Source organism: Panthera pardus, unplaced genomic scaffold, assembly GCF_024362965.1.
Source record: "Panthera pardus isolate Hobbes unplaced genomic scaffold, ASM2436296v1 HiC_scaffold_25, whole genome shotgun sequence".
Lineage (NCBI taxonomy): Eukaryota > Metazoa > Chordata > Mammalia > Carnivora > Felidae > Panthera > Panthera pardus.
Window position 1 is genome coordinate 89,574,566 of NW_026526821.1, and position 124,297 is coordinate 89,698,862.

Here is a 124,297-nt window from a genome sequence, read left to right on the forward strand (position 1 = left end):
TGCCATCATGATGAGGATCCATGCATTCTCCTTGCGAGTTATTTAGTCTATTTGATTCCACCTAAATTCAAAATGAAGTCACAGAAATAAAACGTGAAAGCATTTGCTGAGCTACTCAAAAACCTAGTCTAGATATCCTACACATGTCACACTGACCCATGCATGTCCAAAGCAATCCAGTAATGCATCTCCCTTTCCCCAAGAGCAAAATGCCAGCGTCTGCCCCATATCAGCCCTGGCACTGGTAGGCTAATTTCAGAGGCCCTCGATCGTAGGCCCAGTTCTGCCACTTAGTAGTGAATGACCTTGGACAAATTACCTCTCTGAGTCCCAGTTCCCTTATCTGTAAAATGGTGATAATAATAATAAAAGCTGTGTCACAGAAAGAAAAGGAAAGTAACATTTGCATTTGGCGTGTTAGCCACTCTGCCGACAGAACCATAATGTACGTGAAAGTGCTTTGAAAAGGGAAAGCTCTATGCAAACATTAGCTGATAATATTTTTAACCAATACATGACCAAAGAAGAAACACATCCCAAAGCAAATAAACTTCCTTTAATCTTCAAAACCAAGCCCAGGCGTGGATGGACGTGGCTGTGTATTTACAGTTCTGCAAAAGGTTCCGCAGTACGAAGCTGCTTCTTCAAGTAGGGCAAATTGCTTATTAGCTAAAGAGAAGGAGCAGGATCAAACATCTCAGAGGAGGTTAGTCACATGCAATCATTTACAGGTTCGGCAAACGACCAACAAGCAGCGTTGATTCCACCAAGTGACTTCCAGAAGAACTACGCCGGCACTTCCAACTCAACTTCCTGTGCTCGTTGCCCGCCCGCTCGTGCTGAATCGACCGCAGTTCCTCAGTGGAGCTGGAAGTCCTTATTTCCCAGCCCCACCTCCATCCCCAAAGGGAAACGCCCCCTGCCAACCTCGCAGTGCTGGCCGTCCACTGGGCTTGTTTCCTTCGCGACGGGATTTCCCTTTCTAACCCTTGGGGCAGCTGCAGCAGCCAGGTCCTGACCTCACCGGAGCAGTGGCCTAAAAAGGCTCAGTCGTCGGTCGCTGCGGGTGGGGCCCGCCACGCTGCTTAATAAAAAGAAGCCTCTCTCGCTCTACCTCCTCTAAGCGCCTCGGGCCTGATCCTGGCCGCCGCCTGGGCGCTGAACTTGCTTCTCAACCGCTTCTACTAGTCCAGTGCTTCCCAAACTTGAGCGTGCATCACCCCAAGGGCTTGTTACAACAGAGCGCCGGCCCCACCTCCAGAGTTTCTGCTAGAGTAGGTTTGGGGTGGGGCCCCAGAGCTTGCATTTCTAACAAGTTCCCAGGTGTTGGTGATACTGCATCTGGGGACCACAGTTAGCCAACCACTGCCTCTAGCTCAATGCTTCTGCCAGAGAGAGAGGCGCCCGCTGGGCACCTCCGCCACCGTCCCAGCTGCTCTCCCGCCCTGCGTGCTGTGTGAGGAAGGAACAACCCCGGCAGCACAGGGGGCTGAAGACCCGACACGGCAGGCTGGAAAAAACCAAACCAAACAAAAACCCTGGAAGCCTGTGGGTCTTCGGTGTCACCGGGATGTCATTGATCAGGTTCTACTGACCTCATTTCTTCATTCAGCACATATTGATTGAATGCTAAGTCTAGGGTTACGAAGGTGAAAAGACAAGGTCCCAGCCCTCCAGGAGCTCATAGTAACAGGGAGGGAAATGTGCAAACAATTACAATGCTGATAAGATAACTGTTGTAAGGAGGGGGGGGCATCAAACTTCTGTGGGGAGTAGGTGGAGCTCTGGAATCTGAGGAGCTGGGAAAAGTTTCATGGAAGAAATGGCATTTATGCCCAGACCTGCAGGATGGGTGGGAATTTGGCAGGTAGAAGGAGTAGCTGGAACCCTGGGGGTGGGGGTGGGGGGAGTGGGAAGGGGTTTCCCCAGGCACAGGGAATGAGCAAACAGAGACTGTCCAAGTGCAGGGTTCCAGAGGGAGAAGCAGTCCGGAAAATGACTGGCAGGTGTTGGGCTGGGCCTGGTTTCCCTCCCACCTCTCTGGCTGCTCCTTCTCAGTCTCTTTTGCTGATCCCCTGTCAACTGCTCTTCCTCATGAGCTGGTGTTCCCTGGGGCTCTGTCCTGGCTGCCTTTTCCTCCCACTTTCCCTGTCCACTACCGATGAGCTCCTCCACACCTGAGGCCTCACTTACACTCTACTCAGCAATGGGGTTCACGTGTGTGTGTGTTTCCAGCCCAGGCCTCACCCCCTCAGCTCCAAGTGGATGGCTCCAGGTATCTTTCCTCCCATACTCTGTATTGGTGAATGGCGCCAGCATTCATCCAGTTAACTAAGCCAGAGGACTTTGTGAAACAACCCTCTCAGGTAGCTGGTGAAGAGTTATTTGGCACAGTAAATTGCTCAGAATACAGAAAGATGCCAGGCTCAAATTCTGAGTCTGCCATTTTTTAAAGTTTATTTATTTTAAGAGAAAGAGAGAGAGGGAGAGAGGGAGAGAGGGAGGGGCAGAGAGAGAGGGGAGAGAGAATCCCAAGCAGGCTCCGTGCTGTCAGTGCAGGTCCCAACTCGGGGCTCGATCTGGGGAGCCGTGAGACAAAATCAAGAGTCGGATGCCCAACAAACTGAGCCACCCAGACACCCCCGGAATCTACCATTTACTAGCTGAGTGACCTTGGGCAAGTTACTTAATCTCTGTTTCTTTATCTGTAAAATGAGTTTAATGATAATACCTAGTTCACAAGGTTGTTCTATGGATGAAACAATAACAGTTGTCATTTATTATTCCCTATGAAGAAACAAAAAAACTAACTGATCACAAGTAGTGCTGTCCAGAAAGCCCTAGGCCAAGTACTTTACTTGGATTGTCTCAGAAATGGTGAGTACCTTGTCCAAGGTCACTCTGCTAGCAAATGGCACAGCCAGGTCTGGAACCCAGAATTCTCTGTCCCTAAGCCACCTCTTCAACCCAATTGTCACACGGTCTGTCTGGAGATTGTATAACAAATGGGGAAATGCTCATGTTATAACGTTAGTGAAAAGAGGGCAGAAAATTGTGTAATCAGTGTGCATACAACTGTTATAAAATTTAAAAAAGGAAACCGATCTACAAATAGAAAAGGCTAGAAAGAATTATAGAGAATGGTTAAACGTGGTTGTATTTTGGTGATGTCTGTCTTCTAATTCTCTGTATTTTCTACATTTTCTTTAATATATATAGTTTTATTAAAACAAAATTACTTAAAACATTAAACATTCATTACAGTGACAATTGCAAGTCCACAACCTGTTCTCATGTTTGATTGAAAATTACACTAAGTATCTCTTCTCAGTTTTAGACTTACTTCCCTGAACAGAAACTCTTTAGTCCTCTGTAACACGGGAGTAGGAAGTAGGTATTGCAGCCATATTCCCCACCCACCCACAACTGACAACCTGGCCACTGGAGCAGACTGTCAAAATAGGGCCTGGGAGGAGGAGGGAAGTTCCAGGCAGAACCCCGGCTTCTCCTACCGCCTAGGGCTTTCTGGACAGCGCTACTTGAGATCAGTTACTTTTTTTGTTTCTTCTAAATAGCCGGCCGAATGCTCTTTTTCCAGTTCTGGCTGAGTTGTTAGCTTCAGCCGGGCAGGGATGCCTGCCAGGTACCTGGCTCTGTGAGCACCGCCCAAACTGGTCAGGCCAGTCCGCCCCATGGCTGTTTCTGCCAGAACTTGCCCGCGCGCGCGAGTGTGTGTGTGTGTGTATGTGTGTGTGTGTGTGTGTATGTTAGAGACCCACCCTTCTCTCCAGCAACCCAGGTAGGTGGAAGGCAGCTGCGGGCACCAGCCTGGCAGTCAGGCCAGATGGGTGGAGCTGAATTAATCTAACCTGGAATTTCAACTTGGCCTGCACAACAGGTGAGGGGAAAAAAAAAAAAAAAGCAGCAGAGTGAACGGGCAGTTTGGCAACTTGGAAATATTCTTGTGCCTTGTCCCTTGTCCCCTGCCTGGAAAATAGCCCGGGGTGACTTCTCAAAGTGTCTGCACCGGGTAATGGGGCTTGGTTGCACCACGGCCCCCTTCATAGGCTCTCCGAGCCCCTCCTGAACGTTGTCCTCCTCCGTTACCCTCCGCGACGCGCCCGTTCCCCCTCCTCTGGGAGGCAGGGCGGGGGTATCGGATTAGTCTTTGTTTTCGACGCGAAAGAGCCGAGCGCGGCGCGGGGGAGGCTCGCGATGGCAGGGCCCTGGGGTCCGCCTGAGTACGGCGCTCGGCCGTGACCCCTGCGAGGGTGTCCCGTAGCCGGCCCGCAGCCTCTGCCCCCGGGTACCCTTTCCTTGCCGGCCAGGCTGACTCGGTACGCAAACGCGCGACGTCCCCCATTGTCCTGCCTCGGAATGAGCGAGCGGCAGCAGGGAGAGGGGGGTCAGTCAGGCCCGGAGCTCAGGGCCCCCGGGGGCTCCGGGGCCGTCCCAGACCTCTCGGGCCCGCAGGGAGCGGCAGGAAGTGGGGACACCGGGGCCGGCTCGGCCGAGGGCCTAGGCTAGGAGGTCCGCGTGCCCCACCCCGCGCGGCCCGCCTGGGCTGCAGAAGCGCGGGAGGGCGGGGGCCACTAGCCTGAAGGGGGCGGCAGGGTCCTGGGAGGGCCGACGCGGGGGTGGGGAGGTACTGCAGGTGCAAAGGCGCGGCGGCCGAGCCGGGCCCGGCCGCCACCCGCTCGCAGGCTGCTCGCTCCGTCCCCTCCCCCTCCGCGGGAACTCCCCCCTCGCGCAGCCCCCGGCCCGGTGGAGGGGGCGGCGGGGCCGGCGGGGCTCGGCGGGGCCGCACGTGCGCGCCCTCCCGGGCGGGGGAGTCCCCGGGCGAGCACGTGCCGCGGCGCGCGGGGGGCGGGGAGTCCCGCGGACGCCTTCATTGCTGCTGCTGCCGCCGCGGCCGCCGCTGCCTCTTCCTTCCTCCTGCGCCGTCCCCTCCTCGGCCCGGGCGGGGGGCTCCGCGCGCCCAGCTCGGCCCGGCCAGGCGCTCCGTGAGGCGGGCGCCCCAGGCGGCGGCGGCGGCCGCGACGGTGGTGGCGGCGGCAGCGCGGGCCGGGAAACTTTGCCCCTTTGTGCGCTCCGCCCCGGAGGCGGCGGGCAGGTCGGTGCAGTCGGTGCCTTTCCGGCTCCGGGGTGGGGGAGGGGAGGCGTGGGGGGCCCGGCCCGGGGGGGGTGTGTGGGGGAATGGGGGAGGGGACGGCCCGGGGGCCGGCCGGGGGGGGCGCTACTTTGTTGCGGGGGACGGGGCGGGGGTGCTACGGGTCACAGTGTAGCGGAGCCGGGCGGGGGCGGCGGGGCGGGGCGGGGGCTGCGGAGCCGCCAGAGCCGAGCGGCCGAGGCCCCAGAACAAAGGAGCCCGAGCGGCGGCGCGCGCGCGGCCCGGCCCGAGCTGGAGCGCGCCCCCCTCCCCGCGCCCCCTCGTCGGAGCGGGCCGCACTCCCCAGTCTGGCCGGCGGGCGGGGGGCGCGGCGGGGCGGCCGGCGCGGGCTACCCCGGGCGCGCCCCTGTCCAGGCCGCTTCCGTGCCGGGGGCGCTCGGGCAGCCCCGCTGAGTGAAGCTCTCAGCAAACTTTATTTTGAAAGCTCTGCTCCCTTGGGGAGGCCCTAGCGACCTCCAGTGAGGGGTGTGTGTGGGAATTTTGGTGAAACTCTCCCAAGCCCGTGGGGGTGGGGCGGGGGACAACTTTATTAGACATCTCACCTTGACCACCCCTTTAAATTCGTTGAGCAGGTTCCCTCAGCACCCCATCAGGCGCTAGGCCTCCTCCCCCAGGCAGGGAGCGGGTGCTGGTGCGCCCTGCCAGAGGTTCTGGCAGGACTTCATTTGAGCAAGCCCTTTCTCTTCCCCCATTTTCTCTCCTTCCAGAAGCAGGAAGAGGTAACATGTGAAAGTTGTCCCTGAGCCTCAAGTGATGCGCTTCCTCTTTCTGTCTCTCTTTTAGGCAGCGCTGCCTTCTCCATCATCCTGACCCCAGAGGACAATTACCAGGAGGAGAAACTCCTCACCCTGCCCAGCCCCCACCACACACTCACCTGCTCACCTCATGCCTGGGTCCAGGGTGGGTGAGGGTGAAGAACCCACCCAGTCAAGATGATCCCTTCTCTGGGGACCGCTGCTGGTGTCCTGCCCCAGATCCTGGGCCCCAGCAGTTGGGAGAGTGGCCCCCAGCTGAGCCCTATCAGACTGCTGCAGAGGAGGTGAAGAGGGGTTGAGAAGAGGCACCCATCCTGGAGTCTGGAGCTACTTGCCTTCACCCGCGTACACTCTTGACTGTTTTAGGAAAGAAGGACCTGGTGGTGGCCTTTGCAGGCAGGCAGGAAGCTGGACCGTGGCTTTACTCTGGCACCTATGCCCCTACCTCTGGCAGCGTCATGAGCCAGTTTCAGGTGCCCCTGGCAGTCCAACCGGACCTGCCAGGTCTTTATGACTTCCCTCAGGGCCAGGTGATGGTAGGGGGTTTCCAGGGACCTGGGCTCCCCATGGCCGGCAGTGAACCCCAACTCCGAGGGGGTGGAGATGGGCGAAAGAAACGAAAACGGTGTGGTACTTGTGAGCCGTGCCGGCGGCTGGAAAACTGCGGGGCTTGCACCAGCTGCACCAACCGCCGCACGCACCAGATCTGCAAACTGCGCAAGTGTGAGGTGCTGAAGAAAAAAGTGGGGCTTCTCAAGGAGGTAAGCTGGCCCTTGTTTGGCTACCCTGCCCTTGCCGTGAGGGTGCTGTCCTCACAGGGTCTTGCTGAAGACGGTTAAGCCCAGTCTACCATTCTGATTCTTTTGGCCTAACTTTCACTGGGGCCGTGTGTGGGAGCTGTCTTGCTGACAGTTTGTAAGAGAGTAACCACGGAGCGGGGGTCTCCAGCTAGCACGCTCCTCTCTGATGTTTGCATTTGATGGAGGACATACCCAGTCTTATTTCTAGAAGTTGTTTTGTGTGTGTGTGTGTGTGTGTGTGTGTGTGTCCTACTTGAAGCCTCAGATGTATTTCAAGGTCACACCAATGCTTGGGTGGCATGGGAGTGATGGTGTCAGGTAAGGGGTGGATTTGGAAAGAAAGATTTGGAGTGACAGGGTGCTTTTGTGCTGCCCTGATGAATGGGATGTTTTGTTTTTCCTAAACCTTTTCTCGAGTACCACCGTTTTTTTCAGAAAGCAGGAGAGCCTATTAGAACTTGAAATTTAATGACAACCCATGATTTGGGTTTCCCTACTGGACTGAGGACTTCTTGGGGTCTAAGACTTTTCTTTATCTCTGTGTTCTCAGGACCTGGCTCAGTTCCTTGATGTGTAGTCGGCACTCAGATACTAATTGAATGAATGAATGATGTGCTTTTGAGACACTGTCCAGCCCGGGGAAGAGTACTGCCTTCATTTGGAATAGGGGGATGGAGGGAAGAAAGGAGGAGTGGGGACGAAATGAAAGGGGGAAGCAGAGAGGTAGTGACCCTGCACTGGCCATCGTTCCCTTCTATTCTGGTGGCTGGCTGCCAGCACGAGGTTGGTGGCAGCCTCCATAGCGCAGAGTTGGCAGAAGTAGGGCCGAGCGAAGTTGAGCAGCTCGGGAGAGCGGTGTAGCGGCTTGAGGTCGCTCCAGGCAGCGGAACTGGCGCTGGACAGAGCCGGAGGCCTGCGCTGTCTGTAGGGCTCCTGTGCTCCGCCACTGATTTGTCCAAGGGCTCAGACAACTCAGGCCCCCTCTCCGGGGTTGTCTTCTCCCCGGGGAAATGGAGGGGTTGTGCTTGATGGCCTTTGAAGCCCTTTCCAGCTGGGCTGGGAGCCGCCGCGCTTCTGAGGGCTAGGGCACCTGTGGCTTCGATGGGCTGGCGGCTGGCGCTCGGGATTTCCCTGTCCGCTGAGCGCCCAGCTGTGCCGTGAGCTTGGTGGGGCTGTGGTCCTGTGGCTGGGAAGAGAGCTCCAAGTGTTGGGGGCAGGGAAGTGGGTGTTGCTGGGATGTCTTCTGCCCCTTTTCACTTTCTCTTGTCCACTCCCTGTGGAAGCTGCATATAGCGGCCCAGGACCACAGACTCTGTGCTCTGTTTCCCTGGTCTCTGATGAAAGCAGACATCTGGATCACATGTGCAGCTCCCCCTCACCCACCCCCCCCAGCTGGGAAACAGTGTCTGGTCCCTGTATGTTGCTGGTGTTGTGGGGAGTTGGCATCCTGCTGGCCCAGGGCCCTGTGGGTCACTTCTGAAAGGGAGCAGGGGAAGAGCAGGGGTAGACTTCACTCCTGGGCATGAGATCTGGTGTTTTGGAGTAAGGAAGAGTTGTTCGGTCTACTTTTAAAGCTTGGTTCCTCTGCTTGCTTCCTTGAGGCGTCCATCCCATCTTGCCACCCTCTTTGTTTCACTCCACTCTTCCCGTGATCAAACCCGAGGAGTAGGGGGGCTGAGCTTTCTGAACTGGGTGTTCCTGGAACTAGAGGACATGGTGAACTGTGTTTAAGATTTTCTTATGGCACTGATGCGCACATCTGAGTGAAAGGGGCAGGGAGTGAGGCCAGTGTCCTGTCATCCTCCTGCATAAGCTGCTGACCTGGGCTGCTTGGTGATCATGGTTAAGATACAGGGATCTGGGTTGGCTGAGGCTTAGACACAGCCCTGCTGAGAGATCCATATCCATGTAGAGCTCGTCGGTGATGGCTGCCCATCTCAGCCACCAGGGTCTGTGGCTGGTGGCCCGTGGTGTCCCAAGACAGAAGGACTACACACTGGTGTATAGACCAGCGCTGGCCCGCAACAAAGTTCTTTGGTTTCTAGAGAAACCGTGGAAAGGGGACAATGAAGTGAACTTTTTTCTTAAAACTATTTTTGACTTGTTTTAAGGATAGGGCCTTTCTAACTGATGCTCAAAATGCAGTATCTTTTACAATTCGAAGGTGTTGGTAGAAAGTAAATCTATTTTTTTTTTAAATCTTTACTTGGTAAAATATAAAATGGTAACTAGTGTCTACATCCACAACTTTTTTTATTGGTCCGTGAAAGCCGAAAGCAGGGGAACCACTGTCCAGGCTACACTGCATTTAATGAATGTATCTCTGGCGTAGTCGCGGAGCCAAGAAATGCCCCGAGAGGCTCTGCCTGAGTGAGTCCGAGAGAACCAGCCCCAGGGGGACTGCTGGGACCTTAACCATTAGATCAGAGCAGCCATGTCACCATGTCACAGGAGAGTCCCAGGACTGGGGAGGTTGGGAAAAGGGGAGACATGTTACTGGCATCAGAGTGGGTTTTTTTTTTCCCCCGGCTCAGGTATAGGACTTTAGAATTTGGCCCCGATTCTTCAGGTGGGACAAGACACAGCATCCAGGAGTCTCCTCAGAACCAGTCCATCTCCTTGCATCCCTGCTCCCTGGCATTTCCTCTTCTAGGCACCTTTTCCCTCCAGCCTGTCTCCACCTCCCCCTGCTTTTTTGAGCTGACAACTGCTTTGTGTCATTCTGTAAGGGGGAACGTTATCTTGGGTTTCTCTGCTCCTCACTCTTTTTTGCAGCGTGTGTGTGAAGGGGGAGGTGCTGTGGAGCCCCTTCACTCAGAAAAGAAGTTCAGCATTTTAAGACTAGAAACAGTTCCCAGGGAAGGGCCCTCCCACCAGAACCAGGTGACTGCTTCTCTGGGACCAAAAGTGAGGTAAACACCTTCAAGTGGTTTATTCCTGTACCGTGGTCTTCCTTTCTAGTGGCAGGAAGAATTTAGATCCTAGGCTGATGTCTGAGACTGTTAGACTTCACATTCTTTTCACCTGAGTGGTGGCTTGTAGCACAAAGAAGATGTCTAATTAGAAGATAGGACGTGGTGGGTATGGAGACAAAGTAGGCCTCAGACCCCAAAGTAAGCCTTGTGCTGCTTACTGTCTTGAGCGTTGGTTTCTCATTCGTCAGATGGGGTAACTTTTCTCTGCAGGGTTGTTGTGAGGATTAATGGAGATTAAAATATGCATAGTGTCTGGCACATAGTAGGTAATCAAAAGGCAGTGACAACACATTCCTAGAACATCTAGGGAAGATGGCTGGGAATTAGCCTCAACTCTGCGGGGGTGGAGACGGGTGAAGAAACAGAAACAGTGTGGTACCTTCACACATAAATGATTTTGCATTCATCTCTAAGTCGTAATTGTAAAGATATAATACAAATTAGGTGTTTATCTCAAGACATCTACTAGCTTGCTTATAAAAGAACCATGGAGCCAGGCAGAAGGAGGGAAGAATTTGCCAGCCTCTCTGCTGAGGAAGGAGGTTAGACACCCAGGAGCAAGGAGCTGCTGTGGTCTTGGGCCTTCTTGGGCCTTCTTGGGCCTGACTGAGAAATTGCTCATGGGTGAGCACCTGATAGGAAGGGTAGGAGAATAACTATGGAAAAAGCAAACAAACCCTGTTTGGAAAAACGTGTGTGGAAGGTTGGAAGCATGACTGAGAACATTGTGGGTGAAAAATGAAGAGAAATGGGAATATATATAGTGTGAAAACACCATCTAGCTCTCAGCCAAGTGGATTTAGTGGCTGAAACAGCTCTCTATTGCCGTTTTGAGACAAGATACCTCAAAATTGGGGATCTCTCAACAATACCAGAGTATCTACCGATTCTTGCCTTTCCTGTCGGTAGTCCAGTGTTCCTGAAGACAGAGGCTGTGGGGAGGGATGCTTTCAGGCTGGCACCAGTTCCCACCAGCAAAAGGGAGAAGTAATTGGTAAGATAGAAGTGATGAAATTCTTTAGAGAAAGGAACCCCATCTTCCCCCTTTGTGAAGCCAGAGTGAAGACTGGGCAAGGAGCGGCATTTACCACAGACTTCAGAAATCATCTTTCAAATGCAAAGAGTTTTTAACCCCAGGCCCATAGACTAAAAGGGAAGTTAGCTGGAAGGATGGGATTGCTCTTTAAAAAGGAAATGCTGACAGAACAGTCCTGAATGGTGCCCCAAGGAGGAAGGTGATGGGACTGTGGGAGAACTGAGCCATCTGTGTGGCTACATGGGCTGCTGTTGTGTGAGCGCAGATGGTGGAAGACCATGCTCCTTATGTGGAAAGGGGGTGTGTGTCACGGAAGGCAGATTGAGGAGTGGCCTGACCCCTTAAGAGGAGTGTCAGGAAGTACAGTGGCCAGAATGTGCTGAGGCTGGTGGAAAATACTCAAGACAATAAACGTCTTTTATATATTCCCGGCGAGCATGAGAAGGAAGTGTAGGCTTACAACTTCGGGTACATAGCTGGTGACAGAGAGCAGCCACTGGGCCCCTGTCGTGTTGGGAGGAGTGAGCTGGGGAAAGACCGCAGCGTATGTGGTTAGGAAAGGAGGGCCAGCCAGCTGCCTTAACCTGAGTCTGAGCCATTCACTCCCTGCCGAACACCTTCACATATGCTCACAGAATGCCAATTTTTATGCAGTTATGATGGTTGAAAGAGGACTAAAAGATCAGAGACAGGCAAAAAGTCCAATTTTTCAAAGAGATTTTGGAAACGATAAACGCATAAGCTTGACGTTAATTTTGGACAGCTCTAGAGCAGATTATTAGAAAGATGGTTTGGGAGACTAGAAAGGCAAGTGATGAGCCTTGGGAGGTGGGGGTGTCCCTTTGGCTTTCTATAAAGCAGTTCAGCCAAATTAATAAATCTGGATTTCTGCAAATAAATGATGGTATCTCCTGCAGCTTCTTGGACAGATCAGAGGGTCGGTTTTTGATTTAAAGTCATCCTGAAGAGAGGGCACTGGGGTAACTGCGCGTTCAATCTTTTTATCAACCACGTGGATCAGGGATTCCACATTGTGATCCCCTGGGTCCCACTCCCAGGGATTGATTTAACTGGTCTGTGGTGAACCCAGTTGGGCTGGGGCACCCCAGGTGTATCTGGTGTTTAGTTAGAGTGGAAATTCTCTGATGCAGTTGAGAGACTGAGGTTATGGGCACCGACCTGGGCTCTTCTGCAGAGTGCTTGCCTGAGTCTTAGAGTATGTGAACGACCATACATCCTCCTTTGCTGATCAGTGGACCAGCAGCATGGACATTGCCTGGGAGCTTGTTAGAAATGCAGAGTCTTGGGCCCTATCTAGGACCTCCTGAATCAGAATCTGTACTTTTACCAGATTCCCAGGTGATTTGTATGTCCATGAGAGTTTGAGGAGCTGATCTGCAGCGCCTCTGTGACTGGGAGAAGGGGATGGAGTTGGAGAAGGGGCAGAAGTCAGTCTTGATGAACAGGTAGAGAACTCCAGTTGCCAACAAGAATAAGGAAGATGACTAATCCATTTCTTTACCTGCAGGCCAGGGAGACAAGATCCTCTTGAGATTTACTTCAGGTTTATTCTTGTTCTTCTGGTGCCCATTATTTTGTAGTCTAGTGAGTTATCAATAAAACCCTTTAAGTGTGTGTGTGTGTGTGTGTGTGTGTGTGTGTGTGTGTGTGTGTTAGAATAGTCAGGAAAGGGCTCTCAGAAGATGTCTGCTGCTAAGCAGCCTGACTCAGAATCTTGGAGCCCATGAGAGAGTAGTAGTTGGTGGTGGTTGTGAAGAGGAGACGTGTGTTTATAGAACCTTGGGTCTTATGGGAGGGTCTGGAGACTTATGGAGGAGAAGGCATGTGTACCGTCTTCAGAAGATGTAGGTAGGGAGTAGTAGGTGTGTCAGATAGATAGGTGGGTGGGGTGGCGTGCTTATGGTGGCAGTGCAGGTATTAAGTTGAATGGTAGAACAAGGGGTTAAGGAGATTGGGGCAGTTTAGAGCAATGGGCTCCAACCAAACTTGATGGAATGTAATCAGGGTACATCTAGGGTATTGTGCTTGTTTAAAAAGAGAAAATGCACAAGCAAGGAACCCTGGTTTCCTAGCAAGTAAGAAGAGCTGAAACTCTAAAAGAGTTGTTGACAGCCTATCTCGATCTGTCAGAGTGGCCACATGCAGGATGACTGAAGGAAATGGCTCTGCCGCTTGGAAATGAGGAATGCTAAGGTAAGTCTTATGTGAAAGAGGGAGTGAATTTCTATGTGTAGAGGGGTGTGCAGAACTTTTGGAAGTGCGTGGAAGTTATAAGCAGGGATATTGAACCTATGTTAGAAAAAAAAGAATCGTCTAGGGGCACCTTGCTGGCTCAGTCGTTGGAACATATGACTCTTGATCACGGGGTCATGAGTTCAAGCCCTACTTTGGGCATAGAACTTAATTGGAAAAAAAAAAGAGATAAAAGACAAAAGAATCATGTAACATTTACAGCTATTCCAGAAGTGGAGAGCCAGGCCTGAGAGAGGAGTGCATTTCCTGTACCTGTACCTGTACACGTCTGGGTAGAGGCTGGGTATTGACTGGCAGGGGTTTTATGAGGACTTTCTGTATCAGGTGGGACTTCTATGTTTGGTGTCTCTTGCTAAGACCGTAGAGTATAACATCAGGTCTGTTTTTGTATTCCTTAGACAACTACATTGCAGAAGAAACACCTCTCTTAGGCCGTAAAAGTTTTTGGTCAAGATCTAGACAATCGCAGACCTAATCGCAGACCTAGGTTGGAATAGAGTGTGAACTTTCTGAAACTTTCTGCCAATTGGTATGTGACTGTAGAGGGGTGTGTTTCTTCAGGGGAGAGGGTCAGTGATTTTGTGCAGATTCTCAGTAGTATTCATGGCCTCCCCAAATTTAAGAAATATGCCCTACCTGAGCTGTCCAGTATAGTATTCATTAGCCATGTGTGGCTGTTTAAATTTTAATTAAAATGAAATAACATTAAATTCAGTAACTCAGTTGCACTAGCTACTTTTCAGTGGCTAGTGTCTTGGGTATGGGACAGCACAAGATATATTTCCATTACTATGAGAAGTTCTATCGAACATGGAGTTTCCCTGTGATCTCTGAGCCCTCACTGAAATCTGTATCTGGGTTGAGGAAAGCGTGGTTTCTGTTGTCTGCTCTCAGAAGGATATTTTGGATTGGGATCCCTGTCCCCACCCTAAGGTAAGTGGTCAAGGGTGTGGAAATGAATAGTGCTTTTCCTGGCTTCTAACATACGCTGAAGCTCATTGCTTCTCCTTGAGGGCATGGGCCATGTTTTATTTACCTGCCATGGGGAAAGAATAACAATAGAAATGTGGTGGGGCTCCCCCATCAAAGGCTGTCTCTGAAGCTCCCTAGGGAGAAGTGGTCTCTAACGCCCACAGTCTTGACCAGCGGCCTTGGTGGACCTTGTCCATGTTTACATCTAGCCCTGAGCCTGTTGTCTCCTCTCAGCGTTGAGCCTCTCATTCTGGAGAAGGCAGTGTGGGGACCAGGCGAGTTGGAAGACCACATCAGGGGTCTCAGGAGTTGTCACTACTTCCACGCCCTCCTTCCCATCACTTCTTTGCAGCTCCCTTGTGGGTTGAGGGCAGATGCTCAGGAAGAGAGGTGTTAGAAAGGAAAGGCACCTCTTCATCTTCCTTGAGCTGTGCTGCAGCTCAGCTGGCTGTTCCAGGGAGAGGCGTTCAGGGCTGCTGCGTGGGCCTCTACCTGAGTGTGGCCGTGCAGGGTGGAGGCTGCTGGCACACCTGGAGTGGACACACCCCTCTGTGGCCTTGTCTCCTGGCATTTGCATAAGAAATCTGATAACCTAAGTTTGTATTGGTCTTTGAGGGAGGGAGAAAAGAAAGCGGGCAGGCAGCTCATTGTAGGGTGACTGGCTGGCCTTCCGGTGACCCCAGGTCTGGGGGTTGCCTGCTTGCTTCAGGTTGCACAAGATCTTCCTGCACTGCTGGCTCTGACCTGTACAAGAGCCAAGTGCAGTATGCCCTACCTCCCCATACCCGTCAGGGAGTCCGTGGACAGAGTAGTGTACCTATCACTGCTGGTCGGGCAGCAATTCTGGATTTTCCACATGGAAGGGAAATTATAGTGGGCAGAGTCATTTGGGGGTATGTGCCAGACTGCACTGTGCCCCATAGGCCCCCACCCCTCCTCATTACTGCCAGAGGAAGCCTCAGGAAGGGTGTGGAGGTGCCGGGTCAAAAACGAATACTGAGGCACTGGACTAGATTCTGTTCCACTTCTGAGCCATTCGTGCAGGAAGGACCCTGAGCAGCTTGCTCTTGACTTTTCTCTTTTTATTGATTGCTCTGCTCTTCAAGGGTAAGGATTCATGCCCCAGTAAGGAGTGGGGTGTTGGGAAGAGCTAAGTGCTAGGACAAGGAGGAGAGGCACCTTCCCAGAATGTTTCCTTGGTCCCGGGCCTCACAGCGTCCCCAGTGCGAGGGGGAGGGCAATTCCTCTCTCTGGCATCGGCCACAGTTTTCAGTGGTGGGGGGATGGGCAGGATGTCCTCTGCTTTGAGTTGTAGACCTGCGAGCTGCCTTCCCAGCCTGATTCAGAGAATTGCCTGGGACTGGCTGTGCGCAAGGCACGCGCGCGCTTGGAGCCTCAGCTGCGGGTAAAGAGGAGGTAGCGCTTACTCCGTCCTTAATGAGCTCACAGTCTGGGGAGGGAGACAAGCATGGAAACAAATAATTACAGTACGGTGTGTCAGGGCTATAAGAGAGGGACGCCTCCAAGGCAGAGATGAGCCTTACTTACCTTTGGGCTCAGTGGGGAGGGGAAGGGACAGATTCTGAGAGTTTCAGTGTAGCGATATGTGAAGGACAAGGGGGCTTCCAGGAGGAAGGGAGAAAGGGAGCATTGTCCCTGAGCTTGAGGTGTGTAGAGATGCTTCTTGAATGCTCATGGCTGGTGGCAGGGTGTGGAAGGCTGCGGACAGACAGCAAGGGGCCACCTGAGGGTGTTCCCAGGTCCTCCGGGTGAAAGGTAAGACGCGCTTTGTGTTAATTCCTCTTGGAAGTCTTCCACGGGCGCTATCCACAGGTTTCTAAACCACTCGGCATTCCTGTCCCACCTCTCAACCACCTCTTAAGGTCCGTGTTGTTTGCCTGGATCCTGGAACATTTGGTGGCCCAAGGCTGTTGTATTTGGGGTGGGGGAACCCAGATGCGGCTCGTAGACTGCAAGACTTTCTCACAAGCATCTAGGAGGGCGGGCAGGGTGTGGGCAGAGCTACAGCTGCTACCTGTTAGCTGGGGTGGGGGAGGGGGCAGGTGCATTCTGTTTGTTAGTATGGAAACTTGTGGTGGGGTTGTTGGCTGTTCTGATAGTATTCCCTCGGACATTGCTGGGTGCATGGGTTCAGTTTGTTTCGCTGCATCTCCAGAAGCACCTTTTCTCCTCCTCTCCTTCTCCTCCGCACACTGCACACTCCATCTCCTCCTCCTCCTCTTCCTTGTGATTGCTGTTGACACAGACTTCCGCTGCCAAAGCTAATTGTGAGGCCTGATCAGTGAATGAAGGCAAAGGCAGTTCCCATGACAACCGCAAAGAGTTTCAAATATAGGGGATGATGTGTGTGATGGGCTGCAATTACTTGGGTGGAAATTGATGCGTGGACACCGGGGACTTCAAACATAGGCTCTGAAGGTGGAGGGGGTATTGGGTTTCTTTGGCAGGATCCTTTGTGTGATGGAGAGGGAAGGAAACGAGGGTGTGACTCCCCCACAGTTGACTCCAGGTGCCTTCAGTGTGCGCAAAACCCCTCAGGGGCTTGGGGAAGTCACGACTCCAACCATTCTGGTTGAGGAGGCAGGACACCCAGAGGGAGAAATATCGGTAGCAAGTGTCAAATGAGAAACATTAGAAGTGCTGTCAGCTGGCAGAGGACTGGGGTAACCCTAGAAGGCTTCCTGGAGGAAGTGGGTCTTGAACTGAGCTTTAAAGGAAAGCTTTGTGGGGAATGACCTCATTCAGGACACGGCTATGCCAGAGAAGTCTGTCTACCTCCTGCCAACTCTAGAAGAGGTAAGTTGATACGAAAATCATAGAACTACACAGAGCAGCCCCAACTGTATCACTGCAAGTGAAGGGGTGGCAAGAGCCCTGCTCAGTCATTCTCTCACTGTGTGACCTTAGGCAAGGTGCTTGGCCATCCTGTAAACTGATTTTTCTTATCTTTAGAATGGGCATGAATAACTCCTGTTTCCCTGGTTTGTTTTGAGGATTAAGTAAGAGATGATACATCATGTTCCAAGTATGGGGCCCTCCAATAAGGTTGATGTTTGTTTGATGTTCCTGTACAGGCTCCTGAATCTATGTCTGGATGTGTCCCCATTCCCTAGTCTTTGTGTATCAGTGTGGTTTCCGGCCTGTGGGTATCCGTGTTCCTGAGATTCTCAGTATTGGGTAATTTGTGTGTTCTGAGAGTGAGTGAATCCATCTGCCTCTCCCCAGTGGGGAGGGCTGTAGCCCCATTCCTCTTGCTGGGAGTATAGTGGGACTGGGGTCATGATAGAAAGTGGGGAGGAACCCTCAGTCCCCAGGGGTCCCAAGTACCTCTGGGTTAGTCCCTGAGAAGACCAAAATGTAGAAAGGCCAATAGAGATGGGAGATAGTTGATTGTATTGTGGGGGTATGGCGCGTGTCTCTGCTGGGAGCATGCACCTTTGTGACTCCTTAGAGCCCTGGCATTCCAGTGTGGGACAGAGATGGGATGGGAGCAGGTGGACTGCCTCTGGGACTCTGGGCTATTCTAGAGTATCTGCAGGCTGCTGGGGGGTGGGCCAGGACCTGTGGGTGGGGTAGGACTGAGTTAGCAGTGGGGTGGGAGTGGGGGTCAAGCAGTCCAAATGGCTCTTGCAGGCTGGTGAGGAAGATATGTGCTGGCTGAGACTCAGCTGTAGTTTAGTTCTAGCAGGTCCTGCCCTCCCATGAGAGCAGGTGTCCCTCTGATCCTTGGGGACCTCAAAGGGAAGGTCAACCAGGAGAGTGGCATCTCCATTTCAGTGCCCAACCCCCTGTCTCTCCTCCCTCCTTGCCTAGAAAGTCAGCTCAGCACATTCCAGCTCTGTGCAGAGCCTAGTAAAGTGGGGAAGACAGGGCCCCCGCCCACGTGGGGAAGACCGCCGTGTAAATAAATAACTGCACTTGGTTGTGACTGGTGCTGGAGGAAAGCTGTGCACTGTGCTGTGAGGCCCCTGGAGGAATGGGGCATACTCACAGAAGCTAGATGAACTGGGAAAGCCTCAGAGGGAGGTGACAGTTGGATGAAGCCTTGCACCAGGCCGGGGGGTGGGGGGAGGGTGGAGAAGGGGAGGGGAACTGAGTCAAGGAGCAGCTTCAAGAAGTCTCTGAGGCATGAAAAACATTACAATTCTCAGACCCATAGTTTGAAGGGAAGTGGTTAGGTTCAAATGACCCTATCCCTTTTTGCATTTCCCCAGGATTGGCAGAGAGAGGGATTAAAGAACTGGACTGAGAAAAGCATAGATTGGAATTCTAGCTCACTGCCCACCAGCTGTGTGTTGATGGGCAAGTAACTTCTCTAAGTCTGCTTCTCCGTTAAAGATGAGGTTGTGTGTGGAATAAGTCCAATGAGATGCTCCTACAGCGTAATTGGCACAGGGCCTGGGACGTAGCAGGGGCTTGATAAACTGTGGCAGCCGCAGCAGCAACAGTATTAATTGTTACTGTCCAAGCAGTGTTAGTCACTCTTATTCAGCAGCAGACTGTGTATGGTGTGGGTGGGCGGGCCAGGGGTTCTGGGGACCAGAATAAAGGAAGGACTTCACTTGACTTGGCCAAGGTAAGAGCTACGGGGCGCAGAAGCCGTTTTCCATCTTGAGCCATGGCTCAGGACACTGCTCCTTGCCTTTACCTTGTTACCTGCCTTGGGGAGGAGCCCATGAGGGCTGCCCTTTATCCCCAGGGGTGAGGCCCCAGTGCAGTGCCTCTTTGGAGTCTCCTCACCAGAGGCCAGCTTTGCTCTCTCTCATCCCATTCTGAGTATCTCCTTGGGGCCCCGTGGAGGGCGCAGCAGTTGGGCATCTCTGGTGGAGCGGATAGCAGAACACATCACTGAAACAGGGGCTTTCACAGATCCTAACTAGTCCTACCAGTCACTTCTCCTCTGTGACCTCAGCTTCTTCATCTGTAAGATTCTCAAGAAGTAGCAGCTGCATTTCTTCATAGAATCCTGGCCGCGCATGAGTTAGCTACTGTTTGTAGTTCCATTTTACAGAAGAGCAAAGTGAGGCTAAGACAGGTAAAGTAACAGCACCAAGGTGCTGCAGCTAGGTCGTGATGGAGCTGTGAACCGAACCAGATGTGTGAGCACCAGAGTCTGTGGCAGTCCCCTTCCCAGGAGGTGGAAACTTTGGGGTGTTCAGCTACAGGGAGGAGATAGGGTGAAGCAGGGTGTGCTCAGGGATACCCAGGAAATTAAATCCAGGAGTGGTTTGTAAGACTTTGCTCTCCCCATTCTGTTCTCCTGCTGCCCTTTTAGTCTCCAGGGTGTTGTAGGCTTCAAAGGCTCAGAGTCCAGGAACTGGAGGCCAGAGTTTTCTGGGTCTGGGTCACCTCCCCTCCTCAGCCTTTTCTGGGGATAGAAAGTCCTGAGGTCTGGGGAGGCTCTGGGGCCTGGAGGGCCACCTTCATCCATGACCTTTCTGAGAGAGGAGGAAACATCCTAGTGGTGGTAGTGGTGGAGGAGGCTGTCTGGATGGGGTGGGGTATGTTCAGGCATGAGGGATGAGTGATCTAGGGTGAGCTGTGGGTGTTGGTGTGTATGGGGAGGGCAAGGCTGACTCCATGAGTCTGAGCCACAGGCAGTGTGGGTGGGCTTCAAGAAGTCTATTTTCTGAGGTGGGCGCTAGAGGGAGGGAGGAGGAGGACTGTTTAAGGGTTAAGAGTCTGGTCTTTAGAGCCAGATGAACCTGGCTTGGAGTCCCAACCCTGCTGTGTTCTAGCTATTGTCACCTTGGGTAAGTTCCTTTACTTGCCTTGCCTTGTTTCCTCATCTGCAAAAATGGGGTAAAGGTTCATAGTGCCAAGGCTTTCTTCTTCTTCTTGGAAGATTGCAGAGGCTGTCACTCCTCCGGCTCTCTTCTCCTAGCACCTGGCACCGGCCTGGCTGCCGCCGGGATGAGGCAGTGTGCTAGTGTTCCTGGGCTTAGAGAGTGGCTGGAGGGGGAATCCCACCAGTGCGCCCCAGCTCGACCTCAGGCGCAGTCTGTTATCTCTGACCCCGGAGATGCAGGAGACGCCCTGGGTATTACCTTCAGGGTCCCCTACTCGGGAGGAAGTGGGGTGCCCCGGGATCCCCGGCAGGCCTGGGAGCGGCGGCGGCAGGCCTGGGCAGCAGCCAGCGCAGCTCCGCGGCACCCTTGGCGGCGCCCCCGCCTCCCGGCTGGGCAGGTCCAGCCCCCGGCGGCCCTGCCCCCGCCCGTCGGGCCACGGGGATTGGCTGGCGAGCGCGCCGCCCCCTCCACACAAGCCTCGCCGGCGGCGGGGAGGGGAGCCAAGCCGGCAGCTGGCCGCCGCCTCCTCTGCAGTGCCTCCCTCCGTGTGCTCCGGCGGGGATAATGGGAGGCCCGCCGGCCGATGCACCAGAGGAGGCCGGCCGAGGTAGAGCGGGCAGGGCGGGGAGGGACGAGGCCAGACAGGACGCAGGAGGAGGGGCAGTGCCCTCCTGGATCTCTGGAGGGTGGAAAGAGGAGAAATGAAAACAAAAACACAGGAAGGCGAATGAGCAGATCCACCGAGAGTCTGGGCGGCAGCTGGAGGCAGGAAGATGGTCCCTGCTATCCTTTCTTTCCGAGGCCCCCTCCCTCCCATTCTCCTCCTTCCCCTGCAGTGGTGCTGGGGGTGTGCAGCAGAAGGACTTTGCTTCTTTGCTGGTGTCAGCCGGGCTCATCAGTCTCTCTGGCTTCTTTTGCAGGTGGAAATAAAGGCTGGTGAAGGAGCCGGGCCGTGGGGACAAGGGGCTGCTGTCAAGGTACCTTGTGTGTGTGCGTGCGCGCGCGCGCGCGCACACGCGTGCGTGCGTGTGTGTGTGTGTGTGTGTGTGTGTGTGTGTGTGGTGGGGGTGAAGTGTTTGACTGGATTGGATAAAAATAAAGGGTCTCCTCTGGTGATCCCTTAATCTCCCACTGTGTGTGTAGCAGCAGCTGAGGGGGAGGGGTGGCGGGGGTGTGGGCGACCAATGAATTCTCAGGCCTGTGTGGGTTTTGTTTGGATTCTTTTTGCTTTCTCAGCTGGATGGTTTGGGTGCAGTTGGGATTGGGTTTGTTGAACTGTTTTTTTTTTTTTTTTTTTTTAAGACATGCAACCCACTCCCCACCCTGGCCTCTGGAAATCTCTCGAGAATGTCCCTGGCGCTGCTGGGTTGGTTAGCATCCAACCTGCAGAAATCCCGGGGGGGGGGGGGGGGGTTCAGGGGGAGGGGGGATTGTGCTTCTGTGTCTGAAGCTGATAGGGTGTCATTAGTCATGCTGCTGTCACCATGGAGATGGCTGGAGATGAGAGGAGGTGGTGGGGGTGAGGATATTTTGGGTAGGGTGGGGGCTGATGCAATATCATGACTGGGAATCCGGCGGGCGGCTGTTACTCTGTGCAGATTGGTGTCTGGGGGACTGGGAAGGGAATGTTACCAGGTGCGTGGGAAGCAGAGAAGGGGGCATTGAGCTTCTCCATGTGATCGCCTGAGGGCCAGGACTCGGGTATTTGGGGCAGGGCAGAATCTGGTGGGGGTATCAGCCATTACTAGGGAATACAGATGTTCCTCTCAGATTGGCAAGGACCAGGATCAGTAGGTTTCCCTGGGCTTTGCCCCTCTTTTCAGGGCCAGGGACCCGCTGAGTGTTTGGGATTACTCAGCAGTATCCTCTGCTGGCCCAGGGTGGAGAAAACTGAGCAGGAGGCAGTTTCATGTGGCTGCCTCTCAAGTCCAAGCAGAGAGGCTGGGGAAGGAGTGCTGGGCAGGAGCAGTATGGAGGGGACTTCTCCTGGGAGGGAGGGATCCTGTCCCTGCCCCTGGCTCAGCTCTTCTTTCCCCTTTGGCCCATGGAGCCTATGGGGAGCTGGGGGAATCAGGTTGCTTGGGTAGCAGGTAGGCGAGCTGCTGTAGTCCCTGGACGCTTTTAGACTTTGGTCCCTGGAAATCCTCCTCCCACTTCCTGGGAAAGCTGTGGGAAGCTCTGTGGAGGTGCTGGAAGTGGCACCCTGCCGCCTCACTGCCTGGGTGGGGACGCTGGCAGGGAGGGGCTCTGCTTCCCCACGTGGGATGGGGGCTCCTGGGTGAGGCTGCCGGGTGGATCAGGAGCCAGGGTGGTTCCCTGGACTCCTCCCAAGGAACTTGAGGCAAGGAAGTGCTTAGGGGAGGGCATAAATTTTGCTTCTGAAACCTGTTCTGGGGGAAGAAGAAGAGCCAGGTGGCATTAGCTCCCCTGGGGAGCTGGGCATGTCTTGGTGAGGCTGGGAGTAGTGGGTGGCCCCTGAAGCAAGCAGAGGGTGGTTGATACTGGCGGTGCTGTGGGTGGGGAGGAGAGAGCTGTGAGCTCACTCGCTCTCTTCTCCGGAGCAGAACCCCCGGTTCCACCTCCGCTTCCTTCCCTGGCCTCCCACTGCTGACTGGGGGAGCTGTAATCACCGTGTGTCCTATTGAGGGCTGTGGGCACAGAGATCATGGAGTGCACCTGTTCTTCCCCCCACCCTGGGGAAAACAGGACAAGGGGATGAGGACAGATGGGCTCAGGGCAGGGGGCAGCTCCCTCCTTCCTCTGTGTCTCCGGCCTTGTCAGCCAGAGCTTCCCTCTCTGCTGGGAGGAAGGACTGCTGGCAGGTTTGTTTACTCCCCGAAGCACCCCCCTCCTGCCTAGTGATGGCTTCTCTTCAGCTCTTTCCAAGTGTGTTCTCCGTTTCTCCCTGCCTGCATTCTGCTGGCCCTGCAGTGCTGCTGGAAGCTCCCAGCCTAATACCTCAACCTTTGGTGTTGTGGGCATGCGGCAGAGGCTACTTGCAAAAGCAGAGGAAGCCTTTCAAACACGTCTTCCTCCTTCCCTCTTCTCAGAGCAGGGCCTGAGCTGGCTCGGTTTTTAAAGTTCTGAGATTGTGTCTGTGCTTGTTTTTATTGTTGAGTCGTCTGTCTGAGAATCCTAGCCTCCTCTTGGCTCGGCTTGGGCATTGCCAGAAAGCACTCAGATCTGACCACCCGCCTGCCAGCCCCTTTCCTGGTGCTGCCTTTCCCCCACATGGAGTTTTCTTAGGTGGCCAGTTGGGTGCGGTCCCACATACCCAGATGAGGCAGTCTTATCAGATCCTCTTCCCTCAGCAGGTTGTGGTGTAGGAAGATGTGTCTGGTGTGTGAGCTCATTCTGAGTTCAGGCCAAGACTCTGGGACATGGGACGAGGGGGTGTCACATGTCAGAGTCTGTGCTCCCATAGTATGGGTGTGAGATGGGTAAACTTCATGGGTGAATGGTATGCAGCAGGAGGTGGGAATGTGCTCATCTGCTGTGCGTTCAGTCCCGCCAGAGTTTCAGGAATATCCATGATGTAGGGTGTGTGTAAGTGATGCCTCTCACAGGCATAGAGTTGAGCTTGATAAACGCAGTTTGTCATTTAACTGGCTAGTACGTTATGTGTGTGTGCCCATGATATCCCGAGGAACATGCCATAGCACACACTGTTGCCACCACCTCCTTCTTGGCAGCCTGGACAGGAGTGAGTGCCCAGTGCCGAGAGCTCCAGGCCACCCTGCTTTCGGGCTCCCACGCTGCTCCCACGCTCTGCCCCATGGGAATCCTCAACTGGCTGAGGATGTCTGGAAACTATTTTGGGACTATGCCCGGGATCTCTGCCTTCTGTCTCTCCTTTGGACCACTGCAGAAATCCCCCTTTGTTGAGGATTTGTGATCCACACACCGTGGGTGATTCGTACTAGATCTTTCTTGCCTGCTCTTCCTATTCTCCAGCCACTTGTGAGCGTCTAGTGGAAACTCCCCCCCCCCCGCCCCCCCCAGGTAAGTTTACAAGCAGCAGTGAACTTGGGGAGATACAGAAGTAGGCGAGTGCAGGAAGCGAATGGAGCACAGGGGACTTCAGAGTGGAGTTTGAGAATGGAGAGAGTGAGGGCTTCCCCCACCCCACGTGATAAGGACTGCAGTTAGAGTCTCAGAGCCCCACCTCCTTAGTGACCCCAACCACTTTTGAATGTCCTGGGAAGGGAGAGGACATTGCAGGATAGATGTGTGAGTGAGCCGGAGGGAGAGCCTTCCTGCCTGCCAGGGCACGGGGATCACAGTGAGGGCTCTGGTGGCCCTCTTGCTGGGCTTGCTGAGGAGGAGCCTGGGCTCTGGGTTCCCTCCAGCTGCTAGAAATGGTCTTTATGGTCCTGCCAAGTCCCCTCCCTCCCCTCCAAATCCCCTCCCTAGCAAGGGGTTTGGCTGGCTGGAGGTGGGGGCGGGGAGCATGGGGAGGGGCTTTGGTTTGGCTGAGCTTCCGGGTCTCCCAGTTCTCTTTTTCCCACCCTGACCTCTTGGGCTTTTGGCCTCATTTCCTCTCACACTCTCGCATCTGGCAGTCAGCTGAGGACTCCCCCTTGTTCCCAGCATGTGTGCAGCTTCTGAGAAGGAGGTGACTTCCTTGGGGGTTAGTTTAAGAAGCCTTTGGGGAAATAGGGGACAGGAATGGCTCAGAGGGTGAGAATCTATTGATTATCATGCTATCCAAGAAGGACTGTGACCCCACTCACTGTATCTCCATTTTTTCTTCCCTTTGTCTTTCAGTGTTTATGAGCATTTACCATGTTCTAGGTGCAATACTAGATCCTGAAAAAAAAAAAAAAAAAGAGAAATCATTATTTGATCTTCACCATATCATTGGAAGCAAGAGACATTGACTAAATCACCAACACTCATAACTCTGAGGGGGAAAACCAGCATTGGCAAGTTTTGTTTTTTATGTAGTAAAGGCTTTTGATTTTTGTGTTTGGGGCTGTGAACTTGCACATGGCTGACCAACCCCTTCACCCCGAGCTGTGCCTAGCTCCTAGCTCTGTATGTTTGCTTTCATACTGGCTCGGTGGACCTCAAGGGACTGTGCAGGAAGAATCCACACACCAGCCTTGTTTTCAGTAAGTTAGTGTTTCCGGGATCTGGTGCTTACAGATTATTAGGGTAGTGGGGTCAGGAATTGAACAGCTGGGAAGAAAGCTTAGTTTTGAAAGCAAAGTGTTGGGTATGGATGTGTTGGGTTTGAGATTCAGGTAAAGCAGAATTGAAATACTGTGTCTGCACATCCTGCCTTGAACCCTGAATTGCCCCCTACTCAGTGGGAGTGTGTGGGTCTTGCAGCCCTTCCTGCATTGGGGTTCCCATGGAGACCACTGGCTGCGAAGAGGAAGCTGAGAAGTACAGTTGTCTGGTTTCTTCTCCTCTCTCTTCCCAACGCTGCTCCGGTGTCTGGGTGCTGTCATTTAGCTTGGGGGCACTTAGTATCCTTGGACTTCCATTTCCTTTATGAAATGAAGGGGTTACCCAAGTTAGTTTTTCTCAAACTCAATGTGGCACAAAGTGCCAGTTTTCTTTTTCTCTTAACACCCAAAATGTTGCAAATGGAAACATGGTCCTACTTTGTACAAGGAGTTTGCAGCTTGTGCCAGGCATGGCTCACCTTGGGAGTTCACCATTCAGATTGGTCTGTGAGCCACTGGATGGGGTGTGTCCAGTGGACATGCTCTTGCATGTTGCAGCAGGTTCATATCGCTATGATGGCTTTAGGAGTTGTGGACTAGTGATAAACAGTTTATGGGCCATACCCTGAACTGCATTACTTCTCAACTTTGCTTCTGAGAGAGCAGAGGGTCTCTGTTTTGACCCTCTCCCCCCACTCCTTTCTGGACATGACTTCCCCTCTTTTCAGTACTGTTCATCTGGAGGATTCTTGGAAGAATAAAGATCTTGCTATCCCAGAGATTCTTCCTGAGTACCTCGAAAGATTTACTTGCCTCTCCAGCTTCTGTAGATAAGGATGCTTCCTGTTTGCCCTTTCTTCTCTGCACGTCTCAGATTCTGATGGAGAAGTGTCAGAACCTATGGAGCCCCCTGAAGGGGCAAGAGTGTGTGCGTGCATGTGTGCCTGTACTCCATGCCTTGAAGGAAGAGAATGGTTAAGGGGAGGCCAGGTTTCCTGTAGATGCCAGAGCTGACTTGTGCCCTGCGAGACACTAAAGGTCCATCGCTTCAGGCAAGGCACCTTGCCTTTTGAGCTTTTTCCATGTGGTGGCTCCCAGTCATCCAGAAGTGGAGCCCTTTTCATCTGAGGGCTGATCACAAATTCTGCCCTGATTTCCTATAAGGACAGACATCCCAGCATTTTTGATTGCATGAGTTTGGGTCTCTCCCTCCTAGTTTATCCCATCTCCCCCCTGCATGCTCTGCAAAGTTTGTTTTATTTCTCTGCTGAGGATGTTTGGCCTCTTCATTTAGGATGCTGAAGGCTAGACAAAAAAAATTTTTTAATTGATTTCCTACTACCCTGGCTGCCTCATCCTAGAGGAAAGCGCGGGCAGGGGCTAAGTATAGGGAACACTGTCTTGCCACAGAAATATTCCTTAAGAGGCAAACATCCTAAGGACACTAAGATTAGGGTCTGAGCAAATCCTGGTTACCTCTGTGGCCTGGAACTCTTATGCCCTTGGTGCTTCAGTAATTGGATTTCTCAACCCCGCCTCCAAGCATTTTTCACATGTAATCCTAACCTCATGGGCTTTGCCAGGGGAACAAAGACATTGAAAGGGTTTGCAACTTGTCCCTGACAGTGAGCTCCTAAACTCTCTGCCCTGTTGACTGAGTTTTCCTGCTTTGCATCTTCTTCAGCATGCATCCATGTCCCCTTCCCAACGTTCTTCTCTGCTCTTTTAGCCTGTGGGCCTTGGTTCCCAGACCTGCTAGACAGAAGGAGCTGTTTCTGCCCATCCACTGTCCTATACCTTAGGAAGTTTCCATCCCTGATTCCTGCTGGCTTCTCTGCATAAGGTGGAAGAACTGGGGGGGGGGGGGGGGGGGTGGTTAGTAACTCTGCCAGAGGCAGAGACCCTGGAATGGTGCTGGGCTGAGAGTCTTCTCTGCATCCCCAGACTCTCTGCTCTACCTTCGTCCTTGAGTGTGGGACAAGGCCCAGGTCTCCTGGGCCAAATCATTTCTCTGCTCACTTGAACAAGTTCAGGCTGGGTACATGGAGCTCCCTCTGACCACCAGGCTCTGCTGGACTCAGAGAGGAGAGACTCCCTTCCCAAGTGGAATCTTTGTCGCCCTACACCCTGAGGTCTCGTGGGCACACAGAGATGGATTTTCAGTGGAATGGGGGAGGCTGTGCCCTGGAGATGCCCATTCTGTTCTTCTTGGTGCAACACATCCCTTTCTCTTCCCCTGCTGTGTTCTCCATCCTAGAACACTGTTCATGGCTTCAGCCCACCCCCAGTCTCGCTCTTTGTGGTTTGAGCTCATCCCTAAGTTCTAGACTGAGAAGAGAGGTCCTTTGAGGGGCTGCTTAGTGTGGTATGGGCCAGGGACTCCTTACATCATGGTTTTATCTAGGAGCTTATAAAATGCTGTGGGTCTGCTGGGCCAAGATAGCTGTCTGCTAGGGTCAGACATGTGTGTTCCTCTCACACATTTAGGTAGGGTGCTTGCAACATGAGGGTGATATGGGGGCCCCAGAGGTTAGTGTTGGAAACTCTGGGCAGGTTGGCCCTGGGGCATCCCCTCCTCATTGGCCCTGCCACTTGTCCCAGAGCCAGGTCCTATGTGATGGTTGAGCTATATGCTGACCTCTGCCCTGTGGCCTTTCTTCTAATTGTTATTTTTCCTCGGTTTCCTGTTTTCCAGCTGTGGGTTCCCAGTGGTGTCATTTGGACCCTGGGTAGTAGTTAGGGCTTAGCTCTGGGGTTGTGTGGTTGCAGTGGTACATGTCTTGGGGCTGTACTGGCAAGTGGTCCAGAGCCCTCTGAACACTCGGCTGGGGGCCAGAACCCAGGGTTCTGTGTCCAACCCTTGGGAAGCTCCTCCCCCACTCTTCAGAGGCTGCCTCCTTCACATGGGGGCATTGTTCCCCACTGGTCTCTATCTGAGGTCTGGGGGAACTGGGACATGGAGGAGGACCTGGGAGGGCGCCAGGGCACTTCAGCCCCTAAACACTTGCTCCCACTCCCCTCATAGCCTCCACCAGGACAGACAGGGACCACGCTTAAACTTGCTGAGAGAGTGTCCAGTCCCTCTGGTTCAGCTAGTTTAGTGTTTCTCAGCACTACTGCATATTAGAATCATCAGGGGAACTTTAAAAAAAGGAAGTATCAATGCCTGGACCCCAACCCCTGAGAGTCTGATGTGATTAGTGTGGAGGAGAGCCCAGGCACCAGCATTTTTCAGGACTTCTCAGGTGATTCAAATGTGTGTCCAGGGTGAAAGCCACTGCCCTCATCCTGTTTGGCTTTTCTTGTGTCTCCCATACTGCCCCAGAATTTTTTTCTTGTTCATTGCTAATTTTAGTAGTAATCAATAGAGTCTGGAAAGATTAAGACGAGACATGTCAGACAAAATACTGGATTAAATGTTCTGTTCCATGAAACTGATCCATGAGTTCATATTTATTAAGACCAGAATTTAAGAGGGAGTCTCTGTGGCAGATGATAGAAACAGAGTATTCTCCTCTCAGTTTTTAATGAAAAAAAAAATTTATTGAAGTATAGCATACACATGAAAGGGTACACACTGTATGCAGTTTGGTGAATTTTCACAAGGTAAACACACCTGTAAAACCAGCATCTGGCTTAAGAAATGAGTACTTTCACTCCATTCCCACCACCCAGAACTTCTGTGTCGTTGCGCAAAGTCAGGTCAGGATATGCATGGTACAGAGCGGTGTGCTGGCCTTGGGCCTGGAGGGCTTCAGCTCGTCCTCTGCCAGGAGCATCGTTCCATGCCTGTGTGGGTGCTCCTGAAACCGAGCGGGTTTCCTGATGATAGGACCCAGGGCAGAGGAAGCCTGCCAGCCCCTCCCCTGTGTTACTCCCCTATCACCTTTAGTTCCTTTTCCACCTTAGCCTTTAGGCTTGCCAGTCCTTAATCTTGGCTAAATCCAAAAATCTGTTATCGTTGTTTGGCTTTTTGTTCTCTCTTTTTTGTTTTACAGATAATACATGTTCTTTGGAGAAATTAGAAAATAGAAATAGGCATGGGGCACCTGGGTGGTTCAATTGGTTAAGCGATCCTTGATTTTGGCCCAGGTCATAATCTAATGGGACATGGGATCAAGCCCTGCCTCAGGCTCTGCACTGAACGTGGAGCCTGCTTGGAATTCTCTCCCTCTCTTTCTCTGCTTCTCCCCAACTCATGGGCATGTGTGCACACGTGTGCTCTCTTTCAAAATAAATAAGTAAACATCAAAAATTAAAAAAAAAAAAAAAGAAAATAGGAGGGGAATTTGCCCATAATTTCACAACCCAGTTAACCGCTGTTAACTAGTGTTCCTCCAGACTTTGTGCACATAGTTGACCCTTGAACAAGATGGGTTTGAACTGTGTGGGTCCACTTATATGTGGACTTATATGTTTTTTTCCCCAGTAAGTACAGCATGGTACTGTAAATGTGTTTTCCTTATGATTTTCTTTTTTTTAATGTTTATTTTTGAGAGGGAGCACATGAGCAGGGGGAGGGGCAGCGAGAGGGGGACAGAGGATCCTCTGTGCTGTCAGCACAGAGCCCAATGTGAGGCTCAGACTCATGAACCATGAGATCATGACCTGAGCTGAATTCGGGTGCTTAACCGACTGAGCCACCCGGGGCCCCTCCTTATGATTTTCGTAATAATGTTTTCTCCAGCTTTATTACAAGTGCATGGTATATCATATATATAACATATAAACTACGTGGTAATCAAGTGTTTATGTTATCAGTAAGGCTTCCTGTCCACAGTAGGCTATTAGTAGTTCACTTTTTGGGGAGTCAGAAGCCATATGCAGATTTTCAACTGCATGGGGGTCAGTGCCCCTAACCTCAAATTGTTCAAGAGTGAACTACTGTTTTGTGTTGTTTATAAAAATGGAGTCCTACTGCATTATTGCCCACTTTATGTTAATAACTAGCTGTAATGCTGTCTGTTGAGTGCTTATCATGTGTGTGGTGCATGGGGCAAAGTTTTCAGTCTTGGGGACAACTCTGAGGCAGGTGGTAGTAGCTCCAACTTTCAGATAGAAAACTGAGATTCAGGCCAGTAGTGTGACCGAGGACTGAGGTTTCCCGAGGGGGTAGAGCTGAAATTGAGGCCAGGGATGTCTGACTTCAGAGCTGATCCCAATGTCAGTAGACTACTGCCTCGCTCCTAAGACTGTCCTTCCATGTTAAATTCATTTGGCAAATATTTAGTGAGCAGAGGCCATTGTGATCCTTAGTGATTTTTTTTTTCCCTTTTCACTCTAATGTGAATGTCTGTAGTGTGTTACCCATAAAGTGTGGTATTGCTGATTGTTTGAGGTCTTTGTGTCGACTCCTCTCTCATTCCATTTTAAGAAGTTTTCCCCTATTAGTAGTGGATGTTTCATTTCATCAAATATATTGAACATGGTTTGAAGGTGAAATATTTCTCCTTTGCCTGTTAATAGGATGAATTGTGTTAACGCATTTCTTAATATTGCACAATTTTTACATTCCTTGAATAATCCATACTTGGTAATGGGGTATTTATTTTAGCATGCTGCTTGATTTGATTTATCAGTGTGGGAGTTTTGCGTTTGTTTTTGTGAATGAGATTGACCTATAATTTACCTTTCGTGTTTTCATTGTCAGATGGTGGTATTAGAGTAATAGCAACTTCATATAATGGATTGTGAAACTTTCTCTTTGTGCTCTAGAACCATTTAAATAATACAGTTTAAATAGTAATTTCATTCCTTAAGGATTTGATGAAACCATCTGAGCCTGGTACCTTTTTTGAAGGGTGGGTCTTTGCATCTTTGTGACCCCCCCACCCCTTGCCATGGCTATTGGTATAAAACGTTCACTTTGTGTTTTCCATGAAAGTGAAATATTTTCAAATTTAATAGCATAATGTGTGTGCAATGTTGCTTTTCAGTTCCCTCAGTGTGATTTTTTTTTTTTGCTTTCTTAATTTCTAACATTGTATATTTTCTCTTTTCTTTCTTAGCTTTGTAAGTGTTGTATGTAATTTAAAAGCACATAGATCTGTCACTTATACTTTCTGGTTTTCTAAAGGATGACTTTCTGCTTTGGTCTTTGTTGTCTTCTTTTCCTTAGGTTTATTTGGTATGTGCTTTTTTTAGGTTCTCCACTGGATCTGTAAGAGGCTCTATTTTTTCTACTTTTTTTTTTTTTAAATCACAGACACATTTAAAAATATGACTTTTTCCTCTAAGTTCTACTGGCCTTTTCTGCAGGTTTTTATATTTCATGTGTGCTAGTGCTCTTGGGGAGATGCTGATGGCACACCCAGTGTGAGAACACCAAGTCCTGATGCAGCCTGGCTCCCTTTCCTTCCAACAAGGGAGCATCACTGTACATGGAACAATGGCAGGGCCAGACAATGCACTTGATTACTTGCAGGGGCTTTGTCTCCATTACTGGGCACCTAGTAATAATAGTTTACCAGCTTAGCAGCCAGACCTGTAGGAAAAAATTTTTTTTTAACCTAAGCAAAGCCAATTTGAACTTACTGCCTGGGACCAGAGCATATCCTAGGCCCGTATAGAAGTTTTAGTAGTATTTAGAAAAGCCTCTTGCATTAGCATCAGAGAAGATGAAGCTAGAAGCTAAGGACAGTGAGGTGTTCGGGAAGGAAGATAGAACTTTGACCCAAACTCCTGGCCTAGCTGAGCTGGCCTAGGCTGCAGGTTCAAGTCTTGCTCTGTCCCTCTTTCATGCACTTCTGGAAGATATGGCCCAGTTGATGTCCTGAGGCTGTGAAAACTGCACTAGGATGGAGAGGACAGTAGGGTAAAAGAGGGATTCATAGTGCTAGGAAAAACAGCGTGGGCATCTCTTGAGGACACTCTCCAGTGCTCCACTGAAACTCCATTTCTGTATTCCCCCCAAGAGCTCAGGGTGTAGGGCAACAGTGATCCCAAGGCATACCTCCCCTCTCCACGTCCACCTGGGTCTGGTGTGGTGGGGAGCCCTCTGTACCTCAGCCTGAACTTGTTGAAGCCAGCAGAGAAATGATTTGGCCCAGGGGTTACACTCAAGGGAGACTGTGCAACACCTTGGGGGATAGATTTTCTTACCCTTTATCTTGACTCCATGGAGAACAGTAAAGGCCTGGGAATAGAGAAGGAATGGAGTTCGACCTAGAAACCAGTAGTAATATTACTCCTTTTTTTTTCCCAAATGGAAAATAAACTTTTGGACTTTAGGTAAAAGTAATATATGCCCATTTAATGAACTCAAATAATATAAAAGTATATAAATTAGAAACTGAAGATTGCTATTTCTCCTCCATCCTATTGTAATCTCTATTAATAATTCATACATATCTTTCTAGACTTTAGAATGAGTATCTGAGCTTACTACTTTACCATGGAAGGATGTCCTTCCATGGCAGTATGTCTCTTTTAGCCTTTTAAGAGGCTGTGGAATCTTTCATTTTACAGGTTGGTTGTAATTAATTGACTCCTATTGGTGGACATGTACAGTTCCATTTTTTTGCAATTATAAATGATGTGGTAATTTACCTATTTGTACATATGTTTTTTTGGTCACTTGTTCAAGATTAATTTTTGTATATGATTTAAGATAGGGATTGAATTTTTCTCAGAAAGCCTATTATCTCTAACTTATTCATTGAATATTTACAGTTTCCCAAATGGTTTATAATTCTACCTTACACACTCATGGGCCTCTCTTCAGTTCCATTGAAGTATTTGTCTGATTCTATGTCAGTATTTTATTGTCTTAATTACTGCAGTTTTTATATAACAGTTGGGTTAAAAAAAACCCAAAACTCATTTTTTCCACTTTTTTTTGGCTTTTCTTTTGTATTTCCTTTTCCAAGTAAGTTTATAAACAACTTGTCAAGTTCTGTGAAAAATGTGATTTTTCTGTTGGAATTACATGGAATTTATAGGTTATTTGGGGGAGAGTGGAGAGCTTTACAATGAGTCTTTGTATCCAGGAAATGGGAATTATATCTTTCCATCTATTCTAGTCTTTTTTGTGTGTCCACCCGAGTTTTAAAGTTTTGGCTCTTACACACTTCTCATTAGGTTCATTTCTAGGATGTTGTAGGTCTTGTTATTGCTGTACTGAATGAGACTTTTTCTATTACACTCTTAAAATTTTTTTATTTAGTTAAGTAATCTCTACTCCCAGCATGGGGCTTGAACTCACATTCCTGAGATCAAGAGTCGCATGCTCCTCCAACTGAGCCAGCCAGGTGCCCCTGTGTTACACATTACATAGTGGAAATGTTCTGGTTTTTGTCCCCTGCTCTGTGATACGGTCCCTAACACTCCCACTCCCTGGGCGCCAGCAGCCCCTCATTCCCTCATTACCCCATTCCCCATGCACGAAGTTGGTACCTCTGCAACAGTACTTTAGGGCCTCATATGAGTTTCTGTGGTGAGGTGCTCTTCTTACTCGATTTCGTTTCCCAGTACCTGGCACAAAGCCTAGCATGCAGTAAATCCTTTTAATGAAGGCTGTAGAACCAAATTGATGAGAGAGGCAATGAGCTTCACCTCCTCAAAGTGTGACAACCTGGGCCAGTCTGAGGAGCAGAATCTAAAGCAGCCCTGGCTGCAAGCCTGGAGGCTATGAGCTGGATAACAGAGATGGGGCACCTGCCTGATCCCCACGGCAAAAAGAAGGTCCTGGGCTGTTTTCCCACAGGCAGACATTAGGGAGGAGTCCTGTGAACCCACACCTTATAATTACCCTGAGACCAACAGCCCACTTGTCATTAACTCTCATTAGTACTAACTAGTAGGGAGACTTGCCTCCTCGGTTCCCAGACACCTGAAGGTAGCATAAAACACAGACTTACCTGCGGCTGCTCTTTGGGGATGGAGATTCATGGAGGCTGAGAGTGGAGCTTATAAAGACCACTTGTGAAATTGGCTCCACTTCTGTGTGCCTGGTCTCCTTTCTTGAGGAAGCTGGCATCTTTCTTCTTTGCCCTACTGTTCTCCAGAGTCTAAGACTTCCATCAAATGTCTTCTAGGTAAAGCCTATCAATGTGCTAATCCTTCCCATCACGTTTGCATTTTAAGCTTCTACTTGTAATTGGGGAATGAGTGGCGCTAGGTTTTTTTTAATGTTTATTTATTTTTGAGAGAGAGAGAGAGCACACACGTGTGCATGCGAGTACACTCGAGTGGAGGAGGTGCAGAGAGAGAGGGAGCGACAGAATCTCAAGCAGGCTCTGCGCTGTCAGTGCAGATCCCCTGTGGGGCTCGATCGCACAAAGTGTGAGATCATGACCTGAGCCAAAATCAAGAGTCGGACACTTAGCTGACTGAGCCACTCAGGTGCCCCTAGAGAGGCACTAGCTCTTGATGGAGCTGGCCAGCGCAAGCCCCTCTGTCCTGACCCCATGGCACTTGTGCCATAGGAGCTGGTCCCTGGTCTCTGCTGCCCCAAGAACGAGGATGGAGTTGGAGCTGCCTGCCTGCCTAGGAAGGGCTGTGTCCACCGGGACCTGTGAACCTCCTTCCCCGGGGCACCAGGCTACAGACTGGGAGGCGTGGGAATCCCTGCTGCTGTCAGATTCCTGCCTCTGGCCCTGCCTAAAAAGAAGGTGGGGGAGGGCTCAACTCGGCTTGTGTATGTAAAAGAAACGCCAGTTAGAGGTGGGTTGTGAGCTTCCCAATCTCAGTAACAGCCGTGGTGCATCTGGTTCAGTGTGTCACCAGGTTGTGTTTGCAGCAGCGGTGAACGGTTCGCATTTAGCCAGTGGTCTGTGCTCATTCTCCTCTCTCATGTTCAGGCGGCATAGCTGAGAGCAGCCCTTTCTCTGGCTCTTCTGCCAGAGTCCCCTGGGAAACAGTGGAACCAAGGGATGCCCAAGAGGTCCAGGAGGGAGGGGATGTACTTCCCTGGGCCCCCACCCCACCCGTGCCTTACTCCCTCTCCTACTGCCCACCTAGGGCAGGGGAGCAGCCCCAGGGCTGCAGGAGGTCATCACGGGCCCCGCCAGTGCCATGCCAGGTCTCAGGGTCCCTCGTGGCAGCCAGGCTGCATCTTTGCCAGCTCTGGAGGAGCCGCCTTCTTAGGGTGCCGAGCAGAAACTCTGACAGATGGACCTTCGTGAACCCGTGGAGCCGTTCCAAATGCCTTCTCCCGGAGCAGAGCGCATTCTGGCAGGGAGGCTGCGACGCAGGGCTCCTCAGGGCTTCAGCTCACCTGTTGGAGAAGGCTTTTCCTACCCCTGCCCACTTGTTGCCCTCTTTAAAGAGCAGAAGCACTGACCGTTGACTGGTCAAGCCTGTGTGCGCACACGGCAGGGAGAGGGGTGGAAAGAGAACCCTGTCGCCTGACAACCTGTAAGACCCTCGGTTCACCCAATTTCTAAACCAGTTGAGACTTTCCCCTTTTTTGCACTTACCCTCCCATAGGGTTGTTGGCAGGCTGGGGGGCTTCTCAAAAGGTAGTTGGGGGACCACCTGTGTCCATATCCCCTCTGTGGACACACAGGGTTGATCTCTAAGGGTAGGACCTGGGGGTCTGCATCTGTAGCCGCCTTCCTACAGGCGATTCCCGTGCCCACTGGGGTTGGAGTATTGCCAGGGTGCAGAGTAATGTAAAAAGGCTCTGTTTATTTGGGGTTCCAGCACTTGATGATTGAGAGGACATGCCTGTAAGACTGATTTGTGAAGAGGCCAAATATTGTTCAAAGGCTCGTGAAAAGCCAAGAGAGACTAAGTGTAAAAGCTGTTAAATTTCAGAATAAAGTCAGGCTCTAGGAAATAGGTAAAACATTTTTGTTGTTGTCACAAAGAATACAGATTCATTGCAGAAAAACTAGGAAGTTCAGATAAACAAATGGAGAAAATGAAACATCTATAATTTTACCACTTAGAATTCCTGTTAATATTTTGGTGTTTCTAGAACAATCATATATATGGTTGTTTTTTTTTTAATTTTTAACGTCTTTATTAATTTTCCCCCTGATTATCAACAAAATAATACATATTTGTTTTAAAACCTTTATTTTTTAATTGGTATAAAAATTGGCATAACATTTGAAATCTCTTATTGCTGTGTTTAGTTGGATTGGCACTTCTATGTGAATATATTTTGATTTCTTTTGCCCATTTTTTGGTGTTTTGTTATGGGTTAGTAAGAGTTTCATATATTAGTGGCATTAAGTCTTTATCAGACCTTGATAAATGTTACACATTTCTTTTAATTTTTTAATGTTTTATTTTGTCGCACTTTTTTTGTACATGGTTATACGACCAAATCTAGTTCCGGTTGTTTGTCAGTTGATTTATTGACTGATATTTTTGGTTGTGCTACACAGAATAGGCACTGTTTTTGCAGATTTTAAAAGGAATTGAAGGAGATTGCGCAGGTGGATATAGGACAGACCAGTGCTTCTCACATTTTAATGTTCATCCAGATCACCTGGGAATCTCTTTACAATGCATTTTCCGATGCAGCAGGTCTGGGGTGGGGCCTGAGATTCTGCATTTCTTTTTCTTTTCTTTTCTTTTCTTTTCTTTTTCTTCCTTCCTTCCTTTTTCTTTCTTTCTCTTTCTTTCTGAGTGGGGGAGGGAGGGGCCAGAGAGAGTGGAGATTCTGCATTTCTAACAAGCTTTCAGGTGGGGTTGATGCTCCTATTTGTTGGACCACACTCGAAGTAGCAAGGGCCCAGAAGTTTCTAACCCTGGCTGATCACAGAGGTGCTTGAGCATTTTGGAACACAGAATTTTCTGGGCTTTACCCCAGAAATGTCAGGCTGTGGGATTGAGTCCCAGGTTAGCCACGTGTGGCTCAGTGACTTAGAGACAATGCTTTAGCCTCTCTGAGCCCTTGGATTCCTTTTCTGTGAAACAGAGAGATAGTGCTTACCTCATAGGGATCTGGGAGAATTAAATGAAAGAATAAAAGAGATCACCATTTTTATGAGCTAGAAAAATAATGTAATAACTACTGGGCCTGGTGCCCTTTTGGGGGGAGGTAGTTCTCTGATACATTTCTACTTGTCTGGTGATTGATACTTTCAATACTTCTACCTCTTCTTAGAAAATTGTCCTTTCATTAATATTTTCAAAGCTTTTAGTAATGCATTTCATGTCTTATTTACTGATAATAGTTATATTCCTTTTCACATTTCCAACATTGTTTATATATATTTTTTAAAAAATGTTTTTTAATGTTTGTTTATTTTGGAGAGAGAGAGAGAGGGAGAGCGTGCTCATGAGCTAGGGGAGGGGCAGAGAGAGAAGGAGGCACAGAATCTGAAGCAGGCTCCAGGCTTTGAGCTGTCAGCATGGAGCCTGACGTGGGGCTTGTGAGATGATAACCTGAGCCAAAGTCCAACGCTTAACCGACTGAGTCAACCAGGCACCCCTATATATATTTAAAAAAAATTTTTTTTTATGTTATTTATTTTTGAGAGAGAAAGAGAGCACAAGCAGCAGAGGGTCAGACACACACACACACACACACACACACACACACACACACACACACACACAGAATCCCAAGCAGGCTTCAGGCTCTGAGATATCAGCACAGAGCCCAATGCGGGGCTTGAACCCACGGACCGTGAGATCATGAACTGAGCCAAAGTCAGACGCTTAACCAGCTGAGCCACCCAGGCAACTCAGCCCTGTTTATTTATATTTTTATTTTTCAAATGATCGCTTTGCCAGAAGTTTGTTTATTTTAATGGCCTTTTGGAGAGCCATCTCTTAGATTCCATTTATAAATACTACTACATTTTGTTTTCTAATCAACTATTTCTGTCTACTGATTCCTTTTTCCTACATTTTTATTTATTTTTATTTTTTTAAAGTTTTATTTAAGTAATCTCTACATCCCACATGGGGCTCAAACTCACGACCCTGAGATCAAAAGCAGCATGTTCCTCCGACTGAGCCAGCCAGGTGCTCCTTTCCTACATTTTTAAAGTTTTTATTTTCTAACTTCTTGGATTGAGCCTTAACTTATTTCCTTCATATTTACCAAGAGTTATTTATAGAAGCAGTTTTAGAAGGATATAGAATTTTTCCCTGTTAATAGTTGTTTTCATTGACATTAATCTTCACATCTGCAGTTGTGACTTTTTTCCACAGAAATCACTCTATTTTTATACCCATATCAGTTTATATACTAATGATAGTTAATGTACATACTTACCATGACCCATACAGGTAGCATAAATAGTAAATCAGTGTAATTGTGATTTTTATTTCTTTTTCCCCCCTTGACCCTAGATTTATTTAGGAGATGGACAGGATTTCCAGATGTTGTGTTATTTTCGTCAGAGGGGCTGAGGGCTGCCCTGCTTGTCTGTCCAGGCTGTGTTCTGGTGGAGTTTGTGCACTCGTGTTGCTGAAGCCTCTGGTTAGCCGTGGGGTGTGCATGAGAGGAACTGTCTGTGCCCTGTGCATGTGGAGGGAAGGGATCTTGGGAGGAGAGCAGGGTGGTCTGTTTTCCGAAGCTTTCTGCTTCTCTTGACAGCCTCCCGGACATTGTCCAGGTGGCCCCTTTCTTAATTGCCTTATGCTCTGAGGTTCTTGTCCAGTATCTGGGGTGGTGTCCGGGGCTCATTGTCCCTTGCTGGTAGGAAGATCTGGGGGTTGGATGGAGGGAGGACTTGAGTCAGAGACTCTAGTTGTAGAGCCCTCCTGCTGCTGAGGAGCTGACCTCTTCCTGTTTCCTGTTCCTTGTCTGTAAAATGTGGGGAATGTTACCTTTTTACAGAAACTAGGAGAGTCTTAGCAATCATCTAGTAACATAATTCTTTTAAAAACTATTTTAATTTTGGCATACTTTCAGAGTTTCAGAAGAGTTGCAAGGATCATACAAAGAATTCTCTTCACTCAGATTTCCAAATGTTAACATTTTACTACATTTGCTTTGTTTTCTTTTTCTCTGTAATTTTTATTTGAACCATTTGAAAGTAAGTAGCAGACATGATGCCTTTCACTTCTAACTACTTGAGTGTGGATTTTCTTTTTTAATGTTTATTTATTTATTTTTGAGAGCTAGAGCATGCATGCAGGCGGGGGAGGGGCAGAGACAGAGGGAGACCGAGAATCCCAAGAATCCCAAGCAGGCTCCTTGCCCTCAGTGCAGAGCCCAGTGTGGGGCTCGAACTCACAAACCATTAGATAATGACCTGAGCTGAAATCAAGAATCTGATTCTTAACCAACTAAGCCACCCAGGTGCCCCTTCTTCTTGTTTTTTTTAGATTTTATTTTTTAAGTAATCTCCACACCCAACATGGGGTTTGAATTTACAACCCCAGGATCAACAGTCACATGTTCTACCGAATGATCCAGCCAGGTGTCCCGAATGTGAATTTTCTAAAATCACATAAATAACTGCAGTGCCATGATCAAACTCAGGAAATTAACATAGATACACTACTGCTACAGACCTGATCTACAGACTTTACAAACACTAACATTAACATTAATAAACTAATCTATAGGCTTTGTTCAAATTTTCCCCATTGTCACAACCTTTTGTAGGAAAAAAAACAAACCCAGGTCACACATATTCTTTGTGCTCAGGTTTCTTTGTCTCCTTCAATCTAGGGCAGATCCTCAGATTTTCCTGACATTTATAAAGAATTTTTTAAAAGTGGATGAGGAATTTGAGGCCTAGAGATAAAATGACTTATCCAGGGCTTATATAAGACAATCTTAGAAAAGCGGGGCTGGCCAGCTGGTATCTCTGCTGAAGTGCTGTCCTGCTCACATGCCCCCCAGCTCCAGGTGAATACCTTGCTGCTAGGACTTTATCATCAGCCACCTGCCGCCTTCTGCCTTTGGCTTTGCCCCTCTGTCTTTGTAGTGCTAGGCCACAGCGCCCCACCCCCACCCCTTTCCTAGCTGATTCGGTGTTGGCCAGAGATCAAGGCCATAGCTGGGGAGACAGAGGGACTTTAAAACTGGTCCAGCCTTTCCCTTGAGAACAAGCTGAGGAGCAAGGATTGTGGCCTTGGGTGGGGCACGGCAGCTGCTTTCTGAGGAGTGACACCCTCGGGTTGGGGATGTGATTTTTAATCTCCCTCCCCTGGCAGTTTTGGGGTTGGTGGCTAGGACTTGTTCATCTCCAGCCGAAGTGGGAGCTCGGGATATGTCTTGAAGCTGGGCCTGAGGATGTAAGTCACCTGCTCACCTGCCCCAGCTCCTCCCGGGGAGGTTCTAGAGCAGTCATTCACATGACAGGGGGAACACTTAGCAGGTAGTTGACTGCAAGGTTATCTGGCAGTAGCAGTACCCTCTTATATTGTGGATATTAAAAACATGATTCGTGTTTTCAACAAAATGTTTTGCATTACACTTTTTAAGGGCATGCTGATTGCTTAATATATATTCTCTGTCTTATTTGCTTTAATTTTACTCAACCCCTTGCAGATACCCTTTCCCAATTTTTCTTCTTCTTCTCATTCTTGTTTTCCTCCTTCTTCAGTAAGGACCTTTTGAACCAACCTATATGTCATGACTGTTGCCTAAGACTGCTCAGCTGATCAGTGGAGTTTATGTCAGTGATTCTTGGTTTTGGGGGCCCTTCCTATGCATCTTCAGTGGCCATCTCTTTCTTTCTCAGCACACAGCTCGTGGCCACACCAGCCTGCTTTCTGCGCCTCATAGGAGGTACCATGCCCCTGCTGTGCTGAAGAGCTTTTCCTTTCTAAGTGTGGTGGTGGAGTGGAAGGTGGTCTCCCCCTCCTGACCACCAGCACTCACCCCGAGTTAAGACCTCCCTTGTTTTCACTTTCACTGTGACCCAATGGGGAAATAAAGGAAGTGTCAGATCCTTGTGAAAGAGTTACAAAGAAGAGTTTCTATTAAGGTTCCTGACATTCTTCTGTCCCTTACCCTTCACCTTTGCAGTGGGCTTACCAGCTCAGCCATCCTCTCTTGAGCACATGTTGTTTCTGCTTTTGTCCTGAAGCTTCTTACAGAAATGGAGATGTAGGTTTTCTTGAAAAGATTTTTTTTTTAATTACAGTTTTATTGCGATTTAATTCACATACCATGTAAGGTGTATAATTCAGTGGTTTTGAGTATATTGAGAGTTGTGCAACCATCACTTCTCTTTCAGAACATTTTCATCACCTCATAAAGAAACTACTCAGTAGCATTTACCTCATCCTTGTTCTCCGGCAACCACTAGTCTTTTTGTCTCTATGGATTTGCCTAATCTGGACGTTTCATGTAAATGCAGTCATACAGTATGTGGCCTTTCGTGTCTGACTTCTTTCACTTAATGTGATATTTTCAAGGTTCATCTATGTTGTACCATGTACCAAGACATCATTCCTTTTTATGGCTGTGTAATATTCCTCCCCAAAGGCAGATCAGAGACATAACTAGTGAACTGTCACTGAAATGAGATGAAACGCTTGTACTAACGTGAGTTAAATCCTACTTGTTGTCAGGGTTGTTACCTACAGCCTTTGGGGCTGGTAGCGTCTACCCGTTCAGCTGACCAGAGCCCTGACTTGTGCCAACTGTCCATTCCTGTCCTCAGAGGAATCACAACCCCAAACAGAGGCAGGAGGATAAGGAAAGAAACTACCCCCGTAGTCAGTCTGTGCCATGGGAATGCAACAAAAACACAAGGGAACCTCGGCATTCACTTGAGGGGCTCTATGTATGCCCTGCGTGTGTGCCATATACGTACACCGTGTGTGTGTGTACCCCACAAACGTGCCAGGGAAGGCAGTGCAGCTGTCCGCAGTGAAACTCTTGAAGAAGAGTTGACACTATGAAAATACCTATGATACAGTAAGGGAAGAAACCCCGAATTTATTTAAAACCGAAATTAAAAAACAATTTAAAAACCCCGAATATATTCAGTGATCCCAATTTTATTTTATTTTTTTTTAATTTTAATTTTTTAATTTTTTTTACGTTTATTTATTTTTGAGACAGAGAGAGACAGACCATTAACGGGGGAGGGTCAGAGAGAGGGAGGCACAGAATCTGAAACAGGCTCCAGGCTCTGAGCAGTCAGCACAGAGCCCGACGCGGGGCTCGAACTCACGGACCATGAGATCATGACCTGAGCCGAAGTCGGCCGCTTAACCGACTGAGCCACCCAGGCGCCCCCAGTGATCCCAATTTTATAAACGAAGTACATGTTACATAGGAAAAAAAGGCACCACATGTAAACTGTAGTTGTCTCTGGGAAATGGGAGCTCCTAGTTTTTACTTACTTTCCACTTTTCAGGGACAGAAACTCCTGTTCTTCCACCACCCTCAGCGTCTTCTGTTGAACCTCTTCTTTACCTTTCTTATCATTCTATTTTTAGGACCTCTCTTTATTCTTTTGGGTCATCCACCAGAGTTTTCCTTGGCTCTGTAATGAGTTTTAGAGTGGCTGTGATATTCTAACAGTAACTGCACAAAGGGCAGCTTCATTCAGAGATAAACTCGTAATTAGTATCAGTTTTCAATGCTTTCATCACCTATTCAAAGCCACAGAGTGCATACCATAGATTAATGCTGCCATACACATTTTAGAGATAGTGGTACGGGTCTGTCCTAAAGGAACTTTCCTTTGAATGAGATCTAAGACAAATCCAAACATCTAAAAAGTCTCTGTTCATGAGGCAGAGACTGCTCATTCACTGCTGCGTCCCTGGTGCCTAAAAGTAGCATTCATGTTGTAAGTACTCAACATGCGTTTGTTGGAAGGATACGTGAATTAATACATATGTATGCATGTATGACAGCTGTGATTGTTATGATGTGCTGATGGCATCAGTAGGTGAAATTTTATTATTCTATGGGGCCACTCTAGCTGTTTCTGCTTTTTAAAAAGACTGTCTTCCCTCTTTTGTCATTTTTCTGCACGGTTTTACATAGTTGTAGTAATAACCTTCATATAGTGTGGTATTCTATTTTTACTGTCCATTTTAGCATTTCCTTGGTGTTCATACTTTATGGTTTTTGATGACTGTATAATATTCCATTGAGTTGTGTTATAATGTACCAAACTGTTCCCCTCATCCAGAGTTTTCAATTTTCACTAATGTGTAGAGAACATTTTTTGAAGTGCAAATTTATAAACCTGAATTCCTAGGAGCGAGATGGCAGGATCTTTATTGCCTTTGATACATGTATCTGCCTACTTACCTATCTACCTATTTGCTTATTTTTACCATTGAAACCAAAAAGAAGTAGTATAAATGAGACTTTATACTGAGATGTGTTGAGTGATTTTTTTTTCCCCCAGGGGTTTAGGATAAATAGAATTTAGCTGCATTCCCTAATTTCCCATCACCAGGCTTTTCTAAGTGGCAGTGCCACCCCCACCCCTTTCCATTTCCTAGCCAACCATGGGAAGTCAGTCTTAATGACTGATGGCTGGAGGCCCCTCTGCCAAAATTTACTTTTCCTCCAGATTTTTGGGTGGTGGCTTAAAGTTTTTGTTGTTGTTGTTGTTGTTGAATGAAAAAATGTAAGGCCTCTTGAGTCCTTGAGAAAGGAATGACTGGGGGCAAACTCACTTGACAGGGGTCCGAGGGAGGCTGAAATCCATGGATTGTGAGACTCTCCTGCACATAAGGGAGCTCGTTCTCTAATAGATGAGAAACTTGGCCAGGGGCATGCACACTTCCCTGCGCTGTTAAATTGGGCTTTGCCTCTCACCAGCGTTGAGCCTTGGAGTATGTTCCTTAACTGTGCCTCATTTATTTGCTTATCCACTAAAATGGATGTTGGGTTGTTGGAAGACTTGAAAAGGTTACATTTGGACATGAAAGTACTTGCTTAATCCACGGTTTCACACGAGACCTTCAAAACTGTTAGCTGCTCTCATCATCAGCCTTGTCCTTTGGTACACCTGAAGGGCCAGTAGGTTTTGTACGCTTTGGGGTACCTTTAGGGAAAGTGCATGGGGCTGTTGGTCAGGGTTGGTGCTCAGCAGACTGTGGTGGTGGCGGGTTTGCTTTCTCATTTCCTCCACGTTTAGTCTTGGGGGTGGGAGGTGGGTGGTGAGAACCGGGTATGGGCAGTCGGGTGGGTGGAGCTGTGGGAGTGCCCAGCCTCGCTGGGGGTTGATGGGGGCTTGTCTGGACGTGCACTGCGTGGCTTGGCCGATGGCCCCAGCGGCTGCTGGAGGGGCGCGTGCGTGCGTGTGCGTGTATGCCTGTGCGTGTGCGTGTGCGTGTGTGTGTGTGTGTGTTTGTGTGTGTGTGTGTTTTGCTGTCTGGCCAAGGAGCCGCCTCTTCGTCCTGCCCTGGTTCTCGTGCGCTGGCGGCTTCGGAGGCAGCTGCTGCGCCTTTCGCCAGGCCTCAGATGTGGTCGGCTCGATTTCCTCCCCGCTGGCCCCTGGCCGGGCCGCCACCGGCTGCTCGAGGCAGGGGCTTCCGTCGGGAGAGCTGGCCGCGTTGGCCACAGATCAGGGGGCGGTGCCTGCACTGGGCTCCCCGCCCCCACCCAGCACGCACCCCGCCAGCTGCCGGGTCGCTCCGGTGGAGGATGGCGCTGCTGGGGGAGGAGGCTTCCGTGCGGGCGCTGCGTGGTGGGGCTTTACCTTGGACCTTGGTGGGAGCACAGCGAGCTACAGAGAACTTTTGATGGGCGGGGAACTTCAGGCTCCTCACCCCACCTCACCCACACCCAGTTTTCCCCTTCAGAGTGCGCTCATCTTGTAGGATTTTTCCTACTTTCTCCCTCCCTCCCCCCCTCCCTCCCTCCCTCCCTGTGTGTGTGTGTGTGTGTGTGTGTGTGTGTGTGTGTGTGTGTGTTGGGGAGATGGGTAATACAACTCCGTAGCAACAGAAATAGCAAGAGGAAACTTCATCCACAAATTCCTCTCCCTGAAGCCCCCTTCCAGTCTTTGTTCAAGCGTAGTGTGTGTGAGGTTTCAGGTGTGTTGTACCTACTCTATTCTAACACTTTCCCCTTAAATAAAAATCTGATACTTCAAATGAATTATGGAGACTATGAACAAGAAAATATTCCCATTCTATACTACCATGCGATGAGCATTGTTAACATTTCTGCGTATTTTCCCTTGGTGTTTTGTGTGTGTGCACAAGCGTGCATTGTGGACAGAACTGAATTCTTAAATTGGGCAATATTTTGAATCTTGTTTCGTTTTTCCACTTCAAATAGTGTATAAACACTTCCCCGTCATAAAAACCCTCAGGAAGCATCTATTTATGAGTACAAGTACATTCTTGAGTTTCTTTTTTCATTTAAGACATTTCCCTGTGTTTTTATAAAAATGTTCTTTTTTTTTTTAACGTTTGCTTATTTATTTTGAGAGAAAGAGCATGCAAGCGTGAGCTGGGCAGGAGCAGAGAGAGAGGGAGAAAGAGAATCCCAAGCAGGCTCTGCACTTGTAGCATAGCCCCGAGCAAACGCTAGGCTGTTGGACATCCTGGCCCTGGAGCTCAGGAACTCTGAGATCATGACCTGAGCTGAAAGCAAGAATCGGTCCCTTAACCGACTGAGCCACCCAGGCACCCCAAAACGTTCTTATTTTTTTTATTGTTTTGAGCAGTTATACATGTACTGATGAAGTAGTATGTATTATAATTGTTCTTATGTATTATTTGGGTGTCATCCTTGGGTAGGGAGCATGTTCATCTTCTCTGTATCCAGTTTTAGTATGTGCTACCAAAGCGAGCACTCTCACATATTGTTTGAAACATACTTGACCTAGTGTTTTACGTACGTTAAACAGATAAAGCATGATAATGCACACATGTGAAGTGCCTACCCAAGATAAAAACTAGAACATTGCCAACATCACTGAAACCACCTGGGTGTTTCCCCTAGCCCTGTACCCCTTCTTTACCTCCAGAGGTTACCAATCCCTTGAATTTTGTGTTTATCATTCCCTTGCTTTAAAAACAAGTTTTAATTACATACATTTTATTAAATCTTATACAATACATTTAATTTTATTTTTTTGTTTGAGCTTTGTAGAATTGGTAGTCTATATATAGTCTTCCGAGGCTTACTTTTTTTTTTTTTTTTTTTAAACTCGGTGTAGTTTCTGAGATTTGTTTGTGTTCCTGTGGTTCATTTGTTTGCACTGCTGTATGATATTCTATTGTCCCTCTGGTTGGTGGGCACTTAAAAGTATTTCCACAATTTGGTTTTTATTTGTAATGCTGCGATGAACCCTTGAGTACACATCTCCTGATGCATGTGTGCAGAGTTTCTCTGGGAGTGGAATTGCAAGATGATGGGGTATGGGTATGTTTACCATTAAAAGAAACACCACAAACCTTTCCAAAATGGTTCTTCTGTTTTGCCCTCTACTAGTGGTGTGTGAGAAAAAAAATTCCTGCTAAACCCCACCAGCACTTCATGTGAAACAAAAGTACCCTTTCATGGGGCTTATTAGGTACCTGGTACTATTGTAAGTGTTCTTCACGTGTTAATTTGTTTAATCATGACAACCTTGTGAGGTTAGGTACTGTTATTAACCCCTGATATACAGATGAGGAAACAAAGGCACAGAGAGGTTAAATTTTAACCCCAGATTTACAGATAGAGAAATGAGACACAGGTTAACTAACTTGTGGAAGTTCACACAGCTAGTAACTGGTGAGGGCAAAATATGAATTAGACAGTCTTTTTTTTCTTCATTTTGAGATCTTGTTCATTTTATTAAAATAAAGTTATTAAAATAAGAGTAAGCTAGATTCCAATTAACCAAGATTGTACTTCAAGTGATATCTTAGCATCCTGTCCTACCCTAAGTAAACTAAAGAGGCATGCTAATACATGTACAGAATAACAATTAGGATGAAAGAATGAATATTTATGTACTTTATTTTCCAAAGAAAGGTTGCCATGTGGAAGAAAAGGCCTAAGACAAGTATTCATAAAAGAAATAACAACATATTCTATGGACATCGTATCAGTACTTATTTCAGAAATAGCCAGTGAAGGGCACCTGGGTGGCTCTGTCGGTTAAGCATCTGTCCCGCTTAGGCTCAGGTCATGATCTTGCGATTCATGAGTTCGAGCCCTGCGTCAGGCTCTGTGCTGACAGCTCAAAGCCTGGAGCCTGCTTTCAGATTCTGTGTCTCCCTCTCTCTCTGCCCTACCCCACTCGCTCACTCTCTCGCTCGCTGTCTCAAAAATAAACACTAAAAAAACACTACTTAAAAGACAAAATATTAAAAAAAAAAATAGCCGGTGAGACTAGGGATGATTGGACATTGATGAATTTTCTCTAGTGTATACCAGCAGAATTAAGCTAAAACTAAATGCTATATAGAGAATATAAAATGGAGTCTCACAGTGGTCTTATTTTGTATTTCTCTGATTACTAATGGAGTCGAGTATTTTTTTTTCATATGTTTATTCCCCATTTTCTTTTTGTGAAGAAGAAATAACAAAGCACTTTAAAACCATTCCCCTATTGTTGGGACACTTAAGGTATTTGTAATTTTTTACCGTTAATGCTTCAGGGGAAATCTTTGGCACATGTAACTTTTTTGTTTCTTTAATTGTCTTATTTTGTTTACATTTCCTGAAGTGAGATTAGGAATACTTAATGGTTAAAAATCGCTGTGCTCTTCTGGATTGCTTTGTGATCTTGGGAAAGTTACTTAGCCTCTCTGTGTTCAGGGTCCTCATCTGTGGAGGTACATCTCTATCTTGTAGAAGTTTATGATGATTGGAGGAAGTAAGTGAGGGGGCAGTAATTAGAGTGATGCTCAGCCCGTCTAAAAGTGTTCCATCAGGATCCTTAGACTTTTCCTAGTTTCTCTTCCTTTCTTCCCTGAAACCACATTGATTACTGTTGGGGCAGAGGGCATGAACAGTGACAGCCTGTGCTTCTGCCAGATATGGTGAGTTCAGGGAATTAGGTCTGAGGTCATCAAGTCTAATTCGGCTTTTTCCCAAGCATCATCCCAGCCATTGAGAGATCTGCTGCATCTGTATCCAATTTGTAGTAGGAAAAACAAAATTAGATTTTAAAGTGTTTTATTGATATGTACATACTAACCACAAGAGCCACTGCCTCCCCCCACCTCATACAGGAACACCCTTTGCCAATACGTGACAGTCTCCAGAAGTTAGACATAACCCCTGAGATTTGCTGTTTGCAGAGAGCTTGGTGTGGAGAGTGCAGACATGGGACTGGGCTAGCCAGTGTACACACACACACACACACACACACACACACATCCCCTGAAAGGGCTCCCCTAAAAGTCTCCTTCCCCACTCACAGATTTGTTTCATCAGTAAATCCCAGGAGGGGAGAATCCTCTTAAGAGATGAATAATTGATCACCTCTAGATGGAGCGTGCCATAAACACAGCCCCTGTGCAATGAGACATTGGGGGAGGGGAGGAAGGGCTTGGCCGCCGACCTCTAGGACTGGGGGAAAGGGCGGAGCTGGGAAGTCCAACCCCCTGAACAGCTGCTGGAGGGCAGAGGAGCTGAGCTGCTGGCAGAGGCGGGGAAAGTGGTGGGTGGGGTCTACTGGCCAGCTGGGTGGGGAGCGGCCACCACTGTCTTGGAATCCCACGAGAATTCATTCTTGGAGATTCCACTGTAGAGGATGCATCCTAGACCGGCCCTACCTCCCAGCCACTGGCCTTTATTGACTGCAGACTTTTTCATCCTGGCTGGATACACCTTCCCAGACAGGTTTCTTCTAACATGGTGTGTAAGTGCTGACGGCCAGCAGAAAACCCTCTGGACTCTGTGCCTCTTATGACGCCTCCTTTCCTAGAGGCCCTGAGATGGTATGGTCAACGAGGACTTTGATCTCTCAAGATGGTAGTCTTTATCTTCCTTCCTTCCTTCTGTTTCCTTTTGATAGGGGATTGCTGATTTGGTTTCAGTGTATTGATAGTCTGAGAGTCAGAAAAGACTTGGAAAAATGTCGTATTTTTCTGCCGCTCTCCCTGTGTTCTAGACAAAATGAGATGTTTGGGGGTGTGGTTCCATACTTCTCTGGAGCCCCTCAGGTGGGGAGGGTAGGCTATTGTTGAATACCTGCAGATGTCGGGGGGAACCAGCTATGGGGAATTGGGAGCAGAAGGAGTTGGCTGTAAAGGGGGAGGTGGGAGGAACCTTGGGAATCCCGACCAGGCAGGGTACAGGGACCAATCCCAATAGAGGTTCCTAGACCACTGGAGGGACGTGGGTCCCTCAGGGTTAGAATCGTGAGGATGGGCTGGCAGAGCTGGATGCACTTGGCAAGTCTTCATGAAGTGGGGTGAGGGATTAAGACTCTTCTTGGATCTGAGAAGGGCATTTAGTCTGTCTTGTAGTAACAAGCCCCTGTTGTCCCCCCATTGAGGGGCACCCCCAGCTTGGACAAGGCTGAGCTTGGGATGGGTCAGAGCCTTGCTAGTCACACTGTGAGGCAGGGAACGGACTGGGTAAGGTAGGGTATGTGGATCCCTACCTCCACATAAGGTAGGTATGTGGAGGCCAAGGCGAGGTTTTATACCTGGAAAGAGGCCATAAGAAGGGGCCCACTTTTGGTGGGCCTTTCTATGGAGGGCAGAGTTGGGGCAGGCTGTTCCAAGATGAGTTGTCAGGTTCCTAAGTCACTTATGACAAAGGTATTCCTGATGGCACTGGCAGCTTCACGGGCGTGTATAGTGTGAACGTTGTTGCCAGGTGCCTAGTAGAGGAGCCGCTGCCGGCTCTGCCCAGAGCTACACAGACCCTCTTTTCAAGGCTGCTAGCTGCCAGCTCCTGGGAGGAAGAAGCAGCAGATCTTTCTGAACATCTACTGAGTACTCTGCCAGGTTCTGAAGGTGTGATGGGAGCTTTAGTGCAGGAGCTTGCAGTGTACTTGGTCATACTCCCAGGAAGAGATCCCCCAACAGAAGGTGGCTGTGCATGGTGACTGTGGGGTCTGGTTCATACCCTGTGGTGGGCAGGACTGGTGAAGAAGGACTTCATCAGGGGCGCTTGGTTCCGTTTCTTGCCCCTACATTTAATCATTTCTTCCCATCACTGTCGTTCATCTTCATCTCCCTGCTGTTGCCTTACTCAGTTCAGGCCCTTACCCTGGTGTCGTCTCCTAACTGGTCTTTAGGCCGCCGGCCTTGTAGCCTACAGTCTGAGTTCCACGGGGACATTTGGTTGCCCCTCCTAAAAGGTAGATCAGTTCTGCAGTGAGCCACAGGCCTGTCCTCACCACACTTCGTGCTCAAGCAGTGCTCCCCAGCTTAACCTTTCCCTGGGCCTGCAGGCCTTCTCAGGAATCTGTGCTTTTGCATATGCTTCTCCCTCCTCCAGGAATTCCTTCTCCTCCCCCTCCTCCAAAATACCTGCCTATCCCCAAGGTTACTTTGAGTTGAGATCTTTTTTTTTTTTTTTTTTTTTTTAAGTAATCTCTATGCCCAATGTGGGGCTCAAAATTCATGACCTCGAGATCAAGGACCACAGGGCTGGGAGAGATGGTGATGAGCATACAATTAATTCTCCCAACAGGTGTCTGAATCCTCCACAGCCTGTCTGCCATGGCTTCCCACTTGAACACCTCCAAGGAGGAAGCGTGGAGACAGGTGGACCTGATTCTAAATTCTGGCTTTATTTCCTACTACCTGTGCATCATGGACAAGTTCCTTAAACTCTCTGAGCCTCAGTTTCTTCATCTGTAAATTTGGGACAGGAATAGCTTTGCAGAGTAGTTTTGCCAGCCAGGTGCCCTCAAAATGAGACTTTTCCTGACTCCCCTGTCCACCCGCCCGGATAGAAGTGACCCCCCACCCTGTGTTCCACACTGTTTTCACAGCGCTCATGTGCTTTGGGGCATTTGTTTATAGTCTGTCTTTTTTCACTTATAAACTTCTTAATGTTCCCGAAATACAGTCTGGTTTTTAATGCCACCCCAAAATTTAGTGGCATAAAGCAATCATTTTATTACGCTCATGGAGCCCTTGGATTCAGAAGTCAGGGAGGATATGGCATGGGAAGCTTGGCTCTGGCCCTTGATGTTTTTAGGGCCTCAGCTGGGGAGGCTCAAAACTTGGAGGTAACTTGACCCCTGGGCTCAAATCCTTGAAGGATTCCTTTACTCACACATTTGGCAGGTGATGCAGCTATTGGCTGGGACCTCTCAGAATGTCAGCTCAGACACCTGCAGGTAGCCTTTGCATGTGGCCTGGGCTACCTCACAGCATAGTTGCTGGGCCTGAGAGTGTGCTGGGAGTCTTGAGGGAGGGTGAGGCATCATCAGCAACAGAGATGGTGGCTGAGGTGGGGGCTGGGGGCACATAGAGTTGCTTAAAGGGGACACTGGCAGGTTGACAATTAGAAAGTGTGCACACACACCAAGGCTCAAATTAGGGGGACAGGAATGGGGAGGGAGGAGATAGAACAGAGAGGTGTTCTCACTTAGAATTGTTTGGGTCTCGTGACCAGGCACACTGGAAGAACACGGGTGACGTTGGGGTTAGGAACATTGGCGAGCGTAAGCATGCCGGCAAGAATAGGAAATTGGAAAAGGGGCTGTTGTAGGTGGGGAGAGGAGTTCAGTTCTGTTTGAGACAAGCTGGCTCTCACTCGGCTTGTAACACGTCTCAGAGGTTGGAGCCAGCTGGGGGTTGGTTGAGAGGTCCAGACAAAAAGCAGACACTGGGGAACATCCTTGGAGTGGCACTTGCTGGAGCCCAGAGGGGAGCAAGGATTGAGAGAGAGAGCTTGGAAGGGTTTAGAGCTGGGGTATTTCTGAACTGAGATTTTGAAAGCGCCTCAACTAGCATCCACCCTCCAGCATTGTCCTGCCTCTTTGCCAGTAATCGCCTGATAACTGTCTTGTTCCTTTTTCAAGTCTCCATTGATAAGGACTTGCTGCCTCCTGGTTGTTAGGGGGGACAAGATTCAGTGCATTTGCATCTCTAAGTTTTAAAAGTCTTCCCTAGGGGCACCTGGGTGGCTCAGTTGTTTAAGCCTCAGACTTCAGCTCAGGTCATGATCTCCCAGCTGGTGGATTTGATCCCAGCGTTGGGCTCTGTGCTGACAGTTCAGAGCCTAGAGCCTGCTTCAGATTCTGTGTCTCTGCTCCTTTCCCTGCTTGCGTTCTCTCTCTCTCTCTCTCTCTCTCTCTCTCTCTCTCTCGCAAAAATATATAAATGTTAAAAAAAATTTTTAAGTCTTGCCTAAGTTGAGCCTAAGTTCACTTCTCTAAAGCTTAAAGTCACTCGAAACAGTCTACTGACAGACTTCAGATGTTTAAAGACTTTCATGAATTTATCTTCGTTAGAACCCAAAGGGTTCCTCTATGGTTTTGAACTGCCTTGCTTGCTCTGCTCTGTGCCCCCTCAGGGGTAGCCCCAAGGGAAATCCTGGGTCAGGTAGGGACTGGGTGGGCAGAGTGGGGCTGTCAGTACCTGTGCTGTGGGTCCTGCTCCAGTCAGGTCATGGCTGTGTATGTGTCCAGCTATGGCTTGCAACCCACTAGTGGACTATAAAATCAATTTACAAGGTTGCAACCTGCCAGAAAGAGAGAGGGAGGGAGGCATTTGTGTGTTAGTAAGGGGAAATATTTGTCCAACTTGTCATATATGTAAGTGCATAACGGGTCGTGTTGTAAGATGCATTTCTTACTGTGGATTGTAGTAAAGAAGTTGGAAAAAATCCTGATTATAAGACCTTTTGAAACTGCCAAATCATGGGGCGCCTGGGTGGCTCAGTCGGTTAAGTGTCTGACTTTGGTTCAGGTCATGGTCTTGCAGTTCATGAGTTCAGGACCCATGTTTGGCTCTGTGCTGACAGCTCAAGAGCCTGGAACCTGTTTTGGATTCTGTGTGTGTGTGTGTGTGTGTGTGTGTGTGTGTGTGTGTGTGTGTGTGTGTGTCTGTGTGTGTGTGTGTCTCCCCCGCCCCCGCTTGTGCTCTGTCTCACTCTCTCCCTCAAAAATAGACGTTAAAAAAAAATTGAAGTTGCCAAATGATCACTTTGCATGTATCATCATCAGCTAGTCTTTCACCTCTCCTGATTCCGAAGACATTTTTTTTAAATGCCATTTATTAATGTTTATTTACTTTTTGAGGCAGGGAGAGAGCATGAGGGGGGAAGGGACAGAGAGAGAAGGAGACACAGAATTTGAAGCAGGCTCCAGGCTCTGAGCTGACAGCACAGAGCCCGATGAGGGGCTCAAACTCCAAACCATGAGATCATGACCTGAGCCGAAGTCAGCCGTTTAACCGACTGAGCCACCCAGGTGCCCCATCCGAAGACATTTTTATGTGCAGTGCTGCCATCTTTGATTTGCACATACATTATTTGGGGCCTAAGTATAAGACCCTGTTTACCCTGTTAGATTTTTTTTCTCTCTCTCCAGCCTGTTGACCTTTTGGCATCGGCTCCTGTCAGTCAGCCTGTCTCGATCTGTCTTATTTTCAACATTTGACTGTTTAATAAGTGTGCCTTCTCTATTATTCTTGATAAATATGTTGAACAGGACAGTTCTGAGGACAGAGGCCTGTGGCAGACCACTAAAGACCTTCCCCCTCCAGTTGATACACCACTTGAGTTTGAGTATAGTCATCCTGCCAGTGGTGAGCCAGCCTGTCTGGCCCTGTAATTAATTCTCTGGCCCACGAAGGGATCATGGCAGATCTTAGGAAACTTCAACATCTGTAGCCCAAGTTACAAGTGCAAATGCCTGCAAGGGCTTGGCAAGTAACACAAACGAATGAAGTGATCATGAATTCAGGCAATTAATAAGTAACCTCTGACCCCTGGCCTTGGTTTCAAGAAAGCAGTGTCAGATGGCGAGTGTGGGCATGACCTGGAGTGGTAGCTGTTGCTCTTCTGCTGAGTGAAGTGTGGACCTTCGAGATAATCTGGGTTTCGTGTAAAATTTGATTATTATTTTTTTAGTGTTGGAAAGACAAATAAAAATACTGTGTAGGCCAAACAAAACAGATCTGTGGCTCATTTGGCCTGCAGCCCTTGAACTGCCTTGCTTGCTTGAGTTTGTGACCTGTGAGGCAGGATGTCTCCCCATCCCCTGGTCCAATGACCATAGGACACAAAAGCAGATTAGTTGGATGTTGATGGCCTTTGGTGAACCTGGCTCTTTGTGGTTTGTTCCCTCAGTTACCCATTCAGAAATCTTACTGGGGCAGACCTCGCTCAGTGGACTAAAGTCGGGAATGATCCCTGCCCTTTTCCCGCCTGAAGACACCTTCTCCTGGCGGCATATTTCTTCCGGGATCACCAGCAGGTGTTGAGGAATGGATCAGTGGGATCCCCTGGCTGAGAAACTGCAGTTTAGAGTTTCTTAAAATCTCCCCACCCATCCTGGCTTTACTTTCCTTCCTTTTTGTGTCCACTCTGCCCTTCTCTTTTTGGTCTGAAGAGCATTTTCTTTCCCAGGAAATTCAGAGGCACAAGCGCCAGCCTAGCCCTTCCTTGTTCTTATTCACAAACCAAAAATAACTTTTTAAATCCTTTTAGTTGTCTTGACCATTTTGGGGAAGCCTCAGCTCACACAGCATTAGTCTTCCTGACACTGTTTTTGTAAATCCATGCTACTCCCTCATGTTTCTTCTGGGTTATGCATGCTCCTTCTGTCTTTTACACAGAAGCGTGTAAAATTTGGCCACTTCAGACTTTGTAGCCTTTGCTGTCGTGGTAGTTTAGGTTTTGAGAAGGAGGGAAGGGACTACTGGGTGATCAACCACATTCCTAAGGGAAAGGTTTCTTTCCTAGTTCCACATTTGGAGAGATGGTCAGGGAAAGGCTGCTTACTCTGTGGCCAGTGGGGGATGGGAAGCCTTTCCCTGGGCTGCGAGGGTGTTACTGCAGCAGCTGTGGGCAGGAGGTGCAGAAGTGGTTAAGATTTGGACTTTGTCTTGAAGGAGCTAGCATCTGGTGGGAGAGGCAGCTACTTGAATAATAGTAGGAGCATGTGAAAAGTGCTAATAGAGGCATCTACAAGGTACTATGGGAGGCTGGGGGAAGGAGCCACAGGTATGTCTGCCAACCAGGTCGGGGAGGAGGTGACATTGAGCTGGTGTTTGAGGATAAGCTAGAGTGGCCCCACAGAGGCTGGGCAGGGCATTCCTGGCAATGAGAACTACACGTGGAAATCTCAGAAAAGTCTGTTGGAAAAGCATGTGAGTCCTTAGTGACCAGAGTTGGAGCAATGATGAGGATGGGGTGGGAACCATAGGCTGGGCCTCTGCTCACCTCCCATAGGGCTGATCCCAAATCCCACCTTCCCACCACTGCTTTGGAGCCCAGGATGGCCATGTCTGACAGTCCGGGGACTAGTATCGTTTTAACCCACTGTTTAATACACTTTATTTTAGTGTTTATAGAAAGGCTGCAAGAAAAGTACCTGGGACTCGCACATACTAAAATGGTTCACATTTCGCTTTGTCATTTTCTTTATATGTGTATATTTTTTATATGCATATAATACTTTTCTGAACCACTTGAGATTGTTAGAGATACTCTGTTCCTTTACCCTGAATACTTCAGTGTGTGTTGTCCGTGTCCTAAGGACAAAGACATCCTTTTACATAATCAGAGTAAAATAATCCCAAGTCAAGAAGACCGAGATTGACACAGTGTGATCTTATCCACATCCATATTCAAATTGCATCACATGTCCCAATGGTGTACGTTTAAGCTGTTTTCCCCAGTCCAAGATCTAACCCATGAGCATGCATTTCACCATCCTGTGTCTTCAGTAAGCTGAAGATGTTTGCAGAGATGTTTGTCTTTCTTGTCTTTGAAATTTTTGAAGAAAACAATCCAGGTGCTATCTCGAATGCCCTCCAATTTGGATTTATTTGATGTTTCCTCATACTTAGATTCAGGTTGTACATTTTGGCTGGAGTTGTGTGTGAGTGATGTTATAACCTTCTTAGTGTATCATATCAAGAATCTCATGATGTTGGTTGCAATATTGGTGATGATAACTTTGATCATTCGGTTAAGGTGATGTCTGCCAGATTTCTCTTTACTATTATAACTCAGTGATTTTGGAGGAAATACTTTGAGACCATGTATATATCCTGTGCCCCATCAAGATTTCACCTGCTAATTGTAGCATCCACTGAGGACTTCCCAAAACCATCATCCCTCCTACATTTTTTTGTTGGCATTCTATTGTAAGGAAGAACTTTCCTTTCTGGAGGGATGAATTCTGCAAACTGAATTTCACATTTTTGTATCAGCTTTTAAGTTCCTGGGCTGGGCCACCTGGCTCCTTCCTTTTTATGCCCTCCCCCTTCTGTGTGCTTTGCTGGGTATCAGGTGTATAGGGATGGTTTTGGGCTTGGGAAGAGGCCTGGATCTTCATCCAAATAGCAACTTGCTTGTTACTGGCATGACCGGCTCGACAAGAGGTGCTAAGCGTACGCAGTGTCCAATCATCAGTGTTTCCCTTGGGCCTGGCTGGGGCTGGGAGTGGGAATGTCATCTTGTCGCCAGCTCTCAGAGCTCAGCCAGGGCTTAAGTGAGGACAGTAACAGGCAGAGAAAAAATACTGTGGGTTCCTTCCCACTGAAAAGCTGTGGCTGACCCCTTGTCCAGGCTGCATTTGTTCATAAAGGCTGCTTGCTCCCTCCCTGTACACACACACACTGCACACTTATGGCATATTGCTAGTTGGTGTGCTTGGTTAGCTTTCTCTTGACAAAAACCAAAATCAGTGTAGTCCTCGTGTCACTTTGGTTATTGAGAATTAACGATCTTTTTGGAAACTCCTTAATAAATGCTTGGTTTCTGGGGAGCCTTGTCAGTGTGATTGATCTTAGGCTCTAAAAGGATATGAGCGACATTCAGAATTCTGGATTAGGACCTTTTAAAGACCTACCTTTCATTTTTGTTGGTGCAGCTAGCTGGGAAAGGAGACATGAAGATGAGTTCAGGTTCAAGCTGTATCAGAGACAGAGTTTGCAAGAAAAGCAGGGTTTAGGTGTGCATCTGAATGGTGTGAAGCAGGACAGTGCTTTTCTAATATTATGGCTCATCTTTTTCCTCTTTTTCTCTCTTTCTTCAGACAGGCTCAGAGCTCAGCCCAGTTGATGGACCTGTTCCAGGTCAGATGGACTCAGGGCCAGTGTACCATGGGGACTCACGGCAGCTAAGCGCCTCAGGGGTGCCGGTCAATGGTGCTAGAGAACCCGCTGGACCCAGTCTGCTGGGGACTGGGGGTCCTTGGCGAGTAGACCAGAAGCCCGACTGGGACGCTGCCCCAGGCCCAGCTCACACTGCTCGCCTGGAAGATGCCCACGATCTGGTGGCCTTTTCGGCTGTGGCCGAAGCTGTGTCCTCTTATGGGGCCCTTAGCACCCGGCTTTATGAAACCTTCAACCGTGAGATGAGTCGCGAGGCTGGGAACAACAGCAGGGGACCCCGGTCAGGGCCCGAGGGCTGCTCTGCTGGCAGCGAAGACCTGGACACACTGCAGACGGCCCTGGCCCTCGCTCGGCATGGCATGAAACCGCCCAACTGCAACTGCGATGGCCCAGAATGCCCTGACTACCTCGAGTGGCTGGAGGGGAAGATCAAGTCTGTGGTCGTGGAGGGAGGGGAAGAGCGGCCCAGGCTCCCAGGGACTCTACCTTCTGGTGAGGCTGGCCTCCCAGCACCCAGCACCAGGCCACTCCTCAGCTCTGAGGTTCCCCAGATACCTCCCCCAGAGGGCCTGCCCCTGTCCCAGAGTGCCCTGAGCATCGCCAAGGAAAAGAACATCAGCCTGCAGACAGCCATCGCCATTGAGGCCCTCACACAGCTCTCCTCTGCCCTCCCTCAGCCTTCCCACTCCTCCTCCCAGGCTTCTTGCCCCCTCCCTGAGGCCTTGTCCCCTCCTGCCCCTTTCCGATCTCCCCAGTCCTACCTCCGGGCCCCCTCGTGGCCTGTGGTCCCCGCTGAAGAGCACGCGTCCTTTGCTCCTGATAGCCCTGCCTTCCCTCCAGCAACTCCTAGGACAGAGTTTCCTGAAGCCTGGGGCACTGATACCCCACCAGCAACTCCACGGAGCTCTTGGCCCATGCCCCGCCCAAGCCCTGACCCCATGGCTGAACTGGAGCAGTTGTTGGGCAGCGCCAGTGATTACATCCAGTCAGTATTCAAGCGGCCTGAGGCCCTGCCCACCAAGCCCAAGGTCAAGGTGGAGGTGCCCTCTTCCTCCCCAGCCCCGTCCCCATCCCCCATGCTCCAGAGGGAGGCTCCCGCCGCACCCGCAGAGCCCGACACCCACCAGAAGGCCCAGACCGCCCTGCAGCAGCACCTTCACCATAAGCGCACTCTTTTCCTGGACCAGGCCCATGATGGCTCCTTCCCCCCTCCCACGGAGCCTCCTGCTCCGGGCTGGTGGGCCCCACCAAGTTCACCTGCCCCACGGCCTCCAGACAGACCACCCAAGGAGAAGAAGAAGAAGCCCCTGGCACCAGCTGGAGGTCTCGTGGGAACCGAGAAAGCCGCCCTTGGGATCAAGCCCAGTATCCGGAAGCCCATTCAGATCAAGAAGTCCAGGCCACGGGAAGCACAGCCTCTCTTCCCGCCTCTGCGGCAAATTGTCCTGGAAGGGCTGAGGTCCCCAGCCTCTGAGGATGCGCAGGCACATCCACCTGCCCCTGTCCCAGCTTCACAGGGCTCTGCTGTCCCCTTGCCCCCAGAACCTTCTCTTGCGCTATTTGCACCTAGTCCCTCCGGGGACAGCCTGCTGCCCCCTACTCAGGAAATGAGGTCCCCTAGCCCCATGGTGACCCTGCAGCCGGGCTCCGCCGGCCCTCTTCCCCCTGCCGATGACAAGCTGGAAGAGCTCATCCGGCAGTTTGAAGCTGAATTCGGGGATAGCTTTGGGCTTCCCGGCCCCCCATCTGTGCCCATTCAGGACCCCGAGAACCAGCCAACATGTCTCCCAGCCCCCGAGAGTCCTTTTTCTACCCGTTCCCCCAAGCAAATCAAGATCGAGTCTTCAGGGGCTGTGACTGTGCTCTCAACCACCTGCTTCCATTCAGAGGAGGGAGGCCAGGAGGCCACACCCACCAAGGCCGAGAACCCACTCACACCCACCCTCAGTGGCTTCCTGGAGTCACCTCTTAAGTACCTGGACACACCCACCAAGAGTCTGCTGGACACACCTGCAAAGAGAGCCCAGGCTGAGTTCCCCACCTGCGATTGTGTCGGTAAGTCCACCCGGGTGTCAGGGAAAGGAGAAGCCTGGTGGGCTCATTCTGTTGTTTGGCAAACGTTTACTGTGTGCGAGTCATTCTCTTGAGGGCTGGGGACACAGAAAAGAGCTCACACGCTAGTGGAAAAGACATTGAAAGAAACAGACAGTGATGGGGCATGTCAGTGGAGGTGGGCATAGGTGCTTTGTCGCCCAGATGGAGGCAAAGGCATCGTAGAGGAGGTGGTGGTCCTTGTGTGTTGAGGCCTAAGCTTAGTGGCTGTGAGGGGGTCGGGCTTGTTTGGACTGCTCTTGGTCTAGGGGGAGCAAAAGGAGAGGAGTACATGTGGGTAGGAACAAAAGGTGGCCTGAGATGCAGCCAGGGGCCAGATCTTGCACAGCATAATGAGCTGAGGTCAGGAGTCTGACTTGATCTTATAGGTAATAGTGACCTCCTGAGGGTTTTAAAGCAAGTAATCTGTCACTTTGTGCTTCTGAAAGACTTTTCTGGCTTGTGGTGGAGAGGAAAGCCTGCCTGGTGGGGGAACCTATAAGAAAGGTGTCACGAGCCAAACAAGAAATAACAATGGCCTGAGCGAGCGGGTGGGTGGAGGGCCTCTCAGGAGGAGGACGTATGGGGTTAGGACAGCCCAGGTCTCTACCTTGGTGGTGCTGGTCCCCAAAAACATATTTGGAGGAGGGATGAGTTTGGGTAGGCTGAAAGCCTAGAGCTCTGAGCTGTGGGTTTGAACATAGTTAGCATCAGGTGGTGGTTGAGGCCTTATGGGTAAGAGCACTGAGGAATTGGTCCATTTCTGAGCCTTGCCTTCCAGTGAAAACACAGCGAAGGCTATGAGGACTGCTCCTGGGAGCTTCTGTCTCGGGAGGTCAGTGACGTATCAGGAAGCCCCAGGTCTATGCTAGGCTGTGACTCTGCTATTTATGAAGCGTTCCGTAAAAGATGTGTTTCAGATGTTGCTCAAAAAGCACGTTGATGCTGGTGAGGAGCATGTTGAAATTCTTGTGATTTTATGATACACAAAACAAGTCTTACAAAAAGTCTGTGTTCTCTGTGTATTAAAATAAATTAATATTAGGTCAATTGTGTGACTAGTTGGGATGCTGTGTCCTTGTCAGGAAGGAGGAGCTGGGCTGTCCTGCCCACTCCAGCTACCCCAGACTCCTGTACTCCAGATAAGGAATCACTTGGGGAACAAGGGCAAGTTGGCCCCCATATTTCTGTCTGAGAGTGCACAGAAGTGGAGGGTCCTGCCAAATGCTCACAGACATGTTTTGGGGTTGTGGTCCCGTCGACGGCTAACCCTGTTCATTCTTGGATCTTAATGATGAGAGGCCTTTGGGGGCCTCCTTATTTCTCAACATTTTGGAGAGGCTTGTTCTGATCATAGGAATTGGGCCCTTCCCTTTGCCCTTTTCTTTCTTTGCCTTGGTGTGTATCTGTCCCATCTGCCTGATACTTAGTACATTGTTAGGTATTTCTTCCTCTGCAGAGTAGGACATAACCTTACATAATGCTTAGGCCATAGTTGGTCCTTACTAAACATATTAAGGGGCACCTGGGTGGCTCAGTTGGTTAAGTGTCTGTCTTCGGCCTACATCATGACCTCGCTGTTCCCGAGTTCGAGCCCCGCGTTGGGCTCTGTGCTGACAGCTCAGAGCCTGGAGCCTGCTTCAGATTCTGTGTCTCCCTCGCTCTCTGCCCCTCCCCCACTCACGCTTGCTCGCGTGTTCTCTCTCTCTCTCTCTCTCAAAAATAAACATTAAAAAATATATATATATTAATTGTTAATATATGTATATGTGTATATTGTTGGGGCGTCTAGGTGGCTCAGTTGGTTAAGTGTCTGACTTTGGCTCACGTCATGATCTCATGGTTAGTGCGTTCAAGCCTCACGTCAGGCTCTGAGCCTGATTTGGATTCTGTGTTTCCCCTCTCTCTCTTTGCCCCTCCCCAGCTTCTTTGGGTGCTCGCTCTCTCCCTCTCTCTCTCTCTCTCTCAAAAATAAATTAAAAAAATATTTTAAAAAGAAATATTTTGTTGAATTCGATTATATGGATATGATATTTGATCGAACTAGTTTTTGGGGGGGTTTTTTTTGGTTTGCTTTTTTGAGAGAGGGTGCAAGTGAACAAAGGGCAGAGAGAGAGAAGGAGAGAGAGAGAGAGAACCCTACGAGGGGCAGGGAGGGGGAGAGAGAGAAGTGGGGCTCACCTGAAGCAGGGCTGGAGCTCACCCGATGTGGGACTTGAACTCACTGACCATGAGATCATGACCTGAGCTGGTCAGATGCCTAACCGAGTGAGCCACCCAGGTGCCCTTGATCAAACTAGTTTTTTAAATTTGAATTCTGGGGCGCCTGGGTGGCTCAGTCGGTTAAGCGTCCGACTTCGGCTCAGGTCATGATCTCACAGTCCGTGAGTTCGAGCCCCGCGTCGGGCTCTGTGCTGACAGCTCAGAGCCTGGAGCCTGTTTCAGATTCTGTGTCTCGCTTTCTCTCTGACCCTCCCCCGTTCATGCTCTGTCTCTCTCTGTCTCAAAAATAAATAAACATTAAAAAAAAAATTAAAAAAAAAAATTTGAATTCTAACTCCATCACTTCCTCGTGCACAAAATAAAAAGATAATAGTATCCCCTCACCAGGGCTGTTGGAAGGTTTAAATTAGTTGAAATGTATAAAGCACTTAGAATTGTGTCTGGCACATTGTAAACACTATAAGTGTGTTAGCTGTCACCGAGCCTGTTGAGTGCAGTAAGGCAAGAGAAAGAAGTAAAAATATACGTATTACAAAGGAAGAAAAGTATTGGCTATTACTTTATTCATCAGTCATTTGTTGATTACTAGTTCTGTACTAACTACCGTTAAGGATAAAAATTAGGAGACATGGTTCCTCTCTGAAGGACTCTGTGGTCTGCTTGAAGAGACAACAGAAACAATAAGATATTCAGTCACCCATTCAACAGCTGTTGGCCCAGTGCCTGTGCAGTCATAATGGATGTGGCTAAACGGTAAGAGCCAAGAGCGCTCCGAAACCCCGGGCTTGGTTGTTGTTAGGGAGGTCATGTTTTCTTTTGGAAACTCTTGTTCCAGGCTGGGTTTTGAAACATGTAGTGAACACCGATGGGGAGAGGGGAGACGGTGGCCACTGAAGTCGCAGGCGTGTGTGAGCACCGTGTTCGGGGCAACAGAGCAGGCTGGCAGGCAAGCCGGCAGGCCGGTAGCACAGGGGTGGACCCGAACCCTCAGGGCTCCACATTCCGTCAGAGAGGACAAGTCTCAGCTTGAAGCTGGAGAGCAGAGGAGCAGGGAGGAGAGTGTCAGCATCACAGACACCAGGCAGTAGCAATGCCAGCAGCTGTTGCCTCTCAGCCCGGAAGGCGGGGCAGTGGGTGAGAGATAAGGGGAGTGGAGAGACCTACCACCAGTCATTTATTGTTCTGGTTCGTGTTTTATCTGCATCTCATCCTAAACAGAGAATTAGAACCAAACCTACCTCGTGGTGTTAAATGTTAAATTATGGGGTAATGCTTAGTTGGAAACAACGTACACACCTAAACGGTACATAAATGATCATCTCACCTACGTAAAAAAAAAAAAAAAAAAAAAAAAAGGTGGAGGGCACCTGGGTGGCTTAGTCAAGCGACCGACTTCAGCTCAGGTCATGATCTCATGGTTCATGGGTTTGAGCCCCGCGTTGGGCTCTGCACTGACAGCTCGGAGCCTGGAGCCTGCTTTGGATTCTGTGTCTCCCTCTCTCTCTGACCCTCCCCTACTCACTGTGTTCATGCGCACACGCGTGCGCACTCTCTCTCAAATAAAAACATTTGAAGAAAAAAAAGGAAAAAGGAAAAGAATGGAAGGAAATACATCACTAGTGGTTGTCTCTGTGGTCAGACAGTGGCTGACTTTTCCCTTATATGTTTTCTGAGCTTTCTATAATAAAATATGCATTTTATAATCAAGAAATGTTTTGACAGTGTATCCTGGAAGTAGCTTGGAAGATAGATTGGTGAAGGGTAATAGCCTGTGGCAGAAAACTGGTTAGGAAGCTATTGAGAATAATAATGATAATAATAATAATAATAGTAGTAGTAGTAATGGTAATAGTAATAATAATATTTATGAAACACTTGCTCTATTCCAGGCACCGTGCCAGGTACTTTACAGTTAGTCATTTCATCCTAATAGTATCTATATGAAGGGGGTACTGTCAGTAGTTCCATCTTAATGACGAAGGAAACAAACTCAGACTCAGCAGTTTACCCAGGTCCACATCTAGCACATGGTAAAAGTGAGATTTGAACCTAGGCAGTTGGACTCTTAAATTGTTTAATTGAGAAATGAGTCCTAAGTAAAATAGCGGTATTAGGTGTGAAGAGGGGCAAAGAAGAAGGGATTCACTTAGAAACAGTTTCTAGGTGCTGGGGGTTCATGCTAGGGAAAGCCATCCTGTTTTCCAGAAGTATCTGGAGACCCCATTTCTGGACTGTTGCTTCCATCAACCAGTATGGCAGAATTTGTCTCTGTGAACTCGGGCTCAGGACAAGGGTTAGGAATAAAGGCTCTTCACTCTGGGATTGATATCAGATGGGAACCATCTCATATTCCAGAAACTCATCCCCTCAACTGTGGTAGGTAGGTGCAGAGCAGGTCAGTATAAGGAAGAATTTTCCATGGAAGTGACGGTGAAGTTTGGAGATGCCATTATGCACTAATAACAAACAACTTTATAAAAGCATAGAAAGGTTTTATAGCATAGCAAAAGAAACTTAATATTCAATGTGGTGATGCATGCCAAATCGGAAGTTTTGGCCAATATAGGCTTTACTGGATAACCAAAAACCCAAACACCAAGAGCACTGTTTTTCCCTTGTATACAGACTATGAGTTTCTGAAGGTATGGATGGCCTTCGTATGGACTTATTCTCCAAATCTTGAAATACTAGAATTAAAGGCACCCCTTGAAGCTTCAAAGAAATAAATTTAGAATATGTGAAAGGAAATGCCTTCCTCCAGAAGGTAGTGTGGTATGTAAAGGTTTGGGGAATCTTAGCACAAGTTGAAGTTCTCTATTGAATTATTGGAGGAAGAGAGTATTGATACATTTCTAATATCTTGAGACACACATTTGAGATCCCCTTAACCATCCTGTAATACCACTGTCACAAGCTAGTGAGCTGCAATAACTAGGCTCTATGTATTTTATCTATCCCTAGAAATGGGGAAATTCACAAGAGCCAGTTTAGGACAGGGAATGAGTTCAGGTGACTTTTTAGTGGGAATGCATCCTTGGAGATCACCTGCTCATCATTTCATGGTTAAGGAAACTGGTTTGTGTTAACTTTAAAAAAAAAATTTTTTTTAACGTTTATTTACTTTTGAGACAGAGAGAGACAGAGGATGAACGGGGGAGGGTCAGAGAGAGAGAGGGAGACACAGAATCTGAAACAGGCTCCAGGCTCTGAGCTGTCAGCACAGAGCCCGACGCGGGGCTCGAACTCACGAGCCATGAGATCATGACCTGAGCCGAAGTCGGATGCTTAACCGACTGAGCCACCCAGGCGCCCCTTGTGTTAACTTTTGAACCTTGTCCTGATTTCTCTGAGGAGCATCCCACAGACAGCTAGAGACATCAAACTGTAGGAGAAGCAGATTAGAAGTTAGATGGTAGGAGTCGCCTTCACAGAAATGCTGTATTTTTATCCAGTTGATCATCCTGCCCTAAAGGAGTAGCCAAAGGCCAATACAAGAAAAAACCTCTCCTTTTGCCTAGAGCATGGTGAGAGTCTGGGTGAGGGGGGAGTGTTGTCCAGAAAATGTGGTTGGTAGCAGTGTCCACTGGGTGCTTCAATACAGACCATAGTTCTGAATGGGGGACACAGAGACTTACCTCTGTTTGCAGTAATGGAAAGTCTATTTCCTATAGTTTTTATGAGAAAGTATCTCCCTCTCCCCCCCCCCCCCACTCAGTTGGAGATAAAGAGGAATTTTATGTGTTTTAAGTATTTTTTTAGACAGCGGAATATTTGGATCCCAGCATAAAGGTGGAGAATATGACTTTGGGTAGGTGAGTATCAGAAGTTCCTAGAGGAGGTGATGTTTGATCTGAGTTTTAAAGGATAAGTGGAAGTTTAATGGATTAATAGGAAGAAGGTAGAGTGTTCCAGGCAAAGGGACAGGAAGATTATGGAGATGAAAAATACATGAAAAACCACATGAAGATGTAGAGATGAGAAGACATGGGGAAATACAAGTAGTTGGTATATTGGATGAAAGATTGGGAGTGGCCAGAGAGGGGGAGTTCAGGGGAAGAAGAGACGATACCAAAAGTAGAGAAACCAGTTTGCAAGCTCAGGTGTGGTTCAGGCAAGAAATAATCAGTGCCTGAACTCAGAGAATGACATTGAGTAGGAGGGAGGAGAGGAGTGGGTGGATAAGAGTAAGATTAGGAAAAAGAACTAATGGTTGGCTGTAAGTAAGGAAGAGGGGCTCCTGGGTTGCTCAGTCAGTTGAGTGTCCAACTCTTGGTTTCAGCTCAGGTCGTAATCACACAGTTTGTGGGTACGAGCCCCGCATCAGGCCATGGGTTGATAACATGGAGCCTGCTTGGGAATTCTGTCTCTCCCTCTCTCTCTGCCCCTCCCCTGCTCATGCTCTCCTTCTCTCTCAAAATAAACAAACATTAAAAAAAGAAATAGTACCTGTTTAAAACAAAACAAAAAAAGAGTAAGGAAGAAAAAACAGCCACAGGTGATTCCTGAAGTTGCTGAGTAGATGGTGGTGCCATTCACCAAGAATCAAAATACTGGGAAGGAAGCACGTTTGGACATCCAGCCTTTGAGATGTCTATGGGGTCTGAAGGTGTGCATCCATGTGGGTCTGTGAGTTGGAGGTTCTAGAGCAAACTGATGGCAGTTGAAGTTTCAATTATGATCATTTCACCAGGTTAAATGTATAGATTGAGAAGAGGCGTGCGAAGGGAGGATACTAGCGTTTAGAGGGTCTCAAATAGGAGACTGTGAAGGAGATGTGAAAGAGAGGTGGGAGGAAATTGAGGAAAGGGAAGCTTAAAGGACCAGCATATAGTTTGGGAGGTTGGGAGGGCTAAGAACTCAGGATTTAATGCTGAATTCTTCTTTGTCTTCCATGATATGTGTTTTCTTTTTAAATATTTATTTATTTTTGGGAGACAGAGTGCAAGCAGGGGAGGGGCAGAGAGAGAGGGAGACAGAGAATCTGAAGCAGGCTCCGAGCTGTCAGCACAGAGCCTGACACGGGGCTCAAACCCACAAAACGCAGGATCATGACCTAGGCCGAAGTCGGACACTCAACCGACTGAGCTACCCAGGGGCCCCCATGATGTGTTATTATATGTGCACTAGTCTCATCAGTTAAATCCCAGGTTCCTTAGGATCAGGGACTGAATGTTGTATTTCTAAAACATTCAGACTAGTGCTGAGCACTGTGGTAAGTGCTCTTCATATTTTTTGGTTAACTAGTCAACCTTATTCTACTTCCATATTTAAACTCTACAAAGATGTCAGATGGGTTTAGGCACGATCTCCTTCCCTTTAATCTTTGTCATCAGTGAGTGTATCCATGTTATAAAGGTATTCGTGTCTATAACCAGCAGGCCTGGCATGCTGCCTACAGGCAGCCTGACCTGTGATTTTAGTTTAAAAACAAAACAAAACAAAACAAAAAATTCATCTAGCACACCTAATCCAGGGTAGGGCCCAACCATCTGCCTGCCCACTGTGTGGATTTATGGCAGCCAGGAAGCAATGAGCTAGCAGTTGGTTATTGACTGTCATGGAAATAGAATCTAATTAGTTCTATAAGCTTAATCTGGTCAGCTTGAAGTACACTGAAATTGATACAGGAAACTGAGGCATTTATATAGGATTGTTTGGAAAAAGAAGACCAGTACATAAACCTTTTGTGTGATCTTGACACCTATGCATTAATTATACCAGTTATCGTCTCTATCAATGGCATAAAGAGAAGAAATGCCTTGACCCAGGAAGATGGGAGGTTCATTTAGAAATTAAGGATCCTTCTTTCTGTTAGGCAGTCATGAGTAGTTTCTTGTGTTTAGTATCTCTTGCAGATAGCAGAAAGAATACATTTCATTTTTTCCCTAGCCTAGTACACAAGTGGAACAGAGCATATTTTTCTATCTTAATGAGTGTAAAATTAAGTGCATAGGGCAGAGAAAAGCACCTGGAGCCACATAACCAATATTTTCTCAAAAATTGGATTTTTCTCTCCTGAGCTCCTACCATGTATTTTAGGGAAAAAATTCACTTCTTTCTGCTCCAACTGCTCAAAATGAGACCTAAAACAGATTTCTCTTTAAGGAGAGTTGAGCTGTTTCCCTGCTCTACCTCTGTAGAGGAGGAAGACCCTACTACGGTGTTGGAGACTAAAAGGAGAATTAATGACTTAAAGCAAGGTAGCAAAATAACCTTTTCCTGAAACCTGGTGAAAGGAACGACAAAAACAGAAGAGAAAATTCGTCAACTGAAGTTTGGAAATAGCCCCAATCTTAAACCATGAATTCCAGGGGCTGTCTGCTAGCTTAAGATCAGTTGAATTTAAGGGGGCTCCTGGGTGGTTCAGTCAGTTAAGCATCCGACTTCGACTCAGGTCATGATCTCGTGGTTTGTGGGTTCAAAGCCCTGCATCGGGTTCTGTGCTGACAGCTCAGAGCCTGGAGCCTGCATCAGATTCTGTGTCTCCCTCTCTCTCTGCCCCTCCCCCCTCATGCTATGTCCCTCTCTGTCTCTCAACAATAAATAAATGCTAGAAAGAAAGAAAGAAAGAAAGAAAGATAGATAGATCAGTTGAATTAAAATAAAGGATGATATGATGTATATGACCCCCACTGTTGGGAGAAACACTGGAGGAGTCTCAGAGGGACCCTGAAGCTTGGAGAGATGGGCTGGAAACCATCCATCTAGAAGACATTCTGGAAAGTGGGGGATGCAAACCAGCCCCTTTTCCCTGCCTATTCCAGCTTCTGATGGGGATGAGGTATGGGGTGAGGACAGTTGGCCAGAGAGACTGGAAGCCATATCCTAGGAGCCAGCTTTGTAGCCGAGGGCCAGCAGCACCAAACAAAGGCCATTGTGCACAGAGAAATATTTGCTGAACCACCAAACAAAAATCCTGCAATCTGTGGGGCTTTATTTTAACTTGATGTCTTATCAGAGTGACCAGCTTACTCCCATATGAGGAAAAGAACCAAAATCCTAGCATCAAGACAGAGCATGACCCAGCCCTCAACACACAAAATAGGTGTATATTTAGAGGCGTTGGTCCCAACAACCGAGTGCCTAGAGATGAAATTTCCCAGTTGCGACAGTCCACAGCCAGCCCCAATTCTTCCCATCCCCCCTTCAGGCTGTTGAACTTTTGAACTAATAATTGAAACCTCTACAGCATCCAGTTCTCTAGCTTAAAGTGTAAGGAAGAATTTGAGCAGTGTCCAATAAGGAGATTCTACTCATTGTCTTTTGGGACAAACGAGTAGACCAGTGGCTTTCAACGAGGGGCTGTTTTGCCCCTCTTCTCCCCAGGGGACATTTGGCAATGCACGGACAGTTTCTGCTGTCACAGCCGGTGTGGTGCTACTGGCATCTAGTGGGTAGAAGCCAGGGATGCTGCTGAATATTCTACAGTGATATGCAGGGCATTACAACACAGGGCTATCTAGTCCAAACTATAGTGCCGAAGGGGAGAAACCCTGGAGATGAACTTTTTCCACGGAAAGGTGAATTAATAAGCAACCAACACGCAACCCATTCAGATTCTATGGGAAAAGGGGAGGGATTATTCTAACATTTAGAATGAAAACTTACATTAGAAAAAACAGAAACTTGAAGAACTGATATATACTGTCAAGGAAGTTGAAAAAGATGTTCGCTCTGAAACAGGAGGTGAAAGGTGAGGTGCTAGAATAGAGTTACAAAGAAGCCACAAGATGTATGGATTAAATTCCAGAAGTGTGCTGTTGCATAAAGCCCGCACAGCTGCACTAGAGGCTGGAAAAAGCGGAATCAGAGTTACAGGAAGGGCAAATCAGTGAGGAAGAGGGACTTGGAGGTCACTCCAAAACAGGAAAAGAAAACAGGAATGACCGTAGAGTGGGGAGATAAGGGGTACGGACGAGAGGCAGGGGGAGGGATTCTATACACAGATTCATTCTGTCAGAAATACTGGCAATCACTGGTGAAGAGCCTAGAACAAACTGATCAAAGGCAAGAGTAAAGAATAGAAAACTTTTCTGAAATGAAAGAAAATGAATAAAAATCAACAAATAACGATCCTGAGGAACTTCCTGAATTTCAAGAATGAAGAATAGTCTACCAATAAATTAACTGAAAAATTAAGTTAGTCACACATGTTCAGTTTTTTTTAACTTAAATACTTTTAAAAAACATTCTTTGATTGAAACACATATAGGAAGGTACATAAACCTTAAGTGTACAACTCAGTGCTATGAAAGGCACGTACTTGTGTAACCACATCTAGGTCAAGAAACAGAGTTTTTCCAGCCCCTCAGCAGCCCCACACCCAGTCACCTGCATCCGACTCTTGAAAGCACACTAGGTCTGCAGACCATATCTGGCTCTTCTCTGTGAGCTAAAAATGATGTTTATGGTTTTAAATGGCCTAAAAAATATATCAAAAGAAGAATATTTCATGACTGACAAATTATACGAAGCCCGAATTTCAGTGTCCGTAAGCTTTAATGGAACATAGCCACGCTCATTTGTTTATGTATTATCTACGGCTGCCTTTTCACTCCATCAGCAAAGATGAGCTCTTACCACAGAGACTACATGCCCCGCAGAGCCTTAAATGTTTGCTATCTGGCCCTTAACATAAAAACTTTGCCAACCCCTGTCCTAAGGTGGTAACTACTTTTCTAACTTTTAAAACCACATTGATCAGTTTGCCTGTTCTTGAATTTCATAGGTATCTACCATAAATACGTGTGCATGTATTCCTTTATGTTACGACTTTTTTGTTCAGTGCCGTGCTTATGAGGTTTATGTATGTGTGTGTAGAGGTACCTATGATCTGTTCATGCTCATTGCTGCATACTACTCAGTTTTATGAATAGGCTACAGTTATCCATTTGGCCACTGATGATCATTCGGATTGTTTCCAATTTGGGAGTTATTATGAATCATGCCGATATAAGATATTCTTCTGTATGTCTCTCAGAACATACACGTATACATTTACATATTTCTGTTGGGTATATACCTAATGACACTGAAATTGTGTATGTTCGGCTCTAGTTGGTACTATTCATTTTCCAAAGTGGTTGTGACAGTGTAAACTCCTACCTCTGGTGCTCCACATCCTCACCAGCAAACAGTATTAAGTCTTCCTGCCATTGTGGTAGGTGTATCTCGTTGTGGCTTTAATGTGCATTTCCCTGATGACTAATGAGTTGAAGCACCTTTTCATACCTGTTCATACCTGTTCAAGCCATTTGCCTGTTTCTCTGTTGTGTTTCTCTTTTTCTTATTGATTGTTGGGGGTTCTTTATTTATGCTGGACATCATTTTTTGTTGGATATGCGCATTGCAGTTCTCGGAATATTAAGATAAATGTTTGACCCAGGAATTCTATACCCAGTTAAGTTGCCATTCACGCATAAAAGCTTCATTGAAACATTTCCGAATATGCAAGAACTCACATTTTCTAGAGATGAGTCTGATGAGTAACAGATTGGGGAAGTTCTGTGTTATGAAGGGGCGGGTAGTGAACACTAAATGTATTCAAATGTGACGTCTAAATTTAAAGAAGTGTGATAATTCTTTCCTAAAATGAAGGTGATATACTTACTTATACTTTAAATTATTTTATATTAAATATCTCTTTTATAATAGAGAGGAAGAAATATGTTCACAAGGACACCAACAAAAAGCAGGAGATGAAATGAAGGAGGAGATGGGAAAAATTGTAAGCGTGCTAACTTCTTTCTCTGCAAAAGCACATTTAGCATCACTAAAGACATACTGTAGATTTTTCCAAATTACCAGGGGTATGGGGTGGGGAGTAATAGAAAATACAAAACCTATAACAAAAGATAGGAAAGAAAAAAACCAAGGATACAAGCACGGAAAACAAAATGACAGAAGACCATACATAGGTTATAACTAAAATAGGGTAAACTCACGTATTAAATTTAAGGTTATAGCATTAAACACAACCAAAAGGTTAATAAATCTTATTTTGTCATGAAAAAACAGAAGCACATATTGGTCACTGATTCACAGTATATACTGCATTCTGCAGAACATTCCCCCAACCTGACAAAGTATTGTCACTTGCCCACCACCATAACTGAGGATAAGCCCATTGCTACACAGAAGATATATAGAGATTTATCTATTTATCTATATGTGTATATAACGAGATGTATTTTCTCATATTTATGTAAATATATATAATGAGGTATATAGCCTTATGGATATATAAACATGTAAGGATAATTAAGTTTGTAAATGTATACTAGTTTTATAGCTAAGCATACTTAATTTTAAGTTTAGTTTTTTTCCATAGAATATCTTCTCCCTGATATAGACGTATAATCCAGGAAAGGGATCTGTTTGTCTCTATAATTTAAAGTCTACCTGTACATATATCTTATGTGTTTTTTATATATGTAAAACAGGAAAAAGGATATAATTAAAAGAAAATGCTTCCGAAGGGCTCCTTGGGCTGCCTTATGAACCTCTAAAAGGGAAAGAATAATTTTGCTTTTTGTTTAGTACTTGGAGCTATGTCTGCCCTTGGTGTTCTAAGGGCCTTCCCAGAGAAACCTGACCGACCATCCAGTTTCTAGGTTGGCTCGGTTTTGGATCTTTATCTTTTTTCATAGCTGCTAGGGTGGAGTTGCCAAGACTTAGTTTACATCTTCTCCTTGAAAATCTTTCTCTGCCTTTAACTGTGTAAGTTTTGAGCTTTTCTGATTTGGGGCAGAAGGTAGTCCCTAAAAGCTACATTATGTTCTAGTTCCAGTAGAAGATCCTGCAGTCAGTCCATTACTTTGACTTTTTTCCAGATAATAGAAACTGGAATAGGGCCCAGAAGTTCTGGCAAATTCTTATGTTCTACTTTTTATATACCATGTAGTCTCCTAGTGCCTATAAAGAGCTTTCAGACCACTACCTCCAGCACCCACATTCTTACATTTTCTTTCCCTCCCCTCCCCTGGTATCCCCCCACCCCCACACTCCATATGTTCCCTTCTGTAAGGCTCTCTGTTTTATGGTTCAAAATAGTGTATATTTGGAGCAAGTCATTTTTAATCCTTTACTTGAAAATATTCATTCATTCATGAAACATTTAAGCATTGATCGGTTGAGAACAGTACTAGGTGACTACATCTCATCTAATCTTTAACAACTCCGTAATGTAGGAACATTATTTTAACTGCTTTTAAGGCTCATAAGGGTTGTGTCATTTGGCCACGGTCGCACAATTTGTTTGGCAGAGTCTGGACAGCAGCTGCCTATTGAGTTCATATTATGCGCCAAATACTGCACGGAGCCCTCTGTGTAGTTGAAGGCATGAGTATTAGAGGCCGGGAAGGTAACTCGTCACATTTGCCCAGGCCTGTCTGCAAAATCCATGTCCGTTCTGCTGTGCCATGCTAATGATAAAAATGTGCTGTGATACATGCCTGGATATTTCCGTTGTATGCAAGGTGTTCTGGGAATCCAGAGGGAAAGCGGACCTGAGAAGTGCACTGGAGTTTCACAGAAGAGGTGGCATTTAGACCTTAAGAGGAGAGTTCTTCCAAAGAGAGAAATAAAGGAAGGCACCGTTGTCAGTGAGAAAGCACGTTAAAGACACGGAGGGGCGGCGCAGTTGTGTGCCAGGAACGCTGCAGGCTGTAGCGCTGTGCACGGGCGGCTCCAGAGGGGCCTTGTGGACGCTGCTCTGGAATTTGGGTTCTTTCTTTTGTCTCACGCCAAGTCATCAGTGGGAAGTGGTGTGGTCAGACTTTTGTTTTGGGTGTATTAACCGGTGGGATTGGGTAGGATAATTTAGACAAGAGCCTGACCCAGGACATGAAGGGGATGAAGAGACTCCACGAGTGGCAGCCACAAGAGGTAGGCGTGTCCCATCAGTTCATCCGCAGGGACTGCACACACCATTGCAAACCTTTTTTGTGGGGGCGGGAGGGAGGGAATCAAACCGTTTTATTGAGGGGCTTCAGGGAAAGGTTCAATGAGATCTGACGTCCTCAGTCTGGCCAGGATCTCCCCAGCTTCATAATCGCCGGAAAGCCTTCCACACGCTTTGTTTTTAAAGACAGGAACACACCTGAACTCATTTTCACAGACTTGCTCTTATACTTAGTGTGGGTAGTAACCCAAACACTGTTTTTACTTGCATGTGGTGTGTATATGCTAACGTATGTGTGACTGTATATACTAACTATGGTATGTTATACATGCAATATTGAAATTTGCTTTCTTTTTTCCCACCTAAAATATCTTGGAGGTCATTTTTTGTCAGTAAATCTGGAGCTGCCTGGTTTCTTTTGATAGTGCTCAGTAGTTCATTATATGGATATGCCATAATATGTTTAGAATACATAATGTATCATGAGGAACATTTTGTCATTGCACAGATTTTGTCATTACAAAAGATGCAGTGAGTATTCGTATATATATATTCATATATATGAATATACATATGAATATATTCATATATATGAATATACGTATAATTGTGTACATATCCAAATTTCCAGAAACAAATTCTTAGAAGACTTGAGATTCTTTGGAATTGCTGAGTCAAATGGATTCATGTGCAGTTGTTATTTTAATATTTTGCTGAATTACTCTCCATAACTGCCTGTTTTCCTATACCCTCATCAGCACAAGACATTGATGGTAACTCATCTGAAGGGTAAAACTGGTATCTTATTGTAGCTTTACATGTGTTTGAGCCATTTGCATTTCCCTTTTTATCCTTTTTAAATTTTTTTCTTGAATTACTGACCTTATTCAGCTACAGGTGCTCTTGATATATTAAGGAAATTAGCCTTTTATCTGGTATGAATTCCAGATATTTCTCCTCAGTGTGTTGTTTGTCTTTCAGCTTGACTTTTGTTAGTTATTATTATAATTTTTTTTAAGTTAAATTTATCAGGGTTTGGGCGGGGAGCTTTAGAATTTCTTGTTATACTTTGAGAAGACTTCCCATTTCCATGATTATTTTTAAAGACTCTCCCATTGGGGTGCCTGGGTGGCACAGTCACTTGGGCATCTGACTCTTGACCTTGGCTCAGGTTATGATCTCACGGGTTCGTGAGTTTGAGCCCCACGTCGGGCTTTTCGCTGATGGCGCAGAGCCTGCTTGGAATTCTGGCTCTCCTTCTCTCTGCCCCTCCCCCGCTTGTTCTCTCTCTCTCTCTCTCTCTCTCTCTCTCTCAAATAAAAACTTACAAAAAAAAAAAAAAACCTCCCATTGTTTTCCTTTCAGAACTTACATCGTCTAAATTTTTTTTGTATTTAAATCCTCCAACTAGGGGCGCCTGGGTGGCTCAGTCAGTTGAGCATCCGACTTCAGCTCTGGTCACGATCTCGCTGCTTGTGGGTTCGGCCCCACATCAGGCTCTAGGCTGACAGCTCAGAGCCTGGCGCCTGCTTCAGATTCTGTCTCCAACCTCTCTGCCCCTCCCCCACTCATGTACTGTCTTTCTCAAATGTAAATAAATATTTTTTTAAAAAAATTAAATCTTCCAACTATTTGGAATGTATTTTGGGGTAAGGTATTAAGTGTGGATCAGAGTTTTTCCCCAATTGTGTCAGTATCATGCACTGAAAAATTCATCTTTCCCCATTAATTTGAAATGCCATTAGGTAGCTTCTTCTGTGTGGATCTTATCTATCCAAGTAGATCATAAACTCTTGAAAGGCAGCCATCACCTATTATCCCGTCTTGAATCCCCCATAAAGTTGAGCATAATGTTCTGCATAAAATAGGTGTGACAGGTTTTTTTTTTTTTTTTTTGCATTAAAAAAATCATGAATGATAGATAGTGGAAAGTATGCAGAACATTCATATACAACTCAATGAAAATGTATAAAGTGAATACCGTGTAACCACAACCTTGATCCCTGTACACCTGCCCTGTTCACATTCCTCTTCCACCCTCCCGAGGCAACAACTCTCTCAACTTGTGACAATGATTTTCTTGTGTTTCTTTATACAACCATATAAAATCACCATTGTCTGTAGATAAAAAACCGTTGAATGTCTGCAAGCTCATATTTCAACCTGGTAATTTTACCACCTCTGTGTGGGCCTTTAAATAGTATAGTTTAGTTGAGGCTGTTTTTGTATATTATTTAAATGTAATCTTACTGCTTTTGTTCTTTGGTATGTGTCTTTCACTTGCCGTGATGTTGTGGTATTCAACCATGTTGTGGAAGGTTGTGGATTCTCAGTGCTAGATAGAACCCATTGCACGCCTGTGCTACATTGTATTTATTCACTGTTGCTGGATTATAGGTTTCCAGTTTTGACTGTTGCAAACAGTGTTGCTCTGAAAATCTTTGTACCTGTGTTTTGATGCATGTAAGTAAGATTTCTTCTAGGACAGAATCAGTAAAGTGGGGTGCGCTGCCTAGTTTTTTTATTTTTTGAAAGCTTTTAATTTTGAGATAATTTTACATTTATAGAAGAGTTGCAGAATTGGTACAGAGAGTTCCTGTATACCCTTTATCCAGCTGCCCCTAATGTGAACATCTTACATGATCGCGGTGCATTTAAAAATAAGACATTCGTGTTGGTACAATACTATTAACTGCAGACTTTGAATTTTGTCAGTGTTTCCACTGATGTCCTTTTCCTATTCAAGGACCAATGTGGGATACCACATTGCATTTAGTTGTTGTATTTTCTTTAGACATAAAACAAACTTACCAACTATAGCACAGTATTTGTGGAAAGTTCTTTTTGTTTTTAGCCTTGTAGTAGCCAGTCAAAACTGCTTTCCACAGCTACTATTACATAGTCATTTGGGTCGTGTTTCTTTCACTGAGAAAAATTCATTTAAAATTCATCCATGTTGTGTGCAGCGATAATTTGTTCTTTTTAAAAATAATTGTAGTGAGCGTCATATAAAATGAACTATTTTAAAGTAAGCAGTTGCGTGGCATTTAGTATAGTTACAGTGGACAACCACCACCTCTGTCTAGTTCCAAAACACGTTCGTCACCCCAAAACCGAACCCCGTACTCACTCAGCAGTTACTCACACATTCTTTCCCTCCTCCCAGCCTCCGGCAGCTGTCAATCTGCTTTCTATTTCTGTGGCTTCACCCATTCTGGAGGTTTCATATGCATGGGATCATACAGTATGTGATGCTTCTTTCACTGAGCATAATGTTTTTGAGGTTTATCTACATTGTAGCATGTGTCAGTCCTTCATTCCTTTTTTTTAAATTGTGGTAAAATATACGTAACATAAAATTTGCCATTTTTGTACACTGTTTTTAAGTGTACGTTTTAGTGGCATTAACTACACTCACAATATTGTACAACCGTCACCACTACCTGTTTCCAAAACTGTTTCATCCCCCTAAACAGAAACTCGGTACCCAGGAGGCAATAAGTCCTCCTTCTCCACCCCTCCCAGCCCCTGGTGACCTCTAATCTAATTTTTACCTCTATGAACTTGCCTATTCTGGATATCTAATCTAAATGGAATTATGCAATAGTTGTCCTTTTGTGTCTGGCTTATTTCACCGTAATGCTTTCCAGGCTCATCCATGGTGTGGCATGTATCAGAACTTCATTCCTTTTTCTGGTTGGGTAATATTCCATTGTGTAGATACCCCGAATTTTGTCCATCTATCGATGGACTTTTGTGTTGTTTTCACCTTTTGGCTCTTGTGAATAATGCTGCTGTGAAATTGGCATCCAAGTATCTGTTGGAGTCATTATTTTTTATTCTTTTGTGTATATCCCTTGTAGTAGAGTGGCTTGCCTACCCCAGTCTAAACACACAGAGTAGTAAACTGAATTGCAGGGTGGTTACATCACAATCTTGACGACACTTGATTTTACCAGATTCTTCAGTTTTTGCCAATATGCCCTGTGTGTTATGGTGTTTCACTGTGATTTTAATTTGTATTAATGATTCCTAATGGAGTTGAACACATTTTCACATATTTATAAGCCACTCAAATTTCCTGCTTTGGAATGTGCCCATTAGTTTTCCTGTTGGTGGTTTGACTTGCTAAATTAATGTTGTTGAGTTGATGCCTCCAAATAATGTTTACTCTGTGTTTCTGCAGAACAAATAGTGGAGAAAGATGAAGGTCCATATTATACTCACCTGGGATCTGGCCCCACGGTAGCCTCTATCCGGGAACTCATGGAGGAGCGGTGAGTGACGCACAAATGTCCAAGGAGAGCTGGGCAAGTTGTTAGTAGAGCATGGAATTGAAGCACCTCTCGTTTTCATTGCCTTGACCAGACCACACACAGAAAGGAAGCCAGGATATCCGGACTGTGGAGGGTTGAATATGGGATTCTCACCCACAGTGCTTCTGGATTTCTCTGTCTGTTGGTCTGCCCTCTAGATCTTCCCCTCCCCAGCTTTTCTCTCTGTCTTGAGATATTTTCTTACTGATGAGGTCTGGTTAAATGACTCCGTGTCCCATAGTGTTTCCTGAGGTCTGAATTTTGCTGCTGGCTTTTCTGTGCTATTGTCATGTTCTTCTGCCCTCTCTGTGGCCTATAAGTTCACAGTCAGAGCTAAAGACTTCATGGAAATCACATCATTTTTTCTTTCTTTCTTGTTTTTCAAAACTACCTTATAGGTGCTATTTTGTACCTCCACTAGGAAGAATATAATGTCTCCTCTTTGGCCAGTAGGCGCCTATTCAGTGTGTCCTGAGTCGTTCTGATACCATCCCAGGAGTCTCTCATAGCTTTCTCGATTCCTTGTACGACTGTATGATCTGGGCTCGCATTCTGTGTCTATCCACGAAGTCCTGGTCCTTTTTATTGGGGGAAAAAGTTTTCAGAAAACAAACTCTGGTACGAGGTGTGCTCATCATTTCTAGGCCATTTCAGTAGAAAGAGCTAAGATGTATGTGTAGATTTTTTATTTTTGTTCTTGATTGTGATTAAATACATCATGAGTTTACATTGACACTTAGAATTCAAACTCAAGACTACACGGTTTTTACATAACAGCCCAGTTTTGTTTTTCTAAGCAGCTCGTGTAGCTAGAGACTTTAAATTTTATGGGTGGGTCCACAGCAGATATTAAATGCTATGAGTTCCAATGTACAGAAAGGTAAAATAGCTTGGTGATTGAGAGCATGTGAACGCTGAAGCTAGACGTAAGGTCTAATCCTGGCCCTGCCACTTCCTGCTGAGTCCTTGGGTAAGTTGCTCTACTGCTCTGTGACTCAGTTTTCTTATCTGCAAAATGGAGATAATGTAAAAGTACATACACATTGTAGGAGAATTATGAAGATAAACTGAATTGATGTCTGGAAAGCACTTAGTGCTTATAGGGAAGTACCACATATAGGGTATCTTGTCTCATACAACATCTACTGATGGAAATCTTATAACAAGCATTAGTATAGCAAAGGCAAAGACTATGTAGACATAAACATGTTTGCTCATACGTATACATCATATACACACAGATGTGTGGAAGGCAGAGTGGCTTAGAGTTTCCCTCAGATCTGGGTACCATATTTTGTCTGAGCAGGGGAGCCAAGAGAATCCTGTCATCAGTCTAGCAGGGAACGTGAATTTGAACTGAAAAACTGTATTGGCATCTTTGAGTCAATAAATGGTAAGATGGATAGAGGACTGTGATCTCCCGTAACGACTCTTAATTGTCCTGTACCATCTGGCAACATTTGTATTCAAAGTAGCCCATCAGAAAAGCATTCAAAGACTCAATCTGTAAATTCAAGCCTGCTTGAAAGTGGACCTCTGAGGCTGTGAGAACGAAACATTTAAAACAAGGTGTGTGTTGCATGTGTGTGCCTTCGTGTGCCAACGTGCATGTGCATTGTGGTGCCAGGGTTGGGGCAGGCAGCATTTTGGCCAGTGACTTTCTGGTAAGAAATAGCAATGCTCTTATTTGCAGGTTGAGGGCTGCAGGGGAGTCACATGTACAAGTTGACCTGGGACAGTTTTTGTGTTTGTTTTTTGGAAACAGTTCTACAAAATTTCTAGACAGCTCTCTAAATAACTTTTAGTTATGGAAGAGTATGTTTTGAAACAAGGATTAAGAGATAGTGATAAAGTTGAGATTTGTCCTTTTTCCCCCCCCTCATTGCTTTAAAAATAACAGCCAAGTGTAGAGTCTTCAGAAACTGATCCAAGGGAGGAATTCCTGTCGAGACCAGGAATACTTGTGTTTTTCCTCAGCAGCTGGTTTATTTTTATCTTAAGGACCTTGTAAATTATGTAACAGATTGTATTTCCATCTTTGTTGGCTGCTGGTTAAGCTTAGAGCCAGATTTGTGTACCCCCTATTGGGAGGAATGTAATTTCTCATCTTTGGCCCATGAGAACCTATTCAGGTTCACTCCTGAGTCCTTTTGACATAATCCTAAGGAACCTTCATTAGCTTCCTGATTTCTCATATGTTGAAATTTTCTAGGCTCGTCTCTCAAAAATGCACACAAGACCGTACTGCTTGCATTCTGTGTACCAACATTACGTTCATCTTTTCCCCCCCTTTACTCTGATTTCATCACCTGTTTTTATCTTAATAGACATTTTTTTTTTTTTTTTTAAGTTTTCTTGTGGAACAAGGAGAGGAATGAATAACCAGTGAACATCACCAGGCTGGGGGTCTAGTTTGTGAATGGTCCAGGCTGTCTCCCCCACCCTCTCTCTACAGGACCACTCTACCGCCAGAAGTGGGACAAAGTCAGGAAGGGGAAACGAGCTGAAATCAAGGAGACGTTGGTGCTTTTAGCTTCTCTGGTAAAGATTTGGAAAAAGGAGGGGCAGTCAAACGCAAATCCTAAAATATTATCCCAATTTATTTATGGGTTCCACACATGGGAATCCAGGTCCCCACTGATGTACATTCTTGTGGTCAGTTGTACAAACCCGTATCTCAGAATGGTGTGCTGCACAGAGCCCCATGTCATCTATCTGGGAAGGGGATTCTCTGCAGCCTAGGAGCTCATTAAATGTTTATTCTAAAAACAGAGAATCACCACTGTGCTAGCAGATCCTCTGAGTTTAGGGAACTAGTCTCATTACTGGGTGGTAAAGGTAACCCCAAAGAAGTACAACTTTAGATCAGTGGCTATCAAACTTGAGCGTGCTTCAGGGTCTCCTGTAGTGCTTGTGAAAGCACAGATCCTTGGCCCTACCCCAGAATTCCTGACCCAGCAGGGCTGGGATGAGACCTGAGAGTCTGTATTCCTCCCAAATTCCCAAGTGATGCTGATCTCAGCACCATCCTTTGAGAACCACTTGCTAAGATGATCAGGTTATCTTTCAAGATAAGGTTTCAGCCTATTCTTTTCAGACTTAGCTTAGGGTCTAGGAGTTCATCTGTATGCAGGAATGAACATTATTCAGATGTTCTAGAATATCATTTTAATGCTAGGCCAGAGAGTAAGACATTTAAGAAAAAAGAGCTAAATCCGGAGTTGATTGGTTGTCATTAAGCACAGAGAAATTTCTCGCTTCAGGAAAAAAAAAGAAAAAGAAAAGGTCTAGCTGATCAGAGTGCTTGGCCCTTTTATTTGCTCTTGAATACGAAGTTCAGTGCAGAAAGTGTTCCTCTGATGGGTGGGATGGGGGGAAGGTACTGGTCAGAGAGCTCGTGTCAGTGTCCTCTGCTCACCCTCCTGAGGGAAACACAGTATCCTGTTTCGGTGAGAGCAGCGTGGACGCCTCGGGCTGTTCATCCCACAGGGACCCCAGGACACACCAAGCACCCAGGCTTTGCACTTGGGGGCCACTTCCTGATAAATGTTTGTGAAATTGAAAGTTTTCCAGGAACCAAACAAAAGCAGCACTATCTGGTCTTTTCCTCTTGAGCCAGGCCACACTATATAAACTCCCCCAGAGTCCTGTCTCCAAACACATTCTATAAGGGACTAACATAGCCTTAGAATTTTAATGTGCTAATTATCAGAAACACTTTTCACCTCGACAGTGTGCTCTGTTTCACTCAAGAAACCAAAGAAACCGTACATCAATACTTTAAAAAAATGTATTCTCTTTCCCAATTACCAAAATAAAACCTGTCTATAAAAGTCTTTTTTAAAAAAAGTTTAGAATAAAGCCTTCCAGCAATTATCCAGAAGAAACCTTTTTTAAAAAGTTTGATGTCTACTCTTTAGTTTTTTGTCAGCATTTATAGATGCACATATAGAGAGAGATTTTAAACCAAATGGGATCAGTCATAATGTACCCACTATTTGTAGCCGCTACCCCTCCAGCCCCCAGCTTAATTTCTTCCATGTTAGTACATAGCATTCTGTCGAATCCCTTTTAATGGCTACATGGTTTTCCAACATACAGAAGTTTATTATATTTATTATAGTTCAGCCAATTCTGTACTAGATATTTCAGTTCCTAATTTTTCAGTTGTTGGCACAACAAGGAACACCTTGTGCCTAACTCTTGGTGTATCTGTACAGTTATTTCAGAGGTGTGGAGATTCCTGGAAGTGGAGTGGATGAGATAAAGGAATACAGATCTCCCTCGCTACCCAAAAGTAGAGCATCCCTTTGAAAACTTTCCTAAACTGAAAATGGCAATGAAGTGAAGAAGCAGTTACCATTAATGTATATGGGAAAACGTCTGAGTGTTCCTGGACCCCCCAAAATAATCTCTTTTAGGCTTTCTGATACCTTAAGATAAATCAAGATAAAGCACAGATGCTCACAGACGCAGTTCCGCTCTCTGGTGGCTGGAATGCTGAGTGCAGTTCCTGGGCCAGGAGCTTGGTGGCGCCACTCTCGCGGCACCACTTGGGGTGTGCACTGCCTCTGTAATGGCTCGTTGCCAAACGAACGCTGAACGCTATTTTCATTCTTTGCCTTTCTTCGTAAAAGCAAAAATTCTCTTTGGATTTCTTCTGGTTACCAAAAAAACAGGTACTGATGTAGGTCTTTCGTAAAAGCAAAGTGGCATAACATGAGCTTCTGAAAGGTGAGGGATACCTGTATGTGTAATTGTCTATGTGTGTTTGTAGAGACTATGTTAGCTGTAGTGTGTATGATGAGATATCTCTCTATTAAAGTAGTATATTAAAAAGGGCCATGACCAGAGTGGATTCATTACAGAAATATAAGGATAGTTTGATTTAGATACTCTGTTAAAATAGCACATTCATATTAATTGATCAAAGGAAGACAAAAACAGTCATCTGTGTCCTTTGTTGCTAAAAGTGCTTTTGATAAAAAGAACCCATTCTTGATTAAAAATCAAGGCTTGAAGATGCCTTCAAACTAAGTCAGTCTCTGTCTCTTTCCCAAACTCAGCTAGCTTCCTTCTCAGTGATGAATAGTTGGCAACATTTTACAATCAAGTGAGGAAATAAGCAGAGATGCTCACTAGCACTTCAGAAGCCTTGGCTGGTACAGTGAGGCAAGAGAGTGAAAGAAGGGCATGAAGAGTGAACAGGAGGAGGTGACAAATCACCCTGTTTGTCGATGATATGATTTTGTGCCTGAAGCTAAAAAGCTATTAAAAATAAGACGGTTCAGTAAGACGGCTACTTATGTTGTTAAGAATTAATATTTAGCAGGCTCTCTAACCCTCACGCAGGAGCTTCAAAACACTTTAAACAGTGCATCTCTATGGATTATGTAATTTGTTCTCCTTCCAAGCCTGGGAAGTATGGGCCCTTTTTATCTTCATGTTAGATTAGGAAACTCAGGCCTTGAGAACTTCAGTCATTTGACTACAGTGCTGCAGCCAGAAAGCGGCTGGGGAGCATTCAAGCCACCGATGCCTGTGGCACCATAGTTGTGTGGCCTTGGGCAGGTCAGTTCAGCTCTGGGGCCATAGTTTGATCACTTCTGAATTAGATGGTCTCGGAATCCCCGAGTGTGTGTGGGCCAGAGCACGAGTGTGTGCAGTGTGTGTTTACTGCCAGGGCAGTCTCGGAGCCAGATGGTGCTTGGTAGGGTCACTTCCCCTGGCCTCAGCTCTCTGTCCTCATCGTGTTCAAATGTCAGCTGGGGATTGTTGAAAGAAAACAGTAAGATTTTCCCCCATTTATTTTCTTTTGTTTATTGACTGTATAAATAACAGGGTGACTCCACTAACAAGGCTGGATACAAATGCCCATGTTTAGCCTTTGGTTTGAGTACCTTCCCTGGAGGTTCAGAATAATAATCAGGGACACTGTGTTTGATGACCCCCTCTACCCTGAGACAGAGCTGGGCAAGATGGACCGGAGGCCCTGTGGGCCTGTACGTGGCTGCTGTGTCTCCAGAGGCTCTAAGCACAGAACAAACATTTAAATCCTTCTCCTTCTCTGTTGACCCCACAGTAACTAAACCCATGCTGAAGCACACTGAGGCTTGCCTTCTTACCATAAGCTGCTCTCTTCTGGGGCTTCACTGTGCTGATGGTGGCTTCTGTCTCCCTCACCAGGTATGGAGAGAAGGGGAAAGCCATCCGGATCGAGAAGGTCATCTACACTGGGAAGGAGGGGAAGAGCTCACGCGGCTGCCCCATTGCAAAGTGGGTGAGTGTCAATCCTGTGGTGGGGGCTGCTGCCTCACTTCCCTCACCGCAGGCCAGGCCAGAGGTGTGTGTGTGGAAACAGACATGTTTATTGTTCAGGGGAACGTGGGAGCTTGCATCTGTGCTTGGTTAGGGTCATTTTCCCCCAGCCTGAGCTAGCCTCGTTTTATCTAAACACCAGCCCCTGGCACCCTGGGCTGGCCTCAGAAAAGTTCTAGTCCTTATGCTTGGTTCATACTCTCCCCGTGGATCAGGGATGTGGTTGAGGGGAGGCTGAAAGATGTCATCTTACTCAAAGCTGGGCCCCACTGTGCACCATTTGACCCCTCTGCCCCTCCATATGCCGGTGGCGTTCCTATCTCTGGTCCAGAAGAACTAGCTAGGCCTCTAGGCAGGGTCGGGGACAATCTTGCATCTACTTTACTTCTGAGCCACTGTTCCCTATAAGGCAGCCTGAGTGTCCCAGCGAGGGGAGCGTCAGTGACTGTGACCCTCGTTTCACCCCCACACAGTTTTCTGACCTTGCTCTTCCAGTCCTCGAGGAGATATTTAGCATCACTGCAGAAGCTCAAGAGCAGCAGCAAGTCATCAGGTGTGAGCTCAGCACTGTGCTGGGTGCTCGGTATGGGGATATGCCTCGAAAATGAAAGGGTCTGTCCCTGTGCTCAAGCTGCTTATGGTGTAGAGACACATGAGATAAGATCACGGAGACTTGAGTGATCAAGGTCCAATTATGAGAGGCGAACTCAGTGCAGTAGAGTTCAGGGTCAAGGGATATGAATGGTGGGAGGAATGTGAGGCTTTGTTTCTCAGAGGAGGGTGACGTGCATGGGATCACAAATACAGGGCCACATTAAATGGGCTGATGAGGGGCGCCTGGGTGGCTCAGTCGGTTAAGCGTCCGACTTTGGCTCAGGTCATGATCTCATGGTTCATGGGTTCGAGCCCCGTGTCGGGCTCTGTGCTGACAGCTCAGAGCCTGGAGCCTGTTTGGGATTCTGTGTCTCCTCTCTCTCTGCCCCACCTTCCCTCTCGAAAATAAATAAACATTAAAACGTTCTTTTAAAAAATAAATAAATGGGCTGATGGGAGAGCAGAAGCATTTCTGGCAAGGAGAGTCATGTGAGCAAAGGTAATAGGCTGTGTGAATATACAGCTCACTGAGTGAGGGAAGGTGGGAAGAAGACCTTTGTCAGCCTGTGTCCATGTGCACATGGCTGTTTTTGTCTCGTATACGCCATACCTTTGCACCTTTGTTTTTAATGAATATGAAAGGTGTCTGTACCTGAACTATCACATACCTTTTTTTTTTTTTAGCAATTTTCGGTCAGTATTGCAGAATTATATATAATAAAAGAATCTGGAGCTACATAGAGCCTTCACAGGTATGAGGAAGTATAGTGTCCCCACCCTCCTGAAAGATAGGTATTACAGTGGGAGGGGGACTGTATCCGTCTGTGGCTGATCAGGGTGCAGTGTTATCCCTCAGAGAACCCATCAGCGACATGGCATCTGCCCTTATTTCTGCTAATCCATGTAGTCATTGGAGAATTCCACAGTCCTGGATGGGAAACTGAAGATCCTCACAAGGTGGAGCCTGGGGACTTTTCCATCTTCAGAAACAGTTGGATCAAGGGAAGAAAACAACTGGCTATGTAGGTGGTGTCGAAGAAGAGAATATGCATTTCTGGCCCCAGAGCTCTGGGGAGCAGCACCTGGGGAGCAGCAGGGCTGAGGAAGGAGGTGCCCAGGTGAAGCAGTGAGCTTAGTTCCTGGGGGCAGGAAGAGGGAAGCAGAATGATGGAGGGGGAGGAACTTGGTCTTCACACGTTGGTCCTCCAGGGTCTGTGTGCAGATGCCCAGAGCGGAGCACACGTGGCACCTGATGTTTTGTCCAAAAGATGAGACAGCTCATGGGTGTCACCAAACCCCAGTGAGTGATGCCAGCTTTGAAAGAAAAGCCCAGATAGAAGGGAATGCATAGTGACCACGTTCCCAGAGGTGGGGAAATTCTTGTATCTGACGAGGGAAGATAAAAGGAGAGAGGAAAGAAATGGTGTTTTATAGGAAGGGCAAATGGTGGTAGGTCATAGACTATTCAGTGGTAAGAAAATGGTGGTGCAGAGTTGTGTTTTTCTTTTCTAGCTATCTCCCTTAGTGCAGTGGACTTCTCTTGGTTTTTGCCTACACAGCCACCAAATACCCTATCTGTTTTGGTGGTAGAGCTCATCTAAAGAGTTCTACCTCCTTGGAAGTTAGAGAAGGGCAGGCATTCCCTTCCCCTGCTTCCCCCCCCCCCCCCATCCACACACACACACTGGGAAGTGACCCATAAGTGCCAAGAGGGGCAGATTGTCCTTAGTGTCATCGTGGCGTCAAGAACCCAGGCAGTAGTCTGTGGCTACGGGCGAGCGGCAGCATCCAGCTGCCTGTGGTGGATGGTGCTTCCTGTGGTTCTTCCTGCCCACCGCCTGTTCTGGTCTCCCATCTAGAGCCTGGGTTTTCATCTGAACCAGGTTCATGTCTTTGTCTACAGCCTGAACCCCCAACCAGTAGGTTCATCTAAAAGCAGTGTGTCTGACAAATTCTAGACTTGCCTGGCCAGGCTCTTGGGGGACAAAGTTGAAGCGCATCATGGGTACCCAGCAAATGTGTGTTGAGAGAAGGATCTAAGAGAGCAGTGAGATAGCCCAGGGAGCCCACTGATAATCTGCGGTTTTGAGGTGGCTTGTACAGAGTATGGAAGTCGGCAAGCATGGGAGTAAGGGAGTGACCAGGTAGCATTCCAAAGGCTCAGAATAAATGGAGACATGCCAGAAGCAAACACCACAGACAGCAAAAATGCGCTTTGGATACAAGAACCTTGGAGATGCTGCTTGGGCCAGTCTGTAAAGATAACAGGGGTCAGAAAGCAGATATTTGAAGGCCTCTTGAGGGCAGGGTTGGAACAGACCTCCTGGGGAACCCCAAGGGTTGGAACTAAGTACCGGGAGTAGGAAGACAGATGTGGGCTTCCTTTGGTGCTGTGCTATTCTTGTTCAGTGCACGGGGGATTCCTGCCCAGCTGTGGGGGGGGGGGGGTGCTGTCTGTGTCTGTGGTGGGATATGAACCATCCGTATGGCCACACTCAGGTACTGGTGTCTTCCTGCCTTCCCTTGGCCTTTTGATTTTTGCGCTTGGTGCATTCAGTCCTGCTGGCTTCCTTCCTTCATAGTGTGGGTAGGGAGCTCCACTTTATTGTTTTCTTATAGTTTTTTTGAGTGTACCCATCGGCCTGTGAGGGTGTGGCCACAGAGAGCTGTCTGCTTGTGCTTATCACGTTTATGTGTTTGCCACTTGGGAAACCAAAGAGACGTGGCCTCAACCTCAGCTTTGGTAGGTCAGGTGTTTCCCTGTGTGCTCTGAACACATGTTGCACGTGAGGGCGATTAATTAGCCAGTGCCCTACCCTGGGCACTGAGCAGAGATTGACAGTAGTGCCTCAGAAACCCTGGTGGCAGGGACTGCTGTCTTATCAGTACCTGTGATGTGTGATCGTGAACCTGTGTTCACGATGTGCCCGGCTCAGTCTGCGGAGGCCAGGCAATCGCACAGGGAGCTCTAATACTGCATGACTTAATGACATGTTTGTGTGTTACTGATCCCAGAAAGTTTTAAAAATAATGATATAACCGATGCTTCTGTGGGTTGGCTCAGAGCAGGAACTCATGGGCCAGGGATATATTTTGTTTAACGTGTCCCTGAAAATTTTGAAGGAAATCCTGACCTCTGCTACAACCTGGATGAACCTTGAGGCTGTTATGCCAGGGACCAATTCTGTATGACTCCACATGTATGAAGCACTGCCAGTAGTCAAACTATTCAGAGAGTCACAAAGCAGAATGGTTGTTACCATGGACTAGGGGCTAGAGAGAAGGGAGAGTGAGTGCTAAGTGGGTACAGAGTTTCTGTTTGGGAAGATAGAACATTGTAGAGGTGGACAGAGGTCTGGTGACGGCTGCAGAACAGCGTGAAGGTACTTCTGCGAGTGAGCCATACACTTAACAATGGCTGCAGTGGTAAATTTTACATCATGTGTATTTTACCATGATTTTAAAAATTGAATTAGGTGCTCACATCTTTGAAAGGAGAGATTTCATGTAAAAATCTAGGTTTCTGTTTTCTTCTTGTTAAAATTGGAAGAGGTAGCTGCACTAGGCTGGGATTCCCATCAGGCAGTGGTTGATGGAGAGAAGGCCTGGCTTACCCATTTTGAAGGGGCGTGTGCTTTTTCACTTGGCCATGGTCCACACCACCCCCAGTTGTCCATCTGGCCCACTTTCCTTATTTATACTGCCTGCCTGGCTGCCTCTTTGGACAGCTCCCTGCACTGCTGTACTCATGACCAAGTGCGTCTCCAGCCCAGGCCTCTCCTGACCTCCAGACCCAGTGTATTGGGGTCTTACTAGAAATAGCCACTCAGACATTCCCAAGTAGCCCCAGCGTGTTCCCAATTAACTCATCAGTAAACAACCCCCACTCCACCCACTGTCCTGTGCCACAAAAGTGGAAGTCCGTTTAAGACTTTGCCCTGTCCCTTGGGGTGCCTGGGTGGCTTGGTCGGTTAAGCATCCGACTTCGGCTCAGGTCATGATCTCACGGCCCGTGAGTTTGAGCCCCGCGTTGGGCTCTGTGCTGACAGCTCAGAGCCTGGAGCCTGTTTCAGATTCTGTGTTTCCCTCTCTCTCTGCCCCTCCCCTGTTCATGCTCTGTCTCTCTCTGTCTCAAAAATAAATAAACGTTAAAAAAAAAAAAAATTAAAAAAAAAAAAAAAAAAGACTTTGCCCTGTCCCTCATCCCCTAGAGTCAGATGGTCCCAAGGTCACCTTTCTCCTCAATGAGTCTGAATACATTCCTTTTCCTGTTTCATTCCCCACTGCCCTACTTCAGCACTTTATCCACTTTTGTTTGTATTTTGTTTGTTAGTGGTCTCCCTGTCACTCTCCCCCTCCACCCTGCCATCTGCCTGCTCCTCTTCTAGAGCAGGAAGCTACTTATGAAAGCCCCTTGTACAGACTTTTTTGTGGAACCCCTGCCTTGAGTTCTTTTCCCCTGAAAGCCCTTCCCAGTCTGCCCTCATCCCTCCCCTCTTCACAGGCCCTCATCTTATCAGGTCACAGAATTAGTTTGGGCTCTTATGGGAGATCAGCCACCTCGTCCCCCAGCTCCCGGGCCCTTTGCCATGCCGCATCTTTTTGGACAGAGTTCTGGGTGTGAGAGTTAGGTGAGAACCTGGCTGGGCAGCAGTGCAGAGCCCAAGGCCCTTGCTTTTGTTTTCTTTAAGAGCCTTATTGAGATATAATTCACACACCATACAATGTATCCATTCAAAGTATATAGTTCACTGGTTTGGGGTATGTTATTAATTTTTTAAAGTTGTGTTAAAGTATACATAACATAAAATTGGCCATTTTAACCATTTTTAAGTGTACTGTTCAGTGGTATCCACTACATTCACATTCTTGTTTTGTTTTTGAGAGAGCGAGGGAGGGGCAGAGGGAGGGGGAGAGAGGATCTTAAGCAGGCTCCACGCTGTCCGTGCAGAGCCCGACACAGGCCTTGATCCCACAACCCTGGGTTCATGACCTGAGCTGAAATCCAGACGCTCCACTGACTGAGCCACCCAGGCACCCCAACATTCACATTGTTTTGCAACCATCACGACTCTGTATTTTCAAAACTTCTTCACCATCCCATGCAGAAACTCTATACCCGTCAAGTAATAATTCCCCACGCTCTCCGCCCCAAACCTGGCAGCCACTGTTCTACTTTCTGTCTCTATGAATTTGACTATTCCCTCTGTAAGTGGAATCACACAGTGTGGATCCTTTAGTGTGTGGCTTCTTTCGCTTAACATGATGTTACCCAGGTTCATCCATGTTGTCGCATGAGTCAGATTTTTCTTCCTTTTTAAGATTGAGGACTATTCCGTTGTTTGGAGGGAATAGTTTGTTTAGGGAATATTCCGTTGTTTGTTTATCCATGCATCCACTGATGGACTCTTGTGTTGTGCCCGCTGTCTGGCTGTTATGAACAGTACCTGACGCAGTCCCTGCTCTCGGTCACCCTGGGTATATTCCTAGGAATGGCATTGCTCGGTCATATGGTAATTACATATTTAGCTTTTGGAGAAACTACCCAAAATTGTTTTCCACAGCACCAAGGCCCTTATTTTTTAATTAAAATCATACAGATATGCAGCATTTTTTCTGTAAATATTTTAAGATACATAAAAATCTCTGAATATATTTTGGCTTACCAATTTATCTGTGTGTTTTTAGTCCTAAGTCTGTGTAATTCATCAGTAACTTCCGTTTTGTAGTAAATATTTTTTATTTTGCTCTTAAAAAATAACTTTTGTATTTATTATTCCTTAATTGTAACGGTCTCTTAGCCTGTATGGTTGCCATTACCAGGTTGTGGTATCCTGTGGACACTGCCCTAAAGACCTGCGTCCCCAGGTCTGGTCAGCAGAGGTGGGGGGTGTATGGCATCCCATGCAGAGGAGTGTGGGGGCATGGCTCCCACAGTTAGCAGTGCCCTCCCCACCCCACCCCCCTGCAGGTGATCCGCAGGCACACGCTGGAGGAGAAGCTACTGTGCCTGGTGCGGCACCGGGCAGGCCACCACTGCCAGAACGCGGTGATCGTCATCCTCATCCTGGCCTGGGAGGGCATCCCCCGCAGCCTCGGAGACACCCTCTACCAAGAGCTCACCGACACCCTCCGGAAGTACGGGAACCCCACCAGCCGGAGATGTGGCCTCAACGATGAGTACGTGGGTGGGATCTCGGCGCGCAAGGGTTGGGGTGGCTGGGCCAAGTGTCCATTGGCAGGCCTTGGGGGGCAGATGCAGGGGGAGACCCTGGGCCCCCCTGAGGGCGGCGCTGGCCCCTCCCAGGGCCCTGTCTGTCCTGCAGTCGGGACTGTGATGAAAGAAGTTCTCCCACAATCCTGACCTGGGTTCTTCTGGTCCCAGCAAGAGAAGGGTCCCTTGACTTAGCTTGGCTCTGCCGGTGAACCTCAGAGGGACTCTGAGGTTCTAATGGTGGAACAGCTATGAGTGCATGAGTGTCCCACAAATCTAAGGCATCAGTGGTATTCATAAAACCTGCTCCTCTAGGGTCTTTTAAAATTAAGGCGTTTAAATTAAATGCCACTTTTTAAATTAAGGTGTTTTTCTTTTTTTTAAATTTTTAATGTTGATTTTTGAGAGAGAGTGCGTGCGAGCGGGGGAGGGGCAGAGAAAGAGGGAGACAGACTCTGAAGCAGACTCCAGGCTCTGAGCTGTAAGCACAGAGCCCAACACAGGCTCAAAACCACGGACTGCAAGATCATGACCTGAGCCCAAGTCGGACGCTTCACCGACTGAGCCCCCGAGTCCCCCACCCCCACTTCTTAAATTAAGGTATTTTTACTTAGATCTACAGTTTGAAGAGGTTTCTTTTTAAGTATTTAAATTCCAGTTAGGTAGCATACAACATAGTATCAGTTTCAGGTGTCCACGTTTGAAGAGTTTTAACAAATGTTTACAGTCACGTAGCCGCCGCGAAGATGTATAACCATTCCATCATCCCCTCCAGTTCCCCTGTGCCTGCTTTGTAAGCAAGTTTCCTTCTGCCGGTGGCAACCACCACTCTTGCTTCTTGTCCCTGTGAGTTTGCCTTTGCAAGAATGTTGTAGAGAGGGAACCATACGGGGGGTAGCCTCCTGAGTCTGGCTTCTTTTTCCCCTGAGCGTAGCGTTTCTGGGCTTCAGCTGTGGAGGTGTGTAGCTCATTCTTTCTGATTGCTGAGTAGTTTGCCACTGCTGGACGCCTCACAGTTCATTTACCCACTCCCCAGTTGAGGGGCATCTGGAGCATTTCCAGGTTTGATTAGTTGTTGGATTATAATGTCAGTGTTTATTTATTTAAAGGCCTGTCAGCACCTGAGCCTGAAGGAAGCAGGCGTGTTCAAACTCTGTAGCCCATGTCACTTCCCTGATTGTGTTGTCTGTGTTGGAACCCGTCATGATATTAGTGTTAAGGCAAAGTATAAACCTTACTGGGGTTTTGACTAGATTTTTCCCACTTGCCTCAAAACACCCAGGGGTTTCTCCCAGCAACAGATTCCACAAAAAATCTTTTTAATGTTTGTTTATTTTTGAGAGAGACAGAGTGCGAGCTGGGGAGGGGCAGAGAGAAGGAGACACAGAATCCCAAGCAGGCTTCAGGCTCTGAGCTGTCAGCACAGGGCCCGACATGGGGTTTGAACTCACGAACCGTGAGATCATGACCTGAGCCGAATTCTGACGCTTAACCCGACTGAGCCACCCAGGCTCCCCTCCCAAAGACAGATTCTTAGACCTTCAGGCTCAGGGGTGGGAACAGAAAGGGCTGCTCAGAGCTGACTCTCTATGCGAGGAAATTTGGGGAAGGAGTTAAAGGCGGGAGGGATGTGGTCCCAGTCACTGGGAGACCATGGGTGCCAGGCCTCAGCAGGACCTCCCCCCTGATGTAGGAGGACGATTTCCGAACAAAAAATGTGTCTGTATGCCTAACGTGTGATGCGTATTGCAGCCGGACCTGCGCTTGTCAAGGCAAAGACCCCAACACCTGCGGTGCCTCCTTCTCCTTTGGTTGTTCCTGGAGCATGTACTTCAACGGCTGCAAATACGCTCGGAGCAAGACGCCTCGCAAGTTCCGCCTCGTGGGGGACAACCCCAAGGAGGTAAGCAGAGTTCCGCGGAGCGGTGGGGCCCTCCGGCTCGTCCTACCCTGCCTCCCGTCTCTGGTAGTGTGGTGGGGGGTGGGTTAGCACACCCTGACTCACATGTGCAGATAATGCAACTGGCTTTATTTTGTTAACTGACCTTATCTTGCTGGGAAGTAAGGTATGTGGGGTGTGGTGTGGAGGGGTGTGATGAGTGAAAAATTAAACCTAACCAATTATGGGCATTTCAGACTCTCCCAGCTTAAAACAGTCTCTTTAAGGTAAATGGTCAAATTCCTCACCAGAATTTGATCTTCTTCAAGAGTCATTTCTTTTCTTCATTCTTTCTAAGATGTGTTTGTAGGGGTGGGAGGTATGGCAGGAAGAGGCCTCTAGGCCTCGGCCACTTTCTGGGGCCAGTGCTGGGCTTCCCGAAGTGCCCCTCATTCTACCTGGCAGCCAGGCACATGTCTCTGTGCGGTTGTCCACATTTCCAGGCCCTTGCTGTCTTCTTGCTGGGAGCCTAGCCTGTCTCTTAGGCACTGGACTAGGGTCCACAATGGCCTCCTGTCTGCAGCCTCCCGGTCAGGTCAGGCTGCCTTCCTCCCTACCCCTTCCCCTCTGTTGCTGTGCTTGTGAAGGCCATCCCAGGAGGTGGTCTCCATGCAGAGTTCCAAATGCAGAGAAGGTACAGGTCTGTCTGGGCTCCCTGCCATCTGCCCCCAAACCTACCCCCTCCCCACTACCTGAGCTCTTGTGAGGTAGGGTACTGGGTCCCTTTGTGGGGATCTAGGCAACATCTTGATCCCCAGTTCTGCCTTCCACATCTCCCCGAGCTCCTTGTACAAGAAGGGTTTCCTCCTTTTCCATGGGCGTGGGGACTCCCGTGGGGCACACGTTTTTCTACCCTATGTGTAATAAACTTCTATGCTCTGGGTATCCAGTCCTGCTTTTCAGAAGTAAAAGGAAGCATTTTCAAGTGCAGAACTTTATTTGCCTCAAAGCCTGGCTTTTAGACTATTGCACAAGCTAGTTTGATAGTCTGATTTGACACTGGACTTTTCTCTATGGTGGCATCCGCCCTCCCCTGGAAGCAAGTTGTTTCAATGAAGAGAGGAGCCCCAGGGCCACAGGAACTAGGAATGACCAGGAGTGAAAAGGCATTGCTTTAATTTCTCACACGTACTTCCCCTGTTCTATCAGCTGCCATTTCTGTGCACTTACTTAGTGCTGAGTATTCTGGCCAGCACCTCACGGGTGTGCATCTCTGTTAACCTCAAGACACCCCAGATGTAGGCCCTGTTGCTACTCACCTTACAGATGAGGCAAATGGCTTGCCTAGGGCCATGTGGCAGTAATGGTGAAGTCAGGTCTGGGTCTTCCCAGAGCTCAAGGGCCTCAGCCCTGTGCTGTGCTGGCCGTGGGCTTACCATGTTGGTGGCAGCCTCTGGGCTGCAGCCAGAGACAGGCAGCTGGCAGTGGCTGGCAGCTCTGGCCACCCTACTGGACAGACCGCTGAGCCATTGGTCTTGCTTTTCCATCTCTACTTCTATGAACTTGCTTCTTTTTCTCTCTTCTTCCTCTTTCTTCTCTGCAAACTCTTCATGCCTGTCTGTGCTCAAGGCCTTGTAGAAACAGCCCCCCCAGCTCTACCTGCCACCCTCAGAGGGAGGGCCAGGGAGGGGCTGTGGATACCTGAAACCCTTGGCCAAATGTAGCTGGGGTGCAGCTGCTTTGTCTGGGGCAGCACTATCCAGTGGAACTCCTTCTGTGATGATGGAAACGTTCTCTGTAAAAAACGTGTAGCACAGGAGCCACATGTAACCACTGAGCACTTGAAATGTGGCTCGTAAAACGGGAACTGGGTTTTTAATTTTATTTAACTTTAGATGTTTACTTATTACGAGAGAGAAAGAGAGTGAGTGGGGGAAGGGCAGAGAGAGAGAGAGAGAGAGAGAGAGAGAGAGAGAGAATCCCAAGCAGGCTCCATGCTGTCAGCACAGAGCCCCACATGGGGCTCAATCTCACAAAGGGTGAGATAGGACCTGAACTAGATGAAGAGTCAGACACTTAACCAACTGAGCCATGCAGGCTCAGAGCTGACTCTCTGTGCCCCAATTTTATCTAATTTTAATTCAATTTAATATATATTTCAGAAGCAGCACAGAGCTCATGATAACACATGCAATGGTGCAGGTCTAGAGAATAGAGTGTCCCTGGCTCATGACAGGCTCTGGGCCTGGCTGGCTGTGGAATTCCTGGCCTAGACTTTGACCCGCCCCTCTCTGCCTTCATTTGCCTGCCTGCAACACCAGAAGAAAAAGCCACACCTTTTGATCCTGCTTTTACCTGCCTACTTCATCGAACTTTTGACCTAGGGTGTTGAGCACTCAAAACCAACAACCTGTTTTATGTGTTCTGAGTGGCACTGAGCTAGTAGCTTAGCAGTCAGGATGGCTGGACCTTCAGGCCACAGCTTTTCCTGAGCTTCTGTGTCTCCAACATTAAAACAGACATGGTACCCTATGCCTCCCAGATGGAACCTGTAAAAACACCTGATGGCACTTCCTACCTTCCCAGCAACCCAACGGTGGTTCTAGAATGGAGGTTAATTTCCAGTGTGTAGAGTTTGCCAGGTGGGGCTGGTTTGGATACGTGTGACTGCTGTTCTCTCCACAGGAAGAAGTGCTCCGGAAGAGTTTCCAGGACCTGGCTACTGAAGTCGCTCCCCTGTACAAGAGGCTAGCTCCCCAGGCCTATCAGAACCAGGTACTGGGTCTTGGGCTTTTCTCTGCCCACGTGTCATCTGCATCTCTGTCCGTGTTCCCTGAAGTCAGGAAATGGGAGAGTGGGCTCATTTGTGCTCCTTATGGGAAAAGCTCAGCTAGAGATAGAGCAGTGATGTAGGTCTTTGATGAGATCCTTTCTTGACAACGAGCTAACTGCGTCCCAGACCATCTTTCCCCTATCCCTTGCTTTCGTGCCTCCCCCCATAGTAATCTTTCACCTCTCCTGGTCTGGCTTCTCCTGGGGAGGCTCAAGTTTCTCTCTCCTGTCACCTGTGCATCTCCCAGATGAGGTGAGGAGGACTTGAGTTAACCCAGAAGGAAGTAATTTCTACGGAGGCTTCATCCGGAAAGCCTACCTCCTGCGGCCCCTCTGCAAGGCCTCCATGGTCCTTAACCTCCTTCCCTCCAAGACCTAGCTTTGCCTCCTCAGCACAGAATCTAGGCCACTGACCTCAGGTCACACGAGCAGTTCTCCTTGGCTGTCCACACAGGTGACCAATGAGGAAATAGCGATTGACTGCCGCCTGGGGCTGAAGGAAGGGCGGCCCTTCTCGGGGGTCACAGCCTGCATGGACTTCTGTGCCCATGCCCACAAGGACCAGCATAACCTCTACAACGGCTGCACAGTGGTAAGGAACCCTGGACCTGTCACAGCTCCCCCTGCGGGATGGTCCTGGGAGGGGGACTGGTTTAAGCAGACAGGTGGGCTCAGAGTAGGGAGGGACCTGGAGACAAGAGTCTCAGATCTCTGGGAGGTGCCCTGCCATACTGGCTGCCCCTGCCCACTTCTCTGAGAAATGCATGGACCGGAATGCTTGGACAGGCTGGTCTGGTCTCCATGTCTTAGGTGGATGCTGTAGAACACAGTCTGTTGGGCACCTGGAGTCCTTACCTAAAGACTGTTCCAGGTCTCTGTGAACACTGGATTTAAATCCAAACCATTCTTGATTCATCCACCGAGCAAATGTTTATTGTGCCCCAGATGCTGCTGTAGATATTGGGGAATAAAATGGACCAAGCCCTGCCCAAGTATGTGATACAGTTAGTGTCTGGTAGTGTTGAAGACTGTGAGGAAGATATGAAGTAGGGTAAGGGCTAGAGTGATAGCAGATACCATTTGGGATGCCATGGGCAGAAAGGTCCCTCTGAGGAGGGGTACCTGAGCTGAGACATGAATGAAGCAAGAGAGTAAGGGACCCAAATGTCTGGGGATGGAGTGCTCCAGGCAGAAGGACCAGCATACACAGAGATTCAGGGGCAGGCAGGGACCAGGTCACAGTGAGCCCAGAAGGTGGACAGGGCTGTGGGTTGTGCTCCGAGTGTGAGGGGAAGCTGGGAGTGGTAGGGTCTCCTTGATAAAGTTAGAGGTGCTCTCTTGCTCCTGCAGATAGAAAAGAAGTATGTGGAGATGGGGTGAGTGGGAGAGAATCAAAGGAGAAAGCCAATTAGGCTGGGACACTGTCTAGGCTAGAGGTGACAGGGCTTGGACAGGAGCGAGGGTAGGGAGGGTGGTGGTTGGACAGACTTTGGGTGATCTCGAAGATACAGCCAGCCAAGCGGGGGTTGCTGAGGGACAGATGTAGGATATGACAAGGAAGGACTAGAGAGCCACCCAAGGCTTTTTGCTTGAGCACCTGGTCAAGTGTTGGTGTGACACGCTGAGATGTAGAATCACAGGAGAAGCCCAGTTTGGTGGTAAAAATGAAGAGTTCTGTTTTGAGATGCCTGGCAGATGTCCAGGTGGACACGTGGAGCAGGCAGGGGAGCGGGCTGTCTGGAGAATATGTAGTTCACAGTTTCAGGCACGAGGCTAGATGCCGTCACTAGGGGAGTGAGTGCAGATGGAGAAGAGGGGAGGTTTGGACTTGAGTGGGGACCCCCTCAAAGGGATGATGCCAGCTCTCTTCTTTGCTTTTTAACTAGGTCCTGGGCAGGCAGGGCTCCCCGGGGAACTGTGGAAGAAGCAGAAGCAATGGCAATTCACCTGAAAGGGGGCTCCCAGAGTCTGGGTATAACTGGGGTGTAACACAGGGATTGATGGCCCAGCACGAGATTTTATTTCTCTACCTTGTCCTCCTTCCCTTATGTGCAAGGCTAGAAGCAAGATGAGGCAGGCCCCTGTCCACACTGTATTGTGAGGGTTTCGAGCTGACACACAGAGAAAGGGAGGGACCTCCAGGATTAGAAGAGGGGCAGGGAAGGAGGAGGAGACATTAGGAGATAGGAGCACAGTGAGGTTATTTTGATCCCAGAGCTTTGTAGCATTTGGAGTGGAAAAAAGTAAACCTCTTCCAAAATGAACAGTGTTTTTTTTTTTTTTAATTAAACTATTTATTGCCTAAAAAAGTAAACAGTATAAGAAAGCGTAAAGTAAAAATTGCCTGAAATCTTAGAGACCTAACTAGTGTTGGCATTGTAATGACCATCCGTTCGGGCACCTGAATATATGCATGTGCGTGTGTGCACAGCTGTGTCAGTTTTACACAGATGTGATCACAGTATATGTATGTGCTGTTCCATGACCCGCTTTTTGTAAGAATGCATGATGGACAGCTCTCTGTGTCACTGGATGTAGACTTACTTCAACATGTTGTAAGGCAGTATGTATGGCTCTGCCATCATTTATTTGACCACTTCCCCTGTGGATGGACAGTGAGTGTTTCCAGACTCCCCCTCTGTAAACCAGAGTGGGGGTCCATCCTTACCTCATCTTGGTGCGGTGGTGGAATAATCCCCTTGACGTCCCAGAGTAAGGACATTTATAGGTTTAGAGTGCTGCTTCTCTGGCTTACTTGGCAACACAGGGTTTTCACAATTTCTTTAGTCTTTGCCCACCTGAGTGGCAAATGTACGATCTCACTGTAATTTGTGTTTCTTTTATGACTAGAGAGGGTGAACGTCTTTTTCTCTTCTTTTTTTTGCCCATTTAAATTTTATCTTTGTGACTACCTGTATGTCTTTTTTTTTTTTTTTTTTTTTTTTCTTTTTTAAAAAAACAAGGATAGCTGTCTGTTGACATTGGTAAGGTATCTATGTTAGGGAGAGGAACGCAGTTTCTATCATATCTCGTCCTTTGCTTTTTACTTTTGCTGTGTCGTTTATCACATTGGGTTTTAGGGAATGATGGGAAGCAGGGCCGGTGGTCAGTCAAACCCAGAAAGCCTGTGGGGTCCACTCAGAGCAGGTCAAGTCTAAAGAGACATACATACTCTGGGAAGAAACACACTTGGTAGAGCATCACACCAAAGGGGAAACTGCAGATGAAAGCATGAACATGGTTGACTTCATAAAAATGTACAGTTTCTGCTCAATAATAAAACACCGTGATCAAAATTGAAAGGCCTGTACAAACTGGAAAACAGCATTTGTAACAAGTGACAAAGTGAATGATAACTTTCATAGACAAAGATTGCTTTACATAAATGATAAAAAAAATGAATAGTCTAGTATAAAAATGGGCAAGAGGCATAAAACTCACCAAAAAAAGAAGAGAGTTGTATTCAAATATACCCAAGGTTTGTTTTAATGAAGTATGATAAGAGAGGAAGACACACACAGGATTGTCAGGAGGGCCGAACTTTATACTCACAGAGCCCAAGAAGCATGTGCCCACCAGGCCACACAGGGAAGCACCAGGATTGGTCAGGAGGCAGAGGAGTGAGTGGTGAGAGTGTGGCCCAGCGCAGTTGTTGGAGATTTGGTGGGAAGGAGTGGGCAAGGCAGAGTTAAGTAAGCTGAGAACTGGAGAGTTTGAATAGTTTGTGGACTCTGGGCCATAGGGGTGGTCCCCAGTTGTCCTCCCTGGTCCTGAGTGATGGGGGGCAGGGGGAATATTTGCTTGGTGTGTGAGAGTTTGATAAAAAGAGAGAGTTAGGGGTGTGGGCCCTGGATTGGTCAGTTTGTATATCAGAGTGCACCTGAAGGGGGGTCATTTGCTATCTCTAGGAATTAGCTAGTCTTCGGGGAAGGACGTCCCTCCAGGGTCAAGGCCCCAACTGCCAGAACATCAAGAACACAGAAAATAAAATAAAATCAACCCAAGAGTTAAAGAGTAAACCTGACAGAAAAAAAAAAAAAAAAAAAGATTAAGCCTTATTAGTAATCAGAGAAATGCGGACCAACGCGATACATTTTGATAATGAGCAAAATGTTTTTCAGAAGTTAGTGGCAAAATTATAAGCAAACGTATAGGAAAATGGAAGCTCAGCTTCAGCCAGTATGAGTGAAAAATGTGATAATCATTTTGGAGGGCAGTTTGGAGGGCAGCAACGTATGGCTGTTTACTTCACAGCGTTTATTCTAAGGAATGACGTGTTTTAGAAGATTTAGCTTAAAAGTACTGTTTATGATAGGAAAAAATTAGAAACAAGTTTTAATAGTAATGAGGGATTAAATGAATACATTGATACAATAGAATAATATTATGCAAGTTCTTAAATCATACTGAAGGAGAATATTTAATGCATAAGAAAATATACTATCTTTTAAAAATGAAGTTACTATAAAACCGTATGGTAATGAAATAGGATCACATTATACAAAAACTGTGTGTATGTGTATATATGCATATATGATCAAAGTGTTTATAGTGATTATTTCTGGGTGGTGGGATTATGGAGATAATTATTATTTCCTTTTTGGTGGCCTAAATTTTCTACAACCAGCACATAATAGTTTTTAATAAAATATTTTAAGAGCAAAAGGAGGCTGAGTGTTCAGGGCAAGGAGTGTAATGGTAGAAGGTCTGAGGCTCAGCAAGGTGATAAAGCACAGTGACAATAATATTCCACTGGCAGGCAGAGTATGGCCACTAGGCCTGACCCGGCCCCTTTCCAGCCATGCGACCTTGGGCCGGTCATCTCTTCTCCTCAGCCACATGAGGGTCCCAGGAGGCAAAGTGAATGGATGTCCTTTGAAGGTGTAGAGGAGATTCTAAGTGCTGGGGATACTGTTACTGCATGAACCAGGACAGCTGTGCTTTTAGACATTCTAGAAACCGTGGATGGCTGGTGTTGGGACTGTGTGGGGAAGGGTGGGCGGGTCATGCATGCAGATGCTCAGCCTCTTTCTCTGAGTGCCAGGCCCCCCCAACCCCATGTACCCTCCCTCTCTCTGCCCGGGGCAGGTCTGCACCCTGACCAAGGAAGACAATCGCTGCGTGGGCAAGATTCCCGAGGACGAGCAGCTGCACGTGCTCCCCCTGTACAAGATGTCCAACACAGACGAGTTTGGCAGTGAGGAGAACCAGAATGCCAAGGTGGGCAGCGGGGCCATCCAGGTGCTCACCGCCTTCCCCCGTGAGGTCCGGCGCCTGCCCGAGCCTGCCAAGTCCTGCCGCCAGCGGCAGCTGGAAGCCAGAAAGGCGGCAGCCGAGAAGAAGAAGGTTCAGAAAGAGAAGCTGAGTACTCCCGAGAAGATCAAACAGGAGGCCCTGGAGCTGGCCGGCATCTCCACTGACCCAGGTGTGTAGGGAGAGGGTGCCCACCAGAGGTGGCATGGGCGGGGCGGGGAGGGTTGTGGCCCTGGACAGCTCCTTCGCTGCCCCTCTTCCTGCTTCAAGATGGCACTCCAGACTAAAGTCCAGGGCCTCTCTCCGCCCCGTGGACCACACGTTACCTTAACTTTCAGCCGGCGCAGTATCCACGGCAGCCTCAGGACGCCTGAGTACCTGGGGGCAGGGGCGGGTGGCACCTGCGGAGCCAGCAGAAGAGGAGCTTGGCTTCTCCTCCAGCCTGCCTGAGCGTCTGCAGAGAATCCCACGGCCTCAGGCACGTGGTCTGCAGTGGGGGCAGCTCTCATTTCCCCTGACCCTTGTCCTGCAGAGGCCAGCATGAGGGGGGTGGGGCTTCAGCGAGGACTTGTGGGGGTGTGCCAGGGAGGAGGAGAAGTGCTGTGTGGGCTCTGCCCCCGCTTTTCCCGGTGCTTCAGTGGGGCCGGGAAACCCCTAAGGGAACAGGGAGGTTGCACCCCTGGCCCCCTTGCCCAGGGCCTTTGCGGGCCGGGGTTCCCTCTGCTCCTTCTCCGTGTTGATTCCTGTGTTCCCCAGGCCTGGCTCTGAAGGGTGGACTTTCCCAGCAAGGCCTGAAGCCCTCCCTCAAAGTGGAGCCGCAGAACCACTTCAGCTCCTTCAAGTACAGCGGCAACGCAGTCGTGGAGAGCTACTCGGTGCTGGGCAACTGCCGGCCTTCCGACCCGTACAGCATGAACAGCGTGTACTCCTACCACTCCTACTATGCACAGCCCAGCCTGACCTCTGTCAACGGCTTCCACTCCAAGTATGCTCTTCCGTCATTCGGCTACTACGGCTTTCCATCCAGCAACCCCGTCTTCCCCTCGCAGTTCCTGGGTCCTAGCACCTGGGGACACAGTGGCAGCAGCAGCAGTTTTGAAAAGAAGCCAGACCTCCACGCTCTGCACAGCAGCCTGAGCCCGGCCTACGGTGGTGCTGAGTTTGCCGAGCTGCCTGGCCAGGCTGTTCCCACGGACACCCACCACCCCACTCCTCACCACCAGCAGCCTGCTTATCCAGGCCCCAAGGAGTATCTGCTTCCCAAGGCTCCCCAGATCCACCCAGCATCCAGGGACCCCTCTCCCTTTGCACAGAGTTCCAACTGCTACAACAGATCCATCAAGCAAGAGCCAGTAGACCCACTGGTCCAGGCCGAATCTATACCCAGAGACCCTGGTAAGATGAACAAAACACCTTTGCCCGAGGCTTCTCAGAACGGGGGACCCAACCACCTATGGGGACAGTACTCAGGAGGCCCAAGCATGTCCCCTAAGAGGACTAACAGTGTGGGTGGCAGCTGGGGTGTGTTCCATCCTGGGGAGAGCCCTGCGATCATCCCCGACAAGCTCAGCTCTTTTGGGGCTGGCTGCCTGACCCCTTCCCACTTCCCAGATGGCCAGTGGGGGTTGTTCCCTGGGGAGGGGCAGCAGCCAGCCCCCCAGCCTGGAGGACGGCTCCGAGGCAAACCGTGGAGCCCCTGCAAGTTTGGGAACAACACCTCGGCCTTGGCCGGGCCCGGCCTGACTGAGAAGCCTTGGGGGGTTGGGGCCGGGGATTTCAGCTCTGCCCTGAAAGGTGGTCCTGGCTTCCAAGACAAGTTGTGGAGCCCCTTGAAGGGAGAGGAGGGAAGGATTCCAACCCCGGGGGCGAGCCAGCTGGACAAAGCCTGGCAGTCCTTCGGCCTGCCCCTGGGCTCCAGTGAGAAGCTGTTTGGGGCCCTGAAGTCGGAGGAGAAGCTGTGGGATCCCTTCAGCCTGGAGGAGGGCGCTGCTGAGGACCCCCCTAACAAGGGGGCGGTGAAGGAGGAGAAGAACGGTGGGGCCGAGGAGGAGGAGGAGCTGTGGTCTGACAGCGAACACAACTTCCTGGACGAGAACATCGGCGGCGTGGCCGTGGCCCCTGCTCACGGCTCAATCCTCATCGAGTGTGCCCGGCGGGAGCTGCATGCCACCACGCCCCTCAAGAAACCCAACCGCTGCCACCCCACCCGCATCTCGCTGGTCTTCTACCAGCATAAGAACCTCAACCAGCCCAATCATGGGCTGGCCCTCTGGGAGGCCAAGATGAAGCAGCTGGCGGAGAGGGCCCGGGCGCGGCAGGAGGAGGCCGCCCGGCTGGGCCTGGGCCAGCAGGAGGCCAAGCTCTACGGGAAGAAGCGCAAATGGGGGGGCGCCATGGTTGCTGAGCCTCAGCATAAGGAGAAGAAGGGGACTGTCCCCACCCGGCAGGCACTGGCCGTGCCCACAGACTCAGCAGTCACCGTGTCCTCCTACGCCTACACGAAGGTCACTGGGCCCTACAGCCGCTGGATCTAGGTGCCAGGGTGCCAGGGAGCCAGCGTACCTCAGCGTCGGGCCCCGCCCGAGCTGCCTCTGTGGTGCTTTTGCCCTCACACCTGGGGGCGGGTTGGGGGTGCAGAAGTCTTTTTATCTATATATACATATATAGATATGCATATATATGTATTTATGGTCCAAACCTCAGAACTGACCCGCCCCTCCCTTTCCCCCACTTCCCCAGCACTTTGAAGAAGAAACTACGGCTGTCGGGTGATTTTTTTCGTGATCTTAATATTTATATCTCCACGTTGGGTTTTTTTTCCCTCCCTTGTTTGGGGGGGGGGGGTGGCTTTTATTTCCTCTTGTTTTTAAAACTTTATCCTTGTATATCACAATAATGGAAAGAAAGTTTATAGTGTCCTTTCACAAAGGAGTAGTTTTAAATTCCATTTAAAATGTGTATTTATTGGATTTTTTAAAAAGCGACAATAGTAATGGTAAAGGATCGGCAGGAAAGGCCAAAAGCGCTCCTTCCTGCCCAGTCTTGCTGGGCCCAGTGAGCCTGGCCCTCTTGGGAGCTGACAAGGTTCTCTCAGCCATCTGCCCCTCATGAGCCAAGTGCAGATTTGTAGCCACCCGGTCCATCCCTCCTGACAGATGCGCCTTCCCTTCAGGGGAGGGATCCCTCAGGACAGCTTCTGTCCTCTCCAGTAGGATGGGAGAATCTGTAGAAAAACAGCTGGAGTCCCTTTTCCAGTCACCGGCTTGGCATCGGGGACGGGGTGGGGGGCAGGTGCACCCCAGGCCAGGCACCTGAGATGCTGGTGTAGATTTCCCCAGAAACTAGGTTGGTAGTAGACAGCTTCAAGCTTGCTAGTCTCCACACTGAATCCTCTCTGTCCGTTATTTATCAAGTCACATGATGTCATGGTTCCCTAGGCAGCACCTCCTGATGGAGCTGGAGTTGAGAGGCTCTTAGGAGCCATTTCCACCGGGGTTGACAAGCCAATGAATACTGGGCTGAAGGAATTTGTCTTAGTGGCAGTCTTTCCTAAAATGCTCGAGAGTCTATGCTGATCCTGAAAAAGGGCTACTGTATCTCTAAAAACAAGAAGTTGAACCCAAGCTGTGAAAAGCCAGCATTGTGCCGTCCCTCCGTGCACAGTGCTGTGCAGAGCCTGGTGCTGTAGTATTGTGCTGGGACTTGCTTGACTCTTGGGCAGGTCACATCCTGCGGGAGCTCAGCACACCAGTGTAACGGCAGTTAACGCATCTCTCTCTATTCCTGGATTTCCATGTTGGACAGTGGTGCAGGCCTCACGCCCAAGCCGGCCCCCGCCATGCTACCATTGGTGGGGGTGGGCTTACACTTATCAATTTTAAAATGCAGGAGTCAAACGTTTTCAGCAGGTAGCTATGATTGTCCTCCCTAATTGGTGCCATTTCTCTATTTGATCATTTTCTCCTTTCCTTCCTTCCCTCTCCACCCACTTGAACTCGCCCGTTCTAAAATTCTGGTGCATTTGTTCAGTTCTTTGAAATGAGAATGTGGTGCTTACTTTTTGCAACTTTGTTGAGAGAGGCTGGGCCTAACTGGTGGAAGCAACATTTGTCCACAGCAAGTCAGACTTCCTGGAGTGTTTGTTTTTCCTGTGGTATTAGCAAAGTTCCTATGAAGCTACCCATGTGGATGTGTGTGGTGAATGGGAGGTTTCATCAGGACACACAGAGGGGATCATGGCCACACAGTGAAATGACAACCAAGCCCTGAGATAAATGTCAGATATTTATTGAGCAGTTTTTTTTTTTTTCAGATGTGGGTCTTTGTAAAACGAGTTTAACAATCAGATGACGATGCTAAAGGCAAGTCCCTGAGCTTCCAGGTGCCTTGTGTAAGAGCTGAGAACCGACCCGCTGGCTGTTCGCTGTAACTGTTCAGAAGCACTGGCGGAGAGTCGCTGTAAGATGTCCTGAGCATTTATGTGGTCTGGTTTTAATTGTAAATAGTGAAAGATTTTTTTAAGCACTTTTGCCTAGATTTAAACAGCAACTTGAAAAAAAAAAAGTATGTTTTAACATGTAATTGTGGGAGAAATTGTAAATAGTAGCTGAATATTTAACGTGCTTTGTCTATCCTTCACTTTTACCATATTCTGTAAAGTTGCATTTATTTTACAGGACAAAAATGAAATATTATTGCTTTTGAAATAAATACCCAAGAGCTTATCAGGATTTAGAATTATTCAGAACTCAGATTTATAGGAAAACCTCTGACCTTCAGTGTGACAAGCTAAAGGAAGCAGAGTCTTTAATAAGCATGCTAATTTTCTAGTTTTGAGGAAAAGTTGGGTCCTTTAAATGCTATTTTGCTTATCGCATCCGTACTTTTATGCAGGTCTCATTTGACTCCGTGCTTAGGTAGATGCGGGGGTGCCTTGAAAACTTCATTTTAAATGATCTTAAGCAAGAAATACAATATTTTACGAAACATTTGGAGAATGTGACCGTCTGTATGACCCGGGAAAGCCCCAGGTTGGCTGTTGGTTTGGAAGGTCCCGAGTGTAACCCAGGTGATTCTGATCCTTGGCATGTGTGAATCTTCCTGATGTATGTTAAATATACTCTTCCCCTCGTCACCCTTTGATAGCAAAGCCATTAGATGAAAGGAGAAACCAATACAAGCTAAAAGCATGTGATGTCTGTCCCCGCAGCCCCAACAGCCTTTGGTTCATAAATTCCTAGACTAGCAAATAGGCTGCTGAGAGGTGAGTCAAGAGGCAGTCTCCATTGGATGTTCCCATTCCCCTCAGAATGGTGTTTCAGAAATTAGGTGGTGCTGTTGCTATGCTCGAGCCCATGCTGATTTTTACACACTACATGTATAACCTACCTCAAATCTCAGTCATTAAAATTAGCATGCTTTAGACGTATATTTAAAAAGTAACTATGCACAGCTCTTTATCCCCCCCTTGCTGCTGAAGGTTTCTTAAAGAGAAAAATCAAATTTTTATTTTTTACTGGCACTATCATTTTTTAAGTCCTAAAGATGATTAACAGACGTTTTTATCATGAGAAGAAAAATAAAGCCATTGCAACTAAAGAACCTAACAGCATGACCAAGTTTTAGAGTTAATATTATAGCAATGAGAAATGATGGAGTCCTCATCTCCCCAGTGTGCCCTGTCCACAGATGCCATCCACATGCAGTGCGAATATTTGGTTCCTCTTTCGTTTTGTTTCCCCCTGCCTTTTGCATGCAAGGGAAGTGCTTGCAAAGTTCTGTGCTAAGAGATTTTTAAAATAATCGCTTTGCGGCAGGTTCTCACAAAATAACTGGTGCTAGCTCAAGAAACCGTTATCTAACCATCAGAGATCTTGACTAAAGTTGTTTCATGGATTTTTGAGGTTTTGTTGTTTTTGCTGTCATTGTAGTTTGTTTCTTGGCAGGGCCTGAGTTTCCCACACGCTGGCTTCGTGGGTCCGGCTTTCCCTCTCACCGAGGTGACCGTGGTGTGCATGGAAAGAGATCATACCCTGCCCCCTCTTGGTCCTTCCACCAGACTCTTTTGGAAACAGGAGTTTGCAGAGCAAGGGATTTTTAAAGTGCTAAAGCAAGGGCAGAAGTAGCAGAGCCTAAGTGCTCTGCACTGAACAGCAGTAGGCGTGAGGATGGTTGATGATCAGTAGGATGGTAACCTGATTTCATGGAGAGAAATCCAGCCAGACTTTGTAACGTTTAACCACCGCCAGATCTCAAACCAAGGCAATGCTGGTGGAAAATTTAAGTGATGTCCCTGACGTGCCTCAACCAATCTCTTTCCTTTTGTTACTGAAGTGTGTTTTATGGACTAGGAAGCATTTTTATGAATTGACATAGTCTAAATAAAATGGTGCTATGGTGTTTTAATGTGACTGTCCCTGATCCTGTCCTGCTGAGGTGCTATCAAGGTTCTGAAACCACAACCAACCAAAAACAAGGTGGGCTCCAGTCTCTCTTGGCTTCCCCCCCCCCCCCCTTTGGTGCTGTCTCCTTAGACCTCTGTTTATTGTGCTAAAACCTGCTCTGAGCAGTTTTTCTGTTTTTAGTACTCTTCCCTTGGTGGCCAAAACCTGAAAGGCAAGTTCCGAAGACAGCCAGCTCCCTAACTGTACTGGGAGTGGGCCTTCCTGGCTTGGCAGGTGCTCTGGTTACACATCTGTCCCCTCAGGCCTAATGAGAAAGGAAAGGTGAAGGGCTTTTTTTTTTTCTTCCATTTTTGAGGAAGGGGAGTCTGGGACTCCTGCCTCTTCTGAAATGGCAGGCATTCTCATTGCCAAGGACACACATTTTCCACCTGCAGGGTGCCAAGCAGACACCTTTGAGGACCTCCAAGGCACTCGTATACTGAGGCGTTCCGAGCAGGCCTCCTTCCTCCCCTGGCACTGGCCCCGCCGTGGTGGGCAGTGGGCTTGTTGCTTTGCTCTTCACGGCCCCTGCCCCAGCATTGCTTCTGCCCGTCACTGGTAACCTTTCAGTGTTGCTTCTGCCTGTCACTGGTAACCCCTCACGTTCGAACTAAAGGAAGGAGATTTCTTTGCTCACTTGACGCCACTGAGGCTGCTTTTTAGTTGGTGCTACTCTAAATTTCCTCTCGGGTCCACAAAAGTTGATGTTTTGAAAACCGGAAGCTCCATTTTATGTCATCCACTGTCACAATTTTTTTAAATACCTCAAAAACAGGACATTGTGACAACTTCAGTAGATTCCTTGAAGGTCTGATACCTGCAGGTTGTCCATCTGATGACTTACTTGACCTTGAAGAATCTGGGGTCATTTTATTTTTCATTCTTCAGCAGTTGAAATGGCAGACTATCTAAAGGAAGGAGTGGGGTTGACTTATTTCATTCTCTTTGTAAGTTTTGCTTTTGAATAAAATGTGAATCTCCTATGCCCATCTCATTGAGCTTTTTCAGGCATTGTTGTCATTTGAAATCACTTCCTCAAAACTTACTTTATTAGCCAGCTGCATCTGTTGTAGTACATGGCCAACTTCGACATACCCTGGACCAAAATTGTTTTTGAGGTGCATATCCCAGCATAGGTTATACGGCCCCACACCCACACGTGCGCAGAGTGTTTCCATGTGAGACCCTGTCCTGGCATTCCTAGCCCTTCCTCCCGCAGAGCTGCAGACAAGAGCAGAGCAATAGGCTTCTCCCCTGAGCAGAGGCTGCGGCACAGAAATGCAAGGTCTAAAGTTGCTTTTTGCCTAAGAATCTGAGTGATTTGGCCTACTTCCTCATTCGCTTCTATTCTGATATCAGGGATGCTTTTTGTAGTGGTATCATTTGCGCTCTTTTCTCATTTTGACTACCCGTCGTCATTCAGGGATAACTCATCACTATTCACATGGGGATTTAAAAAATACTATTTGGCTCCTTTGAACATCCAAATCTTCTTGATTCCAGTGCTTTTTGTTGGTTTGTTTTTTTGAGGGGAAAAAGGAGGAGAAAAACAGGAGTGGTGTCATTTCTTTTTCGCATATTCTAATTATAAAAAACAAATAAGGGCAGGTCATAATTGTGGCATATTAATGCATTAGACTTAACCTAGAATCCCTGTAGCTTTTTGATGTGTTTTATTTCTTCTCTCTTTGAATTCCTGTTTGGTTACTTGGCTTCCAATGGAGGTGAACTTAACAACCATACTTGAATATTCCGTCTTGACTTTGTAACTGTGGCTACTTGAAATGAAGTTTATCTGGGGTTGATGGATGAATGGTAGATTTTTGCAATGTCTCAAGGCAATAGGATGTGTATTATTAAACTGTAGATATTCTTAGTACAGTAAATTTATGCTGATAATTTTATTTTGTATAATTTTTACCTTTCTGTTAATATTTTTTCCTCCCACTTTATTGGTTTGCCTCCTGAGCTACCCCTCCTTACCCTCCCTTCTCCCCCAGTGTTTCAGTAAATTTAATTTAGGGTGCCTAGAAATTGCAAGTATGTATCCTTTTTTGATTTGTATTTTATTATAATTTACACAAACAACTGGGTTTGTGAACTGTATTACTCCTGGTATCTTTAAAATATTGTGGGTGTTTTAATAAATTTTATATTTATTTTTTGCACTCAAATTCAGAGTGGATCCTTTTTTCCCCTCACCTCAAACCAGGCCCAGATTGTGGTATGTGAGATACCCTATAATCCCACCCTCCCACTGTAGGTTGTAGATGCACCAACGAAGGCCTCACTAACAGCAGCAGTAGGGCCTGTCCTTGTCACCACCGGCATAATGTTCAAAGGCCATGAGCTTTTAGAGCTGCATAGAAAGGGACAAGATAGAGATGGCCTTTTTCTCATCTGTGTTTCTGTTTTTCCCCCTTTTATTCAACTTGGAGACTCCTCCCACACTGATTAAAATTGTTCACTTCTGATGTAATATTTGCTAAAGGATGGCTGATTACTGCTTCATTCTGATGGTCCTAAGCACCAGCTCTAGTAGGGAGGGCCAAATATGGCTGTCCTTGGGGAGAGGAGCATTCCCATAAGGTCCCATGCCTGGGGCTACCTCTTTTAATTCAGATTGCCAATCTGCTGCTACAAAAGTGGTTCTAAGAGTAAGTGGTAAGTCGATGGCAATACAGGCCTACCTCAAGAAGCAAGAAAAATCTCAAACAACCTAACCTTATATCTGAAGGAGCTAGAAAAAGAAAACTGAAGACCAACAGAAGGAAGGAAATAAAGATTAGGGCAGAAAGAAATCATATAGAAACTAAAAAAAAAACAAAAACAAACAAAAAAAAACAATGGAACAGATCATTGAAACCAGGAGCTGGTTCTTTGAAAAGATCAACAAAATTGATAAACCTCTAGCCAGATTCATCAAATAAAATCGCTAATGAAAGTGGAAAAATAACACCACCACAGAAATACAAACAATTGTAACAGAATATTATGAAAATCTATATACAAACAATTTGGACAACTTCAAAGAACTAGATAAATTCCTAGAAACATGTAACCTACCAAATATAGAAAAGCAGAAATTTTGAACAGAGCAATTACCAGCAATGAAATTGAATCAATAAAAAAAACTCCGAACACACAAAAGTCCAGGGCCAGATGGTTTCATGGGAGAAGTCTACCAAGCATTTAAAGAGTTAATATCATTTCTTCTCAAACTATTCCAAAAATAGAAGAGAACAGAATAAATAGAAAATTCATTCTGTGAGGCCAGTATCATCCTGATACCAACACCAGAAGACCCCACCCAAAAAAAGAGAACAGGCCAATATCTCATGAACACAGATGTAAAAATCCTCACCAAATATTAGTAAAACAAACCCAACAATACATTTAAAAAACTGTACACCACAATCGAGTGGGATTTATTCCCAGGATGCCAGGGAAGTTCAACATTTGCAAAACAATGTGCTATATCAACAAGAGAAAGGATGAAAACCCTATGATCATTTCAGTTGATGGAGAAAAAGCATTTGACAGTGTACATCATCCGTTCATCCAAACCCTCTGCAAAGTAGGTCTAGAGGGAACACACAGGCCATATATGAAGAACCCACAGCAAACAACATACTCAACGGTGAAAAACGGAGCTTTTTTCCCCCTAAGGTCAGGAACAACACAGTCTCACCACTTTTATTCAACATAGTACTAGAAGTCCTAACCACAATGATTAGACAACATTAAGAAAGAAAAGGCATCCAAATTGATAAGGAAGAAGCAAAATTCTTACTGTTTGCAAATGATGTGATCCAGTGTATAAAAAACCCTAAAGACTCCACCAAAAAAACTACTAGAACTGATCGGTGAATTCAGTAAGGTCACAGGATACAAAATCAATATACAGAAATCCATTGCATTTCAATACACTAATAATGAAGCAGCAGAAAGAGAAATGAAGAAAACAATCCCGTTTACAATTGCACCAAAAAATAATAAAATAGAAATAAACTTAATCAGAGAATTAAACACTAATGAAAGAAATTCAGGAGGATGCAAAGAAATGGAAAGCCATTCCATGCTCGTGGGTTGGAAGAACAAATACTGTTAAAATGTCTATACTACCTAAGTAATTTTCAGGTTTAATGCAATCCCTATCAAAATACCAACAGCATTTTTCACAGAACTAGAACAGAAAATCTTAAAATTTATATGGAACTACAAAAGATTTTGAACAGCCAAAGCAATCTTGAAAAAGAGAAACAAAACTGGATGTATCACAATCCCAGATTTCAAGTTATATCACAAAGCTGAAGTAATCAAAACAGGATGGTACTGGCATCAAAATAGACACACAGATCAATGGAATACAATAGAAAACCTAGATATAAACCCACAATTATACAGCCAATTAATCTTCAACAAAAGGCAAAATATGCAATGGGAAGAAGTTTCTTCAACAAATGGTATTGGGAAAACTGGATAGCTACATGCAAAAGAATGAAACTGGACTACTTTCTTACACCATACACAAAAAATAAACTCAAAATGGATTAAGGACCTAATCTGAAACAAACAAAAATCCTAGAAGAGAGCACAGGTCGTAATTTCTCTGATATCAGCTGTAGCAACATTTCCCTAGATAGGTCTCTTGAGGCGAGGGAAACAGAAACAAAAGTAAACTACTGGGATTACATCAAAATAAAATGCTTCTGCATAGTGAAGGAAGCAATCAACAAAACTAAAAGGCAACCGATGGAATGGGAGAAGATATTTGCAAATGACATATCTTATAAGGGATTAGTATCCAAACTATATAAGTAACTGATACAACTCAACACCAAAAAAACAATCCAATTAAAAATTGGTCAGAAGACATAAATAGACATTTCTCCAAAGAAGACATACAGATGGCCAACAGACACCATGAAAGGATGCTCAACATCACTCTTGATCAGAGAAATGCAAATCAAAACCTCAATGAGATGTCACCTCACACCTGTCAGAATGGCTAAAGTCAAGAAGACAAGAAACAATAAGTGTTTGCAAGGATGTGGATAGAAAGGAGCCTTTGTACACTGTCAGTGGAAATGCAAACTGGTACAGCCTCTGTGGAAAACAGTATGGGGCTTCCTCAAAAATTAAAAATAGAATTACCATATGATCCAACAATTCCACTACTCAGTATTTACCCAAAGAATAAAAAAAAAAAAAAAAACCACCACAAAACAGTCATTTGAAAGGATATATGCACCCTATGTTTATTGCAGCATTTTTAAACAATAGCCAAATTATGGAAGTAGCCCAAGTGTCCATCAACTGATGAATGGATAAAGAAGAGGTGGTGTGGTATACACACACACACACACACACACACAGGAATATTAGCTGTAGAAAAGAATGAAATCTTGCCATTTGCAACAACAAGGATGGAGCTAGAAAGTAGAATGCTAAGTGAAATAAGTCAGAGAAAGACAAATACGATATGATTTCACTCGTGGAATTTAAGAAAAAAAACACCAAAGGAAAAAAAAATGAGACAAATCAAGAAACACTCTTAATTTTAGAGAACAGATTGATGGTTACTAGAAGGCATTTATCATGATGACAAAAGGATAGATGGATGGATGGGTCGGTTGGTGGGTAGGTAGGTAGGTAGATGATAGTTAGATAGATACATAGATAGATAGCCAGCCAGCCAATCCTGGTGGTGGCTGATCCGTGAAAAAAGGTGAAACTGTGAATTGGGGAAAGGAAAAGAGAGAAGGGTAAATGGAAGAGAATCCCCTTCTGCTTGAAACATGTAACTGAAATTCAGAGTCTCAGACTGACAACCAAGCCAGCAGTCCATAAAGACCTGAGCATTCTTTCTAGTGGATGCTAACATCCTGTTAGGTCACCAGATAGGAAAGCTGCTCTCCAAGGGCATCTGGGTGAAAGCCCATAATCATAACAGGCTGCCAGAAGATAGGCTCATATGGTTTTCCTCTCCGTTTTCTTTCACTTGCAAATGAACCCTCTGGAAATGCCTGAGCACACAAGGCCCTCTGGGGATCCTCATACACATTTGCATGTTTTACAAAAGCAAGATCACCCTGTGTTTGGTAACCTGCTTCTTTCCACTTGACAGTTTGGGTTTGAAAGAGACCTAGTCCTGTCCCGTCCCCAGCCATTGTCATATTGGCTGCATTTGTAGGGCCTGAGGAGAGGGCTGGGAGATTCCTGCCTTAGCAGGGTCTGGCTGACTCCAGAGTAAGTATAATTATGCTTTCATCTCTTCTTATACAATTAGAAGACAGAAGTTTCTAAAAATTACCTGAAATCCCACTGTAAGAGAACCACACATTGGTTGCAAACATCATACATATATTTTGAAAGAATAATGTAATAATACTGTTGTAATCTTTTTTCACTTAATATATCTTTAAGCATCAGTACTGCAGAACCACATCATTTAGAGTTGCTGTCAGAAGGTGGAGGAGGGTCAGTAAACTATCCTCCAGACTAAGAAGGCACTCAAAAAACAAAGCAAGCCCCTCCATACCATTTACACAGAGTTTATTCAGGGTAACTTACTGACAGTGGGGATTGGGCAGATGGACAGTCCACACACTACACAGCTATTCTGTGCCCTATCTGGACCTTAACACACAGCTTGTATAAAACAAGGGGATCACTGTGGTGAGGTCAAAGGGTAATTACCTAAAGTAGATACTCCAGAAGGAAAGCTTCCAAATTCATTCTTTGAGGCCAGCATTACCCTGATACCAAAACCAGAGAAAGACACTACAAAAACAACAACAAAAACACAGGCCAATATTTCTGATGAACATGGATGCAAAAATCCTTAACAAAATATTAGCAAGCTAAAACCAACAATACATTAAAAAAATTGTACACCACGATCAAGTGGGATTTATTCCCAGGATGCAAGGGTGGTGATTCAATATTTGCAAAACAATGAATGTGATATATGTCAACAAGAGAAGAAATAAAAACCATATGATCGTTTCAACTGATGCAGAAAAGCATTCAACAGGGGCACCTGAGTGGCTCAGTTGGTTGAGTGTCCGACTTCAGCTTAGGTCACGATCTCATGGTTTGTGAGTTCAAGTCCCACAGCACTGAACCAGCTTTGGATCCTCTGTCCCCCTCTCTCTGCCCCTTCCCTGCTGGCTCTCTCTCAAAAATAAACATTTTGTTTAAAAAAAAAAAAAAAACCCACAAGATTTATGTGTGTCAAGCATTGACACAGGGATATTTTTTTAAAAAAGAAAGAAAAAGCATTCAACAGTGTACAACATCCATTCATGATTTAAAAAAAAAAAACCCTCTGCAAAGTAGGTCTAGAGGGAACATACCTCAACATAATAAAGGCCATGTGCAGACATCATTCTCAATGGTGAAAATCTGAGAGCTTTTCCCCCTAAGGTCAGGAACAAGACAAGGTGTCCACTCTCACCACTTTTATTCAACATAGTACTAGAAGTCCTAACCACAATGATTAGACAACATTAAGAAAGAAAAGGCATCCAAATTGGTAAGGAAGAAGTAAATCTCTCACTGTTGCAGATGACATGAGCCTATGTATAGAAAACCCTAATGACTCCACCAAAAACTACTAGAACTGATCAGTGAATTCAGTATGGTCACAGGATACAAAACCAATATACAGAAATCCATTGCATTTCAATACACTAATAATGAAGCAGCAGAAAGAGAAATGAAGAAAACAATTCCATTTACAATTGTACCAAAAAACAATAAAATACCTAGGAATAAACTTAACCAAGGAGGTGAAAGACCTGTACTCTGAAAATTATAAAACGTTGATGAAAGAAACTGAAGATGATGCAAACAAATGGAAAGGCATTCCATATTCATGGATTGGGAGAACAGATATTGTTAAAATGTCCATACTACCCAAATTTTCAGATTTAATGCAATCCCTATCAAAATACCAACAGCATTTTTCACAAAATTAGAACAAATAATCCTAAAATTTGTATGGAACCACAAAATACCCCAAGTAGCCAAAGCAATCTTGAAAAAGAAAAACAAAATGAGGTATCACAATCCTGATTTCAACTGTATCACAAAGCTGAAATAATCAAAACAGTATGGTACTGGTGTAAAAATAGACACATAGATCAATGGAATACAATAGAAAATCCATATATAAACCTAAGATTATATAGTCAATTAATCTTTGACAAAGCAGGAATGAATATACAATGGGAAAAAGTATCTTCAACAAATGATGTTGGGAAAACTGGACAGCTACATGCAGAAGAATGAAACTGGACCACTTTCTTACACCATACACAACAAATAAACTCAAGATGGATTAAGGATCTAAATGTGAGATCTGAAACCATGAAAGTCCTAGAAGAGAGTACAGGTAGTAACTTACCTGACACTGGTCATATCAGCATTTTTCTAGATAGGTCTCCTAAGGCAAGGGAAATAAAAGCAAAAATAGACTATTGGCACTACATCAAAATAAAAAGCTTCTGCACAGTGAAGAATCACAAGAAGCTGCACAATAAACAAAACTAAAAAGCAACCTACTGAACGGGACAAGATACTTGCAAATGATATATCCCATAAGGAGTTAGTATCCAAAATATATAAAGAACTGATACAGCTCAATACCAAAAAAACCAATAATCCAATTTAAAAATGGGCAGAAGAGGTGCTTGGGTGGCTCAGTTGGTTAAGCATCCGACTCTTGATCTCAGCATGGTGAGTTCAAGCCCTGCACTGGGCCCCATGCTGGGTGTGAAGCCTACTTAAAAAAAAAAAAAAAAATGAGCAAAAGACATAAACAGACAATTGTCCAAAGAAGACATCCAGATGGCCAACAGACACATGAAAAGATGTTCAACATCACTCATCATCAGGGATATGAAAATCAAAACCACAATGAGCTATCACTTCACATCTATCAGAATGGATAAAATAAAAAACACAAGAAACAACAGGCATTGGTGAGGATGTGGAGAAAAAGGAACCCTCATGCACTGTTGGTGGGAATGAAAACTGGTGCAGGCACTCTGGAAAACAGTTTGGAGGTTCCTCAAGAGATTAAAAATAAAGCTGCCATATGATCCAGTAATCACACTACTAAATACAAAAATACTAATCTGAAAGGGTATATATGCACCCCTATGTTTATTGCAGCATAATTTACAATAGCCAAATTACAGAAGTAGATTGTGCCCATCAACAGAAGAATGGATTAAAAAGATGTGATATATATCTGTGTGTGTGCATACATACCACATCTTTATACACACACACAGAGGAATATTATTAAGCCATAAAAAAGGATGAAATCTTGCCATTTGCAACAATAGGGATAGATCTACAGAGTATAATACTAAGTGAATTAATGCAGAAGAAGATAAATACCACATGATTTCACTCATAAATGGAATTTAAGAAATAAAATGAGCAAAGGAATATAAAAGAGACAAACAAACAAAATGGCTCTTAGCCATAGAGAACAAAGAGATGTTTACCAGAGGGGAGGTGGGTGGGAACGGGAATGGTTGAAATAGATGAAGGGGATTAAGAGCACCTTATCTTGGGGCGCCTGAGTGGCTTGGTCGGTTAAGCGTCCGACTTCGGCTCAGGTCATGATCTCACGGTCCGTGAGTTCGAGCCCCGCGTCGGGCTCTGTGCTGACAGCTCAGAGCCTGGAGCCTGTTTCAGATTCTGTGTCTCCCTCTCTCTCTGCCCCTCCCCTGTTCATGCTCTCTCTCTGTCTCAAAAATAAAAATAACGTTAAAAAAATTTAAAAAAAAAGAGTACCTTATCTTGATGAGTAATGAGTAACAGAATTGCTGAATCACTACACTGTACACCTGAAACCAATTTAACACTGTATGTTTATTGCAATTAAAATAAAATAAAACAAAACAAAACAATATAAGATAAATAGAGACACTCCCAAGAGGATCATCTCAGTCCTTCCTATGGCCTATAGGCTTTCCTTCTGAGCCCTCACAAAGCCTCCAGGCCTCAACTATGACACCAATCTGATGATTTCCAAAACCGTGTCTAGCTCTGACCTCCCTCATGAGTTCAGGCTGTTGGGTAGCTTTGGGTAGCTGTTTTGCAGGGCCAATGCCTTAACACACCAAAAACTGAGTCTCAACTCTCTGCCATATTTTCCTTTGTCTGTTGATGGTCCCATCATTCTCCTGGTCATATCCTGACACCTACCAAGTCTGGATTTTACCTCCTCAGTATCTTCAATCCTGCTCCTCCTTGCCAATATTATTAGCAGCTCACACATTGCAGTTGCACAGGGTGTGCACTGCACAAGTCTGGGAGGCACCATTCATATGGACTACCACCTGGGCATTTGATCATTGGCATAGACTCCTCTTCACCACGGGCAAGGGCATGCTGGAAGAGGACCACAGCAGGGCCTTCTAAAGCTGGTGACCCAGGGAAGAGGGCCTCATGACTTGGTCTAAACATGAGACCTTTCAGAAGATTAAGTGTCTTGCCCAAGACCATCCAGCTAGGAAGTAGCAAAACCCAGACTCAAACCCAGGTGTGTCTGACACCAAAGCCTGTGCCCTATCCAACCATACCCCTGCTTCTTCTGCGCCTTAGGAGCCATGTACCCAATGGATACACAGTGTTCTCACTGGCAGGAACCTACCCCTGAGCAGAATTTAAGGCATGGCCAGCAGCCTGGGGGTCTGCGGGCACAAGAGGCACAGCTTGCAACAAGGTGGCTCTATGGGAAGATTTGTGCTCTCACGCTTTTTAACAAGTGTTGATCTTTGAAAGCCTGCTGTCTAGCCTCCATTTCATCTCTCTGCCCACCTCACCAAACCCAATCTTACCCAGATAATCTTCCTAAAAACCAAATCAGATGATACTATCTCCCTGTAATACTCCTCAATGCTCCCCGTTTGGTACAGCTCTCAGGATAAAGTGCAGCATCCTGATCTTGTCACAGAGTGCTGTGGAATCGGGCTCAGCTCACATCTCTGGGCCACTGTAGTCCACGTGGGGCCTTTCATTACCCCATGATCTCCTCAGTGCCTCCCAGGGGCTCCTTAAATATGAAGGGGCTTTCAGACTAATGGTAGTCCAAGTAATACCACCGAGAGTTCATTCCTTTTAAAATCTATTAAAATATTTACATAAACTATAAAATTACTCCAAATAAATTATCAACAAGAACAAAAAGATCAGCAAAATTTTACTCAAAAAGTATGAATGAACAGCGAGGCAAGTTATCTGAAACCAAAGAAAAACTTTCACTGCACAAAGAACAACAAACATTAAGAATTCAGGCTAGTGATGAGTCGTTTGCAAGCAATATAAAAGGGTAGACAGTGATTGCAGTCTATTTCCAAAAAAGATTAAAAAGAATATCCCAGCTACTCAACAAAATCAAGATGACTAGATAATGAACCAAATAGCATCTAGGCTGAAAGCATAACTGACATGCAGAGAACAGAATAACCACAGTAGATCCACGAATGGCTATTTAAGGTGAAGGAATACACAGGAAGAGGCATGAGGCCATACAAGACCATGAGAATATGGCACTGAAGTGCCTCCTGGGAATACCACGAGTTCCCAGTTAAAGGACACAGAATAACTGGTTCTGAATCAGCAATCAAAGGTCTCTGGGAACAGAAATATTCTGAACGAGGTCAGATGAGAGCTGATACCTCCAAGGCTCATTCCACCAAGAAGGGAGAGTCCTGGAAATTAACTTTCTCCTAATCACCTGGAGACATATTTCTGCAAAGACGTTTCGACTCTTCGGCATGTTCGCATTTGGAACCCAGAGCGAAAGCTGCTGCCCCACATCTCAGAGCCACTCACTCCACAGCTGGCACTCGGCACCTTGCTCTTGGCAGCTGCTGTGCCAGGTGCTGTGCACCTGTGACCAGGTCCACACAGCCGGGCGGTTATATTTTGAGTATATTTGAATAGTAATATTTAATATTAATATTTTAACATCTAGTTGCTAGTCAACAGCTAGTGTACCCTCATTGCTCTTCTTTTCGGGAGTTTCCTAGCTGTTCTTGCATGTTTATTGTTCTTTATGAACTTTGGAATGAACTCGCCTAGTGCCAGGAAACAAAAATACTTGTTGATACTTGTATTTGACTCACATTAAATTTATAAGTTACTTAGAACTGATGTTTTTGGGACGCCTGGGTGGCTCAGTTGGTTAAGCGACCGACTCTTGATTTTGGCTCAGGTCATGATCTCACAGTTCATTAGATTGAGCCCTGCTCTGGGCTCTGCACTGAAAAGTTCAGAGAACTGCTTTGGATTCTCTCTCTCTCTCTCTCTCTCTCTCTCTCTCTCTCTCTCTCTCCCTCCCTCCCTCCCTCCCTCCCTCTCTCTCTGCGCCTCCCCCACCCATGTGTGCTTTCTTACTCTCAAAACAAGTAAATAAAAAAAAAACAACTGACATGTTTATACAGTTGAGTCCTTCTATTCAAGAACAAGGTTACATTTTCCATTTGTCCAAGTCTGCTTCCTGGTCATTTACAAATTAAAGCACACAAGGTGCAGGGCTGGTGTGCAGGTGAGGAGTGAGGGGGCAGGGGGCTGAGGATACCCGGAAGGGAGCAGCTACATGATGCACGAGGAGGGGGTGGGATGGGTGTGGCCAGGGAGGGACCCACCGTAGCTGTCCCCCCGGGAGCACCCCTTCTCACCCCCTGCACCTGGAGAGGGGGCCCGAGGGATCAGTTTGACTCAGAAAACCACACACAGTGGGAAACTGGTATTCTTGAGAAACACATCACATTTGTCAGGGAAGGGACAGAGATTAACCTCAGCTATACAGAGCAACTCAGGATCTTTTGAACAAATACCAACACAAAAGAAGTCGAAGGAGGAAGAAGAATGCAGGCATACATCATGTTTACACCCTGTGAGCATACTGAGTGGTCACACCGGGCAGCACTAACCCAACTGCCAGAACTTGATCTCACAGATCACTGTAGAGTTAGCAGGCTATGTTCAAGACCTGCACGGGCGTGGAAATTGCACTTCCACGATGCACAGAAGACACATACTTGCTGGAAGAAACTTAAGTCAAGTAAAAGATGATTTGAGCAAGACTGTAAAAGGACTGGCAGAGCACAGCAATGTTTTGAGAAAACAACGCCGACAGGAATGTTTTTAAAAGTAGCTGGAGAAAAGGCACACCAACAAGCTCAAAAGCGTCGCCAACGGCAGAGGACAAAGAAGAATCCTCATCAATTCTGAGAAATTCTACCATGAGCTGCGTGAATATTACCATCCTCCTATTTCCAACATCTTGCAGAAAATACAAGAGATGGATGCAAGAAGGATGGTGAGAACTGGAGAATCACTGAAGATGTGCAGAGATTGATTAACGAGCAATAAGCAGTCAATGGAAAGTTCTCAGAGAGAATCATAAAGGCAGTTGAATCAGTGATCGGGGAAATGTCACAGCTGCTAATAGAAACTGTCAGGTCAGGGTTTGAGCCTCCAGGAGACATCTGAGGACAACGCTCAGCCAAAGAAGTGTACTGTGTCTGATAACAATCTTTCCCATTCCAGAGAAGGCAAACCAGAGGTCAAATCTGTTAGCAAACCCAAAAGAAGTTATGGCGGTTCCCAAGAATAAATAAGCCTCCCGAAGGGAAAAAGGAGCTCGTTGCTTAGGTGAATTCATGATATTCAAACCCCAAAGTCGCGGCTTCAAAAGCCGAAAGTTCAGGGGGTGCAACACCAGACGATTTCAGTAACCTTCCACCTCAACAAAGAAGGAAGAAGCAATAAAAGAAAGTCAATGAATTCAATAAAGAAATCCGGATGGAGATGTATCAAAGAGGAGGCATAACAAGGATGGAGAATGACTCTAAAGAATCCTCAGACAGGCGCGCCTGGGTGGCTCAGTCAGTTAAGCGTCCGACTTCGGCTCAGGTCATGATCTCACAGTTCGTTAGTTCGAGCCCCGCGTCGGGCTCTGTGCTGACAGCTCAGAGCCTGGAGCCTGCTTCACATTCTGTGTCTCCCTCTTTCTCTGCCCCTTCCCTGCTCATGCTGTGTCTCTCTCTGTCTCAAAAATAAATAAACATTTAAAAAAAAAAAAAAAAGAATCCTCAGACAGAAGACCTAGCCAGTTTGGGTCACAAATTAACAGACGTCGGCCAAAAATATAGAAAAACCGTGACTAAGCCCGGCTGGCTGAGGCTGAAGGCGGGCTCCCAGCACCAGGCAAACAGGCCTGACACCAGAGTAAAATGTACCAAACCCCCAAGCCCCAAACAATGGTGCGCGAGCCCAGGGGGACACAGGCAGCAGTTACACAGAGGAGCCGAGTCAGGAGAGGCAGGGGTAGGTTCTGGGCACGGACCTTAACCATGAGTCTGATGATGAGGAACCCCCTCCCACCGCAGGGACTTATAAAGCTCTCCCTGTGAGGGGAAGAATGAAGGAATCCTTCTGCAGCCGAAGCAGAAACACCATTTGTCACAGAGGAAACTAAAGATGAATCTGCCCTGGGAGAAAGAAAGTGAAAAGGGTTACAGTCCCACTTTCTCTATCAAAGTCTGTTTGGACAAAAATGCCAAAGGCGTTAAGATGGATATTTACTACCACTTTTAAAACTTTGTAAAAAAAAAAAAAAAGCACAAAAAAACAAAACTGGAATTATTTCTCCCCACAACTGTGATGGTTACAGGCAGCTCTCTCTTCAGGAGACAGGATGGGGGGACAGTGCCACAGTATATATATTTTTTTTTTAATTTTTTTTTTTTTTACGTTTTTATTCATTTTTGAGACAGAGAGAGACAGAGCATGAATGGGGGAGGGTCAGAGAGAGGGAGACACAGAACCTGAAACAGGCTCCGGGCTCTGAGCTGTCAGCACAGGGGCCCGATGCGGGGCTCGAACTCACGGACCGCGAGATCGTGACCTGAGCCGAAGTCGGCGCTCAACCGACTGAGCCACCCAGGCGCCCCCACAGTATATATTTTTATGGCCTCACATAGTAGGCTTTTCTGCATCATCCTTTCTCAGCTACTTTGTTTTTCTAGTTACACAATGATTTTATTGCTTGAACACACAGACACATGTATGCAACAAGAACAGAGGCTGTGGACGACTGGGGTTTCCAAATGGGGGGGAGGGGGAGGCCTTTAGAATATCGAGCCAACTGGTGATTCTCTATGGGAATCAGTAAGAATTTAGCATCCTTACCCTTTCTGTTCCTCTCAAGATGCTTTCAAATGGCAAGAGCTTTTCTTCATCAAATGGTAGAGGTCCTCAGAAGGACAAGGAGCAAGGCCTTAAGAACTCTAGAGAGTTTATTGCCTGTCACAAAATGCGCTTACGCAACACCTTGTGAGTGCGTCTGGGTCACACGATTTGTGAGGGAGTCAGGCCCTTCCCGGGAGCATACACGCGACAGACAGCAGAAAAAAACATTGCTACTTTGGACTCTAATCGAGCTTCTCTTGCTAAGATGAGGTTTTACACTGAACGCCTGCCAGCCGCCAATTTACAACGCTGTCAGCTGAAATCTGAGAAACCTTTTTTCTTTTGGCAGCATCCGTATAGGACAAAAAAGCTGGACTCTACCTTTTAAGCGTTATTTCTAAACCAAAAAGGATAGCATCATGGGGGTGCAGAAGACTTCGGCTCTCTTATTTAGATACAGTGTCTACTGGAAATTAGACCATGTCAGAATGTTACATTGGGTATCTTAATAAATTGACCTATGCTAGTTTGTTCAATCTTACCTTCATCCACTTAGGGGAAATCATGAACAAAATAAAATGCCGCCCTCCTGGAGCAAAGGAGTAAATGAGAAAATCCTTACACCGGTACCAAACATTTGTATGTTTCCTTAACGCAGTCAAGATCCCAGTCAGTTCATCATGATTATGCTGGCATGTCTATCTGATCCCAAATAACCAACTGGAATCTGGAAACGTTTGAACAATCAACCTGTTGATTTTTACTAAAATCTGACATCAGTTGACCTTTTCTCTCCACCAAACTGACACAGTAGATCAGATGTTCTCTTGCTGTGTAGACACATTTATATGCAAACACTCCTTGTCTACTTCTCAACCACCCTGATTCTGTTTCATCTGGAGGCTTTGTGGCAAGAGTAGCAGTATTCAGCTCACACTTCCCTAGGCTGGCCAATAACTAGAATACAGTGTGGCAGTAACTATCACACAGGGACACTCAGCATATTGCTTTTCAAAGGGCAGATTTTTTAATTGCAGACATCTTTAACATTTTTTTTAGTTTCCTTATTTATTTTTGAGAGAGAAAGAGAACAGGGGAGGGGAAGAGAGAGAAGGAGAGAGCGAATCCTGTAGTGCAGAGCACAACGCGGGCCTCGATCTCATAAACCAGGAGATCATGACTTGAGCTGAATTCAAGAGTCCAACGCTTAACCAGCTGAGCCACCCACGTGTCCCCAAATCATTGGCATCCTTAAAACTTCACTTTCGAGTTGACTGGGATTTTTAAATAGCAATACACGTGAAGGCTCACTTTAGAAAATAATATGATTAACTTTAGCCAGAATAAAATAAAATTTTCTCACCGACTTTGAAAACCTGCCCACATAGGACTTGCATTCTTAAACTGACAGTGAAGCAGGAGGATGGACAATGAAACTAGTCATGTTTAAAGCCCAGTGTTTAATCATGTTCCGTAATGAGATCTACCCCAAGATCACAGAGAACCAGCTATTAAATGGGTCAGAAGAAAGGTGTCAGGTTGAAATGTTCTTTTTTTTCCTTTGAGAAATATTTATTCATTTCCTTCCTGCTTTTAGACAAGAAAATTAGCTTCTTGTGTCTACATTATGGGCTCATTTCAGAAGCTCAAATCAGAGGATCAGAAAGGGGCAGGAAGAGAGTCCTGCTTGCTGAATGGCTCATGTTTCAAGATCCTAGCACAGTGAGTTACGTTACTTTTTAAAAAATTGTTTAATGTTTATTTATTTTTGAGAGAGAGACAGACAGACAGACAGAATACCAGCAGGGGAAAAGCAGAGAGAGAAGGAGACACAGAATCCGAAGCAGGCTCCAGGCTCCACACTGTCAGCACAGAGCCCAACATGGGGCTTGAACCCACAAACTGTGAGATCATGACCTGAGCCAAAGTTGGACACTTAACCAACCGAACCACCCAGGTGCCCCAGCTTACATTTACAAGGGCTAT

At 46.9% G+C, this 124,297-nt stretch overlaps 1 protein-coding gene and 1 pseudogene across 6 annotated transcripts; one reads left to right on the top strand and one right to left on the bottom strand.

Annotated features, from left to right (window-relative positions):
* The first annotated feature begins 3,772 nt into the window (after positions 1–3,772).
* Positions 3,773–109,257, top strand: TET3 (tet methylcytosine dioxygenase 3). 6 transcript variants are annotated; one of them, XM_019442087.2, is made up of 12 exons: positions 3,773–3,898; positions 5,954–6,686; positions 20,713–20,769; positions 56,940–59,073; positions 77,421–77,511; positions 83,737–83,830; positions 90,434–90,642; positions 92,429–92,579; positions 95,241–95,330; positions 95,842–95,979; positions 100,476–100,812; positions 101,397–109,257. In XM_019442087.2, exons 2-12 carry the CDS (start codon positions 6,384–6,386, stop codon positions 103,172–103,174), a joined length of 5,382 nt encoding a protein of 1,793 aa, XP_019297632.2. In that variant the 5' UTR covers positions 3,773–3,898; positions 5,954–6,383; the 3' UTR covers positions 103,175–109,257. The 6 variants fall into 6 exon arrangements, with proteins under 6 accessions (XP_019297632.2, XP_019297651.2, XP_053746812.1 ...); XM_019442106.2 differs by lacking the exon at positions 3,773–3,898 and adding an exon at positions 4,226–4,337; XM_053890836.1 differs by lacking the exon at positions 3,773–3,898 and adding an exon at positions 4,897–5,113.
* LOC128773556 (U6 spliceosomal RNA) lies at positions 45,514–45,612 on the bottom strand (annotated as a pseudogene).
* Positions 109,258–124,297: the final 15,040 nt, after the last annotated feature.

Bases quoted from the DNA above. Each gene is read 5' to 3' on its own strand.
- TET3 (XM_019442087.2), top strand. From the start codon at position 6,384: ATGAGCCAGTTTCAGGTGCCCCTGGCAGTCCAACCGGACCTGCCAGGT. The intron at 59,074-77,420 runs GTAAGTCCACCC...GTGTTTCTGCAG, and splicing joins CCCCACCTGCGATTGTGTCG to AACAAATAGTGGAGAAAGAT. The intron at 92,580-95,240 runs GTAAGCAGAGTT...TTCTCTCCACAG, and splicing joins TGGGGGACAACCCCAAGGAG to GAAGAAGTGCTCCGGAAGAG.